This window comes from Myotis nattereri, assembly GCF_964212035.1.
Source record: "Myotis nattereri genome assembly, chromosome: 17".
In the NCBI taxonomy this organism is placed as follows: Eukaryota; Metazoa; Chordata; class Mammalia; order Chiroptera; family Vespertilionidae; genus Myotis; species Myotis nattereri.
In genome coordinates this window covers 35893167-36037345 of record NC_138092.1, presented here as the reverse complement: position 1 = coordinate 36037345, position 144179 = coordinate 35893167, and the positions used below count along the sequence as shown (strand labels likewise).

Sequence of the window (144179 nt, the reverse complement as noted above, 5' to 3'; positions counted from 1 at the left end):
AACCAGTTAGGAGGCTGAGAGCAAAGGAGGTAGCGTGAAGGAGGAGCAGTGGAGATGAAGAGAGGAAGATTCAGGATCTGTTATAAACAGAATGTATTTTCTAGAGACAGCAGAGGAGCTTGAGGAGAAAGTGGAGGAGGAGGCCCACGTGGGGGGGGGGGGGGTTCCTGCAGAACCGGCTGAGCCATGAGAGCTTGCAAAGAGGGGGACAGAGGACAGGACCGAGAGAAGGCAGGGTGTGTGGAAGAGCTGGTTAGCTATCCTGAGTATTACTAATATTCTTTAAAAAAAACAAACACACACACACATAACACTTTAGACCCTTCAAGGTATAAAGAAACTTTGATCCAACAAGTACTCGTTGAAGGCCTACCAGGAACTGAGAGCAGTGCTGGCTGTCAGAGACACCAGTGAACACTGCACATTGGATGTCGGGCCAGTCTACCTTCAGCAAGGAAGATGGGGTGGAAGAGGCTGTCTTTTCTGTTCACTTATAAAGCCAACTCTTCTGATTATTTCTTACCTTTTAGAGAAAATAAGGACATATATTTTTAAAAGTGCTAGATATATTATGCACGTGTTGTTTGTTTGGTTGGTTGGTTGGGTTTTTGTTTTTGTTTTTGTCCTGTATAACAGTTGTCTGGTTACACTGATTCTACAGCGACATGGAATTATATGCACATAGTTTTATTACCACTGTGACTTCCTATCATTATCTTTAAAGTTACCTTTTTATTTTATTTCATTCATTTTTTACTGTTGACACTACTGCAGATGTCCTCCATTCCCCTCCCCCTATGCCAACCTCCACCCCAACCATCATCACACTGTTGTCTGTGTCCAGGTCTTATGTATTATTTCACTTATTCTTTATGGAGGGAAATGAAAGAAGGAGCCTGCTCTCTTGGCCTCTCTTGATGAGTCTGGTTAAAGGTTTATAGAATTTATTTATCTCTTCAAAGAACCAGCTCTTGGCTGGCCTCTCGAGATCACTAATCTTTCCCCTCTTGGCATCTTCCTCAACCTCTTTCAAATTTGCAGTCATGACCTGAGCCATCATTCCTGCTCTTCCTAGTCTGAGTCTGAGCAAAATAAATCAAACGATAAGAAGTGGGGAGAGGGGAGGTGAGTATAGAGGTGGGATAGTAGTCTTCATTTTGGGGGGCTTTTTGAAAGGAAAGGAAGAAATGGCATCATAGTACTTCAGTTTCCCCAACTCAGTCTTTGACTCCAAACTACTTGGTAAGAGTCACATTGATCAGAGGTCTAGGTGCAGGGATGTGTCCATTTGGCTCTGGCACGCTGTTCTGAACCATTAAGGAACACCATCAAGCTCATAAAGATCATCCTTAAAAAGCCAAGGGCTGTAGGCCCAGACAGAACCTCGTTTTTATGTGGCATCTGACTACTTTATAAAGAGCCTCCATTTCTGTTCCCATTCAGTCTTCCCCTGGCTGTGCCACACGGGTGGGGTTTCGCTGTCTCACAGATGATCAGACATCAGGGCGGTTAAGTGACAGAACCAAATCTTGAAACACATTTCAGTGACCTGATGGCATCACGTGATGATATCACGTCACCAGGTGTCCTCTGAGTTCTTGGTCATGATATGTGCTTGATAAGCATTAAATTATAAATCACCTAGATTCAGGGCTAATCAGTCATTGCTGTACTGATCCATGTTTCCCATCCCCTGGTATTTGTGGGAATATTCAAAGGGAGAAGAATGGGATACTGGCCAGAGAAATGTCTCAAACAGAAACTACTTCTAGCCACCAGTGTTTAGGGGTATGGGTTTCATGGGGAAACCATCAAATGGTTTCTGAAGTCAGGAGTGGGAGGAAAAGTTAGCTCTGCCTCTGGTTGACCTGGTCCAGGAAGTAACATCTCAGCTAGCCTTTCTCCGGTTATCTTTTCTCATCCAACCCTGTTTATAGTCTGAGCAAAGGAGGTATAAATAAATTACAGTATGCCCTGGCCTGTGTGGCTCAGTTGGTTAGGTGTGGTTCCATGTGCTGAAAGGTCACTGGTTTGATTCTGATCAGGGCACAAGCCCAGGTTGTGGGCTTGATCCCCAGTAGGGGGCATGCAGGAGACAGCCTACCAATGTTCCACTCCCATGCTGATGTTTCTCCCTCTCCCTTCTTCTCTCTCTAAAAAATCAAAATTTTAAAAAAATCTTTTTAAAAATAAACAACAGTAAACATAATAACTCCTCCAATGGCCCTTGTTCACTTCTCTGCTTCTTCAGAGATTAGGAGGGAGATTCCAACACCCATAAACCTCATGATAATATCAGTGTCAAGTGTTTCATGTTCAGGAAGACAATGGATAAGAAATAACCTGGGGGAAAATGGATCCAGGGATAAACTAAGGGAAAGATTCTGTTCCAAAGAGGCTTTATTTACTTAAAAAAAAAAAAAAAATCCTTTTCAGCTACTCCTCCCATTTTTGCCACCATGAGCTCCTCAGCACTGTCTGGTCACCTTTCAGGTCACACAATGGTGGCCATTTAAAGTCAGGATTGCAGAGATTAAACATTCCTTTTCAGCGATGCCATTACAGAGAGTCCCAGGGGCGCTTCCCTGTCATTTCCAGCGGAGCTCATCCTCTGTTCTTTCAGGAAGCAGGAACCGCATCGGAGCCAGACTATCTGACCTCCCGCAAGATTGGATGGAGCGGAGGTTCGCTCTCTTTTCTTCAGCGATCTTGTTTGATGCAGAACAGAGGCTTTTGAGCAGAAGAAAATGTTATTTTTAAGCAGTTTAGAGTAAGGACTTTACATGTTTTTCATGGCCAAATGTAATGGGGTTTTAGAGTTCATCTCAAGAGGGACATATATCCTTATGTCTTTCCATCAAAATCTGTTTCTCCTGATTCCTAACAGTTACGTATTTCATAGTAGGTATTACCTTTCTTTAACTCATTAGAGAAAGTGAAATCACAGAAACCGTGATAATGGTGAAGTTCGATCCCTGTTATCAGAAATTTAACTGTATTCCACTTGGATGATAACAGTCAAAAACTAGCATATGCTCCCCCCCCCCCCCGCCCCCCGCCCCAGTATCTTATTTTATACGGTAGAAGCACCAGGCTCTGCTTTTCAGAATGATCAGATTATGTCACGCTGCAGTGAGAACTCCTGTTACAACAAGACCCCTAGGGCACATCAAAGGACTGCACGGTTGAAACACTCCAGATGATTTTAGGAGTTGGAGAGGTTAAATAATCACTCTCTACATTGTGCGACTTTATGATATTCAAGGAATGCTTGTCTATTACCTAATTCGATCCTACTGATGGTGCAGTAATAAAGGGGCGGTATGATCCATGTCTCACAGAAAGATCACAAAATGAAATCATTTGCCTCGGCTTTCACAGCCAGTAATAGAAAAGCCAGTACTAGGAACCAAAGTGCAAAAAAACCCCAGAAACTTAGATGGATCTGGCTGCCTATTGTGTAAGCCCTTGAGGCCTGGGGGTAATATGGAAAAGGAAGAGGGCAGTTTTGATGTGTCAGAATAACTCCATGACGTCCATAGGACTCTGTTTCCACCCTCACTCGGGAAAAGACATTGTCCCAGATTTTATAGACGGGCACCTGTCCTGTACAAAACACTCTTCATCCATTGCCCTCAATCCTGCGCCAACCCATTTCATATCATAAGAGGAAGAGTTATTTGGTGTGGGGAGGAGGAGGCCAGGGCTGAGGGCTGAGGGCTGATGCTTGCCCTCAGGAGCCCTGGCTCCTTCCCCACTGCACACTGCACAAGACATAACGCTGTCCACATCCCGAGACCTCCCACTATTCTAAATCTCCTAATAATTGAAACCTGGGTTTCTTCCCAGGATCTAGTACCCCTGCATCAAAAAGTCCTACATCCCATAGATTTTATTCACCCAATGGAGAAAATGAAGCACCTAGTCAGAAGGCACTAAAAAAAAAAAAAAAAAAAAAAAAACACAGCCTGAAGAAGTATTAAAAAGTAAAGACCTTTATATAATCACAGAGCCATTAAGCGTCAGGCCCATTCCTTTTGGGGAGACAAAAGAAGTAGATTTTAGGTTTTGCCGTTGAACACGGCTGACAACAATTCTTCGACTCTTCAGCTTCTGTGTGGTAATTTTAGACTGTGAATATTAACATTCTCTCACTGATCGTTCTTAATTAAACTTGCTCCTGAGCACTGTTAAATGCCAAAAACCTGGATCCTCAGAATATTCTTCTGGAAGGCTTTGGCTTGTAGGAAGGAACCTGATAAGATTGTTCACTCCCACCCCTGTACATTAAAGCCTACCAATGTACTCACAGCTGGCATCCCGCCAACCTGTGTGCCCTTTGGGAAAGGTCATTGGACAAGAGCACCGGAAGCAAATGCATGTGGGATCATCTCTTGGTTAAAATGTGTGAACGTTGTGCATTTCCTCACCGTGAAGCAGTCAGGGATGGTTCGGCAACTCCCCCACCATCACCAGCAGCTCCCAGCTGCTGCAGGAGCACATAGCGTTCCTCACACGCTGAGATTAGTTCAAGGGTGGGCTCAGTATCTCACTTGATCCAAATCGAGAGAGGTTTAGGACTTGTTTTCTTTATGTAGTTGGAAAAGAAAGTACTCTGTTCCTGTTCTGGACAATGTGTTGGATGGACGTGTAAGGCCCGGAACTGCTGCAGCCGTTCGGTGACAGTAAGGGATGCTGGCTTGAGCGAACAGAGCTAAGAGAATTGTAGAGAAACCAGGCCCAAGTGCTGGCCAAATCCTGCTGACCTGTGGCTAGACTTTTCATTTCGAAGCAAATAACTTCCCATTCTGGTTCTGTCCAATTTGAGGTGGTTTTCTGTTCATTTGGAAACAAAAGCATCCTAACTGGTGTGGTAATTGGACGATCATATTTTTTAACCCCTGACAGACGTGTTACAGGGCTGGTTACATTATAGAGCCAGACAGTCCCACTGCCAAGAAAGAAAGTAAGTTCAGTCTTTCCCTCTGGAAAAGACCTCAAAGATCTAAACCACTCAGCCTCATCCATACATTTAATAGAGGAAATAGAGGAGAAAGAAAAGGGCAGATCTGGGGTTTGGATGGCATAGAACAGCGGTTCTCAACCTGTGGGTCGCGACCCTTTGGGGGTCGAACGACCCTTTCACAGGGGTCGCCTAAGACCATCGGAAAACACATATATAATTACATATTGTTTTGTGATTAATCACTATGCTTTAATTATGTTCAATTTGTAACAATGAAAATACATCCTGCATCTCAGATATTTACATTATGATTCATAACAGTAGCAAAATTACAGTTATGAAGTAGCAACAAAAATAATTTTATGGTTGGGGGTCACCACAACATGAGGAACTGTATTAAAGGGTCGCGGCCTAAGGAAGGTTGAGAACCACTGGCATAGAAAATAATGAAACCCAGCTCACTCTTCATACTTTATTAATTCTCATTTCCCTGCAACTGGTGCTTTTCCTTCTCAAAGGGCTGGTTACAGGTTTACCACTTCCCCTTACGTCTTTATTGGCATTCAAGGAATTTTTTGTTAGACTGAGCTTGAACTTCAAGGTGGCTCTTGTTTCCTAGAAATTTTCAGATTCGAAAAAACAAGTCACAGGTGATAATGGCTATCTAGGTCTCGTGTCAGCCAGTGCTTCTACACATAATAAACAATTTTAGACAAACTGCCTATAAAGTGTCCTTCTGAGTCTGTAAGCCTTTGACAAAATTCATCCCTAATTCTCACCGCTCTTGTGTGTATACAGATAATCACTGCCTCAGTTTACTGTTTATTCAATCCTTAAAAGATAGAAATAATTTAATATACTACCTTAAAATGTAGCCAATTACTAAAAAAAGTCATAATAGGAATAAATCATATAATGCACGTACAGCACTTAGAAAAAGCTTAATAATAGTAACTTGAAAACTATTGGGCATCGTTATAATTTATTATTGCTGGGATTAAAATAAATACATCTAATATTATAATTGAAAAAGTTCCCTGCAGAATATTCAGTTTAGGCAATTACTATAAGCCTAATTATTCTTTAAAAAACAATTTCATATTCACATTGCATTCAGATATTTCCAATATGATTTGAAATAAGTTCTAAACATCTTTGTCAACATCCCCCAAAAAAGTTAAAGCAGGGCAAATATAATAATTTAAAGCTATTAAAGTTTTATGCAGTTTAGTCTCTGCATGAAAAAAATTCAATGCTTGTACTTCCACATTTCCCCACCTCTGTTGAGTTATAATTGACATACAACATTGTTTAAGATATACAGTGTTGTGATTTGATGCATGTATATATTATTAATGTTTACCACAATAAGGTTAGTTAGCACATCCTCAGATAATTACCATTTTGTTGTTTTTGTTATGTTGAGAACATTAAGGCTCTACTCTTATAGCAACTTCCAAGTTCACAAGGCAGTATTGTTAACCATAGTTACCATGCTGTGTATTAAATTCCCAAACCTCATCTTAAAACTGAAAGTTTGTACCCTTTGACCAACATCTTCCTCTTCTCCCCAACCCTCAGCCCCTGGTAACCACTATTTTACTGTGTTTCTAGAAGTTTGGTTTTTTAAGATTCCACAAAGAAGTGAGATAATAATGGTATTTGTCCTTCCTTGTCTGACTTATTTCACTTAGCATAATGCCCTCAAGGTCCATCTATGTTGTCAGAAATAGCAGGATTTCCTTTTTATGGCTGAATAATATTCCATGTGTGTGCATATGTATGTATATATGTGGGTATATGTGTATGTATATATACTGTATGTATATTTATACACATACACATAAACACACCATATTTTCTTGATTCGTGCATCCGTCCATGGACACCTTGGTTGCTTCCATGTCTTGGCTCTGTGACTAGTGCTGCAGTGTACAGAGGAGCACGCACTCCCAGTTTTGCCTTCTCTGTTAATTTTACAGGCACTAAGCAGCAAGACGTAGTAACCTCCAGAGATGTAAAGACCATTCACATACCACAATATGAGTATGCTTACCAAAACAAAACAAAAAATTCTCTCCAAACCAAACTAAAACCATCAAAAAAAAATAAAATCTCCAAAGCAAGGAACACATACGATACGACTGTAAACAGATGCTGGCTTATCTTCCCAGTGTCACTGATTATCCTCCCCTCCCCCCAGTTCTGTCCTCACAGTCACTTCAATCAACTCTGTTTGCAAAATTCATCCGCATTGGTGTATCTAGTCATAATTCATGTATTTTAACAGCTGTTAAGTCCACTTTTATAGCTCTCCAAAAAGAATTCCACTTTTTGGAGAGCTATAATTTATCATTTTTACTGTTGATGGGATTTTGGCTTGTTTCTAGTTTTGTTTTGTGATCATGGAATAAAGCTACGGTGAATATCTTTGTATGGCTCTCATGGTACATGTGTGCATGGGAGTTTTTAAGAGTTTGATTGTTGGGACATGAGTATGGAAGGTTTATCTTTTACCAGTTAATGCACAACTATTTTCTTCCAAAGTACTACAGTACTTTATACTCTATTAAGCAGAGATCTGAGTTTCAATAGCCATTTCTAGATATTATCAAAATTTAATGGAAAAAAACTGATAATTGTGAAATGGTTTTAAGGGTAGTTGTCACTGTTTTAATTTGCATTTCCATGTTTACAAATTATACTGAGCATATATTCATATTTTTGGTTATTTATTGCATTCATATCTTTGCCCATTTTTCATAAGTAATGCATCTGTTTCATATTGATACTAATCTTCTGACTGATACTTAAATGTCTTCTCTTGCGGCTTGATTTTTTATTTTCATTATGGCATATTTTGATGAAAAGGAGTTTCTAATTTTAACATAATTGAATTAATCAACCTTTATGATTTTTGTATCTTGTTTAATAAATCCTTTCCTAACCCTGACATCATGAAGATATTTTGTCTCCAGGATCTTTTAAGGTTTTTCTTTTCACAGTTAAGTTCTTATTCTAACTTGACTTGACCTAGCTTGACGTGACTTGATTTGATGAGTGTGTGAGAGAGAAAAACCCAGGTTATTAATTTTCTCCCCATATGGATAACCAGTTGTCCCAGTTACATGTATTAAGAGTCCATCCTTTCCCCACTGATCTGCATTACTACCTCTGTCACTGATCGTTTCTCTATAAGTAAAGATCTGTTTCTAATCTATGTGTCCATTCTCATGTCAGTTCCATACTGTCTTAATTACCATCGCTTTATAATAAATCTTGATATTCATTGGGTCAATTTCTGGGGTCTCGGTCTGTTCTTCATGGAATCACTTTCTTGGAGAATGCTCTCTCACAAACAAAAAATTATAATAATCTATAAGGAAATGAAGGAAGCTGAGGATAGAGGAAGGCTTGGACGGCAGTTACAACAGACTTCAGGAGGAAGTGTGAAGCTGGATTGGCACTGCAGAAACATCTCAAATTCAGACCAGGGGGCAGGCCTCAGAGCCACAGCATGAACTCGGGTTTGCATGAAGGTTGCCCTTGGGGAGGGGGTCTTAATCTTGGGTGAAGCACCTTCCTTCAGCTGAAGACCATTCTTTAATATGGATTCAACTCTGAGCCACCAGCAGGGTACACTCTGCAGCTGGGAGGATGAAGCTTGTAGATTTTGGGACCACAGAGGTAGTTTAAATTTCATTTTCCTTCCGATCCAGGGCCAAATCCAAGACACGGTTTCCCTACTCTCTCCTTTCATAAGACTTGTTTTCTGGTTACGTTTTCACTGAGGTTGTTATTGTTAAGGCTTTCAATGAGGGTCTCTGATCTGAATCCCCACCTTGCTCAGACTTAGGAATTAGCAAGATGCTCCTCAGTCAGGGTAGCCATTGGCCTCCGTGTTAGCTTATCTCAGCATTTTTGGCTTCTTAGGTTTAACCTGACTTACTCTGTTGCCACCCTACCCCTGCATATTAAAAAATATATCGCATACATACATATTTCAGTATTGCTAAGTGATTTGCACTGGAAGGTGATTTCAGTATATTTATCACCCCAAATTATGCTGGCAGATAGATTCCCAGGTGAATTTTATGCACACTCAGATTTCAAAACCACTAAACTAATATGTGCTGATGGCTGTCAGTCCCTGGGGCCCAGATCTTCTTAGTTTCAATTATCAAGTCCTTCCATGTGGTCTTCTCTGATTACCACATCTAAACCTTTTTTATACATATACTAGAAGCCCGGTGCACAAAAATTTGTGCACTCGGCAGGGAGGGAGGGGTCCCTCAGCCCAGCCTGTGCCCTCTCGCAGTCTGGGACCCCTTGGGAGATAACGACCTTCTGGCTTAGGCTGCTCCCGGGTGGCAGAGGGCAGGCCCAATCCCTAGGTGCAGCCCCTGGTCGGGCTCAGAGCAGGGCCGACTGGGGAGTTGGGGGCGCCACCCCTGTCATGCACAGAGCAGGGCGGATCGGGAGGTTTCGATGCCACCCTCAGTCACGCTCAGGGTAGGGCCAATTGGGGGGTTGGGGCACCGCCCCCTGTCACACTCAAGGCAGGGTCGATGGGCAGGTTGCAGCGCCACCCCTGTCACTCACAGAGTAGGGCCGATAGGGGAGTTGGGGCACCGCCCCCTGTCACACACAGAGCAGGGGGGATCGGGGTTGGGGCGCCGCACCCTGTCACACTCAGGGCAGGGCCGATCAGGGGGTTGGGGCACCGCAGCCTGTCACACACAGAGCCGCAGGGCAATCAGGGGGTTGGGGAGCTCCCCCCAATCAGGCACAGAGCAGGGCTGATCAGGGGGTTGGGCGCCTTCCCCTGTCACAAACAGAGCAGGGCAGATAGGGAGGTTGTGGCCCCGCCCCGTCACACAGAGCCGCAGGGTGATCAGGGGGTTTGGGCGCTGCCCCCGTCACGCTGATCCAGGTGCCGGGAGGCCTTGTGGCTCCGCTGATCCCGGTGCTGGGAGGCATATTACCCTTTTACTATATAGGATAGAGGCCTGGTGCACGGGTGGGGGCAGGCTGGTTTGCCCTAAAGGGTGTCCTGGATCAGGGTGGGGGTCCCCACTGGGGTGCCTGGCCAGCCTGGATGAGGGGATGATGGCTGTTTGCAGCTGGTCACACAACCTTCAGGGTAGGGGTCCCCAGTGGGGTGCCTGGCCAGTCTGGGTGAGGGGCTGAGGGCTGTTTTCAGGCTGGCAGGTGACTGAAGCTCCCAACCACTCCTTTTTTCTTTTCTTTTTTTATTCTGGGCCAGCTTTAGCTCTGAGGCTCCAGCTCTTAGGCCTCCGCTGCTGAAAGCAGGTTTCTGGCCTTTGTTTACCTTCTGTATTTGAAACAATGTTGCGATCCTGCTGGCTGAAGCCCAGCTACTAAAGCAGGTTTCTGGGGTTTTGTTTAGCTTCTATATTTGTAATATAGTTGCTTAGAGTTGCAGTTCAGAGGCCGGCAGCGGCAGGCGGGGAACGTTGGAGTCCTCCGTCACTGAAGCAAGCAAGCCTCATGTTCACTTCCAGCTGCCTGGCTGCCGGCCGCCATCTTGGCTGGCAGTTAATTTGCATATTTCCCTGATTAGCCAATGGGAAGGGTAGCGGTCATACGCTAATTACCATGTTTCTCTTTTATTAGATAGGATTCTACATAATTTATAAAACATTTACCACATACTGCCTTATATTACAATCCTATATAATAAAAGGCTAATATGCAAATAGACCAAACAGCATATCAACCAGAGCAAATGAAAAAACTGAACAACCAGTCGCTATGACGTGCACTGATCACTAGGGAGTGTGTGTGGAGCATGGCAGGCGTCAGGCACGGTGGGATATTGGAGCAGGTGAGAGGGGGTGCCAGACCAAGGTGGGGCACCAGTCGCTGTCATCAGGGCGAGCCTCTGGTGGTTACTGAAAATTCTTTGCTCCCACGTGCTGCGGTCCCACCCGGCGCCAGCCCTGCTCACACCCACAGCCGGTGCCGGAGCCGCTGCTTGCACCCACTGCCAGTGCCCAGCGTCAGCCCTGATTGCTTGGTACCATCAGCAAGTGCAAGCAGCAGCTGCTGGCCCTGATCGCCCCTGAGGGCTTCTCCACCTCCCCCTGCTCTTGAGAAGTGATTGGGGCAGCAACCACCCCTTGCACCCACTGATGGCACCGGCCCCACTCACACCCGCTGCTGATGCTGGCCCCAATCACTCCGCACTGTCAGTGGGTGCGAGCAGTGGCAGCGGTGGGAGCGGGGCTGCCGGCAGACTGGATGAGGGGGGGACCACAGCGGGAGGGGCCAGGCAGGGGCACAGAGGGTGGGCCAAGACCCACCCCTGTGCCTACCGTAGCCTCAAGGCCCACAGTTCCTTTCAAGGTGCACAAATTCGTGCACTGGACCTCTAGTAATAATATAAGGTTTTATCTATGTTTCATGTACCAAACTAGAATATACATCTTTGAAAGGTGGTCCCTTATGCTTTGTAACTCCTTTCCTTTTCCTTCCCCACTAGCAACTTGCTATATAGGTATCTTTCAAGTGAATGGTTTGTTCTTCATTTCTTGGATTGCGTCCTATTCTTAAATACTACAAGAAAGGGCTAAATTGAAGTATCACATAATGATTTCACACAATATATTTCAAGTCTTTGAGACATACTGAACAAATTTATCTGACTGTAAGAAATTAATTGAAAGGCAGTGTTACATTTTATTGCTTTTTCCTTCCTGGCTTGTGCTAATGGGATAAGAGGAAATTCTCAAATCTTACAATGGAAGTCAACTTCAGAAATTTAAAGATAGTTGTTTGGTTGGTTGGTTGCAGTTTACAAAAAAACAACAACAATAAAAAAATAAACCACATACACACAAAAGAAAAAACAATTTCAGTTCAACTCAGCAAAAATCTATTGATCATCCATTACATGTAAGATTCCATGATAGGTGTTCAACCTCTTGAGAACATTTCTCTTAAGTACAGTAAGGCTTAGGAGGACTGTTTTTCTTTTCTCTGCTATTAAAAATAGTTGCAGCAACCAAAGGCGGCGGGGGGGGGGGGGGGGGCGGGGGGTAGAGAGAGAAGAAAGTCATCCCTCTGCCTAACTTTAACCCAAGAGTGAAGTCTAAATCTTCGTGTCCTAAGCAAACTGCCACAGGGAGCTTCTTCATGTTCTGAGGTCTTTATGTTGCGACTATAAACCATAACCAAAGAGGGGAAATCCATTTATCTCTGGAGTGTTCTCTGCCAAGTGGTCTCTTATTTATTGCTTTTTAAGGGAATTTTTCATGTACATCAAAACACAATCTTTCAACAAAGTAACTGCACCTCTGAGACCCAAGCACTTTATAATATAGAATTGACATGTGAACATTAATTTTTTCTGGACTACCTAATGAGTTTCTTGGTGCTTGGGCGAGAGATTTTTATTTAAGTGAAATCCTATTATTAACTCTTCCGTGGGATACAAGACTTTCAGAAAATTCAGCAAATATTTTAAACGGGCCATTTTTCTTGAGAATATGAGATGCATTTAGCTATTGAGCCGCCTAAATCATCCTTCTGAAAACACACGCAGTTTTTCTAAGCACTATCAAAATTAGAGGGGTGTTTTAGAGAAAGGTATTCAAGGAAAGAAAGAAGGCCAGTGTGAAGACTTTGATTTAAGAGTAAATTTACTTATTCCATTGCTTTTCCTTATCTCATTCCTTAAAAATAGAGCAAAATTATTATTGTGCAGGGCAATTTTGGTTACATGGAGGAGACAACCTGACTCAAACTGATCTACATGATAATGAAATTTTTATATTAAATAACTAAGTCCAGAGGCAGGAAGGAGAGGCTTAAAGGTTGGTTAATTCAGCAAAACCACTGAAAACATGGTTTTTTTCTTGTCTATTCAGCAGTTATAGAATCTGCCGTACCCTAAAGCTCACTCCTTTCATGATTAACGGCTGCCCCAGGTGAGGGTTATACATGCAGGGTTACATATTTCCTTATTCATGTTCAACAAGAGCGTGAATCTTTTCACCCCCAGCCATGGAATAATAATTCTTCCCTTAAATCTGATTGGGCCCATTTATAACATATATTCATCTCCATACTAACACAATTTACTGGAGATATCTAAGCTCTGATTGGCTAATCAAGATTTATTCCTAACTAGAGGCCCCTCAAGCCTGGCCTGCACCCTCTCGCAATCCAGGACCCCTTAGAGCAGCCGTGGGCAAACTACGGCCCGCGGGCCGGATCCGGCCCGTTTGAAATGAATAAAACTATTGAAAAAAAAGACCGTACCCTTTTATGTAATGATGTTTCCTTTGAATTTATATTAGTTCACACAAACACTCCATCCATACTTTTGTTCTGGCCCTCCGGTCCAGTTTAAGAACCCACTGTGGCCCTCAAGTCAAAAAGTTTGCCCACCCCTGCCTTAGAGGATCTTGGAGAGCTGGTTTCGGCCCAATCCCTGCAGGCCAGGCCGAGGGACCCCACTGGTGCATGAAACCGTGCACTGGGCCTCTAGTGTGCATATAAGATCTTTGGTTAATCTCTTCCTGCCCTCCCCCCCTCCCCTCTTCCCTCTGAGATTCATCAGTCTGTCCCATGTTTCCATGCCTGTGGTTTCTGCTCTTGCATGGAGCATCTGCCCCCTGGTGATCAGTGCATGTCATAGCTACCGGCTGCTCGGCCAGTCACTTAGGCTTTTATGTATATAGATGTGGGGATGGAGGGACTATATGAGCAAATCAGTCTTGTTAGGGCTTATGAAGGGGAAATGGATTTGGAGGTGCAGCCACTACAGCCATCTAATCTGATTCCTTGTGAAGGCCAAGGAATGTAGAAATCCCTTTCTATATCCAGCTAAATTGTGTTTTTAGAAGTATTGAAAAACTGAGCATGTGCAGCTTGTACCCACAGCAAGAATATCTATGCAGGACTTTCGTTGAAATTATCTTCCCATTTTATTTATTTATTTATTTATATTTTTATTGATTTCAGAGAGGAAGGGAGATGGAGAGAGAGATAGGAACATCAATGATAAGAGAGATTCATTGATCGGCTGCCTCCACATGCCCCCCACTGGGGATCAAGCACACCACCCGGGCATGTGCCCTTGACAGGAATCAAACCTGGGACCCTTCAGTCCGCAGGCCAGATGCTCTATTCACTGAGCCAAACCAGCTAGGGCTTTCCCATTTTGTTTTATATAAAGTGTCCTCTATCCTCAATTGCTATTGTAGGAAATAATGAGACTGTCTAATACGTGTGTTTCTCTGATGCCAAAGTGCTGCCTGAGAAGAGAAGAAATAATAAGTGCCAAATCAGGAAGCTGATCAATAATGAGATTTAAATACCTATAAAAAAACACACACACACACACACACAAAAGCACCAGCAGCAACAAAAAAGTTGAACTATATCCCTAACAAAATCATGTTTTATTGCTTCTGATGTTCACAGTGAAACCCACTTGGAGAAGCATCTGCTTTTAGCGCTTTAATTTCTAAAGGATGAGACAGTTTCCTGTAGAGGTAATAACAGTAGCGACTGTGCATTGAGAGACTATTAGGTGGGCATTTCCCAGACTCTATCGTTGGGAATATGATGGTAAACTCACCACAGGCAGGAACTGCTATTCCCTACCCCCTGCCACCATGCCTGGAACTTAACGTGACCTTAATATTAGTAAATGTGGCTGAATGGAATAATTTTCACCAAAACCTTAAGCAACAATGTATTGGGGTTTCCCCCCATTGTAAGGATTATGAATCATTGGCTCTAAATGGTTCAGCAGTTTAGCCCAGGGCACACAGCAAGTGGTGGAACTGATATTAGAATCCAGCCTTGCTCTATTTCTTCCCTAAGTGAAGAAAAAAAAATGGATCAGGGAAGATGAATTGGTTCTTCAAAGATATGAATGAAAAACTGAAGTACCTGAAGTTTGAGTGGTCTTAGTAATAGTGGATTTGTTAAGTTTGAAAAGGCATGCATGAGATCATAGATGTTGATGCTAAAAAAAAACATGAGAAAGACTGGGGACTGTTTCCAAACCAGGGCAATGTGTCCAATGCCTACATTCTGTGCTTGAGAATTTTGCCGTTATAATAACTTGGCTGTTGCCTGCATCTATGGCCACTGCTTCTGATAATGCAAACTCACTGGTTTTTTCTTTATGTCTCAAGTGCAAAGTCCCAAAGGCAGGATCTGACTAGATCAGCTGTCAGTCATTGTCCAGTGGAATGAACCCAACTGGGAAGGATTCAGTTGTCATCCCACCTTACGGTCCATTGACTGCCTTTAAGTCAGGTGTCAAATTAGCTGTGGTCCCAAGAGTGTGTGCATGTGTCAATGCAAAGGAAAAGTCTAGAGTAGTGGTTCTCAACCTTCCTGATGCCGTGACCCTTTAATACAGTTCCTCATGTTGTGGTGACCCCCAATTTCATTGTTACAAATTGAACATAATTAAAGCATAGTGATTAATCACAAAAACAATACGTAATTATATGTGTGTTTTCCGATGGTCTTAGGTGACCCCTGTGAAAGGGTCGTTCGACCCCCAAAGGGGTCACGACCCACAGGTTGAGAACCGCTGGTCTAGAGGGAATCACAAGGAACTATTAACAAGGCTCTGAGGGGAGGATGGAAGGTCAAGGTTGGAAGAGAACTAGGAGGGGAACTTTATTATTTCATATCCTCTGTCATGTTTTGATTTTTACAAGCATGGGTTCATAAACTAGAGCAATTTAGAGTTTAATCATGGGATCAATTGTGAAAGGTCTTGCCGGGAGCCAGAACAAAACTCTGGAACTTCGCACCCATGTCTTTCAAAAGGAGTCTGGAGAGGACTCCGTAGTTGCCCATAAAACCGAGCTGTTCTTCCGTAGGTGTCCCAGTAAACATGGTAGCCAGCAAACTCAAACAGCGTAACATGAAAAGGCGAGTGGGGCTCATCCCTCCGACCAGGACACTGAGGCTCAGACACACTGTAAAACGTTAGAGATGGTGTTCTCTTGCCAAATTCCTTTCTCTGGATGCATACATTCTTATTACACACTTTATAAACCGATTTCATTTACTCAAGATTATCTCATCCGCGTGGTTGCTGCTGTACATAACAATAACCTAACATAAAACAAAACTTGATGTTAGCCTTATAGCAATGCAATCTCATTTGTCCTGTAAGGCAAGGGGACAAAATCTAAGTATATAATGAATCAATACATATACATAATTACCTGGAAGCTACTTATACTGCCTCTATACTACATCCTTAAACTGTAATTAAAAACACCTGTCCTGTTTTTCCTCCTGACAACTTTATATAGGCTGAGTTAGAAATATCTAGTTTACTAACACATATACAAATGAGCAGCTGGTCTCTCACCTCAATCTCATTCAGACCTTTGGTTTCTCATCTTGATCCCAAAGGGTAGTTATGGGGTGTAAAATTGATGTTGCCACCTAGCGGGCGAAAACTGATAAATTAGAAAGCCTCTCAGTTCACCTTCTTTGATACTCGCTCACAGCTGGTTTGTCTAAGTTCCAGTCGCTATTTCACTACCTGAAACCCATTTGTAGTACTGAATTATCTGCTTTCAAAATGGCCAGCTATCAGATCTAGAGAGAGTAAGCTTTCCCTTTGGTGAGACAAATGGGACAGTTGGGGATCATTGGGTTTTACATGCTGAATAAAGAGCTTTTGTTGGTCTTCGGTTACTGGTTAGTCTACCCCTCTAATTTATTCACTTGTAAAAAAGTAAGACACTTTATGGATTTTCCTAAATAGCTTTCCTTATTCTCTGTTCTTTGATAAGTAATCAAACAATAATAAACACATTTCTCAAGTTGCACCTGAGAATTTCTACAAGCTGAGATGAAGTGATTTTTTTTTTAATTGAATGATAAAGCTGGGTTTCAGCAATCACTTTCAGGGTTAAGTTTTTTCTTAATCTTCCCACAGTTGTAAAACAGCTACAGATTGCTTTCTTTGCATTCTTGGGGAGCTGACAGGCCTCGATGAGGTGTCTCCAGCAGGATGTCAAGTGACCCATCCTTCAATAATAACCATATCACCCAGCAAAGGTGTCTTTCTCAGCCAAGAACCATATTGGGTCAGGTAGGAGAGGCCAGGATCTGATGAAGCCAGGGCAAGCAAAGGTCAACACATTGTGTACCAGAAAAGATGTAATTACGTTTCAATTCTAAAGTTCAGGTTTGGAGTTGTATTACAGTGACTTGATGAATTTTTCTTAACCTCTACTTTCTTGTATTCTTTTCAGAAAAAGATACTAAAAGGTTGTTTTCTGTGGCTTTGAGGAAACAAAAGCTACAAAGCCAGATTAGGGTGGTGGTGCCTAACCATAATAAATTATCATGAGCAAGCCGAGGACCTTTTAATTCACAGGCCTAACAAAGGTATAACCGGATCATTGGAAATAACAAAGCTAAAATGATTAGAAATGAACACACAGCCCTAAAGAACCTTCATTCATCCCTGATGGGTTGGAGCGTTGTCTGTGCTCCAAGGGTAGTGGGTTCTATTTCTGGTCAGGGCACATACCCAGGTTGCAGATTCGTTCCCTCATTGAAGTTCGTATGGGAGGCAACCAATCGATGTTTCTCTCTCTCTCTCTTTCTCTCTCTCTCAAATCAATAAACTAAATAAGTTATAATTAAAATGTTATTTTAAAAATGAATCATCATCCAGCAAATCTGGAAGGTCCCTAATGCCCCCCACCCCAACCCCATTAATCTTACCTCACCTTGGAAACTGTTATTCATCTAAGGCAGTGGTTCTCAACCTTCTGGCCCTTTAAATACAGTTCCTCATGCTGTGACCCAACCATAAAATTATTTTCGTTGCTACTTCATAACTGTAATGTTGCTACTGTTATGAATCGTAATGTAAATATCTGATATGCAGGATGGTTTTAGGCGACCCCTGTGAAAGGGTCGTTCTACCGCCAAAGGGGTCGAGACCCATAGGTTGGGAACCGCTGATAAGCAAAACCATGGAAAGCATGCAAATTCCATCCTGATTCCGGCACACCTGTCAGGCTGGAGATGGAAGTTGTGGGTGAATGCCAGAATTTTTGTTTTGAGCTTTAAATATATGGTCTTCATGATGTTCTACTTTATCTCCAGTCATTATAAAATGCCATAGGGGGTTACGAAAAACATTCCTTCCTGTGTATTTAGTTTTACCGACATTTCCTCTGGAAGCCAAGAATTCTCAATGATCGCCTTTGTGCCAAATCCATTAATAAATAATGTGTCTACTCTGTGCAAAACACGCTGACAGTTGTGATTTTAATACAGTAGAGTTGCGCTTCCCAACATGTCCTCATCATGACATATACAAAATGATAGTACCTGACTGGCGCACCTGAGGGACAGGTCACCACCACAAACAACTCCCTGACAAATGACCCCTCCAGTCTTACTCAAGTTATGGAAAGACTCTTAGAGAGTATCCAAATATAATTTCAACTGTGGTATAATTTTAATGGCTGTAAAAACTGATTTAAAATTGTTTTCACTTTAACAACTTTAGGGTCATCAGTGTCACATGGAACTCGAGTAAACAATTGGGTGGCCCTCCAGTCGGGTCGCACAGACCAGTTGGGAAGCTCTGTACTGGAGAGTTAAGATGCCCCATAGAGGGCTTATCTTTACTGTTCTCAGTGTGGGAAGAATCCAAACCAGGAATGGTCATGGTGTGTGGATTCCATATCTCCTCTCATCAAAGGTCACATTCCTTTTCAGCATTAAGTTTTATTTTAAAAGTGTTGTGTGTGTTTTTCTATCATTAAGAATTTTCTTTCTTGGTGTCTGTTCTGAGGTATTCAGGAGAGTTCTTGTCCTTATTGCCACTCTGCCTGTGTTTTGACCTTTCTCTGCTTAAGGGTGAGTTTGTAATCTTCAAAAGCTGATGAAAAAACAAATGGTTTTAAGACAGAAAAAGACCAAGCAATCAGAGAGTAACAAGAACTGGATAAAATACCTGTTGTTGAGCTCAAAGTTTTGCTGTTTTCCTTCTTAAAGGCAGGGGCAGTTTTGTTTTGGTTTTGTTTTGTTTTTTTAAGTAAAAAATAGAGATGGTTACATCTTTATTTTTTAAAAGGAAATATCACCGTTTTCCCCTTTCTTACAGTGATAAGGTGATAAGACTTATCCCCAGTACCGAAGAGGAAGTGTACGCATTGAAGAAAATAAGCCACCGGCTTAAGGTAAGAGAGTGTCACTCACTCATCATTGTGCCTGCAATGTATTTGCAGCGCTTTGCTGACTGGAGTTGAATATTTGGAATTAATTAACCACGGGAATAAAATTCTAAGAGAACTTGAAAGAGCTTTTAGTGGGCAGTTAAGATTATTAAAATGTTATTATATATCTGGCCCATTATCTATTTACTAGTTCATTTATTTATTTTCCGTCTCCCTTAGCAGGATGTAAGCTTCGTGAGAGAGCTTGTGTATGTCTCTTCATCACTATATTCTCAGTCAGTCTCTGGATTATCCTAGAAGCTCAGTAAATGTTTTGTTGTTTAATGCATGAGTGAAGTTAGTTTATACTTTTCCAGAGCTTCACTTTTCCCTCTTGAAATCTTCCTGCTGATCATTAGAACTTCAGGCAGACGTGAGATGAAGAAAACAAAAGCTAGAAATTGAAGTTAATTAATTTTGCTATGTTTCAGTGGATTTGATAAGAGAATTCTGTTGGCAAAAGTTGAAGGGCTCTGCTTATTCAATCTTTGATGGATTTTATGGATTTTAAAGTTAGTGAGTTTCTCAGTCCCTATTACTGCACGTAATTGAGTGTTAGCTTTAGCTAAAGACTTAAGATGAGAAGTGTGGTGATGGGCTCTTTTCCATGCCTACTTGCCAAGAAGAGAAGTGAGCCCATAAAATGTGGTGGTTTGGGCTCATTTTCATGGAGAGCAAAACAGTTACAAAGGAAGCCTTATGAATATCTTCAATACGGAATAGAAAAACACGTGTCCTATAAGACCGGAGTATAATCCTACCTGGATTGTACCTGGAGAAGGTGTGAGGGGATTAGGAATAAAGGAGGAGTGATAGGCTCAGGGGCTTCTGGAAATGTTCGTAATTATCAAACTTTTGGTCTTCTATTTTTGGTTTTATTTTTTTCCTCTTTGACATCTTTCCTTTATATATTGAATTTATTTTGAAATGAAGTTTTAAACTTCTATTTTATGGATTTTCTTTCTTCCTCTTCCTATCCAGCCCCTATCCATGAAATGTCCAGTTTAATGTTGGTGTCTCATCATAAGGAGTGAGGTTGCAGGAGCTTATCCTCAAATTGTTACGGTTTTATCCAATTCCAGAGAGACTGCGTTTGCTGGGCCTCTCCCAAACCATTGTAGCCTTTTCAACAGCAATATCTGAATACTATCGAAACAATCCACCAGAGCCTCAAAAATTGTAAGGAAGCAAAGCCAGTTTCAAGCAGACGTTTCCATCTCCATTGCAGTTGTGTTTTGAATACAACACTGGAAAAATTAAATATCCACTTTACACCTTGGGGTCTAGTATTTCAGGGAACAAATATTGGGAAAAAATCATTAGGATTTCCCCCCAATTTATATGGTAGGCTTTACAAAGCTATGAAAATAAAATTCCATCGTTATATATGTGATCACTTGCCATTATCAAAAACAATAACATAACATCAATGAGGACTGTGAGGGTTACTTACAAACTCTTGTAAATCACAGTAAATGGAACTAAAAGATGTTGAATAAAGCTAGGACTGTGGACACTGATGATAACGCAGTTATATTGGATCCCTTTTATGAACACACTTAAAAAACACTCCTGCGTATTGTATTCATTTGGTTCTGAAGGAACGGTAATAAACAGGGGTGGGGGAGGAAATGGCTTGGTTGTGGGGGCTTAGATGACACTGAAGGGAGGAAAGGGGGCTGGTGAGGAAGAGGGGAGCGGAGTGAAGGGAGAAAGGGAGTAGATGTTAGAATGTCAATGATATTCCAGGGATTCCACCCCGCAGGGAGTTACATCCGGAGTTACACCCAGTCCTCTTGGCCACTGTGTGCCCTGTAGCTTGCCTCATTTGAACAACTCTATGATGTGGGTACTGTTATTATTACTATTGTACACATGAAGAAACTAGGAGAGACAGAGGTTAAGTAACTTGTCCCAGGTCACAGTGTGGAATCAGAACACACCTATCTAGACAGGGCCAAGCCCCCTAGAACTCAGGTGAGGCCACCTCTTGCCTCTAGTCTATTTACTCTGACCATCTTCACAACAGAAGGGTGAAAGCCAAGTTTGCTGGGCAGTGGAGCCTAGACTCAGTGTGATCATTAGCATGTGTTCATTTACTTTATTCCTGAGTCACCCACACCACCCCCAGCACCCCCAGCTTCAGTGATTTGCAGGCAAACTCTCACAACTTAGCCTATAGTCCTACTTGCAGCTATGACTTAGGATCACAAAGGGATACAAAGCAGAATCAGCAAAGAGAAGAGGCACAAGGGTTGAAGCCCAGGACAAACCAGGCTCAAACTTCCAAGAAGTGTCTCTTAGTAGAGTCACACGGGATGGTCTTAATTGCCCCAACAATGAGTTGTGATAACACATGTGAAATATTGTCTGCCAGGGAAGCTCATTAGAGACCTAGGGCCCAGGGTTTTTGTCATGTAGGCCCCTCTGCCTAGCACATGCCAGAATTCCAGACTCTCAGAGAGAAAGCAGGTGTTCAGCTTGAACCATGTTGTTTGCACACACAGTTCAGTGTTAGCCACTCTTCCCAGTTAGGGTGGTGGAAACCCTCCAAGATCTAGGTTCCCGGATGCCATCGAAGAGCCCATCTTGCAAGCAGGCCTTTCTGAGGATAGCGGTTTCATGCCTGTTCTGTCAGCTCTTCTCTGCACATTTCTTCTGTTCCTTAAAGAAATAGTTTTATTGGGCTGAAGTGTGAAGTGCTGCACTCAAATAAGTTTCTATGTAAAAGCATCATGTTAACTTGCTGGCGTTTTATGTAAATGATGTCATCGGGTGGTTCGCTCACACTCAGCGCAGGCATTTTGGCCAGGCAGAGACAGGGCCTGCAGAGGAGGTGACTATGACTCCCTGTCATCCTATGCCCTGTGGAGCTGATGGACAGAATTGGGGCCGTTGTTGACAGCTCCTTTGCACACCTGTGCACTGCCTTCCAGGGGAAGGGAGGAGGATTTGCCAGGAAGCCTTTCGTTGCCTTATTTCCCTGAAGCACAGTGTGGTAGACAGAATTCTAAGATGGCCCCAAGATTTCTCCCCACTGGTCTGCACGCCCTGCATAACCCCTCCTCTGAGTGTGGGCGGGAACTGTGAGTAGGATGGGATAGTCATTCCTTTGATATATTGTGTAATGTGGCAGAAGGGAGATTACCTTGGGTAAGCCTGACCAAATCAGGTGAGCCCTTTAAAAGCAGAGAAAGAAATCAGAGAAGAGCTCCTACTGGTCTCAAAGAAGAATCAAACTGGTATGTTGTGAAATGTCCGTGAGAGCCACACCATCGGAAATATCCAGGGGCTCTCAAAGGTGAGAGTCACCCCAGCTGATAGACGGCAAGGAAATGGAGATGTCAGTCCTACAACCACAGGAACTATATTCTGTCTTCACCAGATGCCTCTGAGGTCCAGATTCAATCACAGCCCAGCTGGCCCCTTGATTTTAGCCCACTGAGACCCTGAAGAAAAATTCCAGCCAGCTTTGCCTGCACTTCTCACCTACAGAACTGTAAGATGATAAATGGGTGTTGTTTTACGCTGCTGTGGTTAATTCTCTCGGCAGCAATAGAAAGCGAATACACCCAGAAAAGTAACAACCCTGCATCTTGGCCTTCGGTGGCTCTTACTTTAATAGCATACACGAGTGCTTTGAATTCTCTGATTTTCCTGGCTATCACCAAGGAGCTCTGGAAAAGTGAAAAGTGATTAGACTACATGCTTAGGCTGTAAATTCACAGCATCTTATCTGAAACATGACCAAATGCAAAATGTATGTGCAACATCAAACAGACTCTGAGAAGGTACAGTCAAAGCATAGCTAAACTGATGTGGAAACTGTTACAAAGCTGGTTACTTTCCTAATTACATTGTATGGTTTTGCTGAAGAATTAAACCAAGAAAGTTAAACAGAAAACCATGCCCCAGAGAACGAGATTGAGAAAGCACCAATCAACTAAATTGTTGATGAAGCACAAAGCCATGATTTAAATAAAGTTGTGATGGAAGGGGGACAGTTTGCAGGTGAATACAAGTAGAGACCGAGCACCATGTTCTGCCCACATCTCTTCACAAATTCTGTGCTCTGAAGTATAGAAATGGCTTTCTCTAAGGCAGTGGTTCTCAACCTTCTGGCCCTTTAAATACAGTTCCTCATGCTGTGACCCAACCATAAAATTATTTTCATTGCTACTTCATAACTGTCATGTTGCTACTGTTATGAATCATAATGTAAATATCTGATATGCAGGGTGGTCTTAGGCGACCCCTGTGAAAGGGTCGTTCGACCGCCAAAGGGGTCGTGACCCACAGGTTGAGAACCACTGATCTAAGGTCACAGAACAAGTTCCTGTTATAGAATTGACACATCCTTATTGAAAGAAAAATTGATGATGCTTCGGTTTCCAGTTTTCTCATCAGAGGGCTATATGATAAAAAAAAAAAAGAAAAAGAAAACTGTACTGTACCCAAAAGTTTGTCACTTTCACAAACTAAATCATAGCCTTAAAATATTAGCTGGCTCGTCAGGTATCACTGAGTGCAAGGTGGAGTCATACAAGGAAGGTTTCGCCCTTCTCCTTTGCTTGGCTGAGAAACTTGCTGCTGCCTTTCCCAGGTGTTACCCTCCTCCTCGGCGACGTGCTGTAATTGACTGCTCTCATCTCTGATCCTCTTTGGTGCACTCCCAAGTCATACAGCTGGACCTACAGGAGCTTCATATACCTGTGGTCCCTAGGAGCCAACAGGCTCAAACATCCAACTGGACAATTTAATTGACTAGGAAACTTATGAGGAAGAAGATGGTGATAGAACTCCTGCTGTGGGAGTTACTCGTCCTCATTTTCTTTAGAAACCGATTGAGCTATCATAGCATCTCTTCATCGTGACTGTGGTAATCAGATTTCTAAGTTGGCTGTCAAGATTCTTGGCCCTGCACTTTCTCTCGGGTGTTCCATCACACATGAGTCTAGTTCCTGCTATGAAAGGATCTTGCACATGTAAATTGGTCCCAAGTCCATTGACCTTGGAAGAGAAAGACTATCTGTGGGGGGGGCCTGACCTAATCATGTGGGCCCTTTAAAAACTGAGTGTTTTCTCCCTGGGGGGACGATGGGAGGGGAGCATCAGACAGATGGGTGCCTGCTGGCCTGGAGGAAAGCAAACATCCATGCAGAGAACGTCCATGTAGCAAGAAATTGTAGGAGGCCTCTAGTTGCTGAGAGCTGTCCCCATTGGACTAGACGGAAAGCAGAGACCTCAGTCCTACGACTACAAGGAAATGAATTTTACCAGCAACCAGTGAGAATGTAAGAGGATCCTGAGTACCAGATAAGTCCCTAGCATGAGTGGTCACTTGATTTTAGCCTGAGCAGAAAATCAAGCCACTCCTGACCTATAGAAATGGTGAAGTAATAAAACTGAGCTGCTAAATTTATGGCAATTTAGCAATAAAAATTGAATACTATGGCCTTAAAATAAAACAAAAAACACTGATTCAGTGAGCTACCTGAGGATACACGGAAATATTCTGAATGATAAAAGTAAGAAAAAGACCAAAACTTTGATCTGTCAATATATTGGGGGCAGGTTAAAGCATTTCCATCTTTTTGTTAAAGGCTTTGTAAAGTAATGAAGCAACATTACTTTGGATTTCGCTGGCAATTTTGAAAGAGAGAAAAAGCTGCTTATAATTCAGGCAGACGTCCAAATGCAATTATGGATTAAATTTCAGGAATATAAATTTCAGACACGGCATGCAGTCTTCTCCTTCTGTATGGAGATTGGTAATTAGAAAACTCAATAACAAAAACATATTAAGAGAAACAATACAATATGTGTGTGTGGTGGAGGGGGATACATTAGAAACATTTCTTCAAAAGTAAAAAAAAAAAATCCTCTGCAGTATTATTATAATCACCTCAGTGGTCTTTTATTTAATTTACTCAAGTAAGTTGGCAACATGACCTTGGGCTAATACCATAGTATTTTAGTTTCCTTTCTGTTTGTAAGACTATTCAGGGTTTTGTTGTTGTTATTTTTTTCATTGTTGAGAGTATTACAAATGTCTCTCATTTTCCCCATTTTGTCCCCCTCCACCCAGCTCCTGCCTCACCCCGGGCCTTCACCACAGAACAGCCTGCTTTGAAACCAGTTTTTAAACTTTAGAGGTGGTCACTCTTAGTGGCTGGTAGTAACAGCCATCCTTAAGGTAACTGTAACTGGACAGTTTGAAAGTCCAGGTCCATCAGAGTCTCACAGAAGGTGATCTCAAGTGGGCTCATTTATGCAACTGAATTCATTCATTATTTACTCGGGTCACAGCGATCCAAGAGTAAGAGAGAGCAAACTCGCAGAGGTCCTTGAACTCGAGTTTGGAACTCATATAACATCACTCCTGTTGCTTTCTGACGGTCAAAGAAGGTCTCAGGGCCAGCCCAGATTCAAGGAGTGAAGAAACAGATTCCAGTTCTTGATGAGATGATTGCAAGGTGTGAATACAGACTTGAGAAGAATTTTCATTTTTATAACTGACCACACCTCCTATACCCACCTCATTCCAACCTCACCCACATATTTGTTTATAGTTTGTTACCAAATCTAGCAGGGGGGATGGCAGCTCCGTAACTTCTCCTCTACATTCTCACTGCCACTGCGTTAATCCTGGCCTTGATGGTCTTTAGCCTGAATAGAATCAGTCTCCCATATTGCCTTTCTGTCGCCTCACCTATGACTCCTATTTGTTCTCCATACTGGAGCCAAAGTGATCTTTCTGAAATGAAAGTGGGTTCTGCTTTAATGGCTGATATCAAGGCACAAGAATGGAAATGAGTATTAATGACCCAAAGGGATTGACTATCTCCATCCAAATGTACTTATTAAAATTTAACTGAGGTCTTATAAGTTCAAATGTGAGAAGCAGTTAGCATGGTGATTAAGAACAGCATGACCCCTGGCAATGTACTTCCTGCGTTCATATCTAGATTATTCCACGTCTGAGTCGTACAAGTATCTGTGAATGGCCTAATTGCTCTATGCTTCCTAATTGCTCTAATCTGGAAAGTAGAAAAGTATAGAAGAGTTGATCTTCCCACGTTTGTGCTCACCTGTAGCTTGGAACATATATATTTACACTGTAGCTATTTGATCGCATGTTGTGTCTCTCTTACTAGTCTGAGAACCCCCTGAGAGCAAAGGCTGCTTACCATTCTTCTTTGGGTAGGATCTATACCTGATTCATGTTTGTTTCCCTGGTGCTCGGCTGTAGTAGGTATTCAACAAATCTTGAATGAATGAGCAAGTGTAATTCATTTATCTAACTACTTGCCTATGATTAAAATACATACAACTCTAACTTGGGTTCTAATAAAAAAAAATATGTTTGACAATAAATTGTCAACAAGATCAAAAAAGCAAAATCAAGGTAGGAATTCGAATCATTGTAGAATGACGTTAAGGGAGTATCAAAAGTATGAGGTGGGGGAAATTATCTCTCCAATTACTAAGGAAGTTTATGAGGGAAGTAGTATTTGTGTAAGAACTTAATGATATATATGTTTCTTGAGAAAACTGTCTCTAAGATCTGCAATTTTCTGTGAAAGCTTCACATAATTTTAAGATTGTCCCTTCCAGTGTTGACTGACTCAATGAATACAATAATGCTAATTACCAGAATATTTTAATTTGAAAATCAGAGCTCAGGTGTTTTGCCTAAAAGTCAATTTGTTGTTCTGTATAATCAGAAATGTCTGTATTTCTTTATGCCTTAGACATACTACTTGATTAGCAAATCCATTTCTTGCTTATAACCTAAAAACTGCTAGTAGGGATGCCAATATGACAATTCCTGTGCCCTAAAAATTATTCAGGGCAGCTTTTGCATATTCATCAGCCAAAACCACAAAGACCTTGCTTGATTAAAGGACTTTCCTGTTTTCTACCATTTTGTTTGTCTAGCTGTATAAATGTGGAGTGATTAAAATCCCCATGGTCCCACAAATGTGCTTCTGAGACCTCTTTCTGATCATTGCATTTGCTTTGAGGCTATCTGATCATTAGTGTTCTATTTACTCACATTTCTGTCACATTTTGAAAATGGACTGATCTGGGCTAAGAATCAGCATCATATTCTTGGGAGAGAGGAAAGGAAGGAGGTGTTGACTATAGATACCTAAGGAATTATCTAGCAGTGTGAAGACATTGACCCAAGGTAGGGATTGGTGATCTTTGACAGGTGGTATCACAAGCCACAATTGTTCACTCCCTTAGAGGGGTGATGTTGGGAGCACAGGCAGGAGATGCCTCTGTGTTAAGGGACCAGGATGAACCTTTTGGTGATAGTGTGATAGATGATACACCAAGGGAGCAACCCTTGGACTCTCAAGCAAGGAGTGAATGGATGGAGGGTAAACAATGGAAGGGCAGAATATGTTCTTCTTCTCTCATGTAATTGTTCCATCTCTCCCTGGCCTAAAGCTCCAGCCACCCTATCCAGAGCCTGGCTTAGAGTAGTAAGCCCATTGGTTTAGTCAACAAATTGTAGTGAGCACTAAGATCAGTCAAGGTCTAGTCAGGAGGCAGACACCACTAATTTGAACAGCAGCATCTATACTAATAAAAGGGTAATATGCTAATTAGACCGGATGTCTTCTGGATGACCTTCTGGACGCCCTTCCTGACAAAACCAGTGCCGGGCGAAACCACCTGCAGTCCCGGGCGGGCAAAGCTGGCCCGGGTCCCAGGTGCCTGTGGCCAGTCGGAGGAGGGAAGCCTGGGTCCCAGGTGTGAGGGCCAAGGCAGAGGCAGTAGGGGCAATCAGGCCAGCAGGGGAGCAGTTAGGGGCGATCAGGCAGGCAGGCAGGGATCGGGCCTAAACTGACAGCCAGACATCCCCCGAGGGGTCCCGGATTGGAGCGGATGCAGGCCTGGCTGAGAGACCTCCTCCCCCTCCCCCATGCATGAATTTCGTGCCCCGGACCTCTAGTTTTAATATAAAGTAGTATTAATTAATAAATAGTAACTAATTACTAAAAGGCATGAGAGAAGAAATGCAAATGCAGAGAGCAGCTGCTACCTCTGGAAATGAGGAAGGAAATAGGAGGAGGAGATTAAGAACTTGGTAGAATTTCTTCCCCTCCCCCGCAGCTCCATGACTGAGATTCAGGCCTCCAGAGCCAGTGGCTCCCAGAATGGTGGAGAAATTTGCTGGGGCACCAGCAGGCTAGAGCTGGTCCAATCATCTATTGGAGGACACTGGTTGTTTCCATATCTTAGCCACCGTGAATTATGCTGCAATGAGCATAGGGGTATATATATCTTTATGAATAAATGTTTTCAAATTTGGGTAGCAGATACACATAGAGGGGTTGCTGAGTCATATGGTAACTCTGTTCTTAATTTTTGAGGAACCTACAGGAGATGTTTTACCTAAATTTTTATCTTGTTTAAAAAGACTTTTGCTGAAATCACAGACATACCTCAGAGAAATTGTGGTTGGGTTCCAGACCCCTATAAAAAAGCAAGTTATAATATTTTGGTTGATGGAGGGTCTTGCCTTCAATTTGTAAAAAATAAACCAAACAAACAAACAAAAGAAACCACATCTGTGAATCACAATAAAGCAAAGCCCAATAAAATGAGGTATGCCGTACTTGGCGGTCAGCTGAGAATAAGTAAGGACACTGGGAAAGTATATGGGCCAAAGTGGAGCATCCAGATGGAGGGAGCTGGGAGCGTGCCACCGGCAAACAGGACTCACTTCACAATTTTGTCCAAAAGTGGTCTGGCCCTGGGCAGTCAGTCATCTCTCCTGCCACCTCCTGCAAACCGCCCTGCTTTTTTATTTCTTAATAATGTGTTTAAATCGTCTAAGCCTGTTTTAGAAAAAAATATTTTTCTAATATAAATATGTGACTGATGAAGAAGGTGCTGAGAGATTAGGGAAGAAATAGTGATAATGAGCATGATATTTCTATTTTAACGAATACTGACAGATCACAAAGAAAACACAACATTGCTCTTAGAATAACAAAATCTCTTAGGGTCACCCAATTTCTTTCAGGAGAGTAAGAGCCATAATTAGTCAAAAAAGCAATTGATCAAGGTTTATCAGGATGAGTAAAGCACAGTATACAAAACGTTGACTGTCACAGGACTTGGGATATTACCTAGAGAAGTTATTCCTTAACAACTGGTACCAATAAGGTCTATATCATACAACCATAAGTGGATTAAATCTCAGATGAGGGATATGAGAGACATAAGCCATAAAAGTTCTCTGACCAGTGATATTTAGCTTTTTCTTCATCAGACTATGAATGATAGTCTCTAAAGAGTGTCCATGAAGCCAGAAGATGGAATCAATGGATAAGGAAGGAGCAGTTATTTAAGGGGATTATCATCGAAATTTCTGGTAACTAATTAAACAGCAGAGGGTTCTGAAATACAGAAATTAAAGTTATAAGGATAAATACAGAGTAATGCCTACAAATTTTTAGACTGTAAGCCACACAGAAGGGAAAATCAAAGATCACAGTAAAATGTGAGCTTGCAATGAACAAATAGAGTCACACATCTATAAGTTGTGTGTCTGTTAGGATGTAAGGACTCTGGGCTTTCAGAGATTCCTGGAGTGACCTACAGTGTGGCTGACTATTAGTTATGCAACAAAATCTGTCTTCTCTTCTTCCTGGGCACCCTTTTCCAACCTCCCTTATAGTTAGTTGTAGCCATGCAACAGCATAGCCAAAGTCATGTGGGCCATTTCTTGGCCAATTCTTTAAAGAAAAAAGCTTGCCCTCCATGTTTTCTTTCTCTTCTCCTGCCTGGATGACAGTAATAACAGAGAATGGAGAAGCCATGACATGGAAAATTTCTGGATCCCTGAATCACCATGGAGAGGAAAGCTGCCCACCCTCAAGAAATACCCGCCTTTGTCTGTTACGTGGCCAAGGAGTAAACCTCTCTTGTATTTGAGTCATTATATTGTATTTGAGCATTGTAGGGGAGGAAGAATAATTTCCTCCTCCCCTTCTTAGTTCTTAGCTGAGACCCCTGTAATTAGAGGCAGATTAACAAGAGGAAAACAAATCAAAGTTTATTAACATGTATAACTCATGTCTACATGGGAGATAATCTAGAGACAAATAAGTAACTTCCCGAGATGGTTTAGAATTCAGACTTAAATACCATCTTAATGGAAAAAGAAAAGACAGTGTAGACCTCTTATGGGAGAACAAATAATTTTTAGGGAAGAAGAACAGGCCCTTAGAAGGATTGATGGGAGGCATGATGGTTTGTGACAAAATGTGCCTGGGTGTGGAGTCAATTTCTAGTCTCCCCTCTGTGATAAGAGTCCATCTTCCCTGGTTGATGAAACTCTCAGAGAGGGGATTTATGACCATTGAGTTCCTCTTAGAGAATCTGTATTTAGGCAGATAAAGGCAGTGAAGAGAAAGCGGCTTTCTGCATTTGCTGGTTTTCAAGTGGTACAGCTCAAAAGCATCAATATACCAAAGCAGCCTATTTTGAGGTGGCATGTCCTGAACCCCTACTGTCATATTTTGGGGTGACATATGCACATGGTATATTAAAGTGCTACCTTAACAAATAAAAAATATGTGGCCTTAGCTTAACAGTTGGGCAGTAGATGGAAGGAAGTTAGATATCACAGCCTGGAAAGAAAAAGATCGGTGTTATGCGGTAACAAAACATGTGGTAACGTTTGTTAAAAGTATCAGCTGAACATGGAAACCAAAGAAAGTGTCTCCTGATCCTATAGCTCGAAGGAAAGTAGGTGCAAATACCCAGAATGTTAGCATGTGTTGGTTCTTCACTGCTTATAGAAAGGTATTACGAGAAAGAGCTGAGTTCAGGCAGGAATTAATGAGTTTACAAGCAGAAATGAAAAGGGACTGGGGAATAAAAAGGCAGGAAAACCAGACTGCTTCTAGGTCCTACATATAAGAAAACAAGACTCAAAAAGTTTTTAAGCAAAAAAAAAAAAAAAAAAAAAAAAAGGTCCATTAAGATTTCTCCGATTTGCAAAATGACTTCCATTAAGGAAGTTACTTTTCTACCTTTCCACTCAAACCTACTATTTCAAATGCCCTCAAAGTGGCTCCTGTCGATTTGGAGAGAGGTGGCAGCGCATGAGGGCCAGGAAGCAAAAAAAAAATGGGAATGAAACAGATTTGAGAATTACACCTACGGCAGAGCTGTGGGTGTGGTTGCTGTCACAGGAAACGTCATGGAAGAAAACAGAGCAGAAGCTTCCCTGGTTTCTGACAGATGGCCCAAAACATCGCAGTCCCACAGTCCCACACCCCAAATACCACATTGCTAGGTAAAGCCTCACACAACTATCAGGACCACAAATCTGGACAAGCTAGAAGCAGGCTGCAAAAGCTGCCTGTCTCCCAGGAGCACGTCCTCACCAGTGCTTGGAAGAATCGTGGGCAAAGGAAAACCTCCCAGAGAGGAGTGGGGAGAACCCAGAGAGCGGGGCCTGGGTCCAACCAAGGCCCTTCCTCCCCTGCTCCAGAGCAGGGAGTCTTTCTTAATATACAATTTTTAAAAAAAATTTTCAATTACAGTTGACATACGATATATTAGTTTCAGGTACAGTGCTTAGTGCGTGCTTACACATTTATGTAACTGACGAAGCGATGGCCCTAATTAGTCTAGTACCCATCTGACACCTTACATAGTATTACAATATATTCCCTGTGCTCTACATTGTATTCCTGTGACTAATTTTATAACGGGCAGTTTGTATGTCTTAATTCCTTTCCATTTTTCGCCCAGTCCCCCAACCCTTCCCAGCTGGCAACCATCAGTTTGTTCTCTGTATCTATGCGTTTGTGTCTGTTTTGTTCATTTATTTTGTTCTTTATGTTCCACGTATTAGTGAGCTCATATGGTATTTGTCTTTCTCTGACTGACTTATTTCTCTTAGCACCATACCCTCTAGGTTCATCCAGGTTGTCGCAAATGGTAAGATTTCATTCTTTGTGATGGCGGGGTAATGTTTCATTGTAGATACGGACCACTTCCTCTTTGTCTCTTGATGGACTCTTAGGTTGCTTCCCTATCTCTGTTATTGTAAGTTACACTGCAATGAACATAGGGGTGCGTATCTATTTTCAAACTAGTGATTTGGCTTTCTTTGGATAAATACCCAAAAGTAGAATTGCTGGGTCATATGCTAGTTGTAGTTTTAATTTTTTGAGGCACCTCCATACTGTTTTCTTCAGTGGCTGCACCCATTTACCATGCCCCCCCAGGTAGATGTCCTCATTACCTGGGCCAATGATTACACCCACTCCCCATTCTTCCCTGTTCAAAGGAGATGCTATTGTGGCTGTTCTGTCTCTGCTCACCATCGCACCTGGGGTAGAGGGAGGTGCAGGGGGCAGATAACCCGCCTTTTAATTTATACATTCCAAAGTATAAGGAGCCACATCTGAACCTATTGAAGAAGACTGTGCTAACTTTGGGGGTCCCATCCTGCAGGTATCTAGTGACTAAAAGAATATACTAACTGGTCATCAAAAATCGAATTCTTTGGGGCCCATGTTTCTTAGCTTCCCTGACAGTAGGAGTGGACATGTGGGTGAGTTCCAGCCAGTGGAGTGAAATGCAGAATGCTACCTACAGATCAAGGCTTTGTAACCCTGCTCACTCTCTGTCCCTATCCACTGGCTGTAGTGACTGTGGCCAGGTCTTAGTGTCGAGTAGAACCACAGGATGAAGGGAGCCTGGTTTCTAAATCACCACATGATGGAAAAGCTATCTCAGCTACCACCAGCAAGGAACAGCTATCTCAGAAATGAGGGGAAACTTTTGAGTGTGAGCCAATCTACATTCTGGGTCTATTTGTTGGCATACCTAGGGTTACCCTGACAGAGCTAGTAGCTCTAAATCTCACCCCATCTCTGAGACTCCTGGGCATAGCTCTGTGGGTCCACTAAATGTCACAGGAGTTTAAATTCTATGAAAGTAGTATAGCCTGAGAATTTACAAACATACTCGTTCTCTAACAGACCTTTGTTGATGACCATATGCTGGGCATTGCGTGACTTACACGCTGTGCTGTGAACAGAAACTGGACCTTGGGTCAGGGAGCTTGGAAATATTCCTGAGGTCATCCAGAGCACAGAAAGGACGGCTCTGTAGACCCTCTACAGATTTAGCCCATGTTTATTCATTATACATATTCAGCAATCTAGCCAAACTTGCTTAGTTCCCCAAATATGTCCTACATGTTTGAATCTTAAGCCTTGTTTACACAGATGTATAAATGTATTCCAATATTAAGCAACTACTGTGTAACAGACACCATTCTAAAAACTGAGCAATAAACAAAACCAACAATAATCCCTGTTTTCTTGAAACTTACATTCTATAAAGGGAAAATGATTTTAAAAAACAGTAAAATGTAGCATATCAGATGATCAGAGTTGTAGGGGGAAAGGTTGGGAGGCATGGGGTATGATTTTAAATAGAATGGTCAGGGAAGATGTCGCTGAAAAGATGGCATTTGAGCAAAGGTTTGAAGGAGATGGGGGTGATCGGTTATTCCTACGCCTTTGGAAATGCCCACCCCTCCTTCTTTACCTGTCAAAAGGGCCATTCTCAGATGCTAACTTGTCCAAAGCTTTCTCAGACTGCCACAAGTAGATACATTCATTCTCTATCTTGAGCTCTTTAAGAACTTTGTTGTTCTCTTATACAGTCTGTTCTCAGATTCTGGTTTTCTTACTCAAACACATGTTCTCATTCACTCATGAGGTGTGGGGAACAGCAAACCAATTTGAATCAGATGACCTAAGGTTAATAAATTGTAGCTCTCTTTGCCTTAATCCCACACGACCTCCATCACCAGCTGGCATATTTTGATGTCGACAATTGACATTTTCCAACATCCTTTTACTCTTTCCAGCCAAATCTCTGTTCACACACTCCTTCCACATAAAAAGACTACCTTTCCTGCCTTGTGCCCAAAGAACACAGTTTTTAAAAAGACATAAAGTACGTTTTTTAATCCAAAGGATGAAAATATCGATGACACCCATAGGCTTAACTTAAGTGGACAGGGTGGTAAGGCAGCAGCAAAGCAAAATCAAACAATTACCAAATTTAGCATTTTGCTCTGGGCTTAGCAAAGAGGCTTTGGAGATAACTACTGTTCAGTGATTCATGTACCTCGGTTATTCTCGAAAGGAGGGCGGAAGGATAAATCTGATTTGCCTGGGAATTATTTTCCGACTATCTCAGTGAATATGCACAACTACAACCCCAGGTTATCTTAAAGGACAACTTAGTAAATACTAATTACAGATCTGAATGTTCCCAGTACTCTTCAAAGATTCTACAAATGTTTGTCTTTAATGTTGTTTTAACAAAAATTTATGGAGATGCTTTAGAGACTGTCGGTTTCATTTAGTACCCATGTTAAATTTATAGACCCTTCCTTCCTTTTAGCAATACCCTCCGTTCTTCTCGGAAAGCCATAGAAGCATAATAAAGTGCAGAATGAACTCTTTCAAGAATAAATGTGTTTGTAATTTAATGAGTAGTTAAATGAACTTCTAAGGTTTTCTCCTCGAAGAATTTTGTAAAAAGAAGTGCTCAAATTAAAACCGTTTTTGGACAAATTCTGCACCCATCTCCACTTGGGAGGTAAAGAGAACAGACGTGTAACTTCGCGTTCAAAGTGACCCTCTGTACTTAGTTTGGAAACATTTCAAGGATGTAATTCTTATACAGTATTCAAGGATAATTCATAGACACGGAATGATCTTTGGAACTCGCAGTATTTTGTTTCAGGATATGATAGACAAAACCCAGTTCAAACCAGAAAGAAAGAAACATATCTTTCCAGCGTGGCCACCCAAAGGTTTGTGTCCTACTTAATTTCATGCTTTTATTAAGGACATCGGCGTTTTATTTAAGTAAGGTATAAAAAGCACCAGATTGTAAAACTCTATATGACACCTGGTTATCAAGGGGTTCCAAATTCTTTATAAAATGTTAGTTAACTTAACTCTCATAGTTCCCAAGCAGGTGAAGAAATGATAGGTGGTGCTGTGATGGCTTTGTCTCATTTTCTGCTTGGAACATGAGTCATAATTAGTCCTGAAGTGGAAATGAGCTATAATTTCCTAACATTCGGGGTTGACCTGACCTCATTTCACCTCTCTCCATTTGGAGTGTTATGTTCCAATTTTGCTCTTCTTTCTATTTCCCTGAGGTCTGTCAGTGAACTGTCGTAGTCCATGCCTTCCTGTTGAACTTGATGAGATGAGGGAAAGGAAAAGCCTTTTACGAGATGGCAGCTTTTGTTTCTATTTTAAGGGGAGTAAACCTTTAGGGTGTTGAGTCTCAGTACACCAGACTTATTCTGCTAATGAGTACTTCCTTTTTATCTTGACACTAGGGGCCCAGTGCATGAATTCATGCACCTTGAAAGGAACTGTGGGCCATGAGGCTACGGTGGGCACCGGGGTGGGTCTCGGCCCCTCTCGGCCCCTGCCCGGCCCCTCCCGCCACAGCCCCTAGTCCTCTGCCAGCAGTCCCACTCCCACATGCTGATGGTACTGGCCCTGCTTGCACCTACTGATGGTGTGGAGTAATTGGGACTGGCGCCAGCAACGGGTAAGAGTGGGGCATCACTGCCAGTGGGTGTGAGTAGCAGCTGCTGCCCTGATCGCCCCTCAGGAGCAGGGGGAGGTGGAGAAGCCCTCAGGGGCGATCAGGGACAGCAGCCGCCCCTCACACCCACTGACTGCACTGAAAGATCAAGATCGGCACCGGGCGCTGGCAGCAGGTGCAAGCAGCAGCTCTGGCACTGGCAGCAGGTGCAAGTGCTCAGTGGGACCGCGGCACATGGGAGCAGAGAATTTTCAGTAACAACCAGAGGCTCACCCAAATGACAGTGACCGGTGCCCCACCTTGATCTGGGACCCCCACTCACCTGCTCTACCATCCTGCCATGGCCAACATCCACCATGTTCTATGCGCGCCTCCCCCTGGTGGTCAGCCCATGTCATAGCGACGGTTATTCGGTTGTTCCACCATTTGGTCTATTTGCATATTAGGGTTTTATATATATAGATATGTAGAGTTCAAATGGACTTGTAAAAAGTTGCACATTTATTTTTGACTATATAACTCTATGTATTGATAATATTTAAAATTCAAAATGTTTAGAAAAATACACAGTAAAAAAAAAAATCTCCCTCCCACTCCTGTCCTCTGGTCACCCAATTCTTCCCACAGGAGCAACCAGTGTTACCAATTTCTTACCAATGACACACATCTGGGTGGGGTGGGGAGAGGGAATAGATAAAGATATATCTGTACAGGCACACCTCATTTTATTGTGCTTCACTTCATTGTGCTTCACAGAATTGTGAATTTTACAAATTGAAAGCAAGACCTCCCACCAGCAAAAGGGTTATGACTTGCAAAAGGCTCAGCTGATGGTTAGCATTTTTCAGCAATGAAGTCTTATTAAAATTAAGTGTGTTTATTGTTTTATAGCCATATGCTATTGTACATTTAATAGACTGCAGTGTAGTGCAAACTTAACTTTTATAAGCACTAGGAAACCAAAAATGTCCCGTGACTCACTTTATTGCAATATTCACTTTATTGCAGTAGTCTGGGTCTGAACTGGCAATATCTTTGAGGTATGCCTGTGTATAGCCATACATTTCTCTTCTGCCTTTTTCTGTAAATTATAACAAAGTTATACACACTGTTCTACTACTTGTTTTTTTTTTCACTTAAGATATCTAGGCAATCATTCCATAACAAAACAAAACAAAAAGCTCTGTTATTATGTTTTATAGCTGCATCGTTTCCATTGTAATGGTATACCAGCTTCTCCTTAATCATTATTCTACTGATGTTAAAATTGCCTCCAATTTTATGCTATTATGAACATTGTCACTGAAAAGAACCTGACAGGAAATCTATTTCATGTATGTAAGTAAGAGAAGTTCTCAGAAATGGAATTCTTGGGTCAAAGAGCATATGTATTTTGATTTGTAGGTATTTTCCAAGTTGCTCTCCATAGAGACTTTGTCAATTCACACTCCCACCAGAAATGTCTGAGAATCTCTATTCTCTATATCCTTGCCAACATAGTGCACAATCAAACTTTTTAACTCAGATAAACATTGTAGACTAAGTAATATTTTCTAATTTTTGAAGGAGATATTTGATGTATATCTTTTCACAAGCCCACAAATTTAAAATAATCTCCACATATCTTCCAAAGAGCAATTTTAAAAACTTAACCTTTACATAAAATTGCTTAAAAATACAGATCATACCCCATTTACTATGCCTATAGGTTTGCCAAAACAACTCTGTGTGACAGATTTCTAAACCTCAGCCAGCTAACAAGTTGTTTCAAGAAACACTTGCTACAAAACATTTCCAGTTCTATCAAAGAACTTGAACAATATATTGGAGTTTTTGTACTGTGAATGGGTCACTTTCAGGGAAATTTGGGAATATGTATTTAGAAAAAAAAAGTAGAAAACATTATTTTACATATGGTTCTTAAAGCATATATTCATAGAGGGGGAGGCATTTCAAAACTATGTGTGGGTTGGTGTTTGTGATACTACAAGTTGCACTACAGAGAAGTTCTACCAAGTGAGAAATTCATTTTTATGCTCTGTTTAAAGGTATGTTGCATGTGCCAGCACAACTAGTATACTACACATTATGTGGCATTTGCAAAGGTGTAATCAAGACATCTGATATCCCAAACAAGGACTTGGACTAATTGTCACAGATGTCCCGTTTACAGTAATTACAGGAAATTCTCAAAGCCTTGCTGCTCTCCTTAGAGAAGTATTTGACAGAATTCTAAAGTATTAGACCATGCTCAATTATATAAAAACTAGTAGTCCTGCACACGAATCTGTGCACCAGTAGCTTACCAATAGCTCGCTGACACCCTCCCAGTAGCTCTCCGCCCCCTGCCCCGCCCTCCTGTAGCTCCCCCCTCATAGCTTGCTGCCCTGCCCCCTCCTGTAGCTCTCCGCCATCTGCTTGTAGCCAGTAGCTCACTGCCACCCTCCTGTAGCTCTCCGCCCCCTGCCCTACCCTCCTGTAGCTCCCTCCGCCCCCCACTCCCCGTCATAGCTTGCTGCCCTGCCCCCTCCTGTAGCTCTTCGCTGCCCACTTATAGCTCGCTGCCCCACCCTCCTGCTGATCTGTGATCCGGTTGTTACATGGTCAGTCGTTACGCTTCACAGCGTAACAACCATTTGCATATTACATCTTTATTATATAGGATTCTTGATTAATACTGTAACATCAAAGGTTAGTATTTATTTATGGCCTTCTCTTGAAAATTTTTCTTCTTAAAAAATGAGATTCTGTGGAGAAACATCCTTTTTGGTTACATTAAACTGGAAAGATTAAAGTGTGTCTAAAATACTATTACTAGATGTTCATATAGTATAAAACTGCCTCTCTATGGTCTTATAATACTGAACATTACTTGGTACCATTTATTGAGTTTCTGCAGGAGGGAACAGGTGATGTAGGGTAAACCAACGTAGGATGGGCTGGTTTGAATAATTTCAGTAGATGCTGGGGCATAGGGGGCTGCCTATGTTTGTCTGGTACTTGGCTCTGGGGTATTCAGTGCAGGTGTAAAGTGGTCTAGAGTGTGAGAGGCCAATAATGAAGGTGGTTGGGGTGTAGATTCTGGAATACTATGCTGCAGTAAAAAAGAAGGATCCCTTACCCTTTGAGACAGCATGGATGGACCTGGAGGATATTATGCTAAGTGAAATGAGCTAGTCAGAGAAAGACAAAATATCACAGGATCTCACTTATATGTGGAATTGAATGAACATAATAAACTGATGAACAAAATAGGTCCAGAGGCATGGATACATGGAACAGACTGACATAATCTCAGAAAGGCGGGGAAGTGGGAAGAAATTAACCAAAGAACTTATATACATACTAGAGGCCCAGTGCACCAATTTGTGCCCGGGTGGGGTCCCTGGGCCTGACCAGCAATCAGGGGCAAGCGGGGGGAGCTGGCTGGCCGGGGGAGGGACCGCCAGAGGTTGGCCAGCCAGTTCCCCCTCCCCATTTGGGGCCTATGGGGGGGGGGGCAGATGGGGAGAGGGACTACCGGAAGTTGACTGGCTGGTTGGAGAGAGGGAACGCAGGAGGTTGGCTGCGGGAGCACACTGACCTCCAGGGGGCAGCTCCTGCTTTGAGCATCTTCCCCCTGGTGGTCAGTGCATGTCATAGCAACTGGTCAACTGGTCGTTTGGTTGTTCGAATGCTTATCCTTTTATATATGTAGATATGCATAGCCCATGGACACAGACAATAGTGTGGTGAAGGCCTGGGGTGGAACAGAAGCTGAGAGAAGGGGGGCAAAGGGGAGGAAATTGGGGGACATCTGTAATAATGATGAAAAATAAAGAATGAGGATGGGATATGTTAGACAAAAGTAGGAGTTCATCAGTAACACTCACTAAAGGAAGTGTTCAAGTGATGGTATAGCTTCCCAACTAATGGAGAGAGAAAAAAATCAATCCCAGAAATGACAAGAATATTGAGTAAAAGCATCAAAGAACAGGTGATATAATTAGAAAGAACTTGTTAGATGATAAAAAGAAATACAAACAAAAAATTAAAAGTAATTGCTATAAAATTCAGGAAAATGGTCTCCTTTAGGGGTGCTATCAAGGTTTTGTTTCTTACTGTGGGTATGGTTACATGGCTTTTCACTTTCTAATAATTCTTTAAGCTCTACACTTGCTTTGATGTTTTATTTTATAGCAAAAATGTTTTTAAAACTTGACAGCATTATATCAGTCTCTCCTTATCAGTACTGCATGAAAATGATGAAATGGTCCCTCCAACTCCTGAAAGACTTCACAAGGCAGGTTTAAGGGTCAGAAAAGGTTTAGAAATGCTCACACCCACCCCCCCCCACCCCCCCCCATTAAAGGTTCTACCTGCCCATTCTTTGTTTTCCAAGGATTATAATATTGGATTTTTTATAAACTGTATCCCCACAGCTCTTGCTTTGATATTAAATTTCTATCTATATTCCTTCTCCTCTGTGCCACAGCTTACAAGCCTCTGTAATAGTTCTCTTTCAATGAGGTGTACTGTCCATTAGCAAGTGTATAATCTCATTAGCACAAAGTCCCTCTGAAGTGAGGCTGCTGTGCTGCCTAGCACTATTTATTGAGGTAGTTTTGATCAAACCATTTTTTAAAAATAAATTTATATTTTCATTTAATTTTTTAAATGATTTGATCAAAACCACATCAATAATTTACTAACAGGCTAGATCTTAAATGTGTTGCTACAAAAAATAGACTAAAATTATAAAAAGCAAAATAGACTTACAGAAATTTTGAAATAAACTGAGAAATGTTTTACAACATTATAAAACTACCACATTCTTAGCCCTCTAACCTGGAGTTTCTCTATACAAGTCCCATAATTATGGCTTCCCCACATCAATCAGCATTAATGTAAATCTGGCTTCTAGTCTCCATCACTCATGATCTTGATAAATCATACTTTGGAGCTGAGCTAGCGTCAAAACTCAAAAAGATACACTTGACATTTAGATTCAACAAACTGATCTGATTATGTTTAAGAATCATTTTCTATTTCAGAGGGCACTTTGAGTTGCCCATTTATTGAGTATTTCTTTTTTTAAAATAACGCTATTTTTAAAGAATTATTTAAGCAATGGATGGGGCTATAAACTTCCTGTCATCATTTCCGTGTAGTAATGACAAATGAAATTTGTTTTAACCATCTGGCTTATATTTCCTCTCCATTCAAATGTCCCTCTCCTATTTTGTAGTTTCCTCCTTCCCTCTTTATTTCAAGTATCTTTCTTTACTTTAGATTTTCTGGAAATGAAAACTGGACTCCAAAAACGCTCTGAGGGAGGCATTTCAACAATCCTTTGCGTGAGCTCACTGAAAGGCAAAGCTAAAGACAGCCAAAGGCTCTGAGCTTTCTCTGTGCTCCCCTAGATGACACTTGGCTTCGTTGTGGCTTTACTCCTGGTTCAGAAGGGCTGTGGAAATATTGCTTAGGAGGAAAGGTTGTGGTACGGGTAGGGAGAGGTCCTCATCCCCACCCGTTGTTTGTGGGAGTGGAATTCTTTTTTTTGTGGCGGGGAAGGGGGGGGAATTCTTGCAATATCCCAAGAAAAATTACTTTCTGAGACTTGCATGGGAGAACAAGTGATTTTTAATTCTGTGGAATTAAATGGCTATTTCCAAGGTCCCATTTCTCCTTGTCCTGCCAAGGAAGAAGCGTAGCAGTGGCTTCAATGGGGCTAGAATCAGAGTCAGTGTCTGGAGTTTCTGTTCCATGTTGGAGCAGTCCAGTTCGTCATCAGGCTAACTTAGCTTGTGCTCCCTGCTGTGGTCTGTCCCATGTGGGGGCCGCAGGGCCACATGGATATGGAGGAAACATGGTAAATGCAAGGAAGCAGAAATAAGAGAGCCCACAAGCCAAGAGTCAAGAGTAATAAGAGCCACAAAAGAGGGCCATGAGAGAGAATTCCTTTGTTTAGGGTATTATGTACCCCCAAATTTTCACAGGCTGCCAGTAGCCACACCCATTCTAGCCAATGATCTCTGTTGCCAGGTGTGACTGATAGACACCTTCCCTAGTCACCCCAACTTCACTGTGCATGCGTCTGTTTCCCCTTTATTGGACTCCCCCTTCCCCCCACCATGATTTGCAGGGGATAGGCCCGTGATTCCCTGGGGAGTGAGAAATTGCAGCTTCCTAGTGAAGCTGCCCAAATGACATTCCAATAATGTCTGCCTACCCTTTGCTCCTCTCCTATTATCAATAACTAGCTGATTACAGTGGTATCAGTTATGAGTTCAAATTATAAGCTATGGATCAAATAAATATCTATATTGCACATTAAAACATATATGCAAGTATTACATGTAAGACTTCCTGATGTGATGTCAGGAAAGGTGTAAACTAAGTTAAGCTTAAACTGGGTGTTGAGATGCTTCCCCAGAGAAAGGCTTAGCTAAAATATTTAGTTAAACCATCTATCAAGGCAAGAGGAGCAACATACAGAGAAGATGAATGAACGGTACCACTGACAGCTAGGAAGGACAGCCAGATCTCCTACATGGGCGCTCTGGAGCTGGACTGACAAGTGAGGCTGCTATTCACACTGTCAGACCTGGAGCCCGGGGAGCAGCTCCCACAGCAGCTCCTTCTGGGTCGGGGGAGAAGTGGCCTCCACTGCTCAGCAGCTGCAGAGAAGCCCTGAAGAGCTGTGCACACTTGTATCTCTCGTACAGTGGGGCCTTGACTTACGAGTGTCCCAACTAACGAGTTTTTCGAGATACGAGCCATCTCTTGGCCAATTTTTTGCTTTGAGTTGCGAGCTAAAATTCGGGTTACGAGCCAGCTTCAGATATCCCACCGCTAGTTGGCGCAGCAAACGTCACAGTGAACGCCACAACATCAGCCCAGCATCACGTGTCTCACTCGTTCACTTTAATGATTTGACATACGAGTAATTTGAGTTACGAGCTCTGTCATGGAACGAATTAAACTCATAAGTCAGGGCCCCACTGTATCTTGGTGGGTGTGAGTAAAGAGTTACATGGGATGAATGGTTATCTCTGTCCTTATACCCAAAATAGATGGGTGGGCAAAAATAGGTTAATAATAATAAATAAATGATAATACAGTAATTGATAAATACAAGAATAAACTCTGTGTTTCGTGTACTCACAACTGTAAACTACTTTCGCCCACTCCTGTATAGCTCTGCCTTTGCATTCCTTTCTTTCCTATCCTCAGTATTTATTGTTTATGGTGCTCTGGGTACATGGAGGAGGAAGGAGGATAAACAGTGTCTAAAAGAAGCTCTTTGCCCATAGTCTCCAGACACCCTTCAGGCAAAACTGTCTGCTGCCATGATGCTTTATTTGGGTGTTTGAAATTCAAGCAGAGTAGGACTTGTGTCTCCTTAAAAAAAATGAGGAAGTGACAAACTTTCTGTAAGAGTAAATATTTTAGGTTCGAGGGCCATATGGTCTCTCTCAACCACTCCACACTGACGTCCTAGCCTGAAAGCAGTCATATACAATATTTAAACAAATGAGCATAATTGTATTTCTATAAAACTTTATTTATGGATGCTGAAATCTTGTTTTACTGTGTGTATTTTTTCCATTTGCATTTAAGATATACCCAAACAGGCAGCAGGTACTGGGCTGTGTTTGCTGGCCCTTGACTTAAAAGATAAGATACTTTTACCCCAGGATGCTTTAAAATTAAGCATTAATGAAAGTAGCCCTGGCCAGGTAGCTCAGTTGGTTAGTGTCATCCCAATACATCGCAGTTGGGTGTTCAATCCCCAGTCAGGGCACATACAAGAATCAAGTGGAACAAGAAATGGATGTTTCTCTCTCTCTTTCAAAAAAAAAAAAATCAAATTTTTTAAAATTTTAAAGAATTAATGAAAGTAAATCAACTCATGTTATCTGTACTTTAGGGATAAGGTTAGGTTTTATGATCATGGGATAATCTGTATTGCATATTTATTGTGTTTGTGATGTTTAAGAAAATTTGACATGATAGAGAACTTGATGGATTAGTTAAGGGGATTACAATTTAAATGTATAGACTTGTGATCTTAAGTTGAAAATTAGGCTGAAATTTAACTACATTTGCAAACAATAATGGAAAGCTCAGAAGAATTTGAGTGTCATTATAAATTTAATAACATTTAAATTTATACATTTAAGTATGTAGAAAAGATTTGCTTGTTTAGGTGGTAAACTTGCTGGTCAGTCAGTTGAAGTGAAATCTATTGAATACATTTATAAATGCAAAGTAAAATGTTCAAATAAATTTGACAAACTAAAGGCTGATTATTATTTAAGGATGTTTATCCTGTACAGTTTAATCCAGTGGTTCTCAACCTTCTGGCATAGTTCCTCATGTTGTGACCCAACCATAAAATTATTTTCGTTGCTACTTCATAACTGTAATGTTGCTACTGTTATGAATTGTAATGTAAATATCTGATATGCAGGATGGTCTTAGGCGACCCCTGTGAAAGGGTCACTCGACCGCCAAAGGGGTCGCGACCCACAGGTTGAGAACCACTGATAATCAAAGAACATGGGAAGGTAAAATACTTATTTTAGGTATAGATTTTTAAATAGAATAATAAGAGTTGTATGTTACACTTAAAAGTTACTGAAAAGTGTTTCAAATTATGTAACATTACTAAATTGATATATCTTTTTTTAGAAATATATTTTATTGATTTTTTATAGGGAGGAAGGGAGAGGGATAGAGAGTTAGAAACATCGATGAGAGAGAAACATCGATTCAGCTGCATCCTGCACACTCCCCACTGGAGATGTGCCCACAACCAAGGTACATGCCCTTGACCAGAATCGAACCTGGGACCTTTCAGTCTGCAGGCCGAAGCTCTATCCACTGAGCCAAACTGGCTAGGGCTAAATTGATATATCTTAAAAATCCAAGTAACTGGGACTAATAAAGTCTCTTGGAGTTCAATACTCATGATAATAAGAGAGTCCCATAAGGAGCACAATATAGGTGCAAATGACTCAGCTGTCAGTGCGGTTGTACAAATTGGGTTGTGGCCGTCATTTTGCATTGGTACTGTGTCTCTATAACATATGCTCTTGATCCCAAGCCAACCCAAACCACCCCTAGCCAATCAAAAGTCATGGATAGGAAAGCTGATAATGTTGCATTTTAGCCCTTTGAGAGGGGATACCCAGAAAGATATTTTAGAGCGTCAGCATGATGCCTAAAGAACAGCTGATACACAGAATTACCTCTGCTTAGAAATGGAAAACAGAAAAGTGGTGTCCATCTGAACCTCCCATCAGCTTAATCCCAAATCTTTCCTGAGCTTATTGTAAAGCAGAGATCAGCAGAAACTATAGCCTGGGGCAAACTCTGGCCTGCTACCTGTTTTTGCATAGCCTTCAAATTAAAAATGGCTTTTGTAGTTTTTAATCGTTAACAAATCAAACAACATATTTTGTGACACAGGAAAGTGATATGCAGTTCAAATTTCAGCATCCATAATGGAGCTTTATTAGAACACAGCCACGCCTACTCATTAGCATTTTGTCCATCACTGCATTCACACTAGCAGAGACCATGTGGCCCACAAAACCAAAACAGTTTACTATTTGATCTTTTACAAAGTAAATTTTCTAAGCCCTGCTGTAAGTAGAATAACTTCATCATCTCCAGTGAGCTGATGTACTGGGTGAACAATTCAAAGCTGAGATGACTGATTGGCCAAGGGTTTGGGGTGGGGAGAAAGCCCCTGGGTGGGGATACAGACACTGCAGATTACTTCTACCTGATGCACAGTTAACCTCGTCCATATTATAGGGTTGATTTATCCTGGGGCTACGTTACTCTCTTGTGAGAACAAGCAGCATGTTACAGCTAATCTCCTGCTTTCCTTTGGTCTCAAGAAATTTTAATATCTCATATGATTCAAAAAAAACACTTTGATCCTACTTCTTTGGATCTTCAATATCCCTTTTACCTCTATAGTCTTCGTCAAGAATAATGAAGATGCCTGTTCTTCAATCAGTGTATGAAAGTAGCTGATCTTTCCTACTAGGAACCTCCAGATTGTATGCTAAGCAACTTTTTAGAGTCCAGACACAAAGCTGAATTTACTCTAAAGCTAATAAAACAGAATCTTTACAACCCCTCCCCTGGACAGCCCTTTCTGAGGTGTTCACAGGCCCATCTGTATTGGGCAAAGTAAGATTTTTAACTTATTTCCCTCTGTCACTTACGATCTCTTGTGCCAGGAAAGGCCACAGCATGTGGGAGATCAGCTAGAGGCAGGTGGAATTTGGGATACACTTAGTTTTATTTAAGTGGGATTCTGTTTATATGGGTTGAAGTCATTTGGTCTACTAGCTATCTCCTTCCGCCCACTATGCCAACACAGTAACTGTGGCGAGGGCGGGGGAAACGTAAAGTGATGCAACCTCATCCTCTAGCACCCAGTACCAGAGTAGCATTAAAGAAACAAGGTTTGAAATGTGGGAAGCCAGAAGCTACTGTGTAGAATTTTCATATCCTCAGATATGTCTAATCCTAAGCAAAAGGTTTATTTCTCCAATGTGCAGTCAAAACAGACATTCTCTGCTGTCAGAAACATGCCTGATAGTGAAGCACATACAAGTATAAATGCACCATGTGTTCTTAATGGAAATCATGTGAAGTGAAATTTTCTGTTTTTAGAATTTGTGTTTTCGGCACATAGAACTGTAGCACTTCTAGCTCTGAGCATATCTGTGTGAAAAGTCCATGTGTTTTTAGCATACCAATGCATTCCTATTTAAGCACCTAGAGCAGTGATGGCGAACCTTTTGAGCTCGGCGTGTCAGCATTTTGAAAAACCCTAACTTAACTCTGGTGTCGTGTCACATATAGAAATTTTTTGATATTTGCAACCATAGTAAAACAAAGACTTATATTTTTGATATTTATTGTATATATTTAAATGCCATTTAACAAAGAAAAATCAACCAAAAAAATGAGTTCGTGTGTCACCTCTGACACGCGTGTCATAGGTTCGCTATCACTGACCTAGAGCATTTCTGCCTGATTAAATCTAGTGGTTCCAGACAAAATGCTTTGCAAAATTGCCCCTGACTCAGCTAAGTGGCCTGAAGACTCTAATGTTTCAGTGGTAGAAACACATCTATTCATGGATAAGTCAGTGATTGCCATGTAAAATTTAATTGCCCGACTATGTAGCTCACTATGAAGTTGCAACAATTTTTAAATACGTTTGAATTACTTTTGTGATGGTGTTTTGTTTTGTTTTCTTGAGATGACACTTCAAGTTGTATGTGCTTCAGGTTCCTCAGAACCTGGATCTCCCGTGGCCCAGCCACCCTTCTGATACTCAGGATGAGAGAGGAGTTACACTGGGTTGTCCCCTCTTATCCCATTGTCTAAATAATAAGTAATACATTTATGAAGAAAGAGGTGGGAAGGGGAGAGATGCTGCCATTACTATGATTCTTGCTCTCTACATGTCTGCCCCTTTTTCAGTCTCTTCAGATGCCCACTGATAAACTCCTTCCCTTCTTAAAGCTCAGATTCCAGGGCAGGATGTCTAACTCACCTCATGCCAGGCCACAGCGCCACGGTATAGGTTGTTGAGGAGCCTATGGCACGGCCATTCTTCTGTAAAGGACAACGTGTGCCTCCTCGGCATTCCTGGGCACCTCATTTAAAATCTCCAGTGGTTGTGAAGGAGGATTCATGGGCAGCATGAAGTGTCCTGCTGACGTTAGAGATCATGCCTTGAAGCCAGTCTACACATGCCCTCCAGGTCTCCAGCACCTCTGGTTCTCTCTAAGAATGGACAAAGGTCTACTGGAGCACTGGTCTGGGGCTGGGGTTTGGTGATGAGGGAGTAGCAGCATGCAGTGATATGGGGAGGTTATTGTAAATGCTATTAACCACAGTGTCCCATTTGGGTAAAAAAAAAAAAAAGACTAAAAGCTAAGAGGGAACTTGAAGTCTGGAGAAAGCAGAGGACATAGGACTGGACATGTTTACAACCCCTCACCTTTCCGGTGTGTTCACAGGCCCATGTGTATTGGGAAAAGTAAGATTTTTTAACCTACTTTAACTTGCACTTTCCCTCTGTCACTCGTAACCTCGGAAAGGTGAAAGCATGGCTAGGAATTTGTAGTCCAAGAGTGGAAAAATGAAATGCAAGTTTTCAGAAGTGTTACACAGCGTTGTCCTTAAAGTGGGTGCCTGAAGGGAGGTACAGATTCGGGTCATTGAGTTGAGAAGGTGGAGGCTCAGGTGTCAGAATTGGACATTGATAACCTCTAGAGCAGTGGTTCTCAACCTGTGGGTCACGACCCCTTCACAGGGGTCGCCTAAGACCATTCTGCATATCTGATATTTACATTATGATTCATAACAGTAGCAACATTACAGTTGTGAAGTAGCAACGAAAATAATTTTATGGTTGGGTCACAACATGAGGAACTGTATTTAAAGGGCCAGAAGATTGAGAACCACTGCTCTAGAGGGTATTGTCTGCACGTGGAGGTCTTACCACAGACTCTGAGGAGGTGCCCTTACGGTGGGTGAGGAGCATGACTGCAAGGTCAGTTATGGGCACCACTGAGTCCGGACAAATGGTGGTTTATCCAAATAGCATCATCTTTAGAGGAAGATGCTCTTCTACAGGAAAACTGAAGAGCAGTCGTTTTGAAGTAACAGTGGGGAGCTAGGAGAATGTCAGCAGGAGAACAGTGGGGGTTTGGCTGCTATCTCCCTTGAGATTTGAGCTTTTTATCCAGAAGTTAGGATTTGCCTTTGCCCTGGTAGGCTCTTCGAAGGCCATTTAAGTGTCTGACAAAGAAATGAAAATCATGAATCAGCTGTAACCACTTATGAGTGAAATTCTCTCTGAAAATTGAATTTGGTCTTGGCAACAGTAAAGGAAGGGCTCACTTGTTAAGGGCCACCCGTGTTACCCCAGAGTTTGCGGGAGGCATTCTCCAAAGTGCTGCAGGGGGAGCCTGTCCGCCTCCGAAAACTCTGTCAAAGCGAAGATGTCATTTCAGAGACAGATCTGACCTCCTAGGGTATTGTCTGCAGGTGGAGGACTTACCACAGACAACTCATTTTTTTGGTTGATTTTTCTTTGTTAAATGGCATTTACATATATAAAATAAATATCAAAAATGTCTTTGTTTTACTATGGTTAAAAATATCAAGAGAGTCAGGGTGCCAGAGGCACACCCGCATGACAAATTGTGCACATTTTCAGAACAGACCCCGGGTAGTTGATCAATACCAATTAATGATCTGTTCATTCTGTTTCGCCCTGGAAAAAACCACCAAATAGCAACCATTGTATTTGCAGTCCTAAATGTAAAGGCCTTTCTGAAAGCAGTTCATCCTTTGAAAGCCAAGGAGTGGTGTTTTGTACAGGACGTTGGCTCCATATCCATTAGCTGCTCTGTCGCTCTATTTGCAGGGTCTTTGCTGACCATGCCACTCCCATGTAGTGCAAGGTGCTTCCTTTGATGTTTCCTGTCAGCAGTAAGGGAGGCCCTTCGCCTAACAGAGCTCCGACGGAAAGGACAGACTTCAAAGGGAGTGTCCTTTTCAGAAATAAGCAAACTCCGCCAGACCTGTGTGGGGTTTTTCAATCACACACTGCTGACAGAACGCTCTTCGGCCTTTTTTGTTTTTCCGTGTCCCATTATCCTTCCAGTCCTTCCCCTTTGAAGTATTTACACACAGTCTCGCCATCTGGGTTTTGAGGGGGGATTCTGCAGTGGTTTGCAGCATACCTAACAACAGAGCGAGACCCTCAAAAAAAGAAAAGAAAGCCCATGGTGTGGCCCCAGAGCTTCTCATTGTCTGCCACCTGCTCTCCATTATCTACCATGTTTATTTGGGGGTCTTGCTGCTTTATATCCATCTCTAGCTTTAATTCAAATGGCGTGACGGATCTGACCAAATGGTACAGACTGAAAGATTTAGAAGACCACATTGGGATTCTCAATTCATTTCTCGGTAAATGTTTTTTGACATCAACTCAAACACTCCTTATGAAATTCCTTTAAAGGCCAGCCTTTCCCTTTGTTGTTTGCAATGATTGTTCTGATCATTGCTTAATTACAATGTGCATTGCCACATGATGGATCATTTTACAATTTAAAAAAGAAAAAACCCATGGAATTATTTCGGCAATTTTAATTACTAATTAAAATACATTGACATCATACTTAATGTGTAAGGTAAGTTGAATTAAGCCTTTCTAAATGAGAAAATTTGCTTTATGCATAAATTGTACTTGGAAACAGACATATGTCCCTTCTAATGGATAATGTGGGTATAAACATTTTGCTGATGGTTTCAAGAACATTTCGTGCATTTGATTCAGCTCTCTGCTGCTCTTCCTATGACCTTGAAAGCACAACTCATATAAGAGAATGCAGTTTTGTTAAACGATCTATTATTGCACAAATAGGAAGACTGAATTAAATAAACTAATACCTTAGATGCAGTCCTTTACCTCCCAAACACACACACGCACGCACGCACACACACGCACATGCACACACACACACATGCACACACACACAAAGAATAGCTCTAACAGCCACTATGTAGCTTGTATCCTAATAGAAGCACAGGCTTCCAAAAAATAGTAATGGGGGTCGGCGGGTAGAGGGAGAAGACACGCATAACAGGAGAGTCATAGGCAGAGAGAAATCTGGTTTTGACACCATAGACTTTGGCAAGCTTTACTCCTAGAGTCAGAGACCAATTGCATGTTCTGTTTCTTGTACACTTAGGAGGTGAGAAGGGCCTAAATGGGGAGGATCAGACTTGGAGCTCTCTTACAAGGAACTCCAATAATTTCTAGTTCCCCTAATCAGTAATGGCTGCTATAAAAGATACCACAGACTGGTGACTTATAAACAACAGAAATTTATTTCTCACAGTTCTGGAAACTGGGGGTCCAAGATCAGGGTACCAGCATGGTTGGGTTCTCATGAAGGTCCTCTTCTGGATTGCAGACTGCTGACTTCTCACTGTGTCCTCTCATGGTAGAAAGGGGCTAAGGAGCTTTCTCAGGAGGCCTCTTTTATAAGGGCACTAATCCCACCCGTGAGAGCTCCACCCTCATGACCTAACATCTCCCAAAATACCATTGGGCAATAGGATTCCAACATGTGTATTTGGACCATACATTTAGACCAGTGGTCGGCAAACCACGGTTCGCGAGTCACATGCAGCTCTTTGACCCCTTGAGTGTGGCTCTTCCACAAAATACCACCTGTGGGCGCACACATACAGTGCGATTGAAACTTCGTGGCCCATGCGCAGAAGTCGGTTTTCAGCCTGGGCGAGTCTATTTTGAAGAAGTGGTGTTAGAAGAAGTTGAAGGGGTGGACATATAGAGAGGATGAACAAAAGGAGATAGATGAAACAAGTATATAAGACAAGTGTGGATGGGAGAGTTGGAAGGGGTCGACCTCAGCGAACGTACCTCAGTCAGATTGAGGACGTTTTTTAGCAAAGGCCAACTTAGGAGTACCCTAATTAAGTTAATAACAATATACCTACCTATATAGTTTAAGTTTAAAAAATTTGGCTCTCAAAAGAAATTTCAATCGTTGTACTGTTGATATTTGTCTCTGTTGAAGAATGAGTTTGCCGACCACTGATTTAGACCATATAGACACTGACTAGTTCTGTGACCTCAGGCAGATCACCAACACTCATTTATAAAATGAGATTTTATGGGGATTAAATGGGATCATATATACACAACGCCTGGCACTGGTAGGAATTTGGTAATTGCTATTGTTATCTGTAAATGGAGCTACCTCTATGTTATATTGTTGTTGTGAGGATTCATGGTAAGAGATGTGAACTACCTAGCACATACTAAATGCTAAGTATATAATCGCTGGTTATTATTTATGTCTTATTTGTGGCTCATATATTCTGCCTTGTAGGTTGCTTTGTACATATAGTCTACCAATTAGGTTGTAAATTCCTTGAAAGAGGAGGCTTGTGCTCATTTTGTATCCTTGGCAATGCCTAGTGGAGTTCCTCATATGTATTTTTCACTAAATTAATGGAGAACTTTAAGTCACCAACATTAAAATTGGGGAGTTTTATCCTACTGGCAATTTGTAGTATTTATAGATTTGGGGATAGGGGAGAAACATTGAAAGTGTTGTTAAAGAATAATTAATTGAATAGTTCTATTTAAGATGAATTGTAATAGGAATTAAAAGCAGAAATTTAGAAAGTATTTGCTCTTCTGTATAGAATCTTCCACATTTGCATGTTTATAATGTGTTTCAAATAATCAGGGTTTTGTGTTGCTGCATGTACTCTCCAAACAATAATTGTTTGTTTTAAGCCTAGCTAGCAAAATGCTTTTGTTTGTAAATTCTGGGTGAATGGGGCTGAGCAGAGGGTAGCATGAAGGCACTGAGCCACTAACAAGTGGGAAAGGGGATCTAAAAGGAAAATAGGAGATGGCCTAGCAGTCCATTTCCATATGGCCTACAGCCCTGGTGTCAGCCTGTCTGTTAGGATATCAATCAATACCCAAATTAAAAAGTCAGGAACAGCTGAAAAGTTGGCAAACCTCAGCTTCCTCCATGTCAACCCCATTTCCCCTGAGTGAGCCTCTTCTGGTGGAAGAGGAGAGTAAGAGGGAGGGAGGGAGAATGAGCAGCGATTCCAGGGCCCCCTCTCCCTCAGCCTCTTCTCCCCACCAGTTAACAACATAGTTTATCACCTTATACAAGATTTTTCATCCACAGAGGCATTGCGCTGGCCTCCTAGGAAGATCAAAGGCCTCGCAGAGCACGTTTAGCTAGTCTCTTGTTTTTGAACACTTTGTATTTCTTCCTGACACATACCTGTATTCAAGGATAGAAGTCTGAAAAAAACAACTGGAGAAAGTATAGCTTTGTCCCACTGAGGGAGACTGTAAATCAGGTTAACAATGCTAAATGTCATAAACGATGGAGTCTAGCAAGCACCTGTAGAGAGCATTTCTCTTTTGTAATTACAGTGTTTTCTCCATTTCATTGTGTGATGGTTTAGAAACAGCCCTGCTGAAAGTACATCTGGGAAACGGGATTGTGTGTGTGTGTGTCCAAAGCATCAGCAATAGAAAGCGCCGGTGTGGAATCCTGTGTGGACGAGCATGTGGATAAATTTCCCATTTTGCCACCTTCTCTGGATGGCTCACAGCATGATGTCTATGATGTAAGCTGTGATACAGAAGGGATCTATGCTAAGGTTTATCAAGGCCTTAAAAAGATAAACAGAGTAGAATAAATAAGAAAGCTTGTTTGTACCTCCACACTGGCAAACTTTGAAAAGACTTCGTATTATTGACAGTGGAGAAAGTTAGTTCTATTGTTCCTATAAAATTATGACAGAACATGAGCAGAAATCTGAAGATTGTGTACTTATGCAGTTATGTGCCACAAACTGATGTTTTGGTCAATGGTGACTGCATATACAATGGTGGTCTCATAAGACTGTAATCTCATTGTAATTTTGATATCTATTTTTACTAAATCCTATATAATAAAAGGCTAATATGCAAATTGACCAAATGGCAGAACGACCGGTTGCTATGACATGCAATGACCACCAGGGGGCAGACGCTCAATGCAGGAGCTGCCCCCTGGTGGTCAGTGCGCTCCCACAGGGGGAGCACACTCAGCCAGAAGCCAGGCTCATGGCTGGCAAGCACAGTGGCGGTGGTGGGAGCCTCTCCCACTTCCGTGGCAGTGCTAATGGGGAGCGGGCCTAAGCCGTCAGTTGGACATCCCCTGAGGGCTCCCAGACTGCAAGAGGGCACAGGCCGGGCTGAGGGACTCCTCCCCCAAATGCACGAATTTCGTGAATGGGGCCTCTAGTGTTTTCTATGTTTAGATATGTTTAAATATGCAAATACATACCATGTGTTACAATTGCCTACAATATTTGTTATAGTAACATGCTATATAGGCTTGTAGCCCAGGAGAAATAGGCTAGACCAGTGGTCGGCAAACTGCGGCTCGCGAGCCACATGTGGCTCTTCCACAAAATACCATGTGCGGGCACGCATGTACAGTGCGATTGAAACTTCGTGGCCCATGCACAGAAGTCGGTATTTTGTGGAAGAGCCAGACTCAAGGGGCCAAAGAGCCACATGCGGCTCGCAAGCTGCAGTTTGCTGACCACTGGGCTAGACCATCTAGGTTTGTATAAGTGCACTCTATGATGTTCACACAACGACGTGCCTATGACTCATTTCAGAACATATTTCCCTCATTAAGTGGCACATGACTGTACATCTAAATCCTCTCCCTGAGAAGGGTCAGATTGTAGGACGCCGTGGCCATGAGCAGTGAGGGGTTTGTGGGCAGGCTAGTATTCTTGTCCTGAGACTGAATTTGCAACTGGGATTTGTTGTGTTCACTTCTTCCACCCAGTTTCCTGAATATGTGTGTTTTGGGGGAGGATAATAAATACTTTCAGTGGGAGAAGTATAGACTTGGATAATATATTAGTTGGTAAGTCATTCTCTGAATAATCTAAATAAAATTTCTTATCAGTCTTATTAGGGTTACATGTATATAAACGTTAAATGGTTTAGAAACAAGTTTCATTGATGGCATAGTTATGGTACAGCAAGAATGTGCCAATATATGGGGCAAAGAGAAATTTCAGGTGACTCTTAATGAAATACAACTCTCCTTAAATGTAATGTATTAAGCCAGACGCCAAACATCAGCGCCAGGACACTGTAATAGTCAACCCTCTGATTCAAGTGGGCCTCACGTGCATTTTGCAAAGCAAGGTGAGTCAGTATCACCTGGAAAAACTTCTTGGGCCACTATAATTCAACAGGGTTTGTTAAAAGAAAATCTCACCAATTTTACTGACTCTTATACTTTGCCATAAAGTTTTTGCTTACTTGATAAGACTACCATTTTCCGTTTGCGCCGGTGTTCAGGGTGTGTTTATGGATACCATCGGCCTCATGATGAAGTGTGACCAGGTGGGAGGCGCAGGCATAGACTGCAAGATTTGTGCTGTGCATTTGCTGGGATGAAACACGTGGGTGAACAATTTACATCAGCTCTTCTTTACTCTGACAGGGTCTTGCATCAAAGTTACTAGTATGCTGACCCCCTCCCCCCCCCCCCCCCCGCCCGCTGCTAATTTCTTTACCTGATGACTCACTATAGTGTATTAATGGTCCATCCTATGAAAACAGCTGTCCACTTGTTCTGTGTTGTCTTAGAAGAAGAAAGTTATATTTAGGTACTTGGAGTTTCTGGGTTCCTTTGAAGTTTAAAAGTAATTAATTTACATTGATTTGCATATTTTAGACAGTGCCAAAAGCTAAATTCATTTTTTATTCACTGGATATTTAAAGAGGTTAATCCACAACATAGACAAAATAGGTGCCCTTCTGAGCTTGTCATCGTGGAGAAGAAAATAGGCAAATGAAGAAGGTAGTTACAGAATGTGGTAAATGCTATGGAAAAAATAAATTAAATAGAGAGAATGGGATTCTTTGAAAGTTCAGAAAACATCTCTTTAAATATGTGGTAGTAAGGCTATAACCTGTCATGCAAAGGTCTCAAGAGAGAAATTCCAGGCAAGGATCGTTGTAAGTACCAAGGCAGATTTGTCCAGCTGAGTTTAGTCATTTGATGGACAGAGATAAAGCCAATTAGTCTGGAGGGTAGTAAACAGAAGAGAGAGAGAGCAGGAAAGATATGAGGTCTGAGAGATACAGCCCAGGGCAAATTCACACGGGGCCTTGGCAGAAAGGATAAAACCTTGGGGTTTTGCTCAGAGGACAGTGGAAGCCATTAAGAGTTTTTAAGCAGAGGTGTGATGTAATCTGTAGAATAACACTTTTGCCCAGCCAGCGTTGCTCAGTTGGTTGAGCATTGTCCCATGCACCAGGTGATCACTGGTTCTATTCTGGTCAGGCCACATGCCCAGGTTTCAGGCTCCATCTCCAGTAGGGGTTGTGCCAGGAGGCAGTCGATCAATGTTTCTCATCAATGTTTCTATCTCTCTTTCTCCCTCTCTCTCCCTCTCTGAAAGCAAGAAAAACACTTTCTTTCAGGAATGGATATCCTTAGCTGTAACACAAAATCAATATTGAGTATTGAAAATAGTCTTCCCCGAGGCTCAAGAGCTGTGATTAGAAGCCTCGTTAGTGTCGATTTCATACTTAATGCTGGACACATGAACAAAGGGAATGGGTTACGATGACTAGACTTTGGAGTTTGCAGGAAAGCTCCCACCGAGCCAGAATTCAGCCTTGGAGGAAGGACACTGCCTGCTAACACTGATGCCCGAGGCAGCTTTGAGCAGACACCCGCCGAGTTGAGATCAAACCTGAGGGTGGAGGGGTTTGCTGGCAGATGGTGCTGATCTCTCTGAAGTTGCACAGGATGCTGATTCTGATAGGGCAGAACAAACTGCCAATTGAATCCAACTGGTACTGCTGGAAACAACTGCTACAGCAACTGATACCGAGAGGGCAACAGCAGCTTCATTCTTCAGGAGTGAAATGGAAACTGCAGGCATCACTTCCGCTCATAGCGATTGTCCTAAGGGGCATAAACAGGCTTTGGAATAAATGCAATTCATTCTTGGTAAGCATGCAATTCAGCTGGTGGGAGCAGGGCCACACGGATGTCCTGAGAGAGTAACCTCGGGGAGGAACCATCCAGCAAGCCTTGAACATGAGTCCATTTCTTTTCCAGAGAACCTGGGTCTGGCCATCGGTTAATTGTGGTTCAGTTAAGTCAGGACACTAATTTCCGGCAGTGCTCAAGCCTCACCACTTGCCCCTATCTCCAAAAGCAAAGACTCCTGATGTACCCCTCAAAAAGGCTCCGAGTTAATGGGACTTCACAGGAATAAAAGTTCTTTTTCATCGTCCTCTCTCTTCCCTCCCCACCACCCTTGCAGGGTCTGGCAGGACCAGGATAAAGAGACGGACAGAGGCAGCTTAGTAAAGCTCAGGCTCAGGTCTTATTCTCTTTCCTTGGTCCCAGTGCTAATCTCAGGGGCCAATCAGATACAGTCCTATGACAAAGAGCTTAAGTAACAGACCACGCCCCTTGCTTTGGTTTGGGTCTTGGGCTCAAGGAAGCAAAAAGAGGTTGACATTTTAATAAGTTTCCTTTCGATTCCCCAAGTCTGACTCCAAATAGGGATCAGAAAAGAGAACTCCGGCTTGTAGAAGAGCCTGCAGTTTTTCCTGGCATGTGCTCATAAGCGGTGGTGCTTTTGTGTGTGCCAATTTAGCTAAGCTTCCCGAAGTCCCATCCAGTTCTGAGTTAGGATTGGCCACAGAGGAAATTGCTGGAGATAAACAAGGCAGAGGAAAAGCAGAAGCCAGTCTGCTCCGAGGTCCCAGTCAGTGGCCAGGCATCCACAGCTCACCCGCGTGATCCCTGACCTTCCAGTTCCCCCTACCATGTCTGTGGAGCAGCAGTCTGGCCTGCAGCTTCTCAGGTCCCAGGGAATCCCCTTCTTCAAGCTCTGTGTAGGTCTGTAGCACAGGATGCAGCTCCTTCTGCAGGTACCCACGTGGTGGAGGTCAGGCAGCGGGGTCAGGCAGGTTCCAGTTTGTCCTCCCTCTCTCCCAGCCCTGCTGATCAGTGGTGGCTCTCGGCCCACCAGCAAACCAGAGGCAACACTATCTGACCGACTTATTCCCCAGGTCCCACAGCTACATAGTCCAGTTCCCATCATAAACCCCTTATTCCATATCACTTGAACTTCAATACAATAATCTAGGTTATGCTAGGGGAGACAAGTTATGCCTAAACCTGAACAAGGTTTATTTCTGGCTCATGGTCCATCGTAGCTCTGTGCTGCGTCGTCTCCACTCTGGGACCCAGGCTGAAGGAGCTGCCTCTGTTCAGAACATCGCTGTCATTGACACATGGAGAGAGCCTCATGCTCTGAGGCTCTGAGGCTCTGCCTGCAGGGACTCCCGCCACGTCCCTCACACTTGGCCAAAGCAGTTCCCACAGAAATGCCTCAGTGCAACAGGAAAAGGGGGGAACATAATACAATATGTATATGGTTTGGTTTCTTTCTATCAGTAAACATATATATCATTTCTCCACACCAATTCTGCAATTCTCTAACATCAGCTAGGTATCCACTGATTCAATTCAACTCTGACACTAACTTAGCACAGACCCCACAGGTTAAGGGCTCAGTCCTACAGGATGGCCCCACTTCAGCTGCAAATAAGGTGCCCAGGCTGCCCACACTTCGGCCCAGCCCATTCAGGGGTTCTCATGACCACCTCCTTGGGTATAACAATTTGCTAGAATGACTCAGAACTCAGGGAAGTACTTTACTTATCAGGTCATTATAAAGGGAACAGCTCAGGAACAGCTAAATGTGTAAGACAAAATATGGAGAGGTGGCTCTTCAGTGTGTTCAGCAACTTGGAAGCTCCCCGAACCCCATAGTGTAGGGGTTTTTATGGAAGTTTCTGTAGTAGGTGTGATTGGTTCAATCATTGGCCATTGGTGACTGAACTCAATTTCCAGCCTGTCTCCCCTCCCAGAAGATCAGGGGGTGAAGCTGAAAGTACAAACCTCTTATCATCTGGTTGGTTTTTCTGGCTATGAGCCCCAGTCCTGAAGCTATTTACTCTCCCGCCTCACCCATGAGTCATCTCATCAGCATACAAAAGAAAGTATATTCCAAGCGTTCTAGGAGCTCTAGGCCAGGTCCCGGGGACAAAGATCACATATTTATTTTTTTTATTATGCCATCATGTGAAACAAAAACAGTTAAGGACACAAAAACATCCTTCAGGAATCTAACAGTTTGCAGAAAGGATTCAGGTTTGAAGATCAACATCGTCTCTCTTTCCATCACAAATGACTATATTGTTCACTCAGCAACATTTTGGGGACCTGAATTAGATACAAGCAGTGTAGTGGGGGATATTTTAAGACTAAGTCAGTATTCTGCTTATTTCTATTATTTTTAGTAGTTTTCCTTTGGGACTAAAATGCTACATTTTATTTCAGTTGCAAGATGATAAAATATTTATTTGAGAAATGAATGAGTTGAATATTGGGTCACTCCTGAATCTTGAGGCCCAAGAGGAAAATGATGGGTTTTTTTCCACTCTAATCTATCAAAACTAGACAAACTTTAACGTGGCCGGGGGGATTGACATTGCAAGTGCTTGAGAAATAAATTAAAGGAGTGTCACAGTTTATTTCCTAGATGCTCATAAAACTACTTCTACTTTTTAGCTATCATATAATCAATAGCCCTCATATAATGCTATTATGAGAGGTTTCTCCTTGTGTTTTGAACTAACTTGAAAATTAACTTGAGAACACTATACCTGAAGTTGTTTGATTTCTCTCTACATTTCACCTCTGGGCTCTATACTTATTGAGTATATAGAGTATATGTTGTTCATTTTTGTATATCCAGTGGTTATCATGGTTCCTGGCATAGAGTAGAAGCCCAACAAATGCTTATATATTACCATATCTTATCTATTTTAAGATGCACATGTTTTTCACTTTTTAACCTCTCTGAAGTTGGTATGTATCTTGCAATTAATAATGGTTAACATCACTGTCTCCCATTTTTGAAACCTTCTATACCTCCTGGTAAGATGAAGAAAGCCTCAACTTCCCAGCATATTCGATTTGATCAAATATGGGTAATTAATAAATTATTCAAATGTTACTTTTCTAGAGTTATTATAATATTGATTCAAACATATTTTATAAAGTGATGTCCTGGGGATGACATTAAATACTCTTTCACAGTTTGTTTTATAGCCTCATAAATTAGGTGTTTAACTCAAAATTAATCAGCATTCTTTTTGTTACTTATCTGTTCAAATAAAAATATAATTCTCCAAATGGAGTTTATCATGTTAACCAAACTGATTACCTTTATCCTGCCAGTAATTGAGACATGGGCAGAGATTTTGTTGTCCTTTTATTCATTCTTTTATTATTTACTCAAAAGTATTGGCACGTTTCACCTTAGTGTTTTGTGTTAACTCCATTATTATATGTTGAGTCACACAGTAACATATTCTGCTGAGAGCTGTGGTGTGGGGGAGTTATATGCCATCCCCAGGCCATCTGAGTCCTATACCACGGGCGAAGTCTCCGCTAAGCAATTAGCATTTGTCTATATGAAGCTCAATGGTCACTACACTGTGACCAACCATCAATCTCCTGAGCTTTAGTAAGTAACCTGCTGTTGTTGCTATTCCATTTTTGAATTTCAATTCACCTGTGCATGTGCTGCCTTGTTCTCTAACACGCCTCTTGTATGCTTGGTGATTTTAATAGCTAGGGGAAAGCATTTCATTATAAACTGCATGACCGTATTTGTTTAATTTGGGATCAAGGAAACCAAGAGGCATTCTTTTAAAAACTGTGTGCGTGTATGCTGTGAATGAAGTATACCGATGAAAGAAAGAAAAAAAAAGTCTTATTTTCAGAGGATCAGGCTGTTTGTTATAGCAGATGATCAGAAATGCTGGCTGAAATTCTGCCCTGGTCCATTTCATCAGCTGCAGGCATGACAAGCTTACCAATTACGCCGGCGTTTGCAGATGGACATAAGGGAAACTCTTTATATTAGGCATGAAAAGATTAGTCAAATGGATACTCTCTTTTCTGATTTTTTTAAATAGAAGATAAGTTTATGTGTTTAGTTACATGTGAAATGTGGGACAATATGTTACTTTCAAGTAAGGGCCAAGTAATTGATATTGCACTGTTGGGCACTTACCCCAGAGAAATAAAAACAGGTTTACACAAAAGCCTGTACACAAATGTTCAAAGAAGCTTTATTTATAACAGCCTCAAACTTTGGGGGGAGGGGAAACAATGCCCTTCCATAGGTGAATGCTTAATTCCTTTTCCACTTAATCCATATATTGAAGCAGCTACCAAGAACCAGCAATGTGCTTAGAATGAGTGGGGTATAGTTCTTATTGAGGTTGGCCATCAGCATCGCCTGGGAACTTGTTAAAAATGTAAACCCTCCAACGACAGGCACCCCAGGCCCACTGGGTCAGGAACCCTGCCAGTGAGATTAACAAACTCTGCAAGCTGGCTTTGATGCTAAAGTTTGAGGACCACTCGTCCACAAATAAACCATTAGCAGGTGGTGTTGAAGTGCCATATTAAATGTGTCTGCAAAGCACTTTGGAAAAAGGGAGAAACAGCAAATACCTGGGAAAATTCAGAAGGAGTGTACAGAAGAGATGACATTTGAGCCAAACTTAAAGGCAAATAGGATTTTATTCTTAAATTTAGCAAATCCTTACGGAGCCCATACTATCATGGTCACTCTGCCAGACTGAGGAAGTTTCATAAGCAATAGTTCAATAGGCGTCATTGAGCAATAACTCAGGCAGATTTACCAGGAGGAAGCCCAAGGCTTCCTCACATTCTGGGATCCTTGCAACACCCTGCCTCTGTGTTTGTAATTATACAAAATTATGAGAGTGCATAAGTGTATGCTCTTTTTCTTACATTAGACCCCACAAAACCTGGACCTATGCTTAGGGGTATGAGGGAGATAGTAAGGAAGCAAGTAGGCCCTTCCGGTAAAGAAAACCATATATGCCAAGGGACAGAGGCAGGGAGTGACGAGTCTGTTGGCGAGACCAGAGTGTGAGTGACTAACAAGGTTCATTACCAGAGGCCTTGAACTTTATCCTCTACTCAGTAGATAACATTAGAGACTTTCAGCAGGTGCCTGCCTGCATTTAACAAAGGTAACTGTAGCAACTGTACAAGGCGGCAGATTGATGAAGAGAGAGACGAGAACCAGGCACATGGGTCAGCAGCAAAATAAAAGGGCCCGGCAGGGAAATGTTGAAGGTGGAGGAGATTCAGGCAATGGGAGTGAAATTGAGGGACAGTGCAGAGAGAGTATCTACCTCAGGATCCACTGGAAGATAAGCCAGGTAAAGACATTGAAAGTTATTTTTAGATTTAGAGTTTGGGTGTTTGGGGTGCATTATCATGTAGATAATAAACCTTGCAACGCACAGAAAACTCTGAGAGAAGCTGTGAGTTTTATGGAGAAAATAATGGAGCTCCAATTTCAATAAGTTGCATTTTTCTACATTATGCTTCTCTCATTCTGAAGTATATATGTAATTCTAATTAACTACTTTTTGAGAAGGGCTACACATTTGAAAGAAAAATCACTGATACATAGTCCAGTGCTTTGTAATTATACAATATCATTATTCTTAAAATTATGTTCTATAGTCATTAAATCATTATTTCTAAAGAACATGAAATGGGACTTAAGTGCATAGACAAAAGTCTGCCTTACTGATAAAATATGAATCAAGCAGGCTTTAAAATAACTTAGCACCATGTCTGATGGCTAGAAAAAAATGGTTTTAAAGGCCCTGCAAATAACTTCTAGGATGAAAAGGTCGGAAGACTCCCTCTTATAGTATCATTAAATGAAAGATAGCAGAGCAGGTGAGGAGGAGAAGTAAGCCCTGCTTAGATCCAGGTGGAGGTTGGGGGTTAATGGAAGGAAGCTTAAAGTTGTCTGTCAGAGATATGCATGGCAAAAGTGGTGAATTATATGTGAAATCCATATCAAAGAACACTAAACAGATTTTGTGCCCTGATGTAATTACACAGATTAGACATCTAGCAAAGCATAAAACAGCAGGTCTCAGGAAAAAGGTCATCTAAATATCCCTAAATGATTGTTCACTGAGATTATTCAGAAAGAGTGAACATGGAGGATGAGGGAGATCTGTTTTTGGTGCATGAGCTTTGCAGTGTCTGTTAAACATCATGGCTTACTCATTGCCATTTTACAGGGAAGCCGTTGCCAGGGCACCCGGTCCTAATGTAATGTTCTGTGTGCCGGGCATGGCGTTGCTAAACACAACAGAGAACAACAGTGGCTGCTCTGGGCTTGCCATGAGAGGCTTCAGGCCAGCTTAGCAGACATCAGAGTTCCCTCCTGTGAATTATGAATTGAAACACCTGGAATTCTGACAGTGCATCCCGATCACATTCTGCTGTTAGGGTTAGAAATAGTTCCCTCCTTTGCTGGATTTGTCTCAAATTTGGTGAAGTTAATGTGTGTGTCACATTTTCTTTATCCATTCATTTGTTGGATATTTAGGTTGTTTCCAAATCCGGGCTATTGTAAATAACGCTGCAATGAATATGAAAGTGCAGAGCATGATGCTAATTTCATTTCTTTTAGCTATATACTAAGAAGTAGAATTGCTAGATCAGATAGTAGTTCTATTTTTAATTTTTTGAGGAACTACTGTGATGTTTTCCATAATGGCTGTACCAATTTACACTCCCACCAACAATGTACAGGGTTCCCTTTTTTCATATCCTTGCCAAAAGTTATCTTTCATCTTTTTTATAATAGCCATTCTAACAGGTGTAAGCTGATATCTCATTGTGGTTTTGATTTGCATTTCTCTAATGACTAGTGATGTTAAGTAGCTTTTCCTCTACTTGTTGGTCATTTGCATATTTTGTTTGGAGAAATGTCTATTCAGGTCCTTTGCCCATTTTTTAATAGGGCTATTTTCTCACTATTTAGTTGGGTTTCTTATATATTTTAGATGTTAACCATTCTCAGATATATGGTTTGAAAATATTTTCTTCGCTCTGTTGATTGTTTCTTTTGCTGTTCAGTAATATAGTAGTTTAATGAGATCCCACTTGTCTATTTTTGCTTTGGTTGCCTGTGCTTTTGATGTCAAATCCATGAAAGCAATGTCAAGATTTTCTCCCATGTTTTCTTGTAGTTGTATAGTTTCAGGTCTTACATTTAAGTCTTCAACCTATTTTGAGTTGATTTTTATATATGGGGTGAGATAAGAACCCAATTTCATTCTTCTGCATGTAGATATCCAATTTTTCCAACACTATTTATTGAAGAGACAATCTTTTCCCCCATTATATGTTATTGGCACCCAAAGATCAGGTGATCATAAATGCATGAATTTGTTTCTGTGCTCCCTATTCTGTTTTATTGGTCTATATGTCTGTCTTTATGCAAGTGTCATACCATTTTGATTATTGTAGCTTTTTAATAGAAGTTTTAAATCAGGAAGTATAATGCCTCCAGCTTTGTTCTTCTTGTTCAAGATTACAAAGCCACTGTTCTCAAAACTGCCTGGTACTGGCACAAGAACAGACATATAGACCACTGGAGTAGAATAGAGAACCCAGAAATTGACCCAAACCACTATGCTCAATTAATATTTGACAAAGGAGGCAAGAGCATACAATGGAGTCAAGACAGTCTCTTCAATAAATGGTGTTGGGAAAATTGGACAGATACATGCAAAAAAATGAAACTAGACCACCAACTTACACCATACACAAAAATAAACTCAAAATGGATAAAGGACTTAAACGTAAGACGAGAAACCATAAAAATCTTAGAGGATTCCACAGGCAGCAAAATCTCAGACATATGCCGAAGCAATATCTTCACTGATACAGCTCCTAGGGCAATGGAAACTAAAGAGAAAATAAACAAATGGGACTACATCAAAATAAAAAGCTTCTGCAAAGCAAAAGAAACCATCAACAAAACAACAAGAAAGCCCACTGCATAGGAGAACATATTTGCCAATGTTATCTCCAATAACGGTTTAATCTCCAACATTTACAGGGAACTCAGAAACTTAACAAAAGGAAGATAAACAACCCAATCAAAAAATGGACAACGAACCTAAATACTTTTCAAAAGAGGACATACAGAAGGCCAAGACGCATATGAAAACATCCTCAAAGTCACTAATCATCCGAAAGATGCAAATCAAAACGACAGTGAGGTACCATCTCACACATGTCAGAATGGCTATCATCAACAAATCAACAAATGACAAGTGCTGGAGAGGATGTGGAGAAAAAGGAACCCTCATACACTGCTGGTGGGAATGCAGACTGGTGCAGCCACTGTGGAGAACAGTATGGAGTTTCCTCAAAAAACTAAAAATGACACTCCCATTTGACCCAGTGATCCCACTTTAAGAAATATATCCCAAGAAACTAGAAACACCAATCAGAAAGGATATATGCACCCCTATGTTCATAGCAGCACAATTTACCATAGCTAAGATTTGGAAACAGCCTAAGTGCCTATCAGCAGATGAGTGGATTAGAAAACTGTGGTACATCTACACAATGGAATACTACACTGCTGTAAAAAGGAAGAAACTCCACCCTAACTGGTTTGGCTCAGTAGACAGAGCGTCGGCCGGCAGACTCAAGGGTTCCAGGTTCGATTCCGGCCAAGGGCATGTACCTTGGTTGCGGGCACATACCCAGTGGGGAGTGTGCAGGAGGCAGCTGATCGATGTTTCTCTCTCTCATCGATGTTTCTAACTCTCTATCTCTCTCCCTTCCTCTCTGTAAAAAATCAATAAAATATATTTAAAAAATAAATATATAAAAAAATAAAAAAGGAAGAAACTCCTACCATTTTGCAACAACATGGATGGACCTGGAGAGCATTATGCTAAGTGAAATAAGTCAGTCAGAGAAAGATAAATATCACATGATCTCACTCATTTGTGGAATATAATGAACAACATGAACTGATGAAGAAAAACAGATCCAGAGACAGAGAAGCATCGATCAGACCATCAAACCTCAGAGGGAAGATAGGGGAGGGTGGGGGTAAGGGGGAGAAATTAACCAAAGGACTTGTATTCATGCATATAAGCATAACCAATGGACACAGACACTAGGGGGATGAGAGCATGAGTGGGGAGGTGGTGGGGGGGCAGTGGGGGGATAAGGACACATATGTAATACCTTAATCAATAAATAAAAATAAAAAATTAAATAATAAAAAATATTGCCTTGGAGGTCCTTTGTATTTCTATATAAATTATAGGATTTTTTATTTCTATAAAGAATGGGATTTTTATAGGGATTGCATTGAATGTATGCATCAGTTAAGGCAGTATGGACATTGATTAGAAATATTGTTACAATTTACATAGAATTTGTTTCTTTTTTCTCTGTTTTCTTTAGTATCCTTCACCATTGTTTCATGATTTTCAGTGTATAAACTTTTCACCTCTTTGGTTCAGTTTATTTCTAGTTTATTCTTTGAACTGGTATTATAAGTGGAATTGTTTTAATTTTTTGATAGTTTGTTATTAATGTATGGAAATACCAGTAATTTTTGCATGTTGATTTTTGTCTCCGGAAACTTTACTGAATGTATTTGTTAATTCTAATAGGCTTTTGTGTGTTTGTCTTTAAGGTTTTCTACATATCATGTCATCTGGAAACAGTGATAATTTTGCTTCCTTTCCGATTTGGTTACCTTTTATTCTTTGTCTTGCTTAATTGCTCTGGCTAGGACTTTCCATACTCTACTGAATAGATGTGAAAAGAGCGGACATTCTTGCCTTGTACTGGATCACAGAGGAAAAGCTTTCTGTTTTTACCATTGAGAATGATGTTAGCTGTGGGATTTTCATACATGGCTTTCTTTTGCATTGAAATAAGTTTTGTTGAGTTTTTATTTTGAATGAATATTACATTTTGTCAAATGCTTTTTCTTGTGATTCTATGTTCTGTTAACCTTTTATTCTGTTAATATGATATATCAGTCAACTTGTGTATGTTGAACCACCCTTTTATCCCAGGGATAAATTCCACTTGCTCCTAGTGTATAATCTTTCCAGTGTGCTGTTGAATTTAGTTTGTTAGTATTCTATTGAGGGTTTTTGCATCTAAGTTTACTAGAAATATCGGCCTGTAGTTTTCTTTTCTTGTGGTGTCTTTGTTTGGTATCTGGGTGATACAGGGGTCATAGAATGAGTTTGAAAGTGTCCCCTCCTCTTCTGTGTCTTAGAAGAGGTTAAGGAGAACTAATATTAACTCTTCTTCAAATGTTCAGTGGAGTTCAACCGTGAATCCCTGGGTTTTTCTTTGTTGTGAGGGTTTTTTATTACTGATTCAGTTTCCTTATTCATTATTGGTCTGTTCAGGCTTTCCATTTCCTCTTGATTAAGTCTTGGTAGGTTGTATGTTGGTAAGAGTGGGTTTAGCTCTTTCACTTTTTAAAAATTGGTCTAAGAACAGACGGAAACTTGATTTAATGAATACAGATTGCAGCTGGTTCTCCTTCTTCATTCCCATGTCAGTCGATAACTTTCCCATAGGCTAGAAATCTCAATCATTTCCTCTCCTTCCTTCTTCCTCACTCTGCATAACCAACTTTATTTTTGGAATGCTTTTCCTGTCTCGCTCCTTCTGTGCATTTCCAATGGACATAACTCCTTGCAGCTCCAAGTGTGATCTATGGGCCAGCAGCACTGTCATCAACTAGCAGCTTGTTAGAAATGCAGAATCTCAGACTCTATCTAGAACTGCTAAATCAGAATCTGCATTTTTTAAAAGAGAGAAGATTAATAAATAAAATCAGAAATAAAGAATATTGTAACTGATACTATAGAAATTCAAAGGATCATAAGACACAACTATGAACAGTCATCTGCCAACAAATAACCTAGAAGAAACAGATAAATGCTTCTGTTTTATTTTCAACTAGAAGCCCAATGCATGAAATTCGTCCAGCGGCCACCTCTGCCTCGGCCCTTGCAGACCCGGCTTCGTCCAGAAGGTCGTCTGGTCTAATTAGCATATTACACTTTTATTATTATACATACTGACCTATAAGTCCATGCAAGGTGATTCTAGTGCTAAATTGTTGAGAGGGTCTTTTTTCTAACTTTTAGGATAAGAAGAAAATATGGATAAATTTGAGAAAGATCTTCCTAGGGAAATGTAAGCTTTTATACTCAGAAAGGCACCCTGAGTTTAACAGAATTATAGTGTAAAGGGTACTTGGAAATCATGTAGTTTAGCTACATTATTTGTAATTAAGAAAATTAAGGCCCTAAAATGTGACATATTAAAATTTAGATAGGATATAAAAGAAATGGCTTCTTCCCGTTTCCTACGTTGGGAATCTTTTTTTTTTTTTTCACTAAACCAAAGATGTTTTATTTTATTTCTTTGGATAATATATAGTAGAGTTTTTGAGCCAGATTCTGGGAAGAAAATGCATTAACAAAAATCTGAAGTGCTTTTCATTGAGTATTAAACCACAGTAAAGAGCCAGAATTTTAAAATGTAAATGCACCGTCATACTGCTGTTAAAGCACCAAATGGAATATTCTGAATGTAGCAATCAAATATCATGGAGAAGTCATCAATGTTTAAATCATCAAAAGAGGGTAGAGGGAATCTCTATTACTTTATGGGATGCAATCAGGGGCTCTTCCTTCAAATATACTCACTAATGAATATCCATGTGATGCACCAGGTGCTTTCTGACTATTTCCATCCTTTCCGCAAAGCTAAAGGCGAAAAATGCTAACTGGATTCTCAGGTACAGAGTTATTTTAAGCTAGCAGAAGGTAGTGAAATATTACGTCTCTAATACGTTTCCTGCATGGCCGCCTAGTTTCAGTGTCTCTAGGATAGGAGTCAAGAATCTTTCCTTAGTATTTATAAGTCTTCAAATGTTCACCGAAAGGACAGGAATTAAGGAAGTATTGACTCTTTTATATGAAAAAGGTGTTGGTATGTAGGTGCTACATAAAGGTGCATGGTGTCAAAGGCAGACATCATGGACTTCCTAGTCTCTCCTGGGGGGGGCCAGCACAGCTCGACATCCCTTGACCCATAACCCCAAACGCCGTAGTCCCCAAATCACCTCCAAGTCACCCTGGCCTGGTAATGCTGAGCTCCCAGCCCTTGTTTAGCCTGCCAGCAGTTATCACACGACCTAAATAGAACAGTGATCAACCTGGAAAACGGAAAGCAAACCTGACTCGCACTAACAGCTAGACTTGGTATTCTCCTGGTGAATATAAACCATTTCACAGTAAACCAATTTCAGACAAGACCACTCTGTGTCCCTCATGAAATAAGATTAAAACAAAAAACAAAAAACAAGATCACAGTGATCATGACTAAACACAGACCAAAAAAGAACATTGTCCAAACCAGAAGCATGACCAAACATTCCTCCTTTTTGTGTGTGTGTGTTTTTTGTTTTGGTTTGGTTTATTTTTTGTGTGTGTGTTTTTTTGGTTTTTTTTTGGCTGATTTGAGTGGCTACGGCTTCTTTATCAATTACAGTTTTAGCCCCACATTATTTCCCCTGTTTTCTAGATAAAATTATTAAGCTATCCAATGATAGAATTACCTCTCTTTTGGATAGCATTCACTCCAGAAAAAAAATCCTACTTCCTTAACCCCTTCACAAAATTACCTAACATGACCCCAAATCCCACAGATTCTTTCTAACCCCCTGGTCCTGAGATTAACCCCTTCTTGCACTGATCCAATAAACCAAATTTTTTTTACTGCTCTTATTTTCTAAGTCTTTGACGGATAGATAGGCTTCAACAATGCTTCCAGATTGTGAATGCACCAATTAATAGTTTAGGGAAATGTTAAGAATCTTTCCCTTTTCCAATATGTGGGCTTCATTTCAATAAATGGGACTATCTAATTATTACAATCAGCAATTAGTCTTAAAGAGAACTAGAGGGAAAACTTGGGCACTAAGAAAGCTTTCCCAGGGCTTCCCACCTTTACCTCATGTAGAAATAATGTTTTTCTGATGACTAGTACTCAGGCTGGTAGTAATAATTTCTATTGTATTAAAATTTATAAGCAATGCTTTCTTTTGGACTGATTTAACTTTATTCCAATATGAGGCCTTTGGTGATTTTTTTTATTATTTTAATCCCTAATTAGTTGTTAGTTAACATGTTTTCATCTTTCTTTAATGGTGAAACAACAAGAAATCTAATTGCCTACATTTCTGAGGCCTTATTTTGGATTTATTGGGACTGTGCTTTAAGGAAATGATAACTTACAAAATGCTCCTGGGCTTGGAAAGAGAAGACAGGGCTAGGCAAAACTGGATCCAGGAATTTAACAGCCTACCAATGCCTCTGGTTTACAGGAGACCATATTCTTTGGCCACGTTTCCCTCCCAGCAGCGCACTGATACTTGAAATGTTGACACGTTGTAAGAAGGAGAGCAAGGACAAATAGGACAGTGAAAGATAAGCATTTCTTGAACAGTGTAGCTGACGTGACCACTGCCGTCATCAGAAAAGAGTGCAGTACTGTGACCTGAGAAGCAGCGTATTCTAAGATTACACGGAAATGTAATAAAAATTCAAAATTAAGGACTTTGAGTTGAGAAGTGAAATAAGTGAAAATTTATCAATTTCTTGGTAAGAGGAACTGGAATTAGGAACCTAGAAATGCTCTGGAGCAATCTTGGAGAGAATACATAATTGAAAAAAAGAAGAAAGAGATAAAAATGTGTGGTTTCTTTCATCCCGTTTACAAAATATTTAGTGCCTATTATGTGCCATGCATGATTCTGAAAACTGGGGATATAATGATGGGGGGAGGGGAAGTATTAAGAGATGGCAACAAACCTTAGTATCAAAAAGATGTCTGTAGAATAAACTGATGGTTGTCAGATGGGAGGGGGGTGAAAGGGAATGGGATTAAGAAGTACAAATTGCCCTGACTGGTTTGGCTCAGTGGATAGAGCGTAGGCATGAGGACCAAAGGGTCTCAGGTTTGATTCTGGTCAAGGGCATGTACCTTGGTTGCGGGCACATCCCCGGTAGGGGGTGTGCAGGAGGCAGCTGATCGATGTTTCTCTCTCATCGATGTTTCTAACTCTCTATCCCTCTCCTTCCTCTCTATAAAAAAATCAATATATTTAAAAAAAAAAAGTACAAATTGCCAGTTATAAAAATCAGTCACAGGGATATAAAGTACAGCCTAAGGAATATAATCAATAATAATATTTTAATAACTATGTATGGTGTCACCTGGGTACTAGACTTATCGGGATGGCCACTTCCTAAGTTATATAAATGTCTAATCACTATGTTGTAAGTCTAATACAGTAGGTCCTTCGTTCTTACTGCGCAAGGTAACGCGATTTTCACCTTAAGTCAGAACCCACCTACATAAGTACCTACGTCACTCACTCACATGGAGCACATACACAGCAGTAATGAAGTGAAACAGTAACAAAAATTTAAAAGAAAGATAACAATTCCTGACCTTTACTTGTGGTAAATAAATAATAAAACACATATGTACATACGTCGAAATGACAGAACTTTTTTTTATATAAATAAATGGGAGATGGCGATTAACCACAAATCGACGTACGTCGAGTCTGGCGTAACCCGAGGATTGCCTGTATAGTATTGAATGTCAACTGTAATAAAAAAAATTTTAAAAAAAATACTGATATAAGAATAAAAACACAATCAGAAAAAGAAAATCTGGCAAGTCCTAAAGATGATTAAAGGATTAGGAAAATCTAACACATAAAAAAAAAGATACCAAGGTGCTTTATCTCTTAAAGGCAAGAAACCAGCCATTGCTCAGTGTAGAACAAGAAAACAAAATGAAACTGTGCTATAATGTAAGAGCTTAAGACAAATGTCTGCTCTCTTATTAAATGTGGATATGAGTTAAATTAGTATGTTATCAACTCTCCTCTTTGGGAGACTAAAAAGATGTGGTTTAGTTGCATCTATTGGGGACAGTTTGATTGAGACCTAGATGCATCCTTGCCCAAGGGCTGACAGATGGATCAAATGATCTCTCAGCATCCCTTCCAGCCCCAACACTTCTGTTTTCCTAGGATTGTTGGACTAGGATGTCAGCTGAGTCAGATTTGCCCTTGCAAGTTAGTGGAGGAGTCAGCTGCTTGAAAGAAAACAGGTAGACTTTTTGTCTCCAAAATAAATGCCTCTCTACCCTTTCCAAATTAAATTATACCATCATTTTTCCTTGCATCACAAAGTATTTTTAGTCTTATAGAGTTCTTAATTGAATACCTAAGTGAAAATAAACTCAACCTTATCTGATAAAAACTTAGCAGCAAACCAAGACTGGAAATGCAGGAAGAGGGAGTCCCAAAGCAGAGAGAAAACAGACATGACTATAACTAACAAACTGCACCTAATTGATAAGCTTTAGACTTATGCAGAAGATAGCCCTCTCCACCCTCCCAGCTGAGTTCAGCTATTCATTCTTTTTAAATTAAATTTATTGGGGTAATATTGATTAATAACATCATACAGGCTTCAGGTGTGTAATCTTATAATAAACCATCTGTATATTGCATTGTGTGCTCACCACCCAAAGGCCAGTCTCCTTTTCTCACCATATATTTGACCCCCTTTAGTTTCTTCATCCTCCTCCTACCTGCCTTGCCCTTTGGTAGCTACCATACTGTTGTCTGTGAGTTTGTTGTTGTTGCTGTTGTTGTTCACTTGTTGCTTTTTGTTATATATTCTACATATGAGTGAAATCGCATGGTTCTGGTTGCTTTCCACCTTTCCTATTTTGCTTAGCATGATGCTCTCAAGACCATCCAAGTTGTTGCAAAATGCAATGTTTCATCCTTTTATATGGCTGAGTAGTAGTCCCTATTACCAGGTCTTCTTCATCCAACTGAAGGACACTTAGGTCGTAAATAATGGTGCAATGAACATAGGGATACATATGTCTTTACGAATAAGTGTTTTTAAATTTTTCGAGTTGATATCCAGAAGAAGGATTGCTGGGTCATATGGTAACTCCATTCTTAATTTTTTGAGGAACCTCCATAGTTACTGTGCCAATTTACATTTTCACCAGCAGCACACAGGGTTTCCTTTTCTCCACACCCTCTCCAATACTTGTTTGTTTCCTTATTGACAACATGTGTGAGGTGGTATTTGATTGCAATTTTGATTTGCATTTCCCTTATAGCTAGTGAAGTTGAACATCTTTTCATATATACATTGACCATCTGTGTCTTCTTGGGAAACATGTCTGCTCAGGTCCTCTGCCCATTTTTAAATTGGAATTTTTGTTTTGTTCTGAGTTGTATGAGTTCTTTATATATTTTGGATATCAGTCCCTTGTTGGAGGTATCTTTTGCAAAAATACAAGTCATTCTTTCAATGACTTTGGAATTCCTACCAGTGCAGAGCACTAGACAAAACACTAGGGCACTATAGCAAGCAGCAGACATGGCCCTTGCCTTCCTGCAAAACACTGAACACATGGTAAACACATTGTGAATTACTAAATGAAGCCTACATATACACAACAGATAACAATTGAATTGCAGTGTGCACAAAGCACCATTCTAGGCACTTGGAATGGGGTGGTAACAGAATGGACAAATCCTTGGCCCTCTGGATGCTACATTCTGGTCAAAGGAAGTTATACAATGAAAGCACAAGGTGTTCTAAGAACTATGACGAGGAAACCTACCCTAGCTGACAAGTCCTCCCTGAGAAAAGGATGTTTCTCTTAGTGAAAGGCATGTGTTGGCAAAAGAGGAGGTACCAAACCTGAAGAGGGTTCCATGTAAAGTTACCAAATGTTGTCAGACTACCACGATTTGCTTGTATAGTAGGATAAAGGGTAATATTTTTATCAGTATTATTCTAATATTTGTGCAATAAATAATATTAAACATCAAACTCATACTCATAACTGTTATCTCATTTTACCTTGTAGCTTTAATGTATTGGTCTTTATGTTTATAAATTATGATCAAATTATATATGGATATGACATAATTTAGAGAATTCAAAATCAAATAGGAGTTTTACCCTCATGATTCAAGCCCTGAGTCTAATTCCAGAATGTGTTTGATGTTACTGAATGCAAACAAGATAACATGTTTGACACTGTGACATGGATCTTTCCCACCTACACTGAATATGAATTATAGGTTGGTTCCTGCACTACAGGTGGACCTGTGGCAGCCCAGCAGTATCTCCTATGTCTCAGAGGAAACAGTCACTGATGTCCATATTCCCCAGAACGGTTCCCGCGCCTTGCTAGCCTTTTTACAGGAAGCCAACATCCCATACAAGTAAGCATTTTTTTTCATTGTTTAGTCCATTTGTACTAAGTTGAACTGAATTATAGCTGTATTCAGGTTATTTACTGAGTGCCAATGATGTTGTGTCAGGTACTGTTTATCCAACTGGGAAAACCAACATGAATATAACAATTATATTTACCTTTGAGCTTATTAATGTAATGGTAAAGAGAGAAACCACATTGACATATTTCACCATCACCACCAAGTCATCAGTATAAACACAGAAGGTATTTTTTTCTGTGGGAGGGAAGTAGAGAAGCCTAGCAATGCCTAGAAGGCGAATGAGTTTGTTTTAAATATATTTTATTGATTTTTTACAGAGAGGAAGGGAGAGGGATAGAGAGTTAGAAACATCGATCAGCTGCCTCCTGCACACCTCCTACTGGGGATGTGCCCGCAACCAAGGTACATGCCCTTGACCAGAATAGAATCTGGGACCTTTCAGTCCGCAGGCTGATGCTCTATCCACTGAGCCAAACCAGTTAGAGAAGCGGGGAGAGCTTTTTGTAGGAGCTGTTCAATTAGGCAAAGGATGAGACTCAGGACCCTGCAAACAGAGGAGACAATGCAAGCGAAGGGAAGAAGCAGCATAGTGTGTGTGCAGGAAACTGAGGTAGTTCAGTGTTATTAGTGTACAAAATTCAAATCAGAGAGTAGAAAAAAATGGTGGAGAGTCAGAGGAGGTCAGGTTGTGGGAAGAATGATGTTCACTCTTATCCTGCGGGTGGTGCTGCACAGGTGGAGGATGCAAGCAAGGGAGACACACACACACACACACATAACTGGATAGAGACTGCAATCATGGTCCAGGTAAGAGATAGTGAGGACCTGAGTCACGACCAGAGTAGTGGATCAGGAGAGCATTCAATAAAATAGTTCAGAGGCAAAACCTCCTGGACTCCTCACTTAGTTGGATGCAGGTGCAAGAGAAAGAAGTCAAGGATGATGCCAGGTCTTCTAGCTTGGGTGAATGAGCAGCCAGATTCATACAGATTTGGATATTTTCAGGTTTTCTTAAGGACTAGTTATACTAGCAGGAATAGAACAGGAGTCAAAGAAGAAATGAAAGACTTTCAAGAGAGGGAACATCGGTGGTATCAAATACTGCAGTGAGACCAGCGAGAAAAGGATTGAACAGTTTCCTCTGGATTTGGCAATAGAAACAGTGTTGGTAACTCTAATTGAGGAATTAGATTGTCAGGAGTAGGAGACAGAGAAGCAAACAGGAGGTGAGAACATGGAGCGGCAGAGGAGATGACTGCTCTTGGAAGGTAAAATAAGGAGAGAAGTAGAGAATGAGGAGTGACTACAGGGAGATGCAGTATCAATGACTACTTGAGTTTGGAATTTGTTTAGGGAGGGGGCAATTTGGGCTTGTTTATAGGCTGAGGGGAGGGGCCAGTAGGAAAGAAGATGATGATGAGATCAGAAAGAATGCAAAAGTGGAGATGTGAGTTTAAATAGTGGGAAGGAATGTTACTCTCTAAGACTGAAGACATAAGTGTGGGACTAGTTGAAAGAGATGATAACTGATGGCTACCTTTTTTGAAGAAGCAAAATTATCTTCTGAAGGTGAAGAAACAAGGGTTGAAGAATGTTCCAAGAGAAAAACTAAGGTAGGAACCAAGAAAAGAAGTTGTTGCAGATACTAGAGCTTATAGCCCTGATAAAGAGTTGCGATTTCATTGAGCAGGACCACAGAAAGATCATGGTCATAATGACATTCCTAGTGAGATACTAACTCAAGTATTCATCCATGGGGTCTAATCTGGATAGGAAAGGAGGAGAGTTTGGGAGGAATGACGGGGGTCGGGGGTGACAGGAGAATCAAGGAAGGGGTGAAGATCGTTATATTTAAAATAGGTGTAGTGTGACTGAGGACAACAAACTAAATGGAAGTTTTGACAGTGTTGGCTATTGGATATTAAGAAATCTAGGATAGAACATTTATGGCTGGTGATAAGATTCAGGGGGTAACCATGGAGCAGATGGCTGAAGTGTAGTAGTGATCATTGAGGCTGAAGTGGTCAAGAATGGGTGGATAAATCACCAGAGAATCATCATAGCACTCTTAAATCTCCTTGGCTGATGGCAAGATTAGAGGTGGAGAGATATAACAGGACGGCAATATCAGGAAGTATCCAGGAGCTAGAGAAAAGCAACTAGGAATGATATAATGCTGAAGAAAGGATAAGCTTTTCCTGGAAGTTAGAAGATTAAGGGGGAAGGAGAAATGGGGGTCCAGGAGAATGGAGGTTCCTACCTTCTGGCCCCATGTTAAGTGGAGTGGAAGAAGAGAAAGCCATAAAAGAACCTGCATCCTTAAGAGCATCCAATCTCTATTAGGGCAAGAATATAAGAGAGAGTTCTCTGAAGAGACTGGAGGATGTAGGAAGCCTATTTACAGTGAACGAGGGATTCCAGAAAGTTCACTGAAAAAGGAAGTGGAGGGATGGGGAGTCAATGCAGGATCTGAAGTGCAACGTAGTAATGAGACTAGACCGAGTGACTTACCTTTTGTTTGGAATCCTAGGATTTCGGGATTGACAAGCATGATTGTCAATAACTAACCTCAGCTACCCCCAATTTTTTAAATCCTCACTTGAGGATATGTTCCCATTGATTTTTAGAGAGAGAGTGGAAGAAAGAGAGAAATATCAATGTGAGAAAAACACTTCGATTGGTTGCCTCCTCCATGAGCCCTGACCAGGGCCCAGGCTGTGGAGGAGCCTACAACCAAGGTACGTGCCCTTGATCGGAATCAAACCTGGGACCGTACAATCCACAGGCCGACACTCTATCCACTGAGCCAAACCGGCTAGGGCAACCCCCAATTTTTTTAGCAAGTTCTGGTACTGACAAAACAAGCACAAAGACCTGTAATGATGTCTGGCGAGGCCTGGGATGGGCTCATGGCTCTTGGGATTAGTGGTGAAGGCCCTAGTCTCTGTGAAAGGCTGGACCAAGGGTGCAACATGACAGTGACCTCCCTCCCTGGTTCACCCAAATAATTCCCTGCCAGAAAAATAATTGCAGCCTTATTAAAGTACTGATTTGCTTTTTCAGTATTTTATCTGTGCTTCTACAACAGGGTAGAGGCACAGCTGTGCATAAAACTATTGTTCATATTGAACACATTTTAGTCATTGCTGTAGCTTTGATTTTTCTGAATGCCTAGCAGGAAAGAGCTTGGTAATTATATCTATAGGTGCTCAGTAACAACTCACAGGCTTCATTAATTATTATTCGCTAGAAAAGAATATACCAGTTATTTTAACAAGTCTCTATTTCCTGCTATTAAATATAGGTCATGCGGAGCTAACAGAATAAAAATCACACTGTATGTCACGGAGGATAGAGTCTAAAAATGAGTGTTTTAAACCAGTTGTCTCCTCATGGAGAATAATAATTTAGAATTATTCATTTTGTTGGTCACAAGATAATAACACATAAGAGTATATTAAATTCCACAGGACCAGTAGGTAGAGATCATTTTAATTGACTTTTATTATTAGAGCCTGGAGTATTTTCAAAATATTATCATTTACTCTGTACAGCTATACATATTTATAGCTATAGTCATCTTTAAAGCGGAGATAATGTGACCCCATGTGTCTGGCCCCTAGGTGATCAATTCCTCTTAATGACATGACAAATAAGATGACTCATTTTGCCATAAAAAAAAACTGTCATTCATTTTGTAAATTAAATACCTATAAAAATTGGTCATGGAACTTCAAATTTGGAGTTCCCTCTTCTACCCTGGAAGCTTGGGGGAGGTGGTTTTATACTAAGTGATGACATCACTTGGAAAGTTCTTTATAGGAGCTCATTCAATTGGTAGGAATAATAATCAGCTGTAAAGAACTAAGAAAATACAACAGCTACAAAAACCACTTCTGGGCTCCATTTCCTGGCCTTCTCATCAATCCATTAGTTTCCAGTAAACTACTTGCTGAGGAAAATGGGCTAGACTTGTGGTCAGCAAACTGCAGCTCGCGAGCCACATGCGGCTCTTTGGCCCCTTGAGTGTGGCTCTTTCACAAAATACCACGTGCGGGCGTGCGTACAGTGCGATTGAAACTTCGTGGCCCACGCGCAGAAGTCGGTTTTCGGCCTGGGCGAGTCTGTTTTGAAGAAGTGCTGTGGATATTTGGCTCTGTTGACTAATGAGTTTGCCGACCACTGGGCTAGACCTTCCACATCACAATTATTTTTATTTTCGGGTTGGTCTCTTTGGGCCTGTATTAAGGTGCAGGCTACGTTATTGAAAATAGCAGTATGATTGTATTTATTCACACAGTCATTCAGTTTGTGTAACTACTCAATCAATGGTAGTCATTATTACTATTATTATTAGGGAACATATGCTTATAATTTTACATTTTATATTTATTACACCATTTATTTAACAGCTTTTATTTCCTGAAAAAATAACATTTCCCAAAAGTTGGCATTCTTAGAAATTTCATAGATGCATGATTATCTTTTTATATTATCTCCATTTAATTTTCATCATGTCTATATTACAAATCCAGGATCCTCATAGAAGACCTTCAGAAAGTACTGGAAAAGGGAAGCAGTTCACAAGCTCAGAGAAATCGAAGATCCCTCTCTGAATATAATTATGAAGTTTATCACTCCTTAGAAGACGTATGTAATCAAAGGGGCTTTCCTCACTTTTTTGAAAATTAATTTTTATCAGGTCTAAGGATTGAGAATGAAGCACTAAGAGGCAGGGGCTAGATGAAGAGTATGTATAGCTCTTTATATTGCCTAGTTACCTCAGCCTTCCACTAAGCCTTTAACTAACTGCTGTATAAGAAGTAGCAAAATAATTTTAATTCATTTGCTCCACCCACCCCTACATAGGACATGGGAAACGCATTGGAAACGTGAAGTAACATTGTTATAACTGTGGTTATAAAGACCTTAACTTAAAAGTCAGGTGCACTTATTGATGGAAGGTAGAGTGAGCTCAAGTTTGAGAGCAATGATTTGGTTGAGGGATAAGAGTGAACTTTGCTTCTTACCCCACACCCTCTGCAAGTCTGTGACCTCCCAAAGGCCAAGCTTCATCTGTGGCACCTCAAGGCTTATTATTGTGCTATTATTTATTCTACCTGGAAAACACAGCAACCTCATTCCCACTACCATATCCTTTACTGTTCACCTGGACCACAAATCTCAGCTTAAGCAAGAAGACAGCTGTTTCTACTGAATCAGAACTCCACTCCCACCTCCAACCCCCAGCATATTGCATGCACCATAGCACGTGGATGTACGATTATTTGATCAATGCCTTTCTCTCTAAAAAGCTGCGAGTTCCATGAGGACAGGCATTTCTCGTTCACCACTATATCCCTAGTGGCAAGCAAATAGACCTCCAAACAGAGAGTTGAGGACAGAATGAATAAATGAATGCACATATATATTTTCCATACTTCTCTGAATTGAACAAAAGAATGCCAGGCATAGAATTCATGAGGTCCTGTTACATATTCTTAAGAGAATTTTTGGTTCTCTTGATAATGACTTTCCTTTCAAGAGTATTTCTATATATTTTATGTTACAATAAGGAAAGGTTTTTATATAACTTGGCACATGGATGTACTATTAACATGAACTAGAAAAAAGTCAAAATTTAAAATATATCTATATAGATATGTATGTATACATACATACACAGACTCATTAGACTAAGAAGGAAATATAGTACCTTCCAAAATATTTTTTTCAGCACAGATTCTTTTACATCATGGAATAGTGGGACATTTTTGTGTGACTTCCTTACTCCTCATGGAGCTTTTAAGTCAGAAATGTCACCCATCTTTCTAAGTGCCTTATTCATCCATCTCCAGTGTACCTTCTGACGACAGGTAAGTGTATGCGAAAGGATTGATGCAAATGCATCACTATAACTGGGGAATTTATTCAGATTATACCCTCCAATATGTGGCTTGATAGAATACCATTAAATGCAAAAAATAATGTCTTTTTCTCAGCACCTTCTGTTCAGTAGCAAATTATAATATATTGCACTTCAATGAACACTTTCAAGTTGTCTGAATGATTTTCTTGAAAGCAATTTCCTTTTTTTACTCTTAAATAGTTGGGAGGAAATGAAAATAAATTTTGATTTTCAAAAGGAACCCAGAACACATTAATTTTTTTAAAAACTCTGCCATCAAGATATTAATGACAAATGATAGTAGAAGGTATGCTTTAAAGAGGGAGCAATATACAGACATGAAGCTACTATTTGTAAAGGCAGAAAATAAAAGGTAACTTTAAATATCCCGAAGAAATTTAAAATAGAAATTTTGGCTTTTGTTCAATTTTATATTCCATGTGTGTTCTTTGTGTTCTGGGACCTATTGTTGTCTTGTTACCTTCTCTTCTCTAAAAGCTCTATAATTACGGAGTCTGACATGGTCTTTATTTATTTGCTTTTAGATTCAAAATTGGATGCATCATCTGAATAATACTCATTCAGGCCTCATTCACATGTTCTCTATTGGAAAATCATATGAGGGAAGATCTCTCCTTGTTTTAAAGGTAAAAGCAGGAAATTATTAGGTAAAAAACAGGAAATTAACTAAAATATTTACTAAACATTAACTTTGATCTATGGGGAAAAGAAGTGAAATGGTCTGTCATAGTGTCTAATATTTAACATTATCTGATAATTTCAGAAAGCAAGTTCCCTTAGGTTTTCAAGCCATATTGAATTTTTGCCATTGAGTATTTCAGAGAATACTAACATATTAACGCACCTAAAAAATAATGACCTTCAAAATAATTTGCGAGTTGGTGCTACATAAAAGTTATACGTCATTCCCAGCCCTTCACCTTATATTCTCTTCTACACCTCTCTGCCTCTTCACATGCAAACACTCAAAAAGATTTAAAATAAAACATCCCTCTCTACTTTCTCCCCGTCTATTGAGACCTTGACTCACTGGCCATCGTGCCCCCACCACTCTTCTAAATCTTCACTTGCCACGGTCAATGATGACCACTAGGCTTTCCTCCCATCTTTTTTACCATTCTCTCAGGTTCCTCATTCCTATCCTTTCCTTACGTTCTGGCAATCCCAGTATTCTATCCTCAAATGTGCTCTCATTCTACAAACGATCTCCGGACGGGCATATCCACCCCACGGTGTCAACAATCATTCTAGACTCTGCTATGCAGTGGTGTCCACTGTCTGGAGCTTAGCTTTAAAATGCATCCATCATTGCCTGCTTTACATTCTCATCTCAATCGTCACAAAAGCACCTCCCCTCAGAATGGCACCACGCTGCTCCCAGTCTGAAAACATGAGCATCCACCTAAATTCCTCTCCTTGATTTTTACCACCAAGAACATTCATTCTTCCTTCTAAATAACGTTTGGAGCTGCACCGACCTCTTCTTTTGTTCTCACTTATTGCCGGATCTGTTCCCCCTGGACTATCCCAATAACGGCCTCCGTACTGAACTTCCCTTTGAAACCAGCCTCTACCCTCTCACTCACCTCCACTGCTGTCAGTGTGGGCTCTCGCTCTCTCCCCCTGACTCCAAACATACTTGTCCAATGGGATTCATGATGAGCCAGCTCCATCTGCCATTCCTCCTACCGGGAAGCAGTCCCTCAGATATGGTGGTGTGCTTAGATTCTCTTCCAAGCTTGTGATGCCTCTTCCAACTTGTCTGCCAGACAAAGCTTCCAGGCTTTCTCAAGTGCTCAAATGCTCAAGAAGAAGGCCCCTCTTTTGAGAAGCCTTCTTTTCTTTTTCAGGAAAAAATTAGACATGTTCCCAAATTAACTTACACATTTTCACATCATACTGATTAATTGCTCGTATGTCTGCCCACCCCACTCGCATATAAATCCTGTCTTTCATCTTTGAATCTCTGGTGCTGAGTACAGTGTCTGACATTGAAAAGGATTTCCTGAGTGAACTAATGAATAAATGAAAACTAGATCCCCTATAAAGTCAAGAGCCACCTATCGATTACTAGGTTAGAAACCATTATAAGGTAATATTCATAATCTATACTAATAAAAGGGTAATATGCTAATTAGACCAGGAGTCCTTCCAGCCATCCTTCTGGACAAAGCCATGGTGGCAGGGCTGAGGCAGAGGTGGTTAGGGGCAATCAGGCCAGGAGAGGAGGGCAGTTGAGGGTGATCAGGCTGGTGGTGGGGGAGGGGGCAGTTGGGGGTGAGCAGGCCAGCAGGGGGAGGCAGTTGGGGGCAAGCAGGCTGGTGGGGGGGGGCAGTCGGGGGCAATCAGGCTGGCAAAGGGGGGTAGTTGGGGGTGAGCAGGCCAGCAGGCAGAGTGGTTAGGGACGATCAGGCAGGCAAGCAGGTGAGTGGTTAGGAGCCAGCAATCCCAGATTACGAGAGGGATGTCCGACTGCCGGTTTAGGCCCAATCCCACAGGGATCCCCTGAGGGGTCCCAGATTGGAGAGGGTGCAGGCTGGGCTGAGGAAACCCCCTCACTCCATGCACAAATTTCGTGCACCAGGCCACTAGTAGGATTATAAAGAAAAATCTGTCACTTAATTCTATAATTTAAGTTGTTTTGTGTTTTTCCATTTTGCGTTTAAATAAAATTTTACTTTGTCCACCTATAAAACATAGCTAATTCTTTACAAAAGACTCCTTGGGAATATTTCTGGTTTCTTGGATGGAGGCGAGGTGGAAAATTTGGCTTTTTTACTTAACAGTCACATATTCTATTAAAGTAGAGAAGCAAATCTCTTTAAGGAATTGCTATCTTCCCTGTGTATTTTTCAGTTCTTTGATTTATAATCAGGGCAATAAATGTGTTTCTGTGTAAACAAATCTGGACTTCTGAAATAGGAAATCACTTTCTCTTTTTTATGGGTTATCAAATGAAACCTTATTAAATTATGCTGGTAAGTAAATCCAAAAATAAAAGCCTGCATTGGTTACTGTGAATTCTCTTGTTTTCAGCTGGGCAGGCGATCCCGAGCTTACAAACGAGCTGTCTGGATAGACTGTGGTATTCATGCAAGAGAATGGATTGGTCCTGCCTTTTGTCAGTGGTTTGTAAAAGAAGTAAGTTAAACCTTTTACACAATGCCCATTTCAGCTAGTCGGTGGTTCCCATGTGTTTTTATTCTGTTCAAGGAACAAAACTGGGAATGTGAAGCCAGTGATACCTGCTTGAATGATAATGTATTGATTCTGAGTCGCTTTCATGTTTATGAAGACCTCTCAGAACCCTGGCTCAGCTTCTCCTCACCTCTGCCCTTAGAGGTTGGAATTACCAACCCTCATGATAGAGAAGGAACCTGGGATTCAGAGCATTTATGAATTTGTAACCAATTAGAAACCAGCCATAGTAGCTGATATATGGCAAAAGGCTAAAAATCAAATTTATGGTGTTCCAGAGAGGATTCTTATATAATATTCAACATCATTTGTCTTCTCTGTCAAAATGATCTCACATATGCTATAACAATAAAGAGATGAGCAAGTGATTGCATTTTCCCCTCCTGCTATGGATCTGTAATTTAGATACCAAAGACCTTTAACATCTGTGAATTTAACATTATCAGTATTTTTCATCGACTCTAATTATTAATGACTCATAGTGATTTCTCACTTTCCAAAGGCTTCTGTATGTTAGTGTACCTAGCGGGTCCCTATCCCAAGAATGGGCAATTTCATGAACCAACATCTTAACATGTTTGAATATTTTTCTATCCTTGTCAAGAATGTAATGACTTTCGTGGTTGTTGTTTTTTAATCTTGACTTCTTATTTTTTTAAAAGACTCTTAAAAGAAAACCAACCACTATAGTACTGGTGCTGAAAATGAAAAAGACTAAGGAAATGAAGGTTCTAAGCCAAAAAGTAACCTTACAAATATGTTTAGCCCTGTACTTACAGAGAACTATTAAGGATACCAAAGATATTTTAAAACTTCAGTCTTATAGGGAAATTATATGCTCTAGTGTGAGGTGTGGGATTTTGAGGACTCTCCTAGCCCTGTAAAATGTCAAGAAAGTACTGAATTTGTTAAACCTGCCACTACCAAACCCACAAAAGTATCCTTAATTTTATAAATATTATGTAATAATAAAATTTTCAAACTATTCCCGCTCAGTGTTTTGAGTAATTCATATTCTTTAAAAGACCATTTCACCTTAATAGGACAAACACAAAATCAAATAAGAAATTAACTCTATTACCTTGTATTAAATATCCATTGTATAGATAAACATACTGTCTGCTTTCTCAAGTTTCAAAAAGAGGAGAAATTAGTTAAGTACAGAACACCTATTGTTTCTAGACCACGGTCCTGTGTGCGATTGAAGGACATAAGAAATTTACCTCAGCCCGCATGTGCGGCCTCTTCCTTAGAACACCTAAACTTATATGTTCATGGTGTTATCTCTTTTTTGCACCAAGAGTAGAGACTCTATCTTGTTCAGTGCCAAATCCCCAGCACCCAGAGCAACACCTGGCGCTTAATAAATTTTCAAACATTTGTTAATGAATGGGAATAATGAGAATCCAGTGGTAATGAAGTGGAAAGATTTCTGAGAGAGGACTTGTCAAATCACCTCATGGAATATGAATGGTACCACCTGGATTTTTGCAAGGCACAATCTGTAAAGTCATAGGTAGCAGCTCTATAACTCAAGCTAACTGTCCAAGGAAGAGGAAGACAGTGTAACCACAGAAAAAGAAAGAGGCACATATAATGACTGCCCATTGAAAATAGTTGATATTGGAGCAAAAGCAAGAAGAATCCATGAAAGTGATGTGCCATTTTACCAAAGATAACTAAAGAAAGGCTTTTTCCTTCACCAGGCCATCTTCAAGCACGCAGGTATGTCTATCCATTTTTGTGCCTCTGCTACCCTTTCCATACCTCCCTCACTCTCCTGTTTATGGCAGTTGCTTGCCTCTCCACTTCATCACTTACATTTTCCATGAGTCAGGAGAGCAAACAGAAATTGGGGGGGGGGGGGGGGGAGACCAATGGGATCGCTTGTTTCAGTGGCCTGGTGGAAGCATTGGGGCTGCCAACGTGTGACAGCCACATGGTAGCAGTGTCAGGAGTGGGTCGACATTACAGGCTTATAAGAAATATTCTCATTTGCTTTAAAGCCCCCATTTCCACTAATGGTGGTGGTATTGGGGGCAGAGGGAATAGGGACTTGAAAGATTTAAATAACCTTAAACCTGCCTAGCATTGGAACATCATCTCTTACACACTAACTCAGTCCTTCGTTAAATCCTCAGCCTCCCAAAGAAGGCAGGGGGTGGCTGGTCCAAGAGGGGCACCAAGCAGCATCCCTTCCACAGTGACCTTCCCTTCACCACAGAAGGCCCATGACCAGCTCCCAGGCTCTCAACTCATCTACTTTTCATGCCCCTCTGGGGACACCAGGGAAGCTCTGGGCTCCCTCTCTGCCTCGCAGGAGACTGTAGGATGCTACGTCTGTCCCCCTCTTGGCTGACACATGCCACACTTCTGATTGTCCCTCCTCTCATGCAGGAACACGTGACGGTGTCCTTCCAGACATGGCGTAAACAGGACAGAGGTCCTCTTCCCTTACATTTTTTTCTCCAATCGGTCAGTGGTCTCTACCATGTCTTGATTTCCCTGGAGTTCCAACCCCAAGAGACGAGGGTACTTTCAGAAGCCAAAAGATTGGCTTCCTGCCTTTGCTTTCTCTCTTTCTTGAGTGCTCTAACCCACACTCAACAGCTTAAAACAACAGTTTCTGTGGGTCAGCAATCCAGGCGCAGGACAGCCAAATGCCTCTTGCTCAGGATCCCTCACAGGGCTGCAGGGCTTTGTTCATCAGAGGCTTGTGTGGGGGAGGATCTGCTTCTGAGCTCACTCATGTGGCTGCTGGCAGCCTCAGGTCCTCCCTGGCTGTAAGCCAGAGACTTCATGTGGGCCTCTCCATGGGGCAGCTCACAACACAACACCTGTCTTCCCTCAGAGCGGAAGAGGGAGAGAGCAGGCCCAAGCTGGAAACCATAGTCTCTTGGTTTACCTAATCTCAGAAGTGGCACCATCATTTTTGCATGTTCTGTCCATTAGAAGTGAATCACTAGGTCCAGGCCGTATTCAAGGGGAGGACATTACACAAGAGCTTAAGGACTAAGGGTGGGGAATCATTGGAGACGAGCTGAGCGGCTGCCTACCGTATCTTGTGGCACTTGCCCCACAGCCACCACACTAATGTTTACATCCTTATTCAGATGTGAACTGGAAGAAAACGTACCAAGTCTCTGGGATTCTGATAGAGCAGCAAATTGCATGGAGGTCACCAGCACACATTTAACCGTCAGGCAGCCCTGGGTTGGAACGCCAGCTCTGCCATTTACCAGCTGTGTGATCTTGGTGGGCAAGTCACTTAACCTCTCTGAACCTTAATAATAATAATATGTGACACACTGGGTTAGTGGGAAGATTAAATGATATAATGCATGTAAAAGACCTAAGAAAGTGCTTGGCATATAATAAGCACTTAATAAACTCAATGTTTAAGTGGTAATATCTACAATTTGGTATTTTTAAATAATCAACAGCAAGAGAATCATTAGAAAGGAAATCAGGCCCACTGGTGTTACTCAGTGGTTGAGCATTGGTCCATGAAACAAAAGGTCACCGGTTCAACTCCTGGCCAGGGCACATGCCAGGGTTGCAGGTTGGATCCCCAGTAAAGGGCATGTGGAAGGCAGCTGATGGCTGTTTCTATCTCTCTATCCTTCTCCCTTCCTCCATCTCTAAAAATCAATAAACCATATTTAAACAACAGCAACAACAACAACAAATCAGCAAGGATATGAAAGAACTCAACACCATCAACCAACAGAATCTAAACAACATTTATAGATCACTCCACCCAGCAACAGCAGAATACACATTCTTTTTAAGTGTCTATGGAACATATATCATGATATACCATATCCTGGGTCAAAAAACAGGACCTTCACGAATTTAAAACTATTGAAGTTATACAGACTGTTCTCTGACCACAATGAAGTCAATCTAGATATCTATAGCAGAAAAATCACAGGAAAACCTCCACACACTTGGAAATTAACATGCTTTAAAATTATCTATGGGTCAAAGATAAAAATCTCAAAAAAATTTGAACATATTAAACTGAAGGAAAATTAAAATAGAACATATCAATATTTCTGGGACACAAAGCAATGCTGAGAGAAAAAAATATGATAGCATTTAATGTATATATTTGAAAAGAAGGAAAATCTCAAAATAATAATCTAAGCTCTCACCTCAAGAAACCAGAAAATGAAACCAAAGCAAACAGAAGTAAAATATTGATAAAAGAAGAAATCAATGAAATTGAAAAAAAAAACAAAACAGTGAAACAAAGAACTGGTTCTTGAAAATGTTAATGAAATTAATAAAACTCTAGCAAGGAAGACAAAGACAAAACATAGAAGATACAAATTACCAATATTAATAATGAAACGGGATATCACTGCAGACCCTGCTGATATCAAAAGGATAATAGGACAATACTATGAATAACTCTGCACATATAAATTTGACAACTTACACAAAATGAATCAATAAATTGAAAAACTGCAACTTATTCATTATGAAACAGATAATTTGAATATCCCTATTACTATTAAGGATATTGAATTCATTATTTTAAAATTAAAAGAAATCCTTTGACCCAGACTGTTTCACTGAAGAATTCAACCAAATGTTCAAAGAAATTTAACACCAGTTCTCCATGATCCCTTTTATAAAATAGAAGAGGAAAGAGCACTTTCAATTCATCTTACAAAGCTAGTAATTGCCCTGATACCAAAATCAATCAGAGAGTAGGGGAAAAAAAGAAAACTAGAGAACAGTATCTTTCATGAAAATAGATTCAGAAATCCTTAACTAAATACTAGCAAACAGAATTCAGCAATCTATAAAAATAATTATGCCCCATGGCCAAGTGGGGTTTATTTCAGGACTGTGCGCCTGGTTGGATATTTGAAAGTTAATCAATGTAATCTAACATAATAATCTTCTCACATAATCTTATCAATTGAGACAGAGAAAGCTTTAACAAAATTCAACATACATTCATCATAAAAACTCAAAAAAATAGGAATAGAGGGGAACTTCTTCCACTTTATAAAGAACATCTACAGCCCTAACTGGTTTGGCTCAGTGGACAGAGTGTCGGCCTGCGGACTGAAGGGTTCGATTCCAGTCAAGGGCATGTAACTTGGTTGCGGGCACATCCCCAGTAGGGGGTGTGCAGGAGGCAGCTGATTGATGTTTCTCTCTCATCGATGTTTCTAACTCTCTATCCCTCTCCCTTCCTCTCTGTAAAAAAATCAATAAAATATATTTAAAGAAAAAAAAAAAAAAGAGCATCTACAAAAATCCTGCAGCAAACATTTATACTTAACGGTGAATGACTAAATGCTTCTTGATAAAATCAGGAACAAAGTAAGGATGTCCACTTTTACCACTCTTAATTAACAGAGTGCTGAAAGTCCTAGTCAGTACTGGCAAGAAAAGGAAATAAAAGGCATATAGATTATAAAGGAATAAATAAAATTATCCTCTTTGTAGATGACATAACTGTCTACATCAAAAATCCCAAGGAATCTACAGAAAAATCTATAGAACTAATAAGTGAGTTCAGCAAGATCACAGGATACAAGATAAACATACAAAAATAAATTGTATATCTATATATTAGCAACAAGTACATGGATACAAAAATTCAAAAATATGTTACCGCCTGGCTTGTGTGGCTCAGTGGTTGAGCATTGACCTATGAACCAGGTGATCATAGTTGGATTCCTAGTCAGAGCACATACCCAGGCTGCAGGCTCAACCCCCAGTGGGGGGCATGCAGGAGGCAGCCAATCTATCAATGATTCTCTCTCATCATTGATGTTTCTATCCCTCTCACCTTCTCTCTCACTCTCTGAAATCAATAAAAAAATATATATATTTAAAATTACAATACCACTTATAACTACTTGAAAAAGTAAAATACCTAGGAGTAAGCCTAACAAAACATGTACCAAAGTTTTATGCTAAAAACTACAAAACACTGGTGAAAAATCAAAATCTAAATAAATGGAGAGGAATAGCCTATTCATAGATGGGGAAACGTAACATATAAAAATGTTAATTCTTCTCAAATTGATACACAAATATAATTTATTCCAGAAAGACTTTTTGTAGATATAAGAAAGATTATTCTAAAATTTATATGAAAAGGCAAAGGAACTAAACGAGCTAAAACTCTTTGGAAAAGAATCTTGCTACCCATGTCAAAACATATTATGTGTTTATATTAGCTACACTAATCAAAAGTGTGTGATATTTGTGAAGGGATACTCAGAGATAAATGATTAGAATAGAGGACCCAGAAGTAGACCTATACTCGCATACCCAACTGATTTTCAACAAAGGTACAAAAGCAACTCAATGGAGGAAAGAAAGACAGCCTTTTCTACGTCCTGAAGCAAGTGGACTTCCATAGGCAAAAATATGAACCACAACCTAAGTCTCACACTTTATACAAAAATGAACTTAAAATGAATCTCAGACTTAAATGTAAAATGTAAAATTATAAAACCTTTAGGAAAAAATCTTCAGGATCTAAAGCTAGGCAGAGTCCTTAGACTAGACCCCAAAAGCATGTTCCATAAAATAAAAATTGATAAATTGAACATCATCAAACTTAATCAAAACCAAAAAATTTGTGTGAAAGACCCTATTAAGAGGATGAAAACAATGAGCTACAAACTGGGAGAAAATATGTGCAAACCATATATCTGATTTTTTTTTTAAAAAGGACTCACATTGGGAGTAAACTCAAAACTTGACAATAAAAATGGAAGCAATCCAATTAGAAAATGGCAAAAGACATAAAGAGACATTTCACCAGAGAGTATACCAATGGCAAAAAAAAAAAAAGCATACAAAAAGATGCCATGCCATTAGGGCAATTCAAATTAGAACCATTATGAGCTATCACTAGACACCTATCATAATGGATAAAATTAACATTATTCATATATACATAGAGAGGGAGGGAGAAAGGGAAAAGAGAGGGACACCGCCGAATGCTGGAAAGAATGCAGAAAAACTGAATCGCTCATCCATCGCTGCTGGTGAGAATGCAAAATAACAGACCTACTCTTGAAAACAGTGAACAGTTTCCTTTAAAATTACCATATGCCCCAGTAATTGCACTCTGGGCATTTATCCCAGAGAAATTAACATTTATGTTTGCTCAAAACCTGTTCAGGAATGTTTATAGCAGCTTTATTTCCAATAGCCAAAAAACTTCAAACAATCCAGATACCCTTCAATGGGCAAATGGTTAAACAAGCCAGTACATGCATGCCATGGAAAACTACGCAGCAATAAAAAGAAACAAATTATGGGCACACACACTATAACCTGAATGAAGCTCCAGGGAGTTACCCTGGAAAACCAATCCCAAGTAGATGCATACTGTATGATTTCATTTATATAATGTTCTTGAAGTGATAAAATTATAGAAACGGAGAGCAGACCAGTGGTTCCTGGCGGTTAAGGAGAGGCGGCAGAGGGAGGAAAACTGGATGTGGCCATAAAGGGGCATCGTGAGGGGTCCTGGTGGTGGCAGAAAGGCTGAATGGATATCATACTATAGTTTTGTAAGATGTTGCCATTGGGGGAAACTGGGTGTGGGAACCATACCAGAGTAGCCGGACAGCCAAGGCCACTCAGAGTGTGAAAGGCCTTGTTGTTAGTGTACTGGACTGTCCAAAGCCATGCTGCGCCTAGCTCATACCATACGCAGGTGCAGAGACACAAGCACAGCACTCCCGTACTCTACTGCGCACGCGTGCCCTTCTGTAGCCAAAATATGATTGATGGAACTATTGGCACGAAGCCTTCTTTGTCTCTGGAATAATATACAAGCTACTGGCCAGCGAGTCTGCTGGAGGGCTCTACACAGAGATGTGAGGCTACCGAGACCAGCCAGTGTGCCGGGCAGGGGAGACAGGAGAAGCTGCTGAGGCAGAGAGCTCAGGTACCACGACAATGTAAGGTGGTGAGTTTAGAGGCAGCATGCGGCTGCTCAGATAATGACTGTGAACACAGAGACTATTAGAGGCGTTACTATGTGGGAAAGTTACGTATGTACCAGCCGATGTACGGCTGCCTGATTGGGACACTGTTATGAAGAGCTGTTTTTCTAATGGCTTATGGCCACTGGCTTCTGCAATAAAGACTACAACCTCTCATGGCTTCTCCATCTAAGACCCAGCGTCCAAGAAGGTCCAGCCCTAGACAGAGGGGCTCAGACCCAACACTTGTAACTAGTGAGCCTAGGATAAAGGAGGAACTTGAACAGTTAGTACAGTGGGCGAGGTTCGAGGCGGAACCTGCCCAGGCACAGTAGGAAAGAATTTAGAAGAATATATGGACTTAGAGCAACTCAGAGCAACAGAGCTTGTGTAGGGCTCTTGCTTTCTCTGACCATGGGTAAAGGGTACATGGGATTTATCTATATTGATTCTTATATTTATATGTGAATCTACATTTATCTCATAAAAGAATTTATTATAAAAATAATAGCCAGGTCTCCATACTTCTGGGTTCCATTCATTCCTGCTCTCTTCCCTGCTGTATAATCCTCATCCACAGACACTGCTTCTATGCCATGGAAACTATACGTATCCAGATGTGGCTCTAGCTCCATATGTCCCTCTCTTTTTCTGCCAGCTTGGCTTCCCATGCCATGCCTTAAGAGCCACTTCCTCTCTGCTCGCCACTCCAATTCAGTGGATGGATCCATGAATGCCTCGACACGCAGCGCTCAGAAGACAGTAACACAAAAGCAAAGCTACCTGGCTTTCAATGACTGGTGCGATGGGCTCGATCACAGTTATTTTGAAAATTGCTCAAATGAACTCATTATCTCCACATCTGACTGCTGGTTGCATTTTAAATGCAAAATGCACAAGATTGAGGGTTTTTATCTTTTAAATTGAAAAATCTTTTAATTATGTTGAAAAATATAGAGCCATCACTTTTGATTTCAACACTTGCCACCTCTCTTTTTCCTAGTATTCACATCACAGAATGTTCTATCTTGTAAGCAAAATGAAAGAAACAAATGAAGGTATGCTTGGATTGCAAAATCTCTTTTAAATGCTTGTTTGTAGCAGGATAGAACCATTACTAACATTATATTTATAGCAATGGGGGGGGGGTTGGGAGAGGGGGGATCAGACATGGTGGACTTACTAATGAAATATGTCCTACAGATGCCCCTTCACAATGAAACCAAAAGGGAGCTTTAAGAAACACTATCTGTTGGTGATAAAGTTTTCTTAAATTTATAATGAGCCAAGAGGGATGATACAGACATGAAATTCATCAAAGAAAGAAAACTAGAATAGATACATAAGGAGAAGGAAACAGATAAATACACAGAACTTGGAGGTTACCTTTCTGCAAAAGCAAACCGATGTTATTTACCAGAGTAGAGACTGAAATCTGAGGGTAAACAGAGCAGGAGAAAAAGAAAATAGACAAGTAGAGGCTTATGAAAAGAGACACTCACAAAGCTTAAAAGTAATGGACTTAAAAGGTAAAGCACAAAGCAAACAAAACTACCAACTTAAAGAACAGGTGGTGAAGGAAGGCCAGGGGCAAAGTGGGAACCAGGTGGTGAAGGGCAAGGGGAGGGAAAAAAAGAAGGGTACATCTGTAATACTCTCAACTATAAAAATATTAAAAACTAGAGGCCCAATTCATGAAATTCATGCAAGGGTCTTGGCCCCCCACCCCACCACCACCACGGCCGCCTCTGACCCAGTCCCCGCCCGCCACAGCTTTGTCCAGAAGGAAGGACACCTGGTCTAATTAGCATATTACACCTTTATTGTTATAGACTTGAGGACCAGTGCACGAAAATTCATGCAATAGTAGGCCTTCCTTCCCCCAGCTGCCAGCACCGGCTTCCCTCTGGTACCTGGGACCCGGGCTACGCTCCACTGGCCGCTGGCAGGCACCCGGGACCCAGACTGGCTTCCCTCCGGCCCCAGCTTTGTCAGGAAGGACATCCAGAATGATGTCCAGAAGATGTCTAGTCTAAATAGCATATTACCCTTTTATTATAAATAGTAATTATAAAAACAGGTTAAATGCAGTTGAACAGTTCCTTAAAAAATTAAATATCGAGTTACCATGTAACCCAAAAATTTCACTCCTGTGTATATAACCAAGAGAAATAAAAACATATAGCCACACAAAATCATGCACATGAGTGTTTAAAGCAACATTATTCATATTAGCCAAAAAAGTAAAAGTAACTCAAATGTCCATCAACTAATGAATAAAAAAATGTGGTATATACATACAAAAAAAGGAATGGAGTATAATACAAGATACAACATGGGTGAACTTGGAAAACATGCTTAATGAAATAAGCCAGACCCAAAAGACCACATATTGCATGATTCTATTATATGAAATGTCCAAAATAAGCAAATCCATAAAAACAGGAAGTAGATTAGTGGTTGCCAGGATGTGGGGAAGAAGAAAGTTGGGAGTGACTACTAATAAGTATGATGGAAAAGTTCTAAAATTAGATAGTAATGATAACTGAACATCATATACTAAAAATCACTGAACTATCCACTGTAAAGTAGTAAATTGTGTGTTGTATTAATTACATTTCTATGAAAAAGGAATGAAGTGCTGATACGTGCTACAGCATTGATTAACCTTAAAAGCATTGCTTAGTGAAAGAAGCCAGTCATAAAAGACCACATATTACATGATTCCATTTATATGCAATGTCTAAAATAGGTGAATTTATAAAGACAGAAAGTAGAATAGCTGTTGCCTGTGGATGGGGGAGTTGATGGAGTTGGGGAATTGATACTTAAAATATAGATTTCTGCCGAAACCGGTTTGGCTCAGTGGATGGAGCGTCGGCCTGCGGACTGAGGGGTCCCGGGTTCGATTCCAGTCAAGGGCATGTACCTGGGTTGCGGGCATATCCCCAGTGGGAGATGTGCAGGAGGCAGCTGATCGATGATTCTCTCTCATCGATGTTTCTAGCTCTCTGTCTCTCTCCCTTCCTCTCTGTAAAAAAATCAATAAAATATATTTTTAAAAAAATAAATAAATAAAAAATAAAATATAGATTTCTTTTTGGATTATGAAAATATTCTAAAATTATATAGGGGTGATGGTTGCACAACTCTGAGTATATTTTTAAAACACTATATTGTATACTTTATAAGGATGAATTATAAGATGTGCAAATCATTTTCCAATACAGCTGTTATTTTTAGAATTAAATAGGGCTTTCCTAGAAGGTATTTATATTGATCAGTCCAATAATTTCTTGTTGAGCACTACATTTTCAGTGCTCTGCTAGCATTATGAATATCAGCATAAATATAATTCATGGTGCCTGCACTCAAGGAGTCTACATTCTATTTAAAAAAGAAATATTTATGTGTCGGAAAACAATAAGCAACAGAAAACAGTGTATCTTAGGGAGTTAAATTGAACTGACTATACTGAAATTGTCAGTCTCCCAGATTGAGTATCTTAAGCCATGACTGGTGCTAGCTAGCCCAGAGTTATGTATAGCACTTAATTTTTGCCTCCAATAATTCTACATTGCTGTGACAAATCTGACCAGAGTCTTTATTCATAAAACTAGAGGCCTGGTGCACAAATTTGTGCACAGGTGGGGCCCAGCTGGCCCACCCCAATGGGAGCCATCAGGCCAGGCTGGCTGGGGGGAGGGGCCAAGGACAGTTGGCCAGCAGGCCCCGCCCCCGATCAGGGTGTTGGGGGCCAACCGGGTCAGGGCCGACCAGGGGCAGGGCTGGCCAGGGGGAGGGGCTGTGGGCAATTGGGGCCCAGATCATGTTGGTTGGCTGCCACAGTGTGCATCATAGCCACCGGTCGTTCTGGTCATTCCACCATTCCAGTCGCTGTGCTTTTATATATATAAATACTTAGACAGTAACTCGGAAATATTTTTTGATTTCCAAGTGGGAAAGACATTTCCAACCATAAAAGCAAAGGAGAAGACTTAAAGGAAATGATTGATAGCCCTGGCTTCATAAAATATTTTAGAGGAGTAATTAGTGATGTGAGAACCTGTCCATGGCATGCTGCTATATCCAAGAATAAAATAAAATAAAAACCAGCATGGACATTATTAGTTAAAAAACCACTTAAGTCAACCAAAACTGAATACATTTTATTCTCAAACTACCAGAATTTTAGTATTTCAGTGGTTGTATGCTATTTAACTCAGTAGCAGATCATAGAAAAAGCAAAGGTTTGTGAGAAGATGGTCCACAGGCAAATTGAGACAGTAATGATCTGAAATGAGAAGTTCTTCCAGACTTTGAAGATAAAGAAATCAGAAGAGAAAGAATGGGAAAAGGAAAGAAAGGAAGGGAGAATGGAGGGAAGAAAAACAAAAAAGGGGAGGGGAAGGGAGGGGAGGGGAGGGGAGGGGAGGGAAAGCCTTGCTTAGTTTCCCAGGTGAGCCACAGTATTCTGCTGCTACATAATGTGAAACCTCAGCCTTCCTTGCCCAGCCTGACTACACAGGAAAACCAACTCCATTACACATCCCCTCCCATATACACTGGCCACCTGTGATGGCTAACCCTGGTACCAAAATCTGGCATGTGATTCAGATGTACTATGCAGATAACTCAAATAGCCAAAAATGGGGGTAAGAGACTTTCAGGGAAGGGAGTTCTTTTCTAAGACCAGCTGATGGCTGTGGGCTGGGTAAGTCATGATGTTCAGAGGTTGTGGTGGGTTGTGTGTAAAGGACAGAGCTCTCTGGAAGATTTGGCGCAGTGGTTGTGGGAAAAGTCCTTCAACTGGGACGGCTTTCCAGAAAGGGCGATGCTTTCTCCGGCTCTAAGAGCTTTGGGGATAATCTCTTTCGGTATTATATGTCTTGCTGGTTATTAAAGGTAAAAATATAAACCTTCAAATGTAGGTGTAAAATTCAGTTTTGGTTAAGAAATCTATCACTAAAAATAAAACAAACTTTTTTAAAAAGAGAACTTAAATTTTTTGCTGAAATGGGCTAAAAGCCAGGGAATAAATAATTGAGTTATTAAGCCCAGATCAAATATTTAATGAATTCAGTTAAGTAAGCAATTAAGTCTTGGTTCTTAACTGCACAGTAAAAAAAAAAAAAAACAGTTCATCATGTAAAAATGACCTGCATTTTTTAAATTGTCTGGCTTTGTTCACTACTATTCCAAGTAATTACAATATTTTGATTTGTTTTCAACCAGCCTTTTTGTGCCTTTAATTCCCCATGTTCTCCCATCCTTTTTCTCCTCCCCAGTCTTTTCTTTACTCCTCTGCATCCTCCAACCTAGCTTCTTCTCCCTTTTTATTCAATTTATAATGTCTTGTACAGAGCAAGGTCTATATTAATGTTTGTTCAATTGAATTGAATTGAAATTCATTTCATTCCTTGTACTCCACTATCTAATATCTGAGAGTGTCCTGGGCACTGTTTGTACAGGCTGTTCTTGCTTTTCCTGAGAGTATTGCTGGACTGTAACAGTGACCCTACAAGCTGAAGCCATTAAAATCTATTTTAATAATCAATGGGGAAAATTAAGTTTGTTCTATGACCTTTACATATTTTTATCAAAGAGATTAAAAACTTTTATTGTTATAAATATGTAGGAAAATGGCCAAAAAGAGTAAACCTAATATTTATTATGCTATAATTGAACATTAGAAATATTAATAATTAAAATGACCTATTTCATTCTAAAAAAAAACAAACCTTAGGACAGGTAGCTTAGGCAGTGCTTGCCTTCTCATTATATAACTTACAACGTGAAGTGAGTGCCTTTATTTATGCCTTGGCAAATTGCCATACTCCTTTCTTAGTTGGGATTGGCTTCAAATATTTTTTCTTTGCCCTTTCAATGTCATAAAATATCTATGTTTTTCTTTAATATGAAATGTTGACAGCATCATTTCTTCCAGATCATCTCCCTCCTTTTCGTCACAACCACTTTTCTCATTTTGTACAGTGAGTTCTCCTTCACTAGGTTTCTCTGGCTGCATATCTAGAGTTGAATGGTGGCACTGTCGACATTCCATGGTCACCTTTTTCTTCTATAACTTCATTTACATTTGATTCAAATTTCACCTCTACAACCACTTTCTATTTCTCTGCTGAACTTTCATCTTTGTTGGCCAATTTCTTCTCACGACCATCCATTTTTGTAACATGCTGCACAGGTTTAGGAGACAAGGGGGCAACACAGCTACACACTTTGCTGTCTCTGTGGGAACTGAATAGCAGATGCTCAGTGACCAGTCACACAAAGACACACTTTAAAAAAAAGTGACATAATTGGTCACAGATCTTGATAACCATCTGTTATTTACATAGTGATCTGTAGACTAAAAATCAAGTAGTGGTAACTGAAATTAGAACTGTACTTGTTGGAGGACTGATACTATTTAACTAAACCATGGTAACTGTAATGTATGTATAGCAAAGTGATGCAAAGTGAGGGTACCTCTACTTTCTTTTTGGTAGATGACAGATGCTTACATAGATTTTAATAATGCCACAAAGTTGGTCGTGGACTTCACTCTGTTGGTCCTGAGTAAATACAACCAACCCTGTTATTAGGCTATCTTAGTATATAAGTTCTAAAATTTGAAGTAGTGTTACTTAGGAAAGAGTAGAGGGGACATGCTTCTAATTTTGTATTCTTCCCGGTAACACAAATTATTTCAAATATTTATCTATGTCTCTTATTAACAAATATAGATGAATAAATACCAATTTTCATTTATCACCTGCCCTGTTAGATTAGTCTTCCCTGGGTAGTTTTAAGTATAAATTAATTAAGTATAGGAAAAACTAAAATTTAGATGGCTAATAGACATAGAAAAAGATACTCAATATCACTAATCATCAGAAAAATACAAATTAAAACCACAATGAGATATCACCTCACACCTGTCAGAATAGCTATCATCACTAAATCAACAAACAACAAATGTTGGTGATGATGTGGAGAAAATAAAAGTAGCACTATCTTATGACCCAGTTAATCCACTTCTGGGTATTTATCTGAAAAAATCCAAAACATCAATTTGAAAAGATATACAATAGCCAAGATATGGAAGCAATCTACGTGCCCATCAATAGACAATTAGATAAAGATGCAGTACACATATACAATGAAATATTAATCAGCCATAAGAAGAATGAAATCTTACCATTTGTGATAGCATGGATGAACCTAGAGGGAATTATGCTAAGTGGCATAAGTCAGTCAGAGAAAGACAAGTACCATATGATTTCACTTACATGTGAAATATAAAGAAAAAAATAAATGAGCAAACACAAAAGAAACAAACTCAATGAGGGGGTAGAGGGGCTGGATGAAAAGGTAAAAGGATGAGGAGGCACAAATGGGCAGTCACAAAATAGTCATGGGATATAAATACAGCATAGGGAATATAGTCAATAATATTGTAATAACTCTGTATAGTATCAGGTGGGTATTAGACTTATCAGGAGGACTATTCTGTAAATTATATAAATGTCTAACCACTTCACTGTACACATGAAACTAATATCATATTTGGTGTCAATTGTACCTGAAATTTTTAAAATATTTCTAATTGGAACTTACAAGATTAGCATATGATTTTCCAGCTCTCCATCCTTCATTCACAGAGCCTCTTGCTCATGTTGCTTTCAAACTATTATTTAGTTTCCATCTTGCATTTAACAAGCTTCTCAAAGTGTGACATCAAATACCTTTATAGATTAAGCTCCCTTTCAAAAATCTCCCTGGAAACTCTCTCCAGCTCTAATTAATTCTCCTAGTATTAAATTTTAAATACTTCTTTTGTGTCAAGATGCACCCACTTAGGTGCTACAACTTTTTTCCATCCTAAATAATTTTGCTCCACTCCAGCCCGGGTGAAGATATTCTTCACCTTGCCTGGTGACGGTGCCCTTCCTTGGGCCTCAGCTGGAGCATGCCTATGTCTCCCAATATTCCCTTCTCTGAATGTGTGCTTATTTTTAGGTCATTTGTAATGATTCTTGAGGGGAAAAAATGGAAACTTTAAAAACTACTTTTTTTTAAATATATTTTATTGATTTTTTACAGAGAGGAAGGGTGAGGAGTAGAGAGTTAGAAACATCGATGAGAGAGAAGCATCGATCGGCTGCCTCCTGCACACCCCCCACTGGGTCTGTGCCCGCAACCAAGGTACATGCCCTTGACCGGAATCGAACCTGGGACCCCTCAGTCCCCAAGCCAATGCTCTATCCAGTGAGCCAAACCGGCCAGGGCAAAAACTACTTTTAAAAGGTCAGTAACACTAGTCTTGGGAGAGAGAAAAAAAAAGGAAAAGAAAGAAAAAACACCCTAGCACCCCAGGTTGTCATGGGGCTCTACAAAAGCAACATCCAACCAAATAAATCCAAAAACAATGAAAAAAAAGGGGGGGTGGGGGAGGGCAACCTCTTGGGCCTAACTTTACCACACCACACAAAGGCTTCAGTAATTGAAAAAGTGTTCCTCAAATTTAACCAAAGTTCATTTGGTAAATTCTGTTATGATATGTATATTTATGGGGAAGACAAAATAGTCTTGGTATGTGATGAGTACTAATTAGACTCATTCCTTGTTTTTCTTAACTTAATAAATTCCCTTACCTAATACAAGACATATAATTTTCCTAGCAGAAGATAATACTCAAAACTTCTTTGATATCTCTTATTTTAAAATCAAAATCCATTTCCGTTAAGTATTTCTTAAATAGAGGTAAGGTGAGTGTAGTACCTAAAGACTACCACACTGAGGCGTGTGGGGTATTGATTTGTGGCTGCCTTTCAGTTCACCACTACTTCGTCTTCCTTAGAGGTAACAATAGTAGTCAAGAAATTAAACTTGTAAAGCCCAGATGGAAGTTAAATAGTAAGCATCTCCTTTTCTGTGTGTATGGGTGGTGTAAATTGATTGCTAAAAAGAGTCCTACACATTAGAAGGTTATCATATGTTAGAATGATAGGAAATTGAAAGTTACATGGTCATCTTTTTTCTAGAAACTCCACCTAAACCATAAGAGAAATGATCTATGTCCTATTACGGAAAGCATTCAAGCAAGGAGGTCTCTCAATCATCCTATTCAATACTGAATAGTCATCATAGTGTAATCATTCTCATTTTGACTGACAAGATGGAGAATGGCTACAATTCTTAGAGATTTACAAAAAAAAAAATCACAAATATGGCATATATAATGCATTGACACCTGTTTACTTGTCAGAGGAAAAACAAGTTTTGGCAACTGTTGGAAATTAAGTCCACTTCAGAACAGAATACCAGAGAACAACTTCCTTACTTAATATATTATTTAGAAATAAAGAACTTTAAAATGAGGCCATATCAATGACCTCAAAATATATAAAACAAAATTTGACAAAATTATAAGGAAAAGTGACAAATCTAATAATGTCAATTTTTTAACACAACTCCCTATGACTAAAACAGCATACAGGCAAAATTTTTTAGTAAGATTATAGATGATATAAACAATGTGATTATGACTTAATTCAATAAACACATAGAATCCATACCCAATAATTAGAGAATGTATATTCCTTTCAAGTACAATCCCTCTAGATTAAAACATTACAGGTAATTGAAATTCAACCATATATGGAAGTTCTACTAAAGCTATTTGGCCAATAAATTATTATTGAATCTTAATTAAAGGAGAACAGGAGAAAACTATAGTAACATGTATCAACTTGTGTTGATCCCACAGATATTTAAATTATATTTAATAAAATTGTATTTAGTAACTTTTCTTGAATATATCTCTATTTTCATTATTATTTATAATATAGTGATAGTTTCTAATAATAAATTGCATTATTGGATTGCTCTCTATGAATAGAATTCTCATCATGTAAATACAGATTGCTGCTTATGAGGGGTTCAAAATCCTACTTAACTAAGTATAAAAGAAGATTGAAATTTTAAGTATTAAATTTTCCAAGAAAATATGTACATAATTTAAGATTTAAGAATTTTATTTTGAATTGTAATCCAAATGGGTATAACCATAAAGGTATTTCTCCTTCCAATACATTGCCACCCAGTCCTGCTGCCCAAAGGCAGCCATTGTTACAAATTTCCTATGTGTTTCTCTAAGATACTCTACACATAGACAAACATGCATCAGGAAGAACTTTTTTAAAAAAGGAATGGTATTTCTAAGTGTTTTAACACATTCAATGCTTTTCTACTTGAGGCCAAATCTATAGTGCAGAATCTTCAGACTTGGCGTCAGACGCAATATAAGTAAAACCCAATTACAAGATCAAGATGAGAGAGATATTGTATTGTTCATTAAACTTTTTATAGAAAAATCAGGAGAAAACTGTGTCCATGCAATAAGTTCTAAGACTTGAATATGGTACCAGTTAGACATACAAATTAAGTGACATATATAACTACCGTGTATTATGATGTATCATGTAAAGATATCAAAGATATCAGGTAATTAGCTTGTCCACAATAGAATGGAATCTTAAAAAGAACTGATTATACAAAACTATTGCTTTCTTAAACAACCTAAAATTTAGCCAGATCTGAGACACTGCCAGGGGCTGTCCAATTAATCTGTTTTGTCACCTTTGCTAAAATGTTATTCATAGTACAAAAGTCTCAATAAGGAATATGTAATGTCCAAGAGTATAGTTTATATTACCTTGTTACTTTTAACCCAACATATTTGGTATTTCCCATGGAGAGAAAGGATTTTCTTTCTTTTTTTCTAAATCTGTATTTGGAATCAATTTATAAGAAAACTGTCACCTTTGTCTTTAGGCTCTTCTAACATACAGGAGCGACCCAACCATGAGAAAAATGATGAATCACCTGTATTTTTATATCATGCCTGTGTTTAATGTTGATGGATACCATTTCAGCTGGACCAATGTAAGTCACTTTGCCTATCCAATCAAAAAAAAAGGTGGAGTAATTCATAGAAAACTGTCACAAAACAGGAAGGAAGCTGTGGGTAGCCAGCTTCGTGATCCCGAGCTACAAGAGAGACCTCACTCCTTCCCCCATCATAGCAACAACCTTTTGATTTTGTTTGTATGTTTAGCTTTGCATAAGATTTCATGTAAATATCCCTAGCCAGTTTGACTCAGTGGATAGAGCATCGGCCCTTGGACTGATGGGTCCTAGTTCCATCAGGGAACTAGGTGGGAGGCAACCAATTGATGTTTCTCTCTCTCTGTTTCTTCCACGCTCTGTAAAAATCAACAGAAAAATATCATTGGGTGAGGATTAACAATAACAGCAGTAAAAAGATTCCATGTAAATAAAGATTTCTCCTTTTAAATAAATTGTGAAAAAATCACTAGTTTAGTCCAGCTTATTCAGTTTGCCTGTAAAGAAATGAGGCCAAGCTAAGGTAAGAGACAGCAGGGTCGTGGGAGATAATGGAGCATCAACCTGAGTGCCCAGTCCTCTTTCCACTCCTTGAATTTATTCTGTTCCAGGAGGAACTCTCCCCTAATGCTGGGATTCATTCACTGTTGTGCTACTAAAATGCATGTGAGTAACCTTGTAAGTATTTGTTTCTGCAACTATGATCTTAATTACATTCTAGGATCGATTTTGGAGGAAAACAAGGTCAAGGAACTCAAGGTTTCGCTGCCGTGGAGTGGATGCCAATCGTAACTGGAAAGTGAAATGGTGTGGTAAGTGGGGGACTAATTGAGATTCAGATCCAAAGGTTCCCACAGCTTTTCCACTCAGAAGTGGTAAGCCTGTGAGGACTCTCATGTAAGACTGATGTTTTTCTGTATGTGAAAACCTAATATGTACATTGTAGCTATAATTTACATATTAATGTACATAATTTACACAACAAAATAAAGGGGTTTTAAAATATGTAAACATCAAGGATTTAAATCTGTCAACCCAGTCCTGAAAACTGAAAATTTAAAAACAGATGTAAAAGCAAAAAACTGAGGAATGAAGTCTTTGTCATTCAAAAACGAAAACAGGAAGTATGGTTTGTGGTATAAATCTGGTTAAATGTTTTCATCCTTTCAAAGCATCCATCTTATATAAAAACTGTTGTTTGAAATTTTAACCCTGCTATTTCTGGCTTCTGTAGATGCTTGCTGGCTTAAATAATAAGGAAAATAAGACTACTCCCATTTCAGAGAGGCCATTAAACCTTCCCCAGACGAAGTTATCAGTGCTGACACCAGGCCAAGCCTTTGGTTGAGGTCTCAAAGCCCCAGCACACAGGGCCCTTCAAGAACTTGCAAAGGGAACTGGAAAAAAAAAACCCATATTTGGGAGACAAAGAAGGTAAAATCGTATAAATATGAGAAACTTCGTGTGTGATTTCACCCAGAATTTGAGATACATTTCCTCTGGGCCCGTGCGTAATAAATGTAACTCCATCTCTCTAAGCGTTGCTTGGTTCTTCTCCGGTATTTCTGTAACACTTTCACTGAGCATAACAAGGATCCTGCCATCATCTGTCAAGATGATCAAAGCTGCCAGATCCTTGATGAGAATCCACCAATCTGCCAGTTATGCCCTGATTGGCCACACACATAGCAAGTATATTTTTGCTACAGTCCACATTTCATGGATATGGACCTTTCAAGTAAGAGAGAGTATTATTATAAGGAAGGAAACCTGCAAAATAAAAAAAGCAGGTAGCGTACAAGAGACAGAGAGGGAGGGAGAAAATTAGCCATAGCTAGCGTAGAGGAGGCAAAACTTTATCTTTACCCATCTTGAGATTTTTAGCTGAGACTCAAACAAAAAGATAGTTTAACGAGGGAAAACAATTTATCAGCATGTACAGTGCATGTCACATGGGGAAAACGTCATGGAAAGTTACTCAAAGTGGCAACTTAGAACTCTGGCTTATCCTGCATCTCCAACAAAGAGCAATAAATCTAAGGAGAAATGACAGGTCAGAGGAGAGCAGTTTTAGGCTCCCAAGGGCAGCCAACTTTGGGAAAGCGACTACATGGGAGAAAAATCATGGAGTAAAGTTTGTTTCAGAATCCTCTGGTCCCTCTCTGGGCTAATAAGAGTCCTGTCTCCAAGAAAAGAAGAATTTACATCCTGTCTTTAGGTAGAAAAGGGGGAGAAGGTAAAGAGAGCTTTTCCTGTATTTGCTGCTGCTTCATTGCCTTCAGCTCAAAAATAATTTTTATGTCAAAGAGCATATTTGGGAGTGACATATTTTAGTTCCCTTCACTAGTATCATATTTGGCAACAGGAGGGAGGGGAAGGAGAAGTATCATCAAAGTGCAGTTGTAAGGAGCTGCCCTTTGGCGGAGTCCTACCTTAGCTCCCCCAAAACATAGACCCTGTGTGATAGAGAGTCTTTGTTAGTCCCTTAGGAATGAGGCCTGTCCTAACTCACTCATTCTGTGACACTTTGGGTTCTGTGTTAGATGCTACTCCTCCGGTCCCCACCAGCCTCAGACAGTGTAACTGGGCATGGGCTTAGACTCCTCCCACATCTCCCTCTAGGGCACCTCCCTTCATCAGTTAGTCTGGCAAATAAGGAGAGGAGAAAATGGCGACCAGCAGGAAGGTAGGGAGAGAGAGAGTGTGAGAACGCAAGGAAGTGATAGAGGAGTGTGTGGACGTGTGTGGTGTGTGTGTATGAGCTAGGGACAGTTAGATTCTGCAGGTCTTCTAAGGGGCTGCTAAACTGGGCAGTCTTAGGCAGCGGAGTCCCGCTCCCTGCGCGGACACTCCTGTGCGGCCAGCACAGGCACGGCGACCACGCCATCTTGGGAAACAGAGCTGCTTGAGACTAGGATCCTGGCCTCAGCACCACCCAGTCTGATCTCAGACGTATACCAGGACCCTGCAGCCACTGGGGACAGAGACCTGTGACCACAGCTACAGACCTGCAGACACCAAAAGTTCAGAAATCCCCGCGGCAGATCCGTGAGTAACAGAGCTCATCCCCCCTTCCCGCAGGCTTACGGGCAGCGCCAGAGTAACTAACTGATAGACCCACCCCTTGCCGGGGCCTCAGCGCTCCAGGAACTTTAGCCTGGAAGTGCACGAGCACCTTGGAACTGATCCCGCGTAGGGCCGGGTTCAGGAGCCCTGGGCTGGGAGCAAACGCGTGAACCCCAGGAACTGAGCCTACGCGCACTGCCGGCTTCGGAGCCCTGGGCTGGGAGCAATCGCGCGAACACCGGGAATTTGTCCCACATATCACAGGCCTAGGGACCCCGATTCTCTGGGCAGGAGGCAGCACCAAGCACCAGTGACTTGACTGTGTTTCTTATCACCTGCGCCTGAGATCCTGATTTCCTGTGCATTCATACTAAGAGCCAGTGACTCCAATTCCTGGTGCAAGGGCACACAGGGACCCTGATTCTCAAGGCAAGGTCACGTGAAGCAACAGAGACTCTGATACTGGATTCTTGGGGAACTCTGACTCCTGGCGCACGCTAGGGGGCTCTGGTTTTCAACACGCTTCAGGAGGGGGTCTCTGTTTCAGCACGGTGCAGGCAGGGTCCCTGATTCTAAGGATGTGTACGAGGCCACATTGAGCGCCGACAACACTGACTCTGAGCGAGCCTGGTTCCCACCAACCCACAACAACCACACATCTTAGTGTCAGAGCTCTTTAGTGACACTAGGGTGACGGGAGGCTCCCACTGCACACAGCCCAGGCCCACGCAACTCGACGTTTGAACCATTGGGAGATAATCAGAATGAAGAGACGAAACAACACCCAGAGGAAAGACAATGAGGAGTTGCCAAGAAAGGAAATTAATGAAGTTGAAGCATGCAACATGACAGGAAAAGAATTCAGAATAATGGTTGTACAATTCATTCACTGGATGGATGAGAAAATCAACAACCTATGCAAGAATCAGGAAGAAATGAAAAGTGATATAGCTACAATCAAAACACCAGGGAAAGTTTCAACAGCAGACTAGAAGAAGCAGAGGACCGAATTAGTGAATTAGAAGATAAGGCGGAGAAACAAGCTCAATCTGAACAGCAACTGGAGAAAAAAATTAAAAAGCAGGAGGAGAGCCTAAGGGAGCTTCAGGACAACATGAAACGAAGTAACATACGCATAATAGGGCTGAAAGAAGGACAAGAAGAGCAGCAAGGATTAGAAAATCTATTTGAAGAAATAATGTCAGAAAACTTCCCAGATATGGGGACGAAAAAAGTTACACAAGTACAGACAGTCCCAGGCAAGATGAACCCCAAAAAACCTACACCAAGACACGTCATAATAATGATGGCAAATGTACAAGACAAAGACAGAATCTTAAAGGCTGCAAGAGAGAAACAGAGAGTTACCTACAAAGGATCCCCCATCAGATTATCAAATGATTTCTCAACAGAAACACATCAGGCCAGAAAAGAATGGACAGAAATTTACAAAGTGATGCAAAGGACTGAATCCAAGAGTACTCTATCCAGCAAGTCTATCATTCAAAATTGAAGGGGAAATAAGAAGCTTCACAGACCAAAAAAAAGGCTAAGGGAGTTTATCACCACCAAGCCAGCAATGCAAGAAATGCTAAAGGGACTGGTGTAAAAAGAAGAACTAAAAAGCCCAGAAAGAAAACAGCCACACACACAAAAAAATAGAAATGGCTACAAACAAGTACCTTTCAATAATAACTTTAAACGTAAATGGACTAAATGGTCCAATCAAAAGACATCGAGTGGCTGAATGGATAAAAAAACATGACCCATATATTTGCTGTCTACAAGAGACCCACCTCATTAGAAGGGACTCACACAGACTGAAAGTGAAGGGATGGAAAAATATCTTTCAGGCAAATGGAAATGAAAAAAAAAAGCTGGGGTAGCAATACTTATATCAAACAAAATAGACCTCAAAGTGAAGGTCATAACAAGAGATAAGGAAGGCCACTTCATAATACTAAAGGGATCAATACAACAAGAGGATATAACCCTGATAAACATATAGGACTGGAAAATAAGAATATCAGAGAACAGAAAGAATATAGCTCTAGAATATGACAGATACGGTTTTATTCTACCATCATTGCTCAAATAATTTAGGTAATTTTCCTTAATCAAATAACAATAGTAATACCCATCCCAAAGGGTTCTTATAGGAATGAAAGGAATTTACACATGTTTAATGCCTAATTCGGTCCTAGCTTCAAACAGGCATCTAAATGTCAGTGGCCACCCCTTCCCTCAACCCTCCAGAATAGTCAGTTCACCTCTGAGCCTCAGGTCAATTGTATAACTAACTGCTTTTTCCTTCAGGAGAGTGTTGTGATGATGAGCCACAAGGCAAGCTTAAAAGAGTTTGCACTCATGGGGGAAGAAAAAGCATTGCATAAGTACTAGAAAGTGCTAACAGTGGTTCTCAACCTTCCTAATGCCACAACCCTTTAATGCAATTCTTCATGTTGTGGTGACCCCCAACCATAAAATTATTTTTGTTGCTACTTCATAACTGTAATTTGGCTACTGTTATGAATCATAATGTAAATATCTGATATGCAGGATGTATTTTCAGGGGTCGCGACCCACAGATTGAGAACCACTGGTTTAGAGTTAAAATATTTTTCTTCAACTTGAACTGAGACGACAAGCTTGTTCACATTAACTCCCTAAGACCACTAATTTTTTTTAATTCTATGTTCCCCTTCTCTGATGGGACCACTGTGCATGCTCATTAGGTATGTGCTCTGTTTCACTCGTTGGCAGCTACCCACATCCATGTGTCATCCACATGATGCCCACCACCATCGGGGTGAGCGGCCTGAATGGGTAACTGAGCTGAGTAACCCTAGCAGGCCAGCCAGCTCTGCCTGCGTAAGGTTAGACTCCTGTTTATATCCAGTTACAAATAACTTTCTTGCTTCCCTTGGTTCTTCTTTCCTTACCCAGCTTGTTTCCTTCATACATATGAAGCCTTCTTTGATTTCTTAGTTTCAACCGCTGTCCCAACTAGAATTCCTTTGATTCTTCCCATTTTTTGAATAATTCTGATTCTTTCTATCAGTCAACGGGCAAGATGTTGACAAAGGATGATGGCAAATGTCAGTTGCAAAATGACCTTGATAGGCCGTTGTAAGGGATGTGGAAATGCAGACAGCCTGGCTGGGATCATCTCTCCTTCCAAACATCTCCCGAGTAGATTCAGCTGATTTGACAGGCAAGCAGATGTGGCCTTCCTCCCTCACAGCGTCAGACTCATCTCCCCACAGCTGTTTGCTGGGTCAAGGGCATTGAAATAAATGAAATCCCTCAGCGAACCTCCAAATGAGCATAGTGTAAATGGTATGAAATGTCCAGGCCCATGGAAAACACTACAGCATCGACATTGAACTGCCAAAACAACTGCTTCTTTCTTCAGAGTCATTGAGTCTCAGACATCAAGAGTAGAACACAAAACTGCTTTTTTGCCATGAAAACTCCATCCCAAGAGAAGTGTTACGCATTAGTGCAGTTAAGTAGAGTAGACAGCATACACATGGAAACAAGTACGTCTTTCCAATACGTCATAGCTCCCCCCGGGGGCCTTCAGGTCATGAAATGAGTATCATTGCACTGAAAGTCCAGCAGAGGGACTCAACAAGTCAGAATAGCGGTGGGAACCAAGAATAAATATATCCATTTTATACATTCATTTGCCAAAGTTAATTGAGCACATACCCTCTACTAGGCACTGTGGGTTTTTTCTCCCATATTTCTATGCACGCTTTTTAAATTATTGTGAGCACTGCTTTTTCCAAATTCAAATAAATACAGGAGCGAAGTAAAAGGCTTGGATGATATCCATACTTTAACTTTAATCCCTAAATAAATCAAGTGTTGCCTAAATATAAATTACTATTAGGACAACCTACAGAATGAAAGAACGTGTTTGAAAATCAAACATCTGATAAGAGACTTGTATTTATTCCAAATATTAAAAGAGCTCTCACAACTCAACAATAAAAAAGACATATAACCCAATGTTAAATGTTCAAATGATTTGAACAGACATTTCTCCAAAGAAGATATACAAATGGGAGTAAATACAAAAGATGCTCAACATCATTACCATCAGGGAAATTCACATCAAGGTACCACTTCACACTTACTAAGATGGCTATAATAAAAAAGAAAGACAATAGCAAGTGTTGGTGAGGGTGTGGAAGAATTGGAACACTCCCACTTGTTGTTGGGAATGTAAAATGATGCAATCACTTACTTGGAAAACTGTTTTATAGTTCCTTAAAAATTTAAATACAGAGTTACCATATGGCCTAGCAATTCCACTCCCAGGTATATACCCAAGAGAAATAAAAATATTTGTCCATATGTTAACCTGCACATAAACAGCATTGTTTATACCAGCCAAAAAGTGGAAACCACCCAAATACCTATCAACTGATGAATAGATAAACAAAATATAGTATATCCATACAATGGAATATTACTTGGCCATAAAAAACAATAAGTATTGATACATGGATGAACCTTGAAACATAATATTATATGATTACATTTATATGAAATGTCCAAAATAGGCAAATCCATAAAGATAGAGAGTAGTAGATTAGTGATTACCAAGGGCTAGAAACGGGGAAATGAGTATTGGCTGCCAATAGGTAAGGGGTTTCTTTGGGGGATGATAAAAATACAGGAGTGATCAAAAGTAGGTTAATAATAAATAAATAAATAAATAAATAAATAAAACAAGAATGAACTGTGTTTTTAATTTTGCTCATCCTTGTATTTTGGAATTAGATAGTGGTGATGATTGAGAATATGCTAAAATTCGTTGACTTGTACACTTCAAAAGAGCGAACTTTATGGTATGTGAATTATAGCTTAACAAAGATGTTCTAAAATTTTTAATTGCCATTTAGGAGCTAGTTAGGCACTTAATGAAATATAACTACTCTTTGTAGAACACTCAATGACCTAATATTGTAAATTAGGTGTAAAATGGAGAAAACCATATTTTTTTGCAGCCCAGTTACTATGTCTCTCTCCACACATGCCCTTCTCCTGCCAAAACCCCCTCACTCTATCAAAAAAGGGGGGCCTGTTTGGATGGTCAAATATTTTGATAGATCACCAGAGATAAAAAGGGAAAATATTACATACTGGCTGTTTTGAGCCAATACCCATGAAAGAATAGATAGTCACTGGCCATCTTTCTAAAGAAGATGAGTTCCTCCCACTGAAGGGCTTTGGTTTTGAGAGAGCTATTCTAGCTGAGAACCTAAGCTGAATTACTATAAAAATATAGGAATTTCAGAGACTAAATTCAGGGCAAGGAGAGGCGGGGGAGGAGAGGAGAGGAGGGGAGGGGAGGGGAGGGGAGGGGAGGGGAGGGGAGGGGAGGGGAGGGGAGGAGAGGAGAGGAGAGGAGAGGAGAGGAGAGGAGAGGAGAGGAGAGGAGAGGAGAGGAGAGGAGAGGAGAGGAGTAACATTGCTAAAACATCTAGAAAGGGACTTTGGAACTCAAAGGTGTCTAATGAGGACACAGATAATAATGAGGTGAAGGCCTGGGGTGGGGCAGGAGCTGGATGGAGGGGGGCAATGGGGGGAAAATACGGGGAGACATCCATAATACTCTCAACAATAAAGAAAAAAATGTTGCTGTGAAGTATATAAATCCCCTTCAGTATTGCATAACCACCACCATTGGTAACATTCAGTACAATCTGTTTCACTGACTAACGTTTGTGTAATTGGACCTGCTAATTGGGGATGTGAGGAAGTACTGAGACTGGCCTCCGGGGGAGCTCAGGAAGAGAACTAACTCATCCTCATCAAATTTCCAGAGGCATGGAGCTCACAACAGGAGTGCACTGACTTATAAGACAATGAATTCACGTCACTGAGATTTACAGACACCGTAGGGTAACTTTGAGCTGAAAAAGGCATAGAGATGGGATTAGATATCAACTAGATGGTCAAACTGGACCCTTAAAATCCCTGCCACCTGTGTTAAGGGTGATTCTAACACATTATATATTAATACAATTTTAAATCAAAACACATGTATAAGCACCTTCTATAATTCAAGGTGCTGTAAACTGTATCAGAAAATTCTGGAAGATTTGATGAGTCCTTATCTAACGCCCACGGACTTATTTGGAAATCCAGAGACTATAAAGGGAAAATCTGTTGGCTTATCCTATTTGCTTTACAATCAACTTAGTATAAAAAGATATATTATTATCTAAAATCTTCTGCAGAGGTTAAGAGAGGAATTTTAAAATTAGAGAATCAATGAGTTAGATTATTATGCTCAATTGAGATTTTTATAAAGAGAGTAAAGGGCACAGAGTCTATAGATTTAGATATCATATGGGGTTTGCTTGCTAGTGGTGGTGATTGTGGGTAGCATTTATTAAGGATTCACCATGCGCTCAAGATGAATTTCTCATAGGTTGATGCTATTATTATCCCTATGTAAATGATGAAGAAACTAAGATTCAGAGAAATTAGGAAGCATGCTCCAATTACACAAAACTTGAGCCAGAATGGGAAGCCAAACCTAACTTCTATGCCCGTTTCTAGCCATGAGTGTGACCCTTAGGGATCAACTACGATGAATAGTCATTCCTCGCTGTTAAACAACTCGTGTCTGCAAAGGAGCAGTTTGGTACCAAAAGAATATTAAGATTTGGGCTGTTTAACCAAAATGATGAAATACAAATAAGGGAAAGAGAAAGATTGGGAATATATGGGGAGAAGAAAGGAGAAGAAAATTCCCCAGTTATTATTGCTTATCTGGGGCCACCTCATGCCATGCAGATAGTTTGAATTTGCTTGTGATGTCAGGTACATGATTACAAATTCTCCAGGGTATTCTGATGGAAAAGTTTGACAAACAATGGGTAATTAGAAACCTTTAAAGGGAGGAATAATAAAGAGCTTTTAAAGCCAGAAGTAAATGACTGATCTCCGAGTGTCACTTGAGCAGGAATATCAGCCAAAGACAGGTTAGTAAACTATAGCAGGACCATAAGCCAGGAGGGTGTGGCAAGGATGTAGAGTGTGGAAGCAGCAGCATTCACTTACATCCCAGTGAGATGGAAACAATGAATTTCAGAGGGAAACGTGGGGAGTCTAGGATGACTCAATTCTGGCTAGAGTGACAAATGGATAGAGGCATCATCTACCATGATTTGGCATTTGTGAGAGGTAAGGATTTGATGGCAAATATGCATCTACTTTGAGCAGTGGAGGTGGAGTGCTGGTGAGATTCTAGGGCAGCCGTGGGCAAACTACGGCCCGCGGGCCGGATCCGGCCCGTTTGAAATGAATAAAACTAAAAAAAAAAAAAAAAAAGACCGTACCCTTTTATGTAATGATGTTTCCTTTGAATTTATATTAGTTCACACAAACACTCCATCCATGCTTTTGTTCCGGCCCTCCGGTCCAGTTTAAGAACCCATTGTGGCCCTCGAGTCAAAAAGTTTGCCCACGCCTGTTCTAGGGGAAGATGTACAATAGGTAACTAACTGGATGTAGAGATGAGAGACTGAAAAATTTCTAGTCTTATCACATAGGCTTGAGGGCCCCGAACACAGAGGGAGACGTTGAAGCTTTGGGGACAGATCAGATGGGTACACATCGACAGTGAAAAGACAAGACAGTCAAAGCAGAACCTTAGCCTGTATATAACCTTTGGTCCAAGCATCCCATTTTAATAATACATTATAAGGAAAGAGAAAAAGATACTGCTGACCATTGTATCATTTATAATAATAAGAGACTGAAAACAACCCACATGTTGAACTGACAATTGTTAAATAAATTAATATAAATTCATTTGGTGAAAATTTAGGAAACCATAAATATGGATAAGATCATTTTAAAAATAATTAAAAGCATATAATATACTATTGAATCTAATTCTGGCTATAACTTTTTCACTGTGAATACAATTCTCTAAAAGAATATAATGATTCTGTATGTACATGTGATAGATATGTGTATGATATATACACATTCACATACTAACATGGGGGAAAAGACTAGGAAATAAAGTGCCAAAATGCTGGTATCGGAGGACTAGTGTTGTGTTTCCTTCTTTTAAATGTTTTCTAAACTTAGTTTTACAATTTCACTGTAAGGAATAAATTTGGCTTTATTTGGCTGGGGGAGGGGTCAATTTACATGGCACTAGTATGCACTCTGCGTTTATTTTTCCTATGCAAACTTCAAGTGATTAGCCAAATAACAAATAAAGATAAATTTTTTAAAAGCTGCATATAATGAAATGAATCCCAGAGATAAACACCACTTAAATCTATGTTCTTGACACTCTTAAGACTTCAAGTTAGGTGACCCTACTGTAGCACTGAGAATTTAGCAAAACTCAATAACGCCAGAGGAGTCATTCAACAAGGATTTACTGAGTACCTGATATAGCTATGCAGTACTCTGTAAGGATGCTACTTTGGAAAGTTTCTTTAGACCAAGGAAATAGACTCTTAATTTTCTTCAAGTACATTTTTCTCTAACTATATTCAAAATACACTTTAAATAGAAACACTTTTTCTGACCATCTAATTTGAACCTATTGAAATTCTTATGAATTTATTATGTACCACAGTTCTATGTGTTAAAGACAGAAAGAAAGGGGCTAAAATTTGAAGGATATGAGAAAACAAGCAATATACATTCCTTTGAGAGTGGGAATGGGTACAACTTCTGTGAAAGGGTATTTGGCAATGTCTACAAAATTAAAAAATACACATCCTTTTGACTGAGTAATACAGTAATTGTACTTTTAGAAATGTGTCCTATTGCTGTAGTCACATATCTAGGAAAAACCACATGTGCAAGGATACTCATCACAGCACTCTTTACAACAAAAGATGAGGGGCTTCCCAAATGTCCATCAACAAAGGACTAGTTATGTAAATTACAATTATACAGTAAAATAGAAATAGCCAGAATTATACAGCTGCTTTATGTACTCAATGAAAAAATCTCCAGGATTACACACATACACACAGAGTTGAACAAAGCAAGGTTCAAGATTAAAATATATAAATAATATTGCTCTTTGTGTAAAAAAAGAGTTTTTTTAAAGATGGACATGATAAAACTGGCCTTTTGCTTATAAGTGCATAGACTAATGCATAATACAGGAAAGAAGTAAAGGTGATTGCTTCTGGGGAAAAGAAATTGATGGCTCGGCAAATGAAGGTGGGATCAATTTACATGGCACAACCATGCCCATACATTGGCCACTCAAAAAAATTAAAAACTGTAAAAATAAGTCAACAATCATTTCTAAAAATAAAATTAAAGTATAATTTTAACTAAAAATCAAGCTTCAGAATGCACTATCACCATTCAAAGCACTTCTTCTTTCATATTAGTTTTTGTTATTTAGCTTAATTAGTTATTAGTAAAATGTGGGGGAGTGAGACCAAAAAGAGGCAGATCGTGGGTCTATGAAGAAGTTATGTTATACACTCCCCACCACCATTCCTCATTGACCCCACTCACAACCCCACCAAATGGAATGGGGTGGGAAATGCAAGGTTAGAGTTCCCACTTCATTACATATCATCTAATTTAATAAACACCAAAGGCACTGCCTTCCCCCCCTCTGGCTTCCCCTATTATTTCTCTTAATATTCCCCTAGAATATGAAATAGATCAAGAGAAAAAGTGTTAACACTGATACAGAACATTTTGCAAAAATTTGTTTTATTATGCAAAGAAATAGAAAGTGTACATTAGCAAATAAAAGTTTAATTCATGTGACATATTTCATTAGAATACAAGAATTGTTTTCTTACACTGGAGTCTATTTAAAATGAGGTTTAAATGCATACCATTCTAAGCCTGTGTGATTTTGAGAAAGAGATTCCAGAATGGCCTTCCAGCAAGTTCCATGACAAAAACAGCACTAATTATCTGTTTCATCACCCTTAGATTAGGAAGGTGTATTGTCAACAATGAAAGACAAAGTAGTAATATGATTCAAAACTATTGATTCCCTTTTATTATTTGTTGTCATTCTCAGGGATATTCTTATTCTCTTCAAAATAATCCTATTTGTGCTGAAACCGGTTTGGCTCAGTGGATAGAGCGTCGGCCTGCGGACTGAAAGGTCCCAGGTTCAATTCCAGTCAGGGGCATGTACCTTGGTTGCAGGCACATCCCTAGTGGGAGATGTGCAGGAGGCAGCTGATCGATGTTTCTCTCTCATCGATGTTTCTAACTCTCTATCTCTCTCCCTTCCTCTCTGTAAAAAATCAATAAAACATATTTTTTTTAAAAAATAATCCTATTTGCATATATTTTGAAGATATGCCAGAAACCTAGATTTTTTTGTGATTTGGGCTTTTGTGCGAGTTCTTACCTTTCATTATAACCTTCAATTATAATAAAACTGACCTTCAGATAGAAAACACAAATGGAAGTTTGATGTGACGGACTAAGAGGGACCTTGCTGTAGGGCAGATTGATTCACTCAGTAAATATTTATCGAGCCCCTGCCATGAACAAAGCACAACTCCGGGCAAATAGCACTATTCAGTCCTTGTTCTTGGGAACCGGCAGCCCAGTGAGGGAGCCTGGCGTGTAAACAGCCAGCTGTGATCTGAGGCCCGTGAAAGCTGACAACTAGAGGCACGAGAGCCTGGCCCACAGACGAGAGCGGAATGGGGAATTCTGCTGGGGTGAGAGTGGGCAAGCAGCAGACAGGCGGCTTTGGAGCTGAGCCTTCCAGGCGTGGAAGGAGCTGGACAACCCAGGCTGGAGGAAGAGGAGCAACAAAGGCAACGAGGTGTGGGAGGGACTGACAGAGTATGAACTGGCTCTGGGAGGGGTGGGGCTGCAGCTGCTTGGGGGGTATACAGAAAAAAAACAAAAACGTGAGCCTCAAAGGGGCCAAACAGTTGGGGCTTGGACTCCATGCCGAGGGGTCTGCACGGATGTTGTTGCCCATGAGAAGCTAAGGAGAGTTTGGGGAGTGCGTGGAGGAATGACATACTATATTTGTGCTGTAGAAAAGCAGGCTGAGAGCATGATGAGGGATGGATTAAAGCGTGTGGTGATAGGGACACCCACTGAGAGGCCACGGTGAGAGATTAGGAATGCCAACATTAGGTAGGGGCAGAGAAGAGAGAAAGGAGCTGATTCTGGAAGGCAGAGCCATGGAACACGGTGCCTGACTTGGGGGGCGGGGGGTGGGGGGGGAGCAGGTAACGGGGAGAGGTATGGACACTGTGGTAGTTAGAGGTATGGACTCTAAGCTCTTTAGCCAGGAAATAAAAAATTAAAAAATCCTCCATATATCCAGTTAAAGGGCTTTGACCTCAAAACCAAAGAATGCCAATAGAAAAGAGAACAAGAAGAATTTTCTGGAAGCATCCTCTAGTCTGAATCATATTGATCAATTTATTAGCTTATTTAATAAATCTTTTAAGGACAGTATACTAGGCTCAGGAGATACAAGAAAAGGGCATAATTCCTGCCCTCAAGAAGATCGATGGTTTAGTAAAAATACAATTACATCAAACTGTGTGGAGATAAATAAAGGGTGCTTATAAGAGTGTATGAGTGTCGTTTTGCCGCTCTAACAAATTACCACAAACGTGGTGGCTTAAATCAACACAAATTTGTTTTCTTACTGCTCTGGAGGCCAGAATTCCAAAATGGATTTCATCAGGCTGGAGGTGGGGCAAACCACACTCCCTTGGGGGGCTGTAGGGGAGAATCCATTTCCTTGCCTTTTCCAGTGACTAGTGGCCACCTGCATCCCTCATCTTGTGACCTCTCCCTCCACCTTCAAAGCTAGCAACATAGCACCCTTTCTCTGACTCAGCGTCCCCCTGCTCCTGTCAATTAGCCCTCTCTTCTGTGTATAATCAAATGTTCTTCCTATAAGTATCCTTTAACTATTAATTTATCACATCTGCAAAAGCCCTTTCTCATAAAAGGTGGGCTTTCCAAGATTCTGTGGATTAGGACCTGGCAGTCTGTGGGGGTTGTTATTCAGCCAGCCACAAGGAATATAGAGAAAATGCCCCTAATCTGGGCCCTTTATCCAGAAGGCAGTGGTTGGCCATTGGAAAGTTTTAGGCAAAGGAATTACCTATTAAGATTTGCATTTTAGTAAAATTGATTCAGGACTTCTGAAGAAGCAGATTAAGAAGAGCCTAGAACCAGGGAAACCCCTACAATAATCCAAGAGAGTTCTGACTAAGACACTATTAGTTGGGTTGGGTGTACTTGAGAGAAATTAAAACAATGCTATCAACAGCTCTTCGTAGACTGTTGGATGCAGTAAATGACTTCTGATTTGGGCAATCAGGAGCCCTATCCCGAGTTTATAATACAAGAGCAGAAACAGGTTTGGGAGGGGGTTGGAGGACAGTAGGCAGGGAGGGAAATTTGTATCTAAGGAAAATGTGTTCAGAAAAATGAAACAATTTGCTTTCCAGCTAAGTTTTCGATTGCAATCTTCTCACAGGCTGCCTCTAAGAACAAAAACGAACATCAATTAGGCCACACGACATTTATTACTGAATTTTACCCTCACATCCTCAGAATAGAATCTAAAGATTTTAAGGAAAAGTAAGTGTGCAATTACACTGGAATTTTTTTATTATTATTATTCTGGACTAGAACCACAAACTGTCGATGCTGTAAAGTCTTAGCAATCATTTTCTAGCCAGTAGTTCTCAGCTTTGTTTCCCCCACTACCACGTACCCAAATGATGGTGAGAGCACGCTCCTGTGGTGACTTCCCAGCACACCCACTCTAACTGACCATTCCTCTCCCCCATCACAAGAGTATATGAGAATAAATTAAGAGTTATTAATCAGGACAACTAAATCGATTATTTTAAATAACTTTATGACATATAACTAGCTGGTGTGTGACACCCCCCACACACAACGGATAGCAACACAACACCACGTGAGAACCACTTATCGGGGTCCTGGTCCACCCAGGACAAACGCAGCCGGAGCAGTGACAAGCCGTCACTTGACTCAGCAGTAGTACAGCTCTTACTGGAACCTGGTCTTGTGATGTTCGGGCCATTGCTGCTTCTAGCACCCCTTTCTTCTCCAGTTTTGCTCTAAAGACCACAACCTACCTCATTTTACCATTTAGAGGAACTAATGTTCATACAAGCAACAAAACCTTTTTTTTTTTTTTTGGTCCTTTGTTTTTTTTTAAAATAAAATCCCACATTTTTAGTTCCATCCATCTTGAGTACCCCCAAGTCTCTTTGCCATGACAGTCTCCCCAGGGCTGCTAATCCCCATCTCCCTTTCCCTCCTCTATGTTCCGTGTACTTGGTCTGCACCACACACTTTACAATTGTAGCCTAGGTATCTACATTGCCTTGTCCTCTAATTTCCTCTCGTGTGCGCGTCTGGTCTCCTGTCTAGATTTATGAGGTCCTTGTAGAGTTTCACATCTCAGTACTCAACAACTGAAGAGGTGATGTACGGTGTGGAAGTTAAATTGCTGAAATGCTCAGAACAGAGATGTATGCTGCTCTATTTGACAGGGCTCAAATCTCTCCCTCTGCACTGCAGGGGTCTGTTATATATTCTGCTCTTGTTCTGCATGTGAAGCTGGCAAAGAGAATTTTGTCTCAGCTCCAGAAACAATATAGGGGCTCCCAATAAACTAAGGGAAGACGAATCACCCTTAGATGATCATGCTCCTAAAACCTGAAGTTTTAGGATTGATGCTTCTTGTCCCTTTCCGTTAGAAGTCTGTTTTATCATAGTGTCCTAGATATTGAATCCTTTTCTTGATGTTTTTTACTTGTTTCCTTAAAATGCTGTCTGCTGCTTTCATTTTCTGCTATCTTGATCTTCTGTAGTACAGCAAATATTTCGGATCAGAATCTGTGTAATTGTGACTAGATCTGGACAGGACTCTTCAAATTGTGTACCCAACATGGCTGTTTAAAATTCCGAAGGCACTTACGGTTCAGTAATGTTTGTGAGCTGTTCCTCTACATTTTAGTAAAGCTTGAATAGTGCCCCTAAAGGCTGTAAATAAAATTAGATCATTTTAGTGGCTTTCTTTCCACCTGAGTTAATTAATTTCCGTCTTGGAGGCCCCGCTAGTCATATTCTGTTTCTATTTTTTAAAGACAGGGTTGGTATAGATGAGTAAGTCAAAAATTCAGAGAAAAACACAGGCAGAGAGAATTTTGACTATGTTATCCCATTCTGCTGAATCAGTACTTAATCTGTGGTAAATAACATTGGCAGGATTCCAATCCACAAAGTAAACCATAAAATGCTATAGTGTATTCCATTGCCTAATGTGCTTCTCAGGCAAACAGCATTAGATTGAGGCATGGCCTTTCTTAATGTTATACAGTTTAGCTTGTGCATGATAATTAGGAAATAAAGTGTTGTTTCATTTTATTATGTGTCCAATATTGATCAAACACTGTGCTAGGTCCAACAAGTAGGGACATGGGTGTGCACACAATTTTCACGCAGGATACTATGCTTTATGACAAATGCAGGTAAATGGTGTTATGTAGAATGGTGTAACATGTTCTTGGATTGGATAACTCAACATAATAATATCCTTCCAAAATCAGTATAAATATAATGCAATGCCAATTAGAATCTCAATGGGGCTTTTCACTTTGTTTTCAGCTCTTGAGAATTGATTTTAAAAGATAGTAAGTTTATATGATCTAAATAAATAGACCCTAAAAAGGCAATAAACTTGGGGGGGGACAGTTAGGGGAACTTGTCTTGCCTGATATCAGAGCATTCTGTAATGCTAATATAGTTTGATAGGGTAACAATATGGAAATAGACAAATAGATCAACAGAATAGACAGAGAATCTAAGAATAGATCCACACATGCAGTAGACTTTAATATATGATAAAGTATTGTTTCAATTCACTGGAAAATGATAAAATATTTAATAAATGATACAGAATTGGCTGTCCATATTTTTAAAACTGAAAGCATAGCCATATGTTCCATATGTATAAAAAATCCAGAAGAATTAAAGACTTGGATGAAAAAAATATGATAAAAAGTCTTAGAAGAGCTGTAACCGGTTTGGCTCAGTGGATAGAGCGTTGGCCTGTGGACTGAAGGGTCCCAGGTTCAATTCCGGTCAAGGGCATGTACCTTGGTTGCGGGCACATCCCCAATAGGAGGTGTGCAGGAGGCAACTGATCGCTGTTACTCTCTTATCGATGTTTCTAACTCTCTATCCCTCTTCCTTCCTCTCTGTAAAAAATCAATAAAAAATATATTTAAAAAAAAAAGTCTTAGAAGAAACTCAATACATTATCTATAATATATAAGAATAGGGAAACTTTTTTAACCAACACAAGAAACCCAGAAGTGATTTTTTTAAAAAGACAGTAGTTATATACAATTTTAGATGTCTAAATGATTGAAGTTACCATAGACAACTGAATAGAAAAATTATAAATTTGAGGATAAAATGCAGATGACAGACAAGTATGTATACAAAGCTCTTTTATAGACGTGTAAGAAAAAGATACACAACCCAAGAGAAAACATGTGCTAAGGACATGAGTAAGCAACTCAGAGAAGAGTCCAATTGAAATAAACATAGACATCAATGCTCAAACATACTTACAGTAAGAAATAAAAGTTACATTCTTGCCATCAAAATGACAAATGTCAAAAGGTGATAAAAATTGATGGGAATATAGTCAATAACGTTGTCATAACAATGTATGACAGCAGATGGGAACTAGACTTACCAGGGTGATCACCTCATAAGGTATATAAATGTCTAATCACTGTCGTACATCTAAAACTAATGTAATATCTGTCTCTGTAGGTGTAAACTTAAAAGGTATTATTGGGAGGAATTAAGGAGCTATAGAAATCTTATACACTGCTTATGGAAATGCAAATAGTAAAAATCTTGGTAAGCAATCTGGTGAAAATCTATGAAAATGAAAAATACAATCTTAAGGTTAAGGGGTACAGGTCAGGGGTAGAACATTTAACTGCAGATCAAAAACACAATCCTTTTAGAACTTTAAGATTTTGAATCATGTGACCTTAACACCTACTTAAATGTATCCTTCAAGCCATTGTCCTGTGCCTATCCATCTGTCCCACAGAAATAAGAGTCCTCACATGTAAGGACATGAGTACTATAATTTACTGCAGCATTGCTTCTGTCAAGTCAGTCGTAAAGTGCCCTACTTTTTATATTGCAATATTGTTCATCATAACAAAGAGAGAAATAAACACAATCCCTTGCAATAGGCAGGTGGGAGACTAAATTATGACATAGCCACAATGGAATTTAAAAGAATGAATTCAAATTGACACAAATGGAGTTCCACAAACTAGCATTGAAGGAGATAGCAAGTGGCAAGAAACTATATGATTATGATCCTGTTTTATGACCAAAAATAGCTCCTATAAAAATGAATACATACCTATATAAAAATACCTATATGCAAGGGTACGTGAATACATACACAGTTACAGGTGTGAATGTTCACAAACTATATTAACAACTGCACTCACTTGTTAACATAGGCTACCTGAAGGTTAGTTGACAGTGGGGAAAGCAAGTGAAAAATACATTTTTTAAAAGACTACAATGATTGAAAATAAATAACTGGAATACGATCCCACTTAGTTAAATTTAAAAGTTATAAATGAAAAGAAAAACAAACACAGGAAATGAACAAAATAAAAATAAAACTGCCATGGCTGATGTAGCTCAGTTGGTTGTAGTATCAGCCCACACACCAGAAGGCCGTGGCACATACCTATGTTGCTGGTTCAATCCCCAGTCAGGGCACATACAGAAAGCAACCAATTTCTCTCTCTCCCTCTCTCCCTCCCCCCTTCTCTCTCTCTAAAATCAAAATTTTTTAAAGAAGAAAAATAACAACTGAATTTATGTGACAATAACTATGACTTCCCCAAGTAATGCTAACTAGAGGATCCAGCTGCTTTCTTTTAAATCAGTTTCCACAGAGGACAGTTTCTGCAAAATGTAAAATAAAACCAAATTTATCTATGCTTTCTGGGTTCATTTTTTTCCCTTGAAAAAACTTTTTTAAATTTCCCCTTTTAAAAATTATCAGAAAAATGCAAATTAAAACCACAATGAGGTACCACCTCACACCTGTCAAGATGGCTACCATCAATAAACAAACAAACACCAAGTACTGATAAGGATGTGGAGAAAGGGGAACCCTCATGCCCTGTTGGTGAGAATGCAGATTGATGCAGCCACTATGGAAAAGGGTATGGAGAATCTTTAAAAATTAAAAATAGAGCTACCATACGACCTAACAATTCCACTTCTGAGTATCTATCCAAAGAAAATGGAGACACTAATTCAAAAAGATGTATGCATCCCAATGGTTATTACTTACATGCAATAGCCAAGATATGGAAGCAACCTAGGTGTCTACTGATAGATGACTGGATAAAGAAGATGGGTATATACATATATATACAATGGAATATCACTGGCCCATAAAAAATGAGATCTTGCCATTTGTAACAACAATAATATACTAGTATCTAGAAAGTATTATGCTAAGTGAAATAAGTCAGACAGAGAAAGATAAATACCATATGATTTCATTTTTATGTAGAATCTAAAAAAAAAAAATCAGACTCACAGATACAGAGAAGAAAACAAACTGATGGTTGCCAAGAAATGGGAATGGACGAAAAAGGTGAAGGGGATTATCATGGGGATGTAATGCACAGCATAGGGAATATAGTCAATAACATAATTTTTTACAGTGAGAGATGGTTACTTTATAAGGTATGTAAATGTTGAGTCACTATGTTATGCACCTGAAATTATGTAATACCATATTTTAACAATACTTTAATAAAAATAAAAGTAGACATTTGATATATTTACTTGTACTACTTTTCTGTAGACATAATTTGCTGGGTCTTCTTTATTTTTCTATATAAAAATGTCAGTCATTTTATTGGAAATTTTTATCTGTTAGCATTTTTCATAATAACTTATATGTTAATTAATCATTAACATTTATTTCTGCCATCTTAACTTCTGTTCTTTATTTTTGAATGTCTTATTTTTTCTCTATTTTCTGTTGAATGGTTCTAAGTTACTTATGTTTGCTATGAAATTTGTGTTCTATTTTTCTTCTTATGGTTATTCCTAACTCATTAGGATCCATGCTTAGATTTGTTTTTCTCCATCAATTTCTATACTTCATCAATAGCTATATCTCCTTTGAGAAAGACACCAAACACTTAGCATGCTTTCACTTCTGGTTCCCCACCCTCCATCATTCCCTCAGTTTGTTATATTCTAGAATTTGATACTCAATCATTACACTTATTTTCCCCTTGGGACATTGCTTATTTAGACAACAGATCTTACTGAGTTGCTTACTCTCCAGTAATTCTTATCATTCTGATGGAATACTTTCTTCAAGAGTGTTTACAAATTGTGTGTGTATAATATGCCTTCTGAGACCTTTTATGCCAGAAAACATCCTTATTTCACTCTCATTTCAATGAGAGTTCAGTTAAATATAAAAGTTTAGATTCAAATTTCTTTTTAAAAAAATACTTTGGCCTGGCCAATGTGGGTCAGTGGATTGAACATCACCCTATGCACCAAGAAGTCACTGGTTTGATTTCCAGTCAGGGCACATGCCCAAGTTGTGGGCTCGATCCCCAGTAGAGGGGCATGCAGGAGGTAGCCAATCAATGTTTTCCTCTCATCGATGTTTTTCTCTCTCTCTCTCCCTCTTCCTTCTTCTCTAAAATCAATAAAAACATATTTTAAAAATACTTTGGAAATATTACTATAGTGTTGCTATTAAGAAGGTAAATGTGAATCTAATTCTTGTTCCTTTATAGATGACCTACTTCTGTCTCCCTGGATTTGTTTGTTTTTAAATTCTACCTGAAGGTGTCAAGGAGTTGCTATTTTCCCTTTTAATTCTCTTGTTTGGTGAACAATAAGTTCATTCAATCTTTTTCTAATTGTGAGGAAATTTCAATTAGCAGTACTTCAAATATTTAACTTCTGCTTATTTTTTTCTTTCAGGGCCCCTATTAATCAAATGTTCAAACATATTCCATTTTTTATAACTTTTAATTTTTTTCCCAGTTCTTTGTTTCTTCTTGATGCCTCTGGGAATGTTTCAAAACCCACTTCATCTCATTAACTCATTCATCAACTGTATTCAGTCAACCCAGGAATTTTTAAATTTCTACTATATCTGATTGGATCTTTTTTATAACTTCTTGTATCTGTTCATTGTTTCTAATGCCCTCCTATAGTCCCTTGAGAACATTTATTAGGATTATTATAAATTCTTGTTTCTCTAGCTCCGTGGTCGGCAAACTGCTGCTCACGAGCCACATGCGGCTCTTTGGCCCCTTAAGTGTGGCTCTTCCACAAAATACCACATGCGGGTGCGCACGTACAGTGCAATTGAAACTTTGTGGCCCATGCACAGAAGTCGGTATTTTGTGGAAGAGCCATACTCAAGGGGCCAAAGAGCCGCATGTGGCTCGCGAGCCGCGGTTTGCCAAGCCGCAGTTTGCCGACCACTGCTCTAGCTCATTAGTTCAGCTCCCTCTGGAATTAGTTGTTCAGTTGTGATCTCTCCTTCCAGTGCTTTACATCAGTGTTTGCCAGGTGCCTATTTTTCCTGTTCCTTTTGGAGTATCAGCTATAGTTCCCAGTTCCATCCATAACCCACTTGCTTCTGAGGCGTCTCCAGAATTAGACTCAACAGAGGAAAACCACAATTGCTTTCAGTTCCCCATCTTGACTCTCCTAGGTAGAATAAACTAAACGGACTGCCCTCAAAATTTAGTCTGATTTAATGTGGTTGTCTTTTTGTGTTCAGTAGAGTTAGACTATGTCACAGGACGACCAAACATTTTCCATTTGTTTATGAGAAGAGTTATAGTTTTCTAGGGGTATTAGAGGGATAATAATGGCTCAGAATGGCAAATAACTATGGGAAATGTCATTTATTTCCAAAATTTCTGGGATTCTTAATACTTTGTGATTGTTGCAGTGAATCTTACTTTCCCTCCTCCTCTTCATAGACCCGTATAACATGATTTTTCATTTCAAAAATTATCAAAATTTAGTTTTTGTTTTTTCAAGATTTAGTTTTGAAGGTTTTTTAACTGAACACTTTCAAACCCCCAAGATGGGCTTTCCAAGACCTGTTTGGATATTGCTGATATAAAAATATAATAGAAATTGGTTTGGCATGTTCTATGGAAATATTTGTCTTGCTTCCATGTTTTTGATACATCAATATTTGTATCTCACAAGACACCTAGCCTTTTCTTTTTGACATTCACTTACTTGGCAAATGTTTGTTGAACACTTGCTATACTATTGTTCTAATTGCCAGGTGCCCAGCAAGGACACGGCCCCTGCCTTCAGAGCATTACAGTCTAACAAAAACTCCAGATAAAATGTAGGTTCTGTTAGAGCAAGGATTTGTGTGTGTGTGTGTGTTGTGTTGTTTTCCAGTGTATCTTGGGTACCTAGAACAGTGTAAATATTGGTTGAATGATCAACAAGTAAATATTTGACACTAATTACAAGTGTGTTGACCATATGGAGGGAAAGCACAGGTGTTGTGATGAATATACACAGGAGGCCTTCCCTTCCCTAGGGGATCATATAGAATTAGTTCTCCAACTGATAGAGCTATCTTTAAAGTAGTTCTTTTTCCAGGCTCACTTAAACACTCAGCACCTATTTCCTACTTGGGCCACCCTCCTATTATGCCTGAAGGCTTGAGCCACAGTGGATGTTTCAGTAATCGATTTCTGTAAATGAGGAGTTAGACGGATTGCTTAGCAATACCCTATGTGTATAGAAATAAAAGAAAAATCACAATTTAATAATGCTGGCTTGTGTTTCTTGCTTCTTGCCTGCCCACTGCCCTACCCCATTTTCTTTTCTAACTGACAGATGAAGGAGCTTCCATGCACCCTTGTGATGACACGTACTGCGGACCTTTCCCGGAATCTGAGCCTGAAGTGAAAGCTGTCGCTAACTTTCTTCGAAAACACAAGAAGCACATTAGGGCTTACCTCTCCTTTCATGCATATGCTCAGATGTTGCTGTATCCCTATTCTTACAAATATGCAACAATCCCCAATTTTAGCTGCGTGGTAAGTATTTGCCTGTGAACATGTGTGCCAGGCTTCTTGCTTCTTTTTAAGATGATTCATGATAATAGCAAACATATATTCTGTGTGTTCTAATGAACGTTTTATAATATATGAACTCATTTATTTTTATAATCATATAAGGGGGGAAACTATTAACCCCATTTTACTGATGAGGAAACGGAAACCTAGAGAAATTAAATAATTTTACTAAAAACACATGGCTACTAAGTGTCAGAGCCAAGATTCAGCCCCAAATCTAGCTGCAGGGCTATTGCTTTTAACCCACTGTGTTCTGCTGCTTTTCCGATGCAATCATTTCACCCTGTTTACATTCTCTCCACAGGTTACACAGAAAATGTTAGGATGGATTTTATTAGTGTTACAGTTCTGGTCACATGTACACTTTATTGAGTAAATAATTGCTCATAAATTATGGCCTGACTCATTAATTAAAAGCAAGTTTTAATTTATAAGTGCTATTTATTTTATGCTACTAAGTCTCTGGGCATGTATCTGACAAGTTAGTACTAAGAATGAACAGCCTTTCTGGCATAAGATTACGTAAAAGTGAAAAAGCAGTGTTCCTTTCTCTCCACATCTCAATAACACAACAAGCTACCCACTGTAGGCATAATGCCTTGTAAAGTGGGTCTGGTTCAGAGCCTATAGTGTCTAAGGCCTATCAAATTCAAAACCAGGCCAAACTAATGAGTAGTGTTAGAAGTGAGGAGGAGAGATTGGGAGCAGTGATTGAGAAGAGGCATGGGCAAGCTTTTGGGTTGCTGCTGCTATTCCATTCCTTGACCTCAATGGGGTTACATAAGTGTAAGCAATTTGTGATCATTCACTGAGCTGTATGTATGTTATGCTTAAATTTAAAGGGTTTTACAAAAGAGAAGAATCTCCTTTCTCCCTATACCTTGAACTGCACATCCTGTGCCAGTTGCTTGGGGTTGTAGGAATTCCTGATCTAGAGGCCCAGGCCTGGAAGGAATAGGGAACATGAGGAAGACAGAAGGCCTATGGGAAGGCTTGCATTCTGTCTAAAAGAGGAACTTTGTTCTTGGCATCACAAGCAAGAATTCCAAGCAAATGCTCTCTCTCAAGAAATATTGTAAATGTGGTCATTACATTTGATAGTGCTATTGAGAGTGCTATTCTTCAGCTACTCTGAGGGTCAAATAGGGTTTTTGTTGTTATTGGTGTTGACCTGGCACCCTGACCACCTTGTATCACAATGTTTCTATAGGCAAATGTTCAGTCCTTTCTAAATGGCACAGTGTCTCTTTACATGCTCATAACACATTACATGGAGTATGCAATATATTAAAACTATTACATGAGAATGTTCTCCATATTTTGAATTTATCTTCTCTCTAGGAATAAAGCCTGTTTTCTTTTTGTCTTGGATTGGAGGGTGTAATATAAAGAGTAGATTAGTTTTTCAACCAAGGATAAATTTGCCTCCCAAGGGACAATGGAGAATGTTGGAGACATTTTTGATTGTCACAACAGAGCTGGAAGATGCGATTGACATCTAGTGTGTAGAGGTCAAGGATGCTGTTGAACATCCTACAGTGCACAGGACAGCCTCTCACAGCAAAGAATTATCCAGTCCAAACTGTTAGTAGTGCCACTATTGAGAAATCCTATTAGTGGGTTACATACAAACTAAATCGCTAAAACCAGGATTATGACTCTCAGAAGCTAGGTAGTCTCTGAATGTCAACCAGAAACCATTACATTCTATTCATAGTTTAAATTAAAATTGTTCATAAACATTCCATCAACATGTAGGAGTCTGTGTTTCAGCCAATATTTTTAGGTCATTCATTAAGTTGCTTTAAATATGGAAATAAAAAAATATATATTCCTTTCTCAGCTGAGGCCTGATACATGAGGCCTGAATCCTTTTGGACAATTGGAAAGAGAAAGCAATAGAGAAGAGAACTTATATGCATAAATGCAAAGCCCACAAATATAGACAATAGTGCAGTGAAGGCCTGGGGGAAGGGAGAGTGGGATAGAGGGCGTCAATAGGGGGAACAAGGGAAACATCTGTAACACTTTCAACAATAAAGATAAATAAAAATAAAATCAGATAAATAAAATAAAAAAGAGGAAACACTTAAACTCTCTCAAATACATGTCTCGCTGTGCAAGCCGGGAAAAGGGTTCTTTAAAAAATGCACTGAGCCCTAACCGGTTTGGCTCAGTGGATAGAGCGTCAGCCTGTGGACTGAAGGGTCCCAGGTTCAATTCTGGTCAAGGGCATGTACCTTGGTTGCGGGCACATCCCCAGTAGAGGGTGTGCAGGAGGCAGCTGATCGATGTTTCTCTCTCAGTAAAAAAAAAAAATCAATAAAATATATTTTTTAAAAATGTGCTGAAGTTTCCATCTTCTGTGGAAGGATCATATCTAAGCCTCTTATCTACAGACACCCGTACCGAGTGGTAGAAGAGCAGTGAGCTGAAAAGCTTAAAACTCTGTAGGTGTTTTGTGTACGGAGGTAAAAGTGGATATCTGGGGTTTTTTCTTAATAGATTTTTCCTTTGGGTTAGTCATGAAATAATGAGGAATGAAGGTCTCTGCACCAGCAGAATGGAGTAATCTCCTAGATGTAGAATGATCTGCCCTTTCCATGGAATATTTCTGTGACCGTTGGATAAGATGTTAAAACAGTAGAACATTCTCCATAAAGATACCTCATTATGGTGTTTTCATTCTTTTTCTGCTGGCTCCTGAAAAGGAGAATGTCAGCATCAGTGAGATCAATAATCGATTGTCTGCCAGGTTCTGGAGCCTGGTCCCTGAATAGCCACAAAGGGTGGCATTTGCTACAAATGCTGCTTAATGCCTCCCTGAGGTGAATGAGGACAGCAAGCTGAAGCTGGGTCCAACACACAGCCGACGTGGCCCAGAGTGCTTCAACTGGCGTATTCAATTATTCATGGACAAATTGAAACGGGAGAGCTGTATACTGGTTTCAACATACTTCTTTACTGGTCATACAATACTTGTCTAACTCTTTGCTGAAACGTGTACTTTGGGCCATTTGAAATGTGTTCAAGAGTGGTCGGTATCATTCTAGTTCATGTTAGAATATTCACCCTTTAGTATTTTGATTGTGCTGAATATTTTCTCTGGTTTTTGACATTGGTAGGAAGAGTTTCACCTCAACATTTCTACATCTTGGAACTACTGGCTGGCTCCGTCAGAGGTGTATGTAACTTTAGAAGTCGTGGCGCATTCTGAAACTGTCCCCGTTCCCAGTAGGAATAAACACATAACATAAGACAAGTCATTCTTGCTGAATCAAAGAGCTTCCTAATTGATCCATATGTGTTCTAAATATCTTGTACATCACCAGTGAAGTATGTACTTAAGGATCAATAAGATTACGTTGATACTCTTGCTGATCTATGCTTATTCGACATTCATGCAAGACATATTGATTAAACATCTCTTATGTACAGGCACATGTCTAAATATTGAGACGAGCCTGCCCTACCAAACATGTTGTAATTTATAGAAATAGGTGTCTCGGAACTAACGTGAAGAAGACAGAAGTCTAAGTCAGCATTAGAAGATATGAGTACTTATCCACTTATCCCAACTCAATCCCTCCTTGCCGTGTAAGCCCAGCATGCCCATTTCACCTCACTGGGACTTCCTTTTCTCACTTGTAAAATGGAAATGTTACTGATCACTGGCTCTTAGTGAGGATAAATCAAAAGAAATGTGTTCTAAAACATATTGCAAAATTCAGCATGTGACAATGAGTAACATAACATTATTTTTAAATATGGCTATTAACTGATGTGTCCATCCTTGTTCTTCAAAGTGACGACTGATAGGGCTCAAACAACATGCAGTGTTTCCAAAGGTTTCAATGCAATGATGTAAGTGACATAAATTTCTCCATTTTTTCCTCACAGGAATCTGCAGCTTATAAAGCTGTGAATGCACTTCGATCCGTATATGGGATACGATATAGATATGGACCTGCCTCCAGCACCTTGTGTAAGTTTCCTCTGTGTGTTGTGTTAGAGTCATTTATTGAGCCAATATCCTGTATAATGACTTCCCTTTAAAAAAAAGAGAAAGTGTGTGCCCCCAACATGAAATTTTTGACTACCAAATTAGCCAAGGAAGATGAAGGGAGTTTATATTGGATTAGTTTCACACTGCTCAACAGAAATCACTGTACCAATTTAAATAAATTTGAAGCAGAGAATATTCTAGTCATGTAGTAATGACTGCCAAGTTGAATTGAGATCTTATGGCAGCAGAAAGTACCAAAATGGGCTCCTTAAGCAATTGTAACCGCCATAAGCCTGGAAATGGGCCTTGGGGAAATCCTGAAGTAATGTTTCAGCATGAACAGAGCTTCCTTTTTATTCCTTTCCTCCACCATTCTTGTTATGAAATTCTATTTCTTACATAGCATCTTTAGCTGAATTTTCCCTTAAAAGGTGATTGAAATATATCTTATTTTACATAAAATAAAGAACAATTGAGAAAGAACTCAGATGAAGAATTGGGACATATGGATTCTAGTCCTAATTCTGCCACAAGTCAGGATATAATCCTGGCCAAGACATTAATCCTGGGCTTCAGTACCCACAACTGTTTAATGAGAAATCAGACAAATCATATCTCATGGCCTTTCAAACTCTGAAATTCATTGACTATATGACTTGAAAAATCTAGTGAGAAATCCTAAATATTTGAATGTCCATGTATACATGTTAAGGTGTAGACACACACAGATCATGTGTATATGTATAAATAGTGACACCTGATTATGCATTATAATAAAGTAGAAAATTTCTCCTGATGTCTTTAATCATCATTATATTCGTAACCATTCACTTTTTTCAGCCTTCAGAAGCTTGGTTTGTCAATTAACACTACTTATGCTAATAATGAGAATGTCCTAAGTATCAGAACTTTTTTCACACTCCATGATCATTAGTCTCAGGCTGACCTTTTCGGAACTACTTTTCAATAAAGTCACCCTGAAAGGGGAAATACAGTATTTTTAAAAATCACATTATGAACTTCCAGTCAAGATGGTGGGGTAGGTAAACGATGTGCTCACCTCCTCTCATGACCACATCAAATTACAACTGAATTGTAGAACAGCCACCCTTGAGAACCACCTGAAGACTAACTGAACAGAAGTCCTATAACTAAGGATATAAAGAAGAAGCCTTGTCAGGCTGGTGTGGCTCAGTGGTTGAGCATCCACCTGTGAACAAGGAGATCATGGTTCAATTCTGGTCAGGGCACATGGGGGCATGCAGTAGGCAGCTGATCAATTATTCTCTCGCATCATTGATGTGTCTATCTCCCTCTTCCTCTCTCTTATCTCTGAAATCAATTTATATATGAATTTTCAAAAGAAGTCTCTTATAGACTGGTAAGAGGGGCAGGGACACAAAATGGTCTGGTCCCACACCCATTTTGTGGAGGTTACAAATCAGAAAGGATATTTTGGCTGCAGAGGTGCCCCCTGAGGAGGGAAAGCTACCAACCTCTCAGTGGGCTCCCCAGCCCAGAGCACCAGGGCCAAGAAGAGGAGTCCCCACCACATGTGGCTGTGAAAATCAGCAGGGATCTGTCCAGGTGAGATGGAGGGCTGCTCTAGATCCAGGCGTCCTCTTAAAAGACCTGAGCACAGACTCACAAACACTCACCCTAAATCACAGGGAAGGCACAGCAGCTAGAAAAGCACCAGGGATTTATGGGGATTAAATGAATTGACTGGCTTCAGGGTGGGGCCAGAGAGGCAGCTCTGTCCAAGGACAGAAGTACAGCCAGGCACCATTGTTCCTTTGTTGAGCCCTCCCCCAACTCAGCCTGTATGCACAAGCAGGTGACAAATCTGAGTCCCTAGCTACCTGGTTAATACTTGCCCCACCCTGGTGATTACCTAAGACCCCGCCGACCTAACTCACATACCATCTGGAACCACCTCCAGTTGCGGTTCCACATGAGCAACCAGCCTTGGCCCGTACTACAGACTTCACTAAACTCTAAGGTCTACAAACCCAAAGCAAGCAGTGTCTGGCCTCAGTATGCACGTACAGTACCTCTTGCTAAGCAACCCCAAGCCCAGCACTAGTGGCAGGCAGCTTCGGTGACAGTATACCCTTTCTCAGGCACCTTTAAGCCAACATAGACAACTAGCAATTGCAGATCATCTGAACAGACGTTTAACCAAAGAGGACATACAGGTGAAAAATAGACATATGAAAAGATTTGCAACATCACTAATTATCAGAGAAGTGCAAATTAAAAGCAAAATGAGATATCACCTCACACATGTCAGAATGCCTATCCTCAATAAATCAACAGAGAACCAAGATGGCGGCATAGGTTAACGCCGGAGTTTGCTGCTTTGAACAACTACTTCAAAAGTGAAACCAAAAAACGGAAGGGACATCACCCAGAACCACAGGAACGCTGGCTGAGTGGAGGTCCTACAACTAGGAGGAAAGAGAAACGCATACGGACACTCAGAGGAGGCGCAGTGCTGAAGTCAAATTCTGAGGTGCGGAGTGCGCGGAGCGGGCTGGCAGCGGAGGGTGCGGTTGGCGTTTTCAATTGGGAGGGAGTCGCAGACTCTGAGCTCCAGATACGGGCGAGTCTTTAGGGACCCAGACTCAAACGGGAGAAGCAGGACTGTCTGGCTTCGGTCAGAGCGAGTGCAGCTTTCTCTCCGAGGTTTGCAGCGGGTGCTGGGACTCAGAGAGGCAGAGCCCCTGGGGACAGGACTGAGAGCCACCATAACTGCTCTCTCCGGCCCACCCTGTTGATCCTGTGCGACCCGCCCGGCCCAAGCCCTGCACAGAGGCATTTGCCGGATAGCCTCAGGCAAAGGCTAGATTAGCACCTCCCTAGAGGACAGAAGTTCTCTCACTGCAGACACAGCTGATTCTCATAGTTGGCCTGGAGGTCAAACCCTCCCTGGTATTAGCTACAACAATCGTTTAACTATAAGACTGTGCACAAAGACCACTAGGGGGTGCACCAAGGAAGCATAACAAAATGCGGAGACAAAGAAACAGGACAAAATTGTCAATGGAAGATATAGAGTTCAGAACCACACTTTTAAGGTCTCTCAAGAACTGTTTAGAAGCCGCCAATAAACTTAATGAGATCTACAAGAAAACTAATGAGACCCTCGATCTTATATTGGGGAACCACCTAGAAATTAAGCATACACGGACTGAAATAACGAATATTATACAGACTCCTGACAGCAGACCAGAGGAGCGCAAGAATCAAGTCAATGATTTGAAATGTGAGGAAGCAAAAAACACCCAACCGGAAAAGCAAAATGAAAAAAGAATCCAAAAATGCGAGGATAGTGTAAGGAGCCTCTGGGACAGCTTCAAGCGTGCCAGCATCAGAATTATAGGGGTGCCAGAAGATGAGAGAGAGCAAGATATTGAAAACCTATTTGAAGAAATAATGACAGAAAACTTCCCCCACCTGGTGAAAGAAATGGACTTACAGGTCCAAGAAGCGTGGAGAACCCCAAACAAAAGGAATCCAAAGAGGACCACACCAAGACACATCATAATTAAAATGCCAAGAGCAAAAGACAAAGAGAGAATCTTAAAAACAGCAAGAGAAAGAAACTCAGTTACCTACAAGGGAATACCCATACGACTGTCAGCTGATTTCTCAACAGAAACTTTGCAGGCCAGAAGGGAGTGGCAAGAAATATTCAAAGTGATGAATACCAAGAACCTACAACCAAGATTACTTTATCCAGCAAAGCTATCATTCAGAATTGAAGGTCAGATAAAGTGCTTCACAGATAAGGAAAAGCTAAAGGAGTTCATCACCACCAAACCAGGATTATATGAAATGCTGAAAGGCATCCTTTAAGAAGAGGAAGAGGAAGAAAAAGGTAAAGATACAAATTATGAACAACAAATATGCATCTATCAACAAGTGAATCTAAGAATCAAGTGAATAAATAATCTGATGAACAGAATGAACTGTTGATTATAATAGAATCAGGGACATAGAAAGGGAATGGACTGACTATTCTTGCGGGGGAAAGGGGTGTGGGAGATGCGGGAAGAGACTGGACAAAAATCGTGCACCTATGGATGAGGACAGTGGGTGGGGAGTGAGGGCGGAGGGTGGGGTGGGAACTGGGAGGAGGGGAGTTATGGGGGGGAAAAAAGAGGAACAAATGTAATAATCTGAACAATAAAGATTTAATTAAAAGAAAAAATAAAAAAAAATAGTGGAAGGCAAAAAAAAATAATAAAAAAAATATCACTGGGGAAAAAATAAATAAATAAATAAATCAACAAACAAGTGTTGCAAGGATGCAGAGAAAAGGGGACCCTCCTGCACTGATGGTGCAGCCACTATGGAAAACAGTATGGAGGTTCCTTAAAAATTGTAAATTGGACCCGAACCAGTTTGGCTCAGTGGATACAGCGTCAGCCTGCGGACTGAAGGGTCCTAGGTTCGATTCCGGTCAAAGGCATGTACCTTGGTTGCGGGCACATCCCCAGTAGGGGGTGCAGGAGGCAGCTTATCGATGTTTCTCTCTATTCCTCTCCCTTCTTCTCTGTAAAAAATCAATAAAATATATATTTTTTAAAAATTTGTAAATTGGAACTACCATATGGCCCAGCTATTCCGCTTCATGGTATTTGTCCAAAGAAAATTAAAACACTAATTTGAAAAAATACATGCATCCCTATGTTTATTGCAGCATTATTTCCAATAGCAAAGATATGGAAACAACCTGTGTCCATGGATAGACACTCAGATAAAGAAGAGTTGGTACATATATACATTGGCCATAAAAAAGAATGCAATCTTGCCATTTGTGAAAACATGAACTGACCTAGAATTATTATACTAAATGAAATAAGTCAGACAAAGACAAATACATATGATTTCACATATATGTGGAATCTAAAAGACAAAATAGAAACAAACTCATAGATACAGAGAGCAGATGATTAACAGATGGGAGGGGGATTAGGGGACTGGCTGTAAAGGGGGAAGGGTTTAAGACGTACAAATTACACAATTGCGGGGGGAAGGCTGAGACTAGGGGGCAGGGGCAGACTGGATGACGACAATGGGGGGGAAGGGGGACTATGTAATACTTTCAACTATAAAGACTTTTTTAAAAAAAAAATAAGTACAAGTTGGCAGTTACAAAATAGCCACAGGGATGGGAAGTACAGCACAGGGAATATAGTCAATAATATTGTAATGGTTCCAAGGAGCTGCTAGACCAATTGGGCAGGATCTCCTCATAAGGTATATAAATGTCTAATCACTATGCTGTAAATCTGAAATTAACATAATATTGAATATCAACTATAGTTGAAAAATTAAAAATTTTAAGTAATGGGGAAAATCACACTACCAACTAATACCAATATATATTAACAATTTCAAAACATTCATTTTAAAAATCTCACACTTCACCTTTGCAGCTTGGTATCACGGCACAGTCATAGTATGATATTTACCGAGAAGAACCTGTTACCATAGAAATGAGGCTGTCACATGACCATGAGCTAACTGTTGGCACAGATTGTCTCTGGCTTTGGCTACTATGACGACTATTTGTAGTTCCAGTGTACTCTAACCCGAGGGACAATGAAGATACAGCCTGTCCTAACTGAAGCCAGAGGAGCCTGAGAAACAACAGAGTCATCTAATTGTCATCTTCCCACACTAATTCTATGTCTAATTTGTCCTGGCAAAAATAGCATAAAAAGTGGTATTATTGGAATAGATGAACATTTTAACGTAATGGTGTATGTCAGGCTACATTATATACATTTCAGGAGAAAAGTATATAAAGATTATTCTATGAAACATGTATTCATTTATTTAAAAATTATTAAGAGTATGTTTGGCTAAGAACTACATGCTAGGTACTTTGGGATGTAAAGATGAAAAACAGTAACAGCTAGTATAGGCTAAGCACATTATTTTATTTCATTTTCACAACAACCCTGTGCAGTGGGTGTTATCCCTTTGTCAAAAGCAGAGACTGAGGCACAGAGCAGCCACAGGAGGGAGGATTGGATACAGTCTGCCTCTGTTGTCTGCACTCTTGACTCTGCTGAAAAGCTGGAATATATGGGGTCACAGGAGCCAGAAGGAGAGAGCTGTCAGGAAGGACTGTCAGCTAGGGTAAATGCTATGGAGAGGTTGAAAGTAGAATCTGAGTGGGGGACGGCAGGGGCGGGGCGGGGATCAGCCCTGCTGTGCTTGGCGACCTTCAAGAAAAAAGTTTTCATAGACAGATAGAGGCAAGAGCCAAAGTGAAAGCAACTGAAAATGTAGAAGAAACATATAGCAATTCTCTTTTAGTTTTAAAGTAACAGGAAGAAGAAAAAGAGGATGGCATATAGCAGGATCATGAGCAGGAAGTGCTATAGGAAAGTGGTGCTTGAACACTTTGGCCAATGCAGCTGCAAGATAGAGGGGGATTTAATTAATGAGACAAAGGCCTGGAGAAGGGACCCGCTCACTAGCAGAGAAGACAGTAATGAATGGTATCAAAAGGTGACACATGTAAAAAAAATGAGCAACATTTCTTCTTCTGAGCTAAAGGAGGGAAGTCAGAGGGCTATGAGGTCAGTAGAGGAGGTGGCTGGCTCACTACTCATTGAGTATGGGAACAATAAGAAAGTGATGGGCAGGACTAGAGGGAATGAAAAACACTCAGTAAGTAAAGGTGTAGAAAAAGGAGCCTAGAGCAGCATCAGGAACAAAGAAAGACTTCAGTGATTAGTGTGAATTTATGGCAAAGACTTTCTCCAGCTCCCTCATAAGGCGTCAAAGCAGAGACCCTGAGTCAGGGATTGAGAATCAGCAAAACCAAGGCAGAAAAAAAGACTAGATAAGTCATTTTCAGAGTTCTGGTGAGAAATTCAGTGAAGTAATTGACCATGGCCAGGTATAGAGACAAATGAAATTATAAGGCTGGGAAGAGTCTGGGAACTACAAACTTAAGCAAAGGCAAAGAACAAGTTCATTAGGAGGAAAAAAAAAAATAGGGGGAGTACAGGAAATGAGGTTTTCTGGGAACAGAATTGCAATATGCTAGACCTTGGAAGTGAAGAACCAAGTGATAAGAAGCAGAAAAGTCCATAGTGTGGTTTTGGTCATGGGTGAATGAAGTTCGAGTGGAAATAAATGTCATTGGAGTTGAGGCTGAGAAATTTTGAGGGCAATACACTGGAAAAGCATTAAACCTAGACTAGGTTCTCAAAAATGGCAGGTCTCATTTATAAGGTCTCTGAGCCCGAGGCCAAGGAACTTCTGTTAAATCATTCTTTGTGAAACAGTATTTATTGGAAGAATTTAGGATAGCTTAGTAATAGATACATTTTTGAAAATTATACAGACTCTTTAGTAAGGCCGGTTTTTTGTTTTTATTTTAACTTTCAGATGTGAGTTCTGGTAGCTCGATGGATTGGGCCTACAAAAATGGAATACCCTATACGTTTGCTTTTGAACTGCGTGACACTGGGCATTTTGGGTTTTTACTGCCGGAGGTGCTCATCAAACCCACCTGTACAGAGACCATGCTGGCCGTGAAAAACATCGCCATGCACCTGCTGAAGAAGTGTCCCTGAGATGGCCCGAGGGTCAGGTCAACCGCCAGCGAGACAGCTGACTCTGCCCAGGAGCTGCTGGGCAGTGGATGAAAACTGTTCTTAAAGAGAGAGGCAACTGTTTGAAGTGAGCATATCTGTGGACTTTTAAAGGAACCTCTCATGCAGTTCAACTCTCTGTGGCAATAAAAAAAAAAAGGTAAATAAATAAATAAATAAATAAGAGCATAGCCTCATTTGTTGTAAGCAAAAGCATCCATTTTATACCCCATTAGAGTCTCGTTTGATTAAGGTGGGGATATTTTTAAAGTCTTTTGTTTCACAAAATGTACAGATTGAGAATGTCACTTCAATCAATCACCTGTTCTCGATTAAGATCCACCAATGATGTTTAATCACTTGGTCCTTTAGAAATGGAAATTTTTGAAATGCAAAGAACTATAATCCTTAATAGGATAAGTATAAAATTCTCAAGACCTCAGATTATTCACAGCTTTACCCTGGGCATTAGTGTACCATATACCCATAAAAATATAGCAAGATAGAGCACATGAGTTTAGATTCTGAGAATACCACTTTTAAAATAGGAGCAAACGCCCTGGCCGGTTTGGCTCAGTGGATAGAGCGTCGGCCTGCGGACTGAAAGGTCCCAGGTTCGATTCCGGTCAAGGGCATGTACCTTAGTTGCACATACCCAGTGGGGAGTGTGCAGGAGGCAGCTGATCGATGTTTCTAACTCTCTATCCCTCTCCCTTCCTCTCTGTAAAAAATAAATAAAATATATTTTTTAAAAAATAGGAGAAAACATGAATTGGGCTGCCAGACACAGCATTAAGAGCTTTATGTAATGATCTCACATTATTCTTCAAATACTGTCAGGTAGCTACTGCTATTATCCTCATTTTTCAAATGAGAAAATTGAGGCTTAGAAAGGTGATATAGACTCTTATTTCCAGGAATATGACAGCATAGTACTCTATCTGGACTGCTGGAAATAACGAAAACATCTTGGGGGGGGGGAGATAATTTTTAAAATAATCTTTAACACATCAGACCAAAAAGTAAGGAAATCTCAGGCATACATTGAGCAAAGGCAGGAACCTAGAAAGGTAAGTGGTGCATCATTACCCTGAGGGCATTGTCACACCAACTGAGTACAGACTGATTTTCACAGCGTTTTGGAAAATGAGAGCAGAGAACAGAGCCCAAGGCTCCTCCGGGGTGAGAAGTCTAATAGCAGATTCTCCTACCAGATTCTGGAGATTCAAGCGTAAATTACAAATAACCCCCATACCACCTACAGTGGACCACAAGGAAAATGAACAATTTCAACTTTTGGCAAGAGTAAAGTGGGGAGAAATTGCCACTGAGAATTTGGAACCACCTGTCAACCCTCACCTGAGTTTGTGGCCCACATTCACACTATAGGTATCCCCTGCTTTTCAAAAGTTTACTTTACACCACTCCACTTTAACAAAAGACTTACATTACTACCTGTTTCCACTAACCGAAAGAAATCTGAGGAAGATTTTTTATTTTTTTGTTTGTTTTTTGTTTTGTTTATTTGAGCCCCTTGGCCTTCTCCGGGTCTCTCATGAGGAAGATTTTTTTAAAAGTGAAAATAGCATTCCACATCTGTTTTGCCGCCAATGTTAAAGAGACAGCTCACACCCCAAGCATCGAGAGCAGCCCCAACGAGCCCCTTCCCAGGGAATCACACGCAGCATCCCAGCATCAAGCCACCAGATCTCTGAACTGTATCCAGGCTTCCTCCCGATTTATTTTATGCATCTATTATCAAGATGTGTCCTGAGGAAATGGCTTCTTCACTTTATGCCATGTCAGCCTTTGAAAGGCTTCTTAGGAACAAGCTACTTTTGGGTAGTGGGGGAAACCTCTTCCTAAGTGACCTGATAAACCTCCAACCAAGAATTTAATTCAGATTCCCCCCAGATTGGTTATACCCTCCCAGTATTTGGTAGGAGCAAAAACAAATCCTCTCAGAGGATATATCTGATGCACCGTGAACAGCTGGACAAAAGAGATGAGCCTAAAAGCTTCCTGAGGCGGGGGGGGGGGGGGGGGGGGGGGGGGGGGAATGATCACAAGGGAATGAGGACTAGAGTAGCATGAAACGTCTCAATAGCCCCACAGAAGCTTGCAGACAATGGAGGACTGCGCATTGTGTCAGAGTTTTGAGGAAAATTTCTACCCTTTCTATCCTAAAAACCTACATCCAGCAAAACAATCAATGAAATGTCAGGGTGGAATATTTTCATAAAATTGAGCTCCTTAATTATGGACCTTGTGAAGAATATGCTCTACTGAAACAAGGAAGTAAACCAAGAGAAAGATGTAAGATCCCAGAAAATCGGAATGCCAATACAGGAGAAAGGCATGGGGGGAAAAAAACCTAAAAATAATGGTGAAGGGGGAAGTCCCAGTAACAGCTGTTTGTCAGGCTTAGAGAAAAACTGACTTGGAATAGGAGGAGAACTGAAGACTTCCGATGAAATTCTCCAAGATGAATATAAAACAGAACACTTAAACAGGTTCAGAGGCAATTTTTACTTGCATCAGAAAGTTTGGGGGTGAATTAGTAATAAAAGCACAGAAACCAAGGAAATAAAAATTGCAATAGTTAACTCTGGTGAAAACAATGAGTAATACAAGAGAGGAAATATAATCATAGTATACCATATGACTTAGCTATAAATAGTATTCATACAGTTAAATAATGTTAGCCCTAAATATTAACCAAAATTGTGATATAAATATATTTAAAGGACAGGAAGAAGTACATATCTGTGAGAACAGGAGCTATACTAGTAGGAGAGCTAACTCCTCATCTGCCATAGTAGGAAGTCAATAGACAACACCTGAAACTGAAAAAAAAATCGAGAAATATCAGTATTTGGATTTAATTTAGAAATAAACAGGTAAGTACTAGGAGAAATAATTTAAGAGATTATGAATTATTGACTTAATGAAAGGGAATTGGGAGTGAAGAAGGATGGAGCAGAGGACTGCTGTTTGTTTTTTAATGTTTTTATTTATTTTAGAGAGAGAGGGAAGGAGAGGAAGAGAGAGAAACATTGGAGGGAGAACCATTGATCAGCTGCCTCCTACACACCCCCTACTGGGGATAGAGACTGAAATCCAGGCATATACCCTGGCCAGTAATCAAACCAGCCACCTCTCAGTGCATGGGACAATGCTCAACCAACTGAGCCAATCAGCCAGGCAGGACTACTGCTTGTAATATAAGCCTTGTCATATTTAATGGCTGTGGTTTTTTTTAAAATCATACAAAGAATATACCCTTCTTAAAGGAAGATGGTTTTTTAAAATTAATCCCCAACTATTCACCACCCAGTCTTTTTGATGTTTATAAAATGTACATTGTTGCCCTAGCCGGTTTGGCTCAATGGATAGAGCATCAGTCTGAGGATTGAAGGGTCCCAGGTTCGATTCCAGCCAAGGGCATGCACATACCTTGGTTGCAGGCTCGATCCCTGATCTTGGTTGGGGTGTGTGCATGAGGCAACCAAATTGATGTGTCTCTTTCACATCTATGTTTCTCTCTCTGTGTCTCTCCCCCTTCTTTCCCCTCTCTCTGAAAATCAATGGAAAAGATCCTCGGGTGAGGATTAACAAACAAACAAACAAAAAAAAGATATAAGAAAAAAAATAAAATAAAGTGTACATTGTTTTAATTAAAAAATCAAAATTAAATTTAAAAATAGTGAGATCATATGTGTAATGGCTAGCACAGAGAGAACCTAGAATACAGTAGACAATCAGGAAATGTTAATCTTCTCTTTGTTCTACCAATGTAATTTATCTCTTTTTCTATAGTTCCAGTTATGTATCTGCAGGAATGGATCTCAGGCAGGTTTGAGGCTCAGTCCGGCTTGGGAATAGTACACCTGGGACTTTAAAGGCCAATCCATCCCATCTGGCAGTACATGCTCAGAAATGATCAGGAATAGAGGGTTGTATACTAGTTATTTCCACCCACAGAATAGGCAAAAGCCAAAGGTCTCAGAACAACCAGGAGGGCTAGAAGGTCGTGATGACCCCCAAGACTGGGGAAATACTGCTTATCAAAGGACCTGACAAAGATGCACACAATTGACTGGTGTCATCTGGTGGCCTTCACGGACCCTGGATGCCAGGAAGCTTTGCCTTTGACTGGAAGCAGTTGCAGAGCCCCCATTCTGATAACTGTGTGGGTTGAGATCTTCTGCTGTTGTCTACTAATGTCTTCCCATCAAACATGATCACCCCTGTAACAACCAAACAATGATCAACTCTTGAAATAAGAATTTACAGATCACCTCCAAAATCCATTTTTTATATTTTTAATTTCCACCTATTCTATGCCCTATGGAATAAGATCTGTCAGCAAGTTGACACCAATAACTTAAATGTATATTATTTTATTTTTCCTTGTCCTTCACATAGCATAGGTTCTAAGAATATTTTTTTTCAACGTCAAAATACAGACAACAGAAATGACAGAACCTGAATAATCCACAAATTGGCTGGGCATATAGTTTATTACCCACATATAGTTTCAAGATAAAAGTTGCCTTGATGAACCTCATGTAAATTCTTCTCAATAATTACTCCCACATTTCAGTAACACTGTATATATTTAGGGCTCAAGTTCTATAAGTGGGTATTTTAATATTTATAGGTTAATCTTTTTAAACTAAGCCACAGAATGTACCGCTGGCTGATTTATGTTCAAGGCACTCAGCTCAGTGCTGTGTGAAGAGGGGTGCTAGGAACAAAAAGTGTTATCTTTACGTCGACACTTGCTTAGAATGTAAAAGCTAACCAAATGGAAAACAGCACATGCATTTTTAAAAAAATAGTTTAGCAAGATACTTCCCCCCCACACACTACTGTCAAAAGTAATGTTATAGATTCTGATCATGTTGAGCTGTAGTTCTCAACTTAGTTTCAGTGAGTGTATGAGTGACCGAGGTCTGCCATAACAAAGCACCACAAATTGGTGGCTAGAGACGACAGAAATTCGTCTCACAGTGCTAACGGCTACAATTCCAAAGTCAAGGTGTCAGCAGGGCCACGCTCTCTCTGGAACCTGTAGGGAATCCTTCCTTGCCTCTTCCTAGTTTCTGGCCGGTCGCCAGCTATCTTTAGTGTTCCTTGACTTGCAGGTACAAGTTCAAACTCAGTCCTCCTCTCACATGGCCTTCACCCTGCGTATCTGTGTTGTCCCGTGTTGGTGTTCTAATAAGGAAACCAGAACCACTATCTGACCCTTCTTCAGCCCGACCCCCTCTTAACTAATTACATCTGCAGTTGACCCTATTTCCAAATCAAGTCACCTTCTGAGGTACTGGGGAGTTACAACTTCAACATACCTTTTTCTTTTTCTTTTTTTTTTTCTTTTTGAGGAGCAGGGGGACAAAAGTCAACCCATAACAGTAAACTAATATGAGATACTGATATTAATGTGTCTATTAACAAAACTAAAAAAGTGATGAATCTTGCTTGAGTTTAATCATTTGTTCTCACAGCTAACTGTTGGGGAATAGCTGCAAAAATAAAGTATATTTTTAAAATTCTAACACTCCCTGCGAGGTTGTTTTCACTAGACTATTGTTAGAAACGGAATTATCTACTCTTCATAGTTTACTTTCCTAAATAAAGTTATATTTAAATTATGATTTACTTCTCTTCGCATGGGAAATTTGTTAGTTTTAGGTGGTGTCGTGTATTTCTTTAGCTCTCGATAATTATTGTGGACTGCTGCATCATGAATAGTATTTACAGCTAAGTTATACGTGATCAAGTCTAATTGATTAAATCAGAATTCTGTGCAATGTTAATTAAAGTATGCTGTAGATTAAGCAAAGTAATTACATGAGCGATTGCATTTAATAGAGTATTTTCATGAATTGGAATATTGCATAATAAATCTGAAAACAGCTATACTGAATACCTAAATATGTCACAAAACAAATGGTGCTGAGAGCCACTATCTGAATAAGGCACGTGACAACTTGAAGACCTTCTAAAGCAGATTCAAGCTCCTCCTTTCCAGGGGCTGCCAATCGCCCCACCGTGTTTCTGCAGTTACGACTTCTAGGACAACCCTCTTTCCCCCATGGATGTCCTGTGAGAGTTTCTATCCAGGGCATCCATCCTTGTTCCACCAGCCCAGGCGAGATGAGAGAAGCACATTGAAGGATAAGTCTAGACTTCATAGTATATAGACTCTAGAGTACTGTTCACCTTATAATTTAATTATGAGTTAAATGAAAATGATAGCTTCCCACGTAGCACTGAAACAGTGTGTTTGAAGTTTCAAACTGTCTCTCAGAATAAATGTTTCTCCATCTGGGAAGAATTAAAAACACTAGGAGCACC

General features: G+C 40.3%; 1 protein-coding gene across 1 annotated transcript; it reads left to right on the top strand.

The window, feature by feature from the left end:
- Positions 1 to 71108: 71108 nt before the first annotated feature.
- CPA6 (carboxypeptidase A6) lies at positions 71109 to 137958 on the top strand (the record flags this gene model as incomplete). The annotated part of the gene is made up of 9 exons (XM_081111098.1): positions 71109 to 71147; positions 73727 to 73851; positions 78402 to 78516; positions 82832 to 82936; positions 101809 to 101919; positions 102602 to 102692; positions 125941 to 126143; positions 130083 to 130167; positions 137608 to 137958. 9 exons carry the CDS (start codon positions 71109 to 71111, stop codon positions 137793 to 137795), a joined length of 1062 nt encoding a protein of 353 aa, XP_080967224.1. The 3' UTR covers positions 137796 to 137958.
- Between the last annotated feature and the right edge of the window lie 6221 nt (positions 137959 to 144179).